The sequence below is a fragment of the Phoxinus phoxinus genome (genome assembly GCF_949152265.1).
Source record: "Phoxinus phoxinus genome assembly, chromosome: 6".
In the NCBI taxonomy this organism is placed as follows: Eukaryota; Metazoa; Chordata; class Actinopteri; order Cypriniformes; family Leuciscidae; genus Phoxinus; species Phoxinus phoxinus.
In genome coordinates this window covers 40,404,272-40,526,841 of record NC_136881.1, presented here as the reverse complement: position 1 = coordinate 40,526,841, position 122,570 = coordinate 40,404,272, and the positions used below count along the sequence as shown (strand labels likewise).

General features: G+C 37.2%; 4 protein-coding genes across 6 annotated transcripts; 3 read left to right on the top strand and 1 right to left on the bottom strand.

Moving 5' to 3' along the window:
* The first annotated feature begins 2,744 nt into the window (after positions 1 to 2,744).
* c3a.5 (complement C3a, tandem duplicate 5) lies at positions 2,745 to 26,507 on the top strand. Its single transcript, XM_079614533.1, has 41 exons — positions 2,745 to 2,925; positions 3,010 to 3,205; positions 3,305 to 3,473; positions 3,842 to 3,915; positions 4,037 to 4,125; positions 4,234 to 4,316; positions 4,412 to 4,499; positions 4,649 to 4,751; positions 6,929 to 7,049; positions 7,185 to 7,300; positions 7,411 to 7,557; positions 7,644 to 7,847; positions 8,722 to 8,913; positions 9,001 to 9,153; positions 9,232 to 9,361; positions 9,447 to 9,518; positions 10,228 to 10,425; positions 11,039 to 11,150; positions 14,953 to 15,044; positions 15,125 to 15,264; positions 16,039 to 16,248; positions 16,365 to 16,428; positions 16,527 to 16,613; positions 17,188 to 17,391; positions 17,485 to 17,560; positions 18,196 to 18,355; positions 18,579 to 18,674; positions 18,772 to 18,928; positions 19,667 to 19,830; positions 22,224 to 22,379; positions 22,566 to 22,625; positions 22,705 to 22,795; positions 22,887 to 22,935; positions 23,532 to 23,622; positions 23,804 to 23,893; positions 24,053 to 24,158; positions 25,184 to 25,273; positions 25,392 to 25,472; positions 25,633 to 25,716; positions 25,885 to 26,020; positions 26,175 to 26,507. Exons 1-41 carry the CDS (start codon positions 2,789 to 2,791, stop codon positions 26,314 to 26,316), a joined length of 5,010 nt encoding a protein of 1,669 aa, XP_079470659.1. The 5' UTR covers positions 2,745 to 2,788; the 3' UTR covers positions 26,317 to 26,507.
* Positions 26,508 to 28,658: 2,151 nt separating this feature from the next.
* c3a.6 (complement C3a, tandem duplicate 6) lies at positions 28,659 to 54,971 on the top strand. The gene is made up of 41 exons (XM_079614536.1): positions 28,659 to 28,742; positions 29,123 to 29,318; positions 30,530 to 30,698; positions 30,802 to 30,875; positions 31,553 to 31,641; positions 31,786 to 31,868; positions 32,503 to 32,590; positions 32,763 to 32,865; positions 32,943 to 33,063; positions 33,847 to 33,962; positions 34,277 to 34,423; positions 35,478 to 35,681; positions 36,151 to 36,342; positions 38,284 to 38,436; positions 38,515 to 38,644; positions 38,722 to 38,793; positions 38,928 to 39,122; positions 40,267 to 40,384; positions 40,550 to 40,641; positions 40,736 to 40,875; positions 41,701 to 41,913; positions 43,982 to 44,042; positions 44,149 to 44,235; positions 44,314 to 44,517; positions 46,286 to 46,361; positions 46,445 to 46,604; positions 47,497 to 47,586; positions 47,667 to 47,823; positions 49,278 to 49,441; positions 49,947 to 50,102; positions 50,199 to 50,258; positions 50,332 to 50,422; positions 50,515 to 50,563; positions 50,675 to 50,765; positions 51,674 to 51,763; positions 52,141 to 52,246; positions 53,546 to 53,635; positions 53,731 to 53,811; positions 53,900 to 53,983; positions 54,144 to 54,279; positions 54,430 to 54,971. Exons 1-41 carry the CDS (start codon positions 28,672 to 28,674, stop codon positions 54,569 to 54,571), a joined length of 4,941 nt encoding a protein of 1,646 aa, XP_079470662.1. The 5' UTR covers positions 28,659 to 28,671; the 3' UTR covers positions 54,572 to 54,971.
* Positions 54,972 to 55,964: 993 nt separating this feature from the next.
* Positions 55,965 to 78,469, top strand: LOC306999663 (complement C3-like). Of its 2 annotated transcripts, none has more exons than XM_079614537.1 (41): positions 55,965 to 56,089; positions 57,087 to 57,279; positions 57,441 to 57,603; positions 57,701 to 57,774; positions 58,003 to 58,091; positions 58,446 to 58,528; positions 58,643 to 58,730; positions 58,871 to 58,976; positions 59,283 to 59,403; positions 59,532 to 59,647; positions 59,757 to 59,903; positions 60,014 to 60,217; positions 60,301 to 60,492; positions 60,569 to 60,724; positions 60,830 to 60,959; positions 61,067 to 61,138; positions 61,737 to 61,937; positions 62,156 to 62,270; positions 62,352 to 62,443; positions 62,675 to 62,814; positions 62,948 to 63,157; positions 63,460 to 63,517; positions 63,872 to 63,961; positions 64,044 to 64,247; positions 64,348 to 64,423; positions 64,533 to 64,692; positions 65,834 to 65,929; positions 66,084 to 66,234; positions 66,782 to 66,945; positions 68,321 to 68,479; positions 68,733 to 68,792; positions 68,876 to 68,966; positions 69,444 to 69,492; positions 69,811 to 69,901; positions 70,246 to 70,335; positions 71,036 to 71,141; positions 76,179 to 76,268; positions 76,358 to 76,438; positions 76,530 to 76,613; positions 76,922 to 77,057; positions 78,192 to 78,469. In XM_079614537.1, the coding sequence occupies exons 1-41, from the start codon at positions 56,016 to 56,018 to the stop codon at positions 78,328 to 78,330; spliced, it is 4,941 nt and encodes a 1,646-aa protein (XP_079470663.1). In that variant the 5' UTR covers positions 55,965 to 56,015; the 3' UTR covers positions 78,331 to 78,469. The 2 variants fall into 2 exon arrangements, with proteins under 2 accessions (XP_079470663.1, XP_079470664.1); XM_079614538.1 differs by having other exon boundaries at positions 55,967 to 56,089; positions 63,875 to 63,961.
* An 18,449-nt stretch (positions 78,470 to 96,918) lies between these two features.
* LOC306999685 (complement C3-like) lies at positions 96,919 to 120,562 on the bottom strand. Of its 2 annotated transcripts, none has more exons than XM_079614570.1 (7): positions 120,434 to 120,562; positions 114,313 to 114,508; positions 114,045 to 114,213; positions 113,856 to 113,929; positions 113,498 to 113,586; positions 112,276 to 112,358; positions 96,919 to 98,385 (listed from the first exon to the last, which is right to left on the bottom strand). In XM_079614570.1, the coding sequence occupies exons 1-7, from the start codon at positions 120,505 to 120,507 to the stop codon at positions 98,294 to 98,296; spliced, it is 777 nt and encodes a 258-aa protein (XP_079470696.1). In that variant the 5' UTR covers positions 120,508 to 120,562; the 3' UTR covers positions 96,919 to 98,293. The 2 variants fall into 2 exon arrangements, with proteins under 2 accessions (XP_079470696.1, XP_079470697.1); XM_079614571.1 differs by lacking the exon at positions 96,919 to 98,385 and adding an exon at positions 110,651 to 110,804.
* Between the last annotated feature and the right edge of the window lie 2,008 nt (positions 120,563 to 122,570).

Sequence of the window (122,570 nt, the reverse complement as noted above, 5' to 3'; positions counted from 1 at the left end):
TTCAAACTGATACACTGTAATTTGTACTACTTCTCTGTATGGATGCTGTAAATGAATAGCGTTCAACACTATTCTGTTTCGTCAGAGGTTGAGGTACCTCTTAGATGAGGACATCATTCTGGATGTGATACTGGTTCACGTGTTTCAGCGTCACCTAACTCACCATCTAAATGTTTTCATGTGCTTAAATTAATTTAGTAATCTATAAAGGCCTTAAATACAGTAAAGCAGAAACTTGCTTTTAGTTCTCATGATACACTTACAGATACAAAGCTTCATATAACTTTCTAAATCCAAGATCGTTTGTTTTTCTCTCTTTTTTTCCATCTTTTCTTTAGTTTTTTCAAGGGACTACCAATGAAAACTACACTGTAAAAAAAATCCCGTATTTTTTACGGAATAATGCTGGCAACTTTGGTTGCCAGAACAATTCTGTAAAAAATACATTAAAACTGTAATCACCTTTACGGAGCAGCATGTAAGTTTTACATTTTAAACTCGTATATTTAACAATGGATTTCAGCAATATTGACATGGCCATAAAGTTATTGAACAAATTCCTTCAGTAAGAATTGAAAACACCTGATGTTAACAAGCAGAATCACTGAAGGAGAAAACCATAATTAAAGTCACCATTATGGAGATCAGTGTGTGTTTTAGTTGGGCTCTTTACCCTTAAATTATTAACATTAAGTTTTGTTTGGCTGTTGTACATGAGTTATAACAGCAGATGATGAACAAAGAGAAAAGGTGATCTGATGGTGTTGGTTGTGTTCTAACATAATCATTATTTCACAATCATTTGACCTGAATCACTGAACTCATATAGAGTCCAATTCATGAGTTAGGTTACTTTATTATCAATAGTAGTACCGTCATTGAACACCATAATATTATTAACTTTTACAATGTAATCCAAATCATTTCTAAAAAGTTTATCTTGTTCAAAAAAGAGACACACAGACATCAATAATCAGCCTGTGTATCTCAACAATGGTGACATTTATAAAGCATGTTGCAGTGCATTCTGGGTTTTACCAATCAAAACTCATTCATGGCTCCCATCATGCATTGCTGCATGAATAAATAATGAGCTTATGATCAGAGGTGATCTGTTTGTCACCATTGCTGAGATTCATACGCTAAATCTTGATATGTCTGTGTTGCCAAAACAATTTTTAATATGCATACATGTTTTTTTATTTTTATTGATTTGATTATTTGAATTTCATTGAAAAGGCTAAACATATTATGCAGCTAAAGTTAATAAAATAAACCTAACTCATATGAGTTCAGTGATTCAGGTTAAATGATTGTGAATTGATGATTATGTTAAAACACAACCAACATCATCAGATCACCTTTTCTATTTGTTCATCTGCTGTTATAGCTCATATACAACAGCCAAACAAAACTTAATGTTAATAATTTAAGGGTAAAGAGCCCAACTAAAACACACACTCATCTCCATAATGGTGACTTTAATTATGGTTTTCTCCTTCAGTGATTCTGCTTGTTAACATCAGGTGTTTTCAATTCTTACTGAAGGAATTTGTTCAATAACTTTATGGCCATGTCAATATTGCTGAAATCCATTGTTAAATATACCAGTTTAAAATGTAAAACTTACATGCTGCTCCGTAAAGGTGATTACAGTTTTAATGTATTTTTTACAGAATTGTTCTGGCAACCAAAGTTGCCAGCATTATTCCGTAAAAAATACGGGATTTTTTTTACAGTGTAGCCTACGGGCTAATTGGGGTACATTTACATTCATGACTGTTTATTACTGTACACTGTTCCTTTTTTTAAGCTAAATAAACAAATGTCATAGTTTAAATAAACAGAGTTTGTTAAAAAATGTAAAAAAAAAAATACTGGAAGATGGATTGACATTTATAATTTAATTTTGCATGGCAATTAAGCTAAAAAGTTGACTTTTTCTCTCAAATAAAGAGAGCTCTTGTAACATGACCTATCGCATTCTTTTTATTATTGAGCAATTGTGGTCTCTAATTTCAGGTTTACTATGAGATTGCATATGAAGGTACAACGCTTTTGAGAAATAACTTATGGGTGGAGAAATCAGGCAGTCAGAACCTGCAAAAAGTTTGTGTGTCAACATCTTTCATTTATTTTCAATTAAAATATTCAAAAAGTCAATTGAAAAACTAGTAAATAACTTGTAGTTGCAAGTTGAATGCCTTTTAGACATTCTCCAATGACATAAGAGCAAACCATTCATTCATTGATTGACATCTTGCAAGAAACTGTCATTTTAAAATTAGTTTGGTTTTCATGTCATTACCTCTTTAATGGACCTAATGGTTTGGGTTAACAGGCGATTTGTTGGAGGTAGACATTTCTAGCGCTCATGCTATTTGCAATGGAAGCACGTTTGATCACATTTTATTGGCAAACGCTGCTTGCATTTAGACGGTTTTCGTTGGGTTCTTCTCAATATCCAAACTGATGCTTCCTTGCTCATTTGTTCTCCAGCAAAGAAAGGAAAGAAGAATGAGCAAATAAGCAATTGAAGCACACACGTCACCCTTAGTTTGAAGACAAGACACCAGCAACCTTTTAGTGGAACTGGGTGGAGAACACAAGATTTTAGGCAACCAAAAATGTAACGGTTGTCCTAAACGCCTTCTTTTGAAAAGAGTTGCACAACACAAACACGTACCCATATTCTGCTTGATCATACTTTAGTTCCTCCACTCGAGTTACTCAACAGTTAGCTCTGAGGACAATGATGATATCTTGAAATGAGGAGGGACATGGATAAATGATAAAAGACGAAACAATGCTCCGCTTTAAGTCACAAACACAGATAAAGGTTCAGGTGAACATGATGCATGTGGATGTAGTGACGCTGACTGCCATCGTTCTGTGCTTCCCTTTGCTCACATTATGTGACCCACTGTGAGTACATTCATTTTCGAAACGTCCAAAAAAGGATTGTTTCTTGTGATATACAAATATATATCTGAATTTTCACTTCCTCAGATATGTTCTGTCAGCTCCTAATTTGCTGAGAGTGGGTTCCTCAGAGAAGGTGTTTGTGGAGGCTCAGGATTACTCTGGAGGAAATCTGAACGTGAGGATCTCAGTGAAGAACCACCCAAAGAAGAACCTGGAGATACTGTCCAAAACAGTGACACTGACGGCAGAAAACAATTACCAGATCCTTACAGATACAAAGGTTGGTGAGAGCTTCATAAATACAGTGCAGTGCATCTCATTAGTTTATAATCAGATTTAATTCAGAGAATTTCAGACTGAATGATTATGTGTTCTTTAGATCCCTGATGATAGGAACTATTTCTCTGATGATCCTCTGGAGAAGCAGTATGTGTATCTACAAGCTCAGTTTCCATCTCACACCCTGGAGAAAGTGGTCATGGTCTCATTCCAGTCTGGATATATATTTGTACAGACAGACAAGCCCATCTACACGCCTGCTAGCACAGGTACGATTTAGGTTTAGTTTATGGGTCACAATGGTTTAATTGGCTTATCAAATTAAGGAATCTTAAAAAAAAATCATGTTTTGTTGCTTTTTTTTCTGTGATATTGGAAGTTCATTTGATAAATTATTACAAAAAGTTATTATAATTTCTATGACAATAAAGACAAAAATCACACCTATAGGTCCTTTAGCACAGCCTTGCATTTTAATTTATAGAGAGGATGTTGAGAACTTTATATATTTCATGTAAAAATACTTTTAAAGAAGGCTTTTTTCCATGGAGAAGCATCACAACAGTAAGATATATGCATTACATTTTACATAAAATGAAGCTCATGAAGTAATATTTGATTACAATTTACTTTCCAGTTAATTACAGGGTCTTCTCCTTAACTCCTGATCAACATCCATTTGATGGGGTTTCTGTCTCAGTCGATATCATGGTACTCAGTTAAATACTTAATTTACAAGCATTAAATAACTGAACCGTAACAAGCACCTATATTGTTTATCATTGCTTCCACTTGACACTAAATTAGTGTTGCTCGTTTACTGTTTAACAAGAATCCTCAAGGCATCACACTCGACAGAGATACATTCCTACCAAGGGAAGGCATCAGGGCCGAAAACTTTGCTTTGCCTGAAATTGCCAGGTTTGTTGCACTATTTAGTGAAGTTTAATAATTGACTTATCAATTATCATAGTGCAGGCAGTCTCTGTTAATAAGACTTTTGTGTTTTCTGCTTGTGTTGTTTCAAAGTGCTGGGGTTTGGAAGTTGATTGCAAAATACACAAACACACCGCAAAAGAACTTCACTACCGAGTTTGAAGTTATGGAATATGGTACATTTACTGCCTTATCTAGAGAACAAATTATTCTATTGTTAAAGCTGTGTGAAAAATGTAATAATCGCTGAACTTTTGTTTTATTTTTGCAGTGTTGCCGAGCTTTGAAGTGACCTTAAATCCAAGCAAACCCTTCTTCTATGTGAATGACCGCTCTCTCACAGTAGGCATATCAGCTAAGTAAGACAGGAGTTTAGTTGTTTATTTTAATGTGCAAAACATGTAATTTAGTACTCTTCAGTAGTAGTTTGTGTTTGAAGAGGTTGTTTGAAGATTTATCCCAAGGGATGTACTCAAATGTAACTTTGACATTATATTTGTTTTGTTAGGTACCTGTTTGGGAATAAGGTTAGAGGAAGTGCTTTTGTGGTGTTTGGTGTGATAGACGACGAGAAGAAAATCAGCATCGCTGCCTCACTGCAAAGGGTTCAGGCGAGTCCTATTTACACATGTATATATTATAATCCCACATAACGCAAACATCTTCATTTGGAGACAAAAAGGCATTGCCTGTACAGTATATTTGTACAGGTATTGTAGAGGTCACCATAACTGCTGTTTCAGTATGAATATGCGTTTTCTTTTAGCGTAATGATTAAGCAACTGAAATATGAGGTGCAATTTGTATCGCAATCCTAACGTAAGTGCAAAACGGGGTTTGTTAGTACTTTTAGAGTACTACTGCACTCAAAAAAATAAATTGTTGAATGAACATGATTTAATCGTATCACCCATTATGCATCTAAGCAAGATTTGAATATTTTATTTGAACACAATATTGGTTTGTAAATTGAACATGATTGTAATATGTAAATGCAACTTCTTTGCAACTAATTGAATCAACATGTTTGTATTGTGTTAGACTAATCAAATGTATTCTCATTCACTCAAAGCACAGGAAAGCAGAATCACCAAAGGAGAAAATCTAATTTTAAGTCACCATTATGGGGATTAGTGTGTGTTTTAGTTGGGCTCTTCACCCTTAAATTATTAACTTTAAGTTTTGTTTGGCTGCTGTACATAAGTTATAACAGCCAGATGAACAAATAGGAACGGTGATCTGATGGTGTTGGTTGTGTATTAACAAAACCATTATTTCACAATCATTTAACCTGAATCACTGAACTCATATAGAGTCCAAATAATGAGTTAGGTTTAATTTATTAATTTTAGCTGCATAATAGTTTTAGCTTTTTCAATGAAATTAAAATGATCAAATCAATAAAAATAAATATATACATAAGCACATTTCTCTTTTAGGCACACACAGACATCAAGAATCAGTGTATGAATCTAAACTATGGTGACATTTATAAAGCATGTTGCAGTGCATTCTGTGTTGCACCAATCAAAACTCATTCATAGCTCCCATCATGCATTGCTGCATGAATAAATAATGAGCTTATGATCAGAGGTGATTTGTTTCTCACCATTGCTGAGATTCATACGTTAAATCTTGATGTCTGTGTGTGCCGAAAAAAGAAATGTGTATATATATTTTTTATTTTTATTGATTTGATAATTTAATTTCATTGAAAAGGCTAAACATATTATGCAGCTCAAATTAATAAAATAAACCTAAATCATAAATTGGACTCTATATGAGTTCAGTGATTCAGGTTAAATGATTGTGAAATAATGGTTATGTTAATACACAACCAACATTATCAGATCACCGTTCCTATTTGTTCATCTGGCTGTTATAACTTATGTACAGCAGCCAAACAAAGCTTAAAGTTAATAATTTAAGGGTGAAGAGCCCAACTAAAACACACACGGATCTCCATAATGGTGACTTAAAAATTAGATTTTCTCCTTTGGTGATTCTGCTTTCCTGTGCTTTGAGTGAATGAGAATACATTTGATTAGTCTAACACAATACAAACATGTTGATTCAATTAGTTGCAAAGAAGTTGCATTGACATATTACAATCATGTTCAATTTACAAACCAATATTGTGTTCAAATAAAATATTCAAATCTTGCTTAGATGCATAATGGGTGATACGATTAAATCATGTTCATTCAACAATTTATTTTTTTGAGTGTGTAAAATAGTAAAAACTTATCTTTTATAGTAATTTACAAAAAAAAGTATAATTTATAAAATAGTAAGAATGTATGTCATGTGAGGTTCCTGTTTAGTGGCTTTTTGTAGTTTGTTCCTGTGTTAGTTTGTTTAATTTGTCCCAGTTCCTTTGTTGCTATGTTTACTCATTTGTTTATTGATTAATCTAACCTGTACTATGTTGTCTCCCTGTCTTTAGTCTGTGTAGAAAATAGCCTTCATATGCTGATATTTAGTTGGTTGCGTTATTCCTGTTATCATGTTAATAAAAGTGACTGTTGCGATTAGATCCTGCCTCAACAACTCTTCTTGATTGCAACTGACTGACAGAATTAAATGTATAAAAATCACATTTTTTAAAATAGTATACCTTTTTAATGTTTGCAAAAGGGTTTGCTACCAATGTTTTACAGTAATAATGTAAAATATATATATATATATTTTTAAATTCTTTATATAAAAATATAATTTTATAAACATTTTTATGAAATAAAAAAAACTACTGTACAGGGAGTTGATGTCACTATTTGTCACTCTGTAGATATTTGATGGAGAAGGAAAGGCGGAGCTGACAGAACAAATGGTCAAGAAAACCTTCCCAGATCTCCAACAGCTAGTTGGGAAGTCACTCTACATTTCAGCCAGTGTTTTAACAGAAACTGGTAAGAAAATTTAACTAAGAGGCGGCAACCTTTGGATTTTTGTTTGAGAATTGCTACAAGGTCTTTATATCCTAGCAGCACAGGTGACTTTGGCATTGTTGACTTCACCTGGAAAAATGACTGTGTGTGTTTCAGGTAGTGAACTGGTGGAAGCTCACAGGAGAGGCATTCAGATTGTGACGTCACCATTCACCATCTACTTCAAAAGAACACCACAATTCTTCAAACCTGGGATGTCCTTTGATGTCTCGGTATTAAGCTATGAAACAAATTACTAAAAATTGAACGGGATCATACTCCTCTTCACTGACCTAAGATACATGAAGCTATTGTTTAATGTTTCTTTTTATTTCTTATTAAGGTTTATGTAACAAATCCTGACCAGACGCCTGCTCAAAATGTGGAAGTGGAAGTCAATCCTGGAGGGGTCAGAGGCAGAACTAGAGCCAATGGCATTGCGAAGGTTACCATTAATACTCAGGGAGGATCTTCCACACTGGAGATCACTGTAAGATCTGAGCTTGAGTGAAAAATCTCAAAGTCTTATTGACTTTTGAAATTTTGCAAACCTGTAAAATAATTGTTTATTTCCAGGCAAAGACCAAAGATCCACAATTAAATGACGACCAGCAGGCAATAAGAAAGATGACGGCTCTGCCCTACATTCCCAAAGGCGGCTCCAAGAACTACCTGCACATTGGCATTGATGCTGCAGAGCTTCAGATCGGTGATCAAATTAAAGTCAATTTGAATCTGGGAAACAGCCCCGGAGTTACAAACCAGGATTTCACCTATTTGGTGAGGATCACATGATGCAATTGGTGCTCATACACTACTTTGTATGTCTTAGATGTTTGATATCAGTTCAATATTTTACATCCATTTAGGGATGAGTTATTATGCAAATTATATTCATACATGTGCATGCATTGCAAATCTTTTTTGAAAACCCACATCCATGCTGGAGTAAGCGACTTTGCAGTGACAGTACTTAAAGGTGGGGTATGTGATTTGCAAAACGGCTGGCAGTTTTTGAAAATACACAACTCAAATGGCCCTACCTTCTTTCCTTTGACTCCACCCATTCAAAGAACATGGACATGGATGGGTGGGGGGGGGGGGGGGGGGGTGGGGGTGGGGGGGGGGGGGGTTTGGGTGGGGACCGTTTGATTGACGCACTTACTGTCCAATGATTCTAGGTGGTCTTGGAAATGATTGGCTGGAGTTTTTCGAGTCCTGCCTGTTCCACAGATGATTAAATTGCTTAATTTTTATTTCAGTGCTTGTAACTCAGTGGCTGTAAGGGGGTTAGGAATAGGATTTTAAGTGATTTTGAAAAAATGGCAAAAAAAGAGAATTACATACCCCACCTTTAATACAATTTACAACTTTTTGTGGAATAAATATTTAGTTTAATAACACTTCCTCTTGTGGATGTGTTAAAAACCATTTATCAGTTTTATTCATTTATAAATTAAGTTAATACACTAAAGTTCACTTTTAAGTGCAATTAATTAAAGTAAATTTAGTTTAGCCATATTTAATGTGGCCACTAATTGTCTTTGTACCTGGCAAATGCCACTGATTTTTCAAATAAATGATCACATTAAATGCGTTTATGATAATCTATTAATATAATTTATGCTGGCTGTATGCATCTTCATCCCCACAGATCTTGAGTAAAGGTCAGATTGTTCAAGCAGACAGATTTAAGATGAGAGGACAATCTCTAGTGACTCTGTCTCTACCTGTGACCAAAGATGTGGTGCCGTCCTTCCGCTTTGTGGCTTATTACCATGTGGGCACGTCTGAGGTGGTGTCTGATTCAGTCTGGGTCGACGTGAAGGACACATGCATGGGAACGGTGGGTTAACTGATAAAACATGATCAAGAAAGGTTCTCCCACTACCATCATAATGTCTAAGTATCTCTTTACTGTCTTTAATCCCAGCTCAAAGTTGAGGTAAAGGACCAGGCGCAATTTGGGCCAGGAGATCAGCTCAGCCTGAAAATAACCGGAGACCCTGGAGCTAAAGTTGGGCTTGTCGCTGTAGATAAGGGTGTTTATGTCCTTAATGACAAGAACAGACTCACTCAGACTAAGGTAATTAACCTAATGTACAATAACCTGTACAAAAAGTAGTTTCAGACTTAAAATGACCTTGTCTCTTTCCTGCTTTAGATCTGGGACATCATAGAGAAGCATGACACCGGCTGCACAGCAGGAGGTGGAAGGGACAGTATGGGGGTTTTCAGTGATGCAGGTCTGATGTTTGAGTCCAGCACTGCAGGAGGAACCAACACCAGAACAAGTATTGATTGATTCCTTTAGTTGGAATTTAACTGTTTTGTTTTCTTTTGTGCTCTACATTTCTAAAGAAATATTTAATGTTGTAGATAACGAGTGCCCTGCCCCATCTAAGAGAAAACGGCGAGCCGAGAGTCTTCTGCAGGTCACCACTACTTTAGGTAAAGATTTTTTTATTAGGGCTGAACAATTAGTTGAAATAAAACCAAGGTTATGATGAGGCTGCGATTCAATTAAAACAATTTTCAGAGTGAAGCGTGTTACTGTGTTATTTTACACGCAAACAGCTTTGCATGTGCTCTACTTATAATAAGAAACACTGATCAACAAAAGAGAATTTTCAGTCAAAATAAACGTTCTGTGGTTTAACGTTTGAAAATTAAGAAATGACAGTGCTAATGTTAAATATTATTACTATAGTTATGTTGTTATTATTAAATATTTTTTCTTAAATACTACATTGGTTGTATTTTACAGTGAAATATTACATTAGTAATTTTTTATAATTTATATTTAGAAGTAGTAGTAATAATGTTGGTTGTATTATTTTATTAAATACTTGATTTTTGTATTTTACAGTGAAATATTACAACTGTAATTTATTTAATAAATAATAATAATAAACTATTATTATTATTATTATTTGACCATGTTATTTTTTTAGCCACTTTTTAGTAATATCACATTTTTGGCCAAATTGGTCAGCCCTAAAAAACAAGCACAGCAAACTTTTTATCAGAAAAATTGCAATTAGATATCCCCCTCAAATCGTGCAGCCCTATGATTTATTGAAGATAATTTTATGCAGTTTCTCTCCTTTTGCCCTCATTGTCTGCTCTCCATCTCTTCTACACTAACATTTTTTCTCAGCTGGTAAATACTCTGGCGAACTAAAGAAGTGCTGTGTGGACGGCATGCAAGAGAATAAACTTGGCTACTCGTGTGAACGGCGAGCCACGTACATCTCAGATGGAGAAAAATGTGTCCAGGCTTTCCTGCACTGCTGCGAAGTGATCAAAGACCACAGGAGGACATACTCCAGCGAGGAGGAGATGTATCTGTCCCGCAGTGAGATTTTTGCCTCATTTGCAAATGCATTCTCACAGCTCTCAATCATTCAGTGATTTCAGCAAGAGAATTATAATTTTTTGTCCTAAATTTAATTTATGCATATTATAATATGTAGAAAAAGGTGTAAAGTTTGAGTGCAAGTGGGGTTAATTATAGCTTTTAATCATCAATCAATATTATGATCAGAAATTCTCATTTTATTACAACCCACCAAAATAAACTTATCATTAGTGTGATTTTTAGATGAATTGCATTCATATTTATCATTTTGCTCCAATATTAGGCTTGCATCTAAAACTTTTTTTAATGTAGCTTCAAGTTGAAGTAATGATATAAATACACTATACTTTAAAAGTTTAGTATCAGTAAGATGGTTTAATTTTAGTCTCTTCTGCCTCATGGAAGCTTTGATTCTTTTTTTTTTTAGGTTTTGGATGAAAAAAAAACATTGATTTGAAATAGAAATTTTCTGTATCATTATGAATGTCTTTATTGTACATTTTTAATCAATTAAATGTGTTCTTGCGGACTAAACATATTTCAGAAAAAAAAAAAAATCTTACTGGCCCTAAAACTTTGAATGGTAGTGTACACTAGTTTGTTTGCTCAGGTGAGGAAGATGATATTGATGAACCAGATGACGTGTTGGTACGTACACAGTTTCCTGAAACCTGGCTCTGGAAGGAGATCAATCTACCTTCATGTCCTCAAAAACAGTCGTGGTGAGTGAAAGATTTACTTGAAAACATGTTGTGAGAACCGCAATGCGGTTCTTCCAAAAAAATGTTTCGATTACATATGTAACCCTTGTTCCCTGAAGTAGGGAACAGAGATGTAAATTAGGGCAGTACAACATATGGAATGTCACTGAGGTTGCTCCGGCCTATGTAGGGGGGAGGCAACACTGGTCCATAGGAGGGGAATGGCGCAGTAAGCTGACACTTTGAGCGGGATCTCCGGTGTTTACTGGCTATGGGAAGCAAGTATAACCTAGTAGTAAGCTAGCGAACGTGTTAGGTGTTGCCCAGCCCACAGCTCTACAGATATCTGTCAGCGAGGCACCTTGTGCCAGCGCCCAGGAATAAGCTACACTCCGAGTGGAGTGGGCTCGCAACCTGAGGGGGCATGGTGCGTCTTCGGTTTGGTACGGCAAGACGATGGCAGCCACTATCCAGTGGGCCAACCTCTGCTTGGAGAGAGCCTTTCCCTTCTGATGGCTTCCATAACTGACGAAGAGCTGGTTTGAGGTCCTGAGGCTTTACGTTCCATCCACGTATAGGTGCAGAGCACGGACGGGACAGAGAACAGCCAGGGCTGGGTCTGCCTTCTCCAAGGGCAGTGCTTGCAGGTTCACTACCTGTTCCCGGAAGAGAGTGGTAGGAACCTTGGGCACATATCCGGGCCGGGATCACCTCCGTCTGCTTCTGGGCGGCAGAGAATTGCTGGGCAAAGTCGAAGGCCTGGGAAAAGCGGGAGTCCAGGAACCAATACTTGTCGGTCTCCCTCATATCCGGCAGGTTCAGCCAGAGGTGGCACTCCTGGACCACAAGTGTGGACATTGCCTGGCCAACTGAACGTGCGGCAGTCTTCATCGCCCTCCGGGTGAGGTCAGTTGCTGTCGGAGCACAGCCATGAGCTCACAGTCAGGTCTACACATTTGCATGTCCATGAGTAACCTGCAACACCGCCATGGCATGCAAGGAGGAAGTGGCCTGTCCAGAGGCTCTGTAAGCCTTGCCCGTGAGAACAGACGAGAACTTACAGGCCTTGGATGGGAGACACGGATTACCCCTCCAGGAAGTAGCGGTCACCAGACACAGCTGCACACGACAGACCGGAGGAATATCCATGTAAACTTTGGCCGAACCACCGTCAAGGGTAGTGAGGGGAGAGGAGGTACCAACTCGGTTTCTGGCAGAAAAAGGTGACGTCCACAACTTGGTAACCTCCTCATGCACTTCCGGAAAGAAAGGCACTGGGGCGGCGCGCTGAGAACCAGCACGGCCTGCCCGAGATACCAAACGTCCAGCCTCGAGGGTTCGGGACAAGGTTGTTCCACTCTAGCTCAATTCTCTTGGCGGCCCGGGAGCCATCAATTTTGGATCAGGCTCGGGCAACGCTACTCTCCCAGAAGGAGGCAGCGCAGCCGAGTCTTCATCTCTAGCCGGTACAGTAAAGCACTTACTCTGCTGTTAAAAAACAGCAATCTCTAAGAATACGCCCTTTGAACCAACAGTGCTGTGAAAACAGCAGTTTTAGAGCTGTGAGCTCACGACCACCGCTGCACGAGTTGTCAAACCAACACGGGAGAGGCTTCTTCCTGAAGAACACTAGACACACTCGTTGACTGTTAGTACTCTCAGAGACTTGTAACCGCATTCAAAATGGCTATAAAGTCATTTAACTATGTGGGGAATTAGTTATATTTTAATCAGGAATATGATTAAGATATCTTGCATAATTTACAGTTACGTTAAATTATCGAAACTAATAATGGATCAATTGTATATATGAATGATCATAGTGCACTATGGTTCTTCATTAATATATCAATAGTCCAATTACAGATCGATTATAAGATAATTCTGATTGGAATTAAGTTAGTTACGTTCGTCCAGCGAACGGGCGTTTGTATTAATTCTCAATAGGATCATCGATTTTATAAACACAGAAGAGATCATCCTCTGGCCAGAAGAATGACGACTCCTATCCTTATAAAATTTATAAAGCATTGTAGCTTAAGATCAGACATTTTCAGGGACGATGTAATGTGAGCTTGAGACAGTTTAATCAAATCATATTTGTATTTTAATGAGACGAAGCTAATGAATACATAATTCTACATCTAAACACGTGATACAGGTATTTACACAGGGTAACGTTACGTAAACACATAAGACAAACGGATAACGACATGGAGTTGCGCAGGGGAAAATGGAAGTGAATTAAAGCTAAAGAAGATTGGATATCATTCTCTAAATGATATCAAATATCGCAAACCTCATATACAGTCAACCTTTGAGAACACCAAGGGAATCAATTCATTTAAAACAGGGATAAGCAGTCTTTAAGCAATTAAATCTGGAAAGAAATAATACTTGCGCCAGAATTCTCTCTGTATGCGTGTGTGTGTAAATGTGATTCCTTGAATTTGATGCGTCTCCCGGAGCAAAGCCCGCGGCTTCATCTTCGGAAGGGACGTTCAGCACGTCAAGATGTTGGAAACAGAGCATGGGCAAGAGAGCGAGGAGTAGGGTTCCTTACTATTTGAGTGTGCAGCTGTCCTGCCCTCTGGGGGGTGCGAGCCAATAAAAGCGCTCCTTTTGGAGGAAGATTTTATGGCTCTTTGTTTTCAGGACAGAGAATTTGAATAAGTAATTTGAAGGGTTTTTCAGAGAGGACAATTCAAGATTCTTATAACATACAATACTAATTCTTATAACACAACATTAGTTACATCATGTAATGTAAATTAACCAGTGGGCGATGACGATTGGGGTTTACGAAGACTAAACATGCAACACATGAGTGTGTCAAGTGAACATCAAGTCTTAACATCAAGTCAAAATTACACACTACATAGGATTTGCATATTAGAAGCTTTCACACTTAGGTTAATGTACATTAACAGTGTGGCCATTTAATATGATGAATTTAGAGAACTTGTGTGTGTGTGTGTGTGTGTGTGTGTGTGTGTGTTTGCCACATGTGTGTGTGTTTGTCACATGGCTTTCTCTCTTGCAGAGAGGAAGCGAAAAAGGGGGTTGGAATGTTCGGAATGTCTTTGAGGCTGGTCATATGGGCAATGCCTGTTGTTTTAATTTGTGTTCAAACTAAATTCGTAAATGTACCAACCATTTTTGCTACAGACTGCATACAGAAAGATCTGTTAGGCTCCGAAGCGAAAGATAACAGGTGCTTGCATCCACTTCCTATGCGGGGCGGAGTGCAAGATGCAAATCTTGTGCATTCGCTCGTTCTGTTGCACTCTGAGATTATTGGGGCTCTCTGACGTGATCCCAATACATCATCAGTACGTCGAACGTGACCGACTGAAAGGGAACAGGCAATGTCGGACACACTTGTATTGTCTTAAAAATCAGCTACAAACATTCACTTTATTGATATGTTATAATATTTAAGGTAAATAGTGTGGAAGATTAGTTTGCAAAATCCTGAAGGCACTGTCTATGTAACATGTTGGTGGCTGTAATGAATCGCACGCATATGGAGTAGTACAAGAAGTATAGGTACTATAATCATAAATCAAAACTAAGAACACGCATGAGCTAAATATCAACAACCAAGTAAACGGAAACGAGGCCGAACGCTGAACAAAGGAAACTAAGGGCTTAAACACACTGGGTAAAATAATTAACTGGAACAGAAACAGGTGTGTAACTAATCAGAAACCATGGAAACTATCAAGCAAAGGGAAGAACCAAATCAGAACACAATGAAACAAACATACTCATGATAGACAATAGATGTTGAAAATATCTGACCCTCTTCATTTGTACCTAGCGATGAAACGTCTGCCTTAATAACTGGAATATTCCTGAAAGACTCCATCACAACCTGGCAGGTCACAGCCATCAGCCTGTCCAAGACCCTCGGTAAAAAACACAGCACTTGTTAATTTGTTATTCTTGTTTATCAGTTGCTGTTTTTTGACACTGCCTCGTTTTCAATGCAGGAATATGTGTGGCAAATCCTTATGAGATCACCGTTAAGAAGGATTTTTTTATCGACCTGAGGATGCCTTATTCAGCAGTGCGGAATGAACAACTGGAAATAAAGGCTATTGTTCACAATTACAGTAACCAGATGCTTAAAGTATGTGCTGTTTACTGATCACATTGTTTTCACTCTTTAAATCCTACTGTATCATATTTGATACGCTAATTTCGAAGGCCTCTAAATGATCATCACGATCAAAACTTTGCTGAAAATCCTGTTGGATGCAATCTACTACATGCCTTCTGTCGTCTGATTGATAGTTTAGACTTTTTTTTATCAAGTAAAATATAATTGTACAAACGTCCACCGTCAGCTCCTGTCTTTTTGCAGTGAAATCTGCACTGATTTTTATCAAGTAAATGTAAGAATAACTTTGATATTGTTCAAAGTGAACACTGGACTAAGGACTGAGGTTTACTTGATTATCCATACATATTTTTTTTTGTTAAAATGTGAGTATCAAATATGACCATCACGCTTTTGAAGAACGTTTATTTGTTCATCTCTTAATCATTGTTGTACTGCATTATACTCAGGTTTATGATCAAAGCTCTAGTTTTAAAACAAAGAATTTAAATATTAGGCTATAGAGAGACGACTGATATTTATATGCATTTTATGCAATTAGTCTGCTGTACTGTTATAAAGATCTTTTTTATTTACATCACAAGCTTTTACATTACAATACATTACATTACAATTTCATCTTTTTATCCATTTAAATATTAGCATCTGCTACAAATAGCCTATTTTTGCTCAGTTTGGGTGTCTTAATAAAATTGAGGTGTTTTTTTCTGACTATTGTTCATATGTATATGCGTTTTTAAGGTTAAATTGTACGGCTGAAGATCCCGTTTTGTCTTATACCAGCCGGTGCGAATCAAATTCAAGACATCGGAGGGTATTTGCAGCAGTGCCAGAAAAAAACAGAAAGACAAGATAACAGTTGCCGTTGGCCCCATGTCCTCCGTAGCGGTTCCTCTCATCATCATCCCCATGGATCTCCATGACCAATGGATCGAAGCTGAAGCATACAGCTCCAATCGCAATGACGCAATTAGAAAGAATCTGAAAGTGGTGGTGAGTCTGACATGTCAACATTTAGAGGAAGGATCTTGTGGCTTCTGCAAAAATCACTTTATTTCAAGACTTCCAATATGTCCACCAAATTGCATTTGTGTCTGATTTCCTTTCAGCCTGAAGGTGTGCTAACCGAAGTCAAAGAGCAAGTTGTGGAGATCAACCCCTCTGAGCACCCAGGTGCAGGTTCTTTAGAAACACGTGCTTGATATGCAATGAAAATGATGGTTGAAACTTGAAATCATCTTCAAACACCCTATTCCCTCTTGATTAAACAGGCGGGGTGCAGGTCGTGTCTATGAGGAGTGACATCCCACGTCGAAAGGTTCCCAACACACCTGCTTCCACATTGATCACAGTGATAGGTGAAAATAGGGACATTTTATTTTTTCCATTTCAGTTTTTCTGGATTTCTTTTTTCTGCTGAACATAAAAGAAGATATTTTGAAGAATGTCGGTAACCAAATAGTTTATGTACCCCATTGACTTCCATAGTATTTTTTTTCCGACGATGGAAGTCAAAGGGGTCCATCAACTGTCAAGATACTGAAATTCTTCCAAATATCTTCTTTTTTGTTCAGGAGAAGAAAGAAATTCGTACAGGTTTGAAAGAACTTGAGGGTGAGAAAATGATGACAGAGTTTTCATTAAGTGAACTATTCCCTCAACCTGAGACGTTCCCTTTTAAGTGGAAAACCAGCGGTGCGTCATTACGTTGTGCCGCTATGGTAACATTAATACCCAAGTCCCCATATGAAAAACAAAGCATGCTAGACCAATCCATGGCATTTTGCATTATACTGTGAATTCCATTTTTTATTACTGGATTCTGTCTGCATTGTCTGCATTGCACGAATCAGGTCACTAGATCTATCAGTTCATGCGTGCCAATATGACGTTCAAAAGCCAATCACAGCCATTTACCTTCCATGCTCGCAGGTGAGGAGATAACGCGCACAGTCGAGCAAGCCATCAGTGGACATTTTATGGGTCAGCTCATTGTCCAGCCCCGCGGATGTGGAGAGCAGACCATGATCTTTATGACTCTACCTCTCATTGCCACTCATTATCTGGACAACACCAAGCAGTGGGAGGCAGTTGGCATGGACCGCCGTAATGAAGCCATCAAACATATCAACACAGGTCAGCCTCAACAATAATGTGCTCTCAATTGATAAAATGCGTTAAAGTGCCAAGCACATGCCACTATGTCATGCATTTTTTGTTCTTGTGAAGGTTATAAGCTGGAATTGACCTTCCGTAAATCTGATGGCTCCTATGCTGCCTGGATACACAGACCGAGTAGCACATGGTGAAATAATGCTACTAAATTACTTTGAAAATAAGGCTGTGTGTCCACCAAAGCGTTTTTAGCCAGCTGAAAACGCCGAGCTGCGGGCGCTTGAGAGCGTTTTGGCAGCGCAGACGCATCGTTGCTATGATACAGAATATCCGTTGGTCCGTGTGGTATTAGTCCCGCCCCTCCTCCACTGTGATTGGACGGTTGGCTAAAAAGTGACAGTGATGAGCGCTGCGTTTTACCTAAAGTTGAACATTCTTCAACTCTCGGCAACCAATAAAAAACGTCGAGCGCTCAGCACTTGAGCGTTAAATACTCGCTCAGCGCCTCGTTACGCTCCTGGCGTTCTAAAAACGCGGCGTTCCCATTGACAACAATTGAAAAATAAAGCCAGCCGCGTGAAAAAACGCTTTGGTGGACACACGGCCTAACAGTGTTGGAAATTTCAGCACTGATGAAACAACTTCTATTTAATATTTAAAGCAGCTCTAAGAAGACAATAGTGTTATTATTTATATCACTTCAGTTCAGTGTTGATTCAATTCAGTTCAATAACTGTAAATGTTGCAATGCTTATCAATTATGAAAAAATATTGAGATAATGATTGAGTTTCTTGTAGTATATTTAATCTTGTGTCCATTTACAGGTTGACGGCATATGTGGCGAAAGTGTTTGCGATGGCCAGCGATCTAGTCGCCATAGAGGAGAATGTGATCTGCAGCGCCCTCAAGTGGCTGGCCACAAACAAACAGCAGCTAGACGGCACGTTTAAAGAAGACGCACCTGTGTATCACAGCGAGATGCTTGTAAGTTAAATGTGTGAATTTTTTTTCAAAGAATTCCTGTACAACAGTTGGGAGCCCATAAATTTACTCCTGAACACCAGTCCAGAAAAACTAGCAATGTCAGAAAGTCTACCAAACTGTGGGCTGTTCCTGGCTGCGTGTAGCACCGCTCTGCACTTCAGAAGGATCCCAGCATTCTTATTATATCATTATACAACATTATTTGAGTGTATGCTAATTCCAGGGTAACATACGGGGGAAAGATGCCGATGCCTCTCTAACTGCATTCGTCCTAATTGCCATGCAAGAGGGACGCAAGATCTGTGCTGGATCTGTTCAAGTAAGTGTGATTCCTAGAAACTCTGGTTTGGACCAGGTAATTGAATCAAGTATGAAAGCACCCTGAGTCTCACTGAGTCTCTCTCTCTCCACACTAGAGTCTTCAGAGCAGTATAAACAGAGCCGTTAATTACCTGACGCTGAGAGTCCACAGTCTGACCAGCACTTATGCTGTCGCTGTGACTTCTTACGCTTTGGCCCATGCTGGAAAACTCAATAAAGACATCCTGATGAGTCATTCCTCCGAAAACAAAGGTCAGTGACATTACAGTCTGACAAAAAAAAAACAAAAAAAAAAAAGTTATCCATGGCAAAAGCTTCCTAATTTGGTTATACCAGGGTTATAATAGTTAACTAAAACTAAAACCATAAAAAAATATTTGTTAATTGAACAACTGAAATCAAATATTTAAAAACGTTTTATTTTACATTCAGCTAGTTGTCAAGGAAGCACTTCTCATTTTAATTTGATTTACTTAAATACCTAAACTAAAACTGAAATAAAAATGTCTAAAAATATACAAATTAAAAACAAAAATGACTAAACCTTTAACTAAAATGAAAAAGAAAATGGAAGTTATTCAAACCACGTTTGAATAAGTTATTAAAAACAGTAACTTTGAACTTTTTCAACTGGTGTAAATTTGAGCAATACCTGAACCATAGTGTATTTATGGTAATCATATATTGCCAGTAAGGTCTCATTCAACATCCAAAATAGGAAATAGGAAATAATTGCATTTATGATGCAAAAAAGTTACCGGTAAGTATTTTCTCTCTTTTTTTTCTTTGAAAAGGTGTATTTGAAATTAATTTTGATATATTACTTTTATTGCAATTTACATGATTGTTTAAATAAAAAATGTGAGTTGTGTGTATCAATTGTTTTCCAAAAATTCTTAAACTTTTATGACTATTACTTTTTTATAAAAATGTGTATTGTGACGCACATTATTATCAAAAATCAATACTGCAATATCACAATTTGTTTAGATGCCATATTTTGGCAAGTTCCTGGGCAGCACTATCACTCTCTCGAGGCCACAGGTTATGCAGTTCTTGCCCTGGTGATGGCGAAGGATTTTGAGCGAGCCGGACGGGCAGTGCGTTGGCTGGGAAAGCAACAAACCCTTTACGGAGGTTATGGCACCACCCAGGTATTTCGTCAAATCACAAACGAATGAATGGTTTTGTGGACTAACTGATTTATAGTTTGCAATTTACATGGTCCTCCTCATTTTGTTCCTTGAGTCTGGATTTGTTCACATTTGTTCACCCATAGGAGTTATTTATTTAAAGGAATAGAAGGAAACTTATATCTTATATCTACGTACATGTGAGGACATTTTTACCCAGACTGATAAATCATCCAGAAGCTTTGAATAATATATAATAATGAAATTTCATTCGGATTGTAAGGGGTGGTTTAACCCTCTGGGTCTAAGGTGTTTTTGGGGTCCTTGAGATGTTTTGACATGCCCTGATATTTGTATTTTTTTCAGTTGCTTATAAACATATTAATGGCGAAGGTGTAATTACACTCTATTTAGCACGAACATGGCTATCATAATATGTGAGCAACATGTATGTACATGTTTGCATTTTTGAGAGAATATTATTTATGCGTGGTTATTCAAAAAACTCAAACTTAAATTTCCTGATATAAGACCACAAACGACCAACTTCACATATTCCCACAATACTTTTGACTAATGGATGTTGTCGGCTAGAGTTTTTACTTCAAAATGATCTGAAAATCATCCGGGCTAATCGTTAACATTAAACAATAGATTGATTTACATTTTGTAAGACACTTTTGTGTCACTTTCGTGAATGATCCAACAAGGTCATGAACTACAGAATTGGTTCAGAGTTGGAAACATCTTGAAAAAAAGTGTATTTTTCCACAACCTCTGTATGCTTGCAAATTGTATAATATCCAAGGTAAACATTTCTAGTAATTGTTCAGTTAATTCTCATTCGTATTTTCAGAAAGTTTTGGAATATGTAGGCTATCCTCTCCCCAAATTTGTCACTAATAAAACACAAAAATAATTTAAAGAGAAGGCTTATATTGACCTTTTAAGATTTTGTTTGCACTTTGTAAATTAGGTTTTGATGTGGCAGTAAAAACTTTATAATCTATCCAAAACGAAATGTTATCTTTCATATTTCGTCTGTAACATATCGTCTTTTATAATATATATTAGGGCATAAATGTTAATTTGCAGTTTAATATGTTGCTTATACAAAGACATTTTATTTCAACGTATTCAGTCGATTTTTACTCATCTCAGTAGGCGATATAGATAGTTTCATTCACACAGACACGCGCGAGCTGTAGTAAACAACAGCGTGTATGTGCCGTTCATTCATTCAAACACAGAAACGCGATTCAAATTTAAACAGTCTTTTGCGGTTTACAGACACCATTTCACATCGCGATTAGAACAAAGCACTTACTGATGATCTGCAGCTGGATCCGTTGTTAGGCTACTCCAGCACGTTTGAGGTAAAATTTCCAGGATTATCACAATATTATTATTCCTCACTGTGTGTTATCCAGCTGTTGTGGGCGTTGACTGGTTTTCATGTGTTGCCTCAGATCATCTGCGTTTGAATAGCGCGTGCTCTCCATGGGCGTGTCACATTAGCAGAGTAATGAGGTGCCAGAACGATAATGAGCACAGCTGATCTCTCTCTCTTTTTTAATATAGATTACATAAACAGAGAATGTTTGTTTTAGTTTTGAATTAGATCATTTAAAACTACACACTTAAATTATTATAGAGATATATATCTCATGTCCGAGTGAATAGCATTCGCTGAGTTTTGTTTAAGTTTACAGACGTGTACTAGAAAAAAAGTTCACAGAGACAGAGAGGCAGAAAGCACACCCTGTTTACTTTCTTTATTTTACAAAAGCACAATGTTTTATTTCGATTTTAAGTGAACCCATAAATAAGAAGACATTTATCAGTTTATTTTTTCATATTTCTTAAGCCTGTATGACAAAAAATGATGGGAGTATTTTATTTTAAGTCTATTTTGCTGCTATATGAAAAAAACAGAGGAAAACGCGCCGGCGCTGGCTTATGGCCTATATCAAAGCTGATTGAACACAGATGAGAATATTGGTTCAAATAATATTTACAGTGTACAGAGCAAATTCTGGACAAGCAACTTTTTTACTCGGACAAGTGAATGACAGATTTACTTGTCCGAAGGACAAGCACATGAAAAGGCTTAATGTCGAGCCCTGTACTGTATCCGAATCTCTGTCATTTAGGAATGAGATCACGGGGATGTTTGAATAGGGATCACAATGTTTTAACGATTAATCATGCAGCTAACAGAGAGACTACTTGGTAATGGAGGATAAAATTCACTGGAGTGACATTTCCGACAGTCCATTAGGGGAATGTTTGATGAAAAAATAAATGAAAAATAAAATGCAAACATGCCTAAATGAAGTGCTATGTATTATTATGTTAATTGGCCATGTCTTTTAACTTGATACCCCAAAACAAATAGTTTTTTTCTTGTTTAGGCAACGATCATGGTGTTCCAGGCTGTGGGTGAGTACCGCATTCAGGTTAAGAAGGCAGACACTCATTTGGACCTGGAGCTCGCTGTGCAGGAGAGATCAGGAAAAACGAGAATCGTTATAACAGACTCCAACATGAATCGTGCACGCACAGACAAGGTCTGCAAAATATGACTGTATGAACCAGAGTTCGTGGTCTTAAAACAGCACTCAATTAGCAAATTTCAAAAGTATTGTTGAGAAATAGAATTAAAATGCATACAAAAGTCAGATTCATATGTTTGTTTTAACCGATTCACCTAAAAGTGTGTTGTATTTGTCTACTTTATGGACTGAATTCCACAGTTTGACATTACGAAGAGCTTCAACATCACCGCTCAAGGGACTGGGGTGGCCATGCTCTCGGTGAGTATTCACGAACGCACTCATGAAATCTTCACCAGCATGTTGTTCTGTGTTAAAAGCTCATGTACATTCCTCGCAGGTATTTTCTGTGTATTACGCTCTGCCTGAAGAGAAAGACAGCGACTGTAAAGTGTTTGATCTAAGTGTGCAGATGGAAAAACAGCTTGACGGTAGGATTCATCGTGAGAACATGACATGACTAATTTGAACTGCTGTGTTGTCAAATAAAGTTGGATCATGATGTTATCTTTCTATACGTAGTGTCCTATGATGGAGCCACTGAAAGTTATCAACTCACCATTGAATACATGTGAGTATACAACTATTTTAACGGTAACACTTTAATTATGGGGAATACATATTCACTTTTAACTATGACTTTTGCCTCAAACTCCTAATTTACTTCTTATTAATAGTTTGTAAGGTAGTTGTTAAGTTTAAGTATTGGGTAGGATTAAGGGATGTAGAATATGGTCGTGCATAATAAGGCATTAATATTTGTTTTTTAAGCACTAATAAACAGCCAATATTCGAGTAATATGCATGCTAATGAGCAATTAGTTAATAGTAAGAATTGGACCCTAAAATAAAGTTTTACCATTCTAACTTTAAACAAGATTCACATGTCCCATTTAATTTGTCTTCTTTTCTGAAATGGAAAGACAGAAAGACCCAAAATAAGATGTCTAGATTATTTAGTTATCAAGAATGTCGTGGCATCTATCTAACCTTGTAATACTTTTAACGAAAGGGGAGAAGCAATGTTAAATTATGATTTACATGTGATAATTTTGCACAAGAAGAAGCTGTGATGCATGATGGTAAATTGCAAAAGCAGCAAATAGAAAGTGACACTGATGGTTAATGCCAATGTCACCAATCAGTCATCATCACGTGCCTTTGCAGTTTCAAGGACCCGTTAAGAAGCTCAACCATGTCTATTCTGGACATTGGCCTGCTGACAGGGTTTAAAGTGGATGAACGTGATCTCTCAAAGGTAAATAAATAATGTCAATAATTGTGAAAGTTGATTGTAGAATCGTAAACTCAGAACATACGAGTCCAGCATATTGAATTCTTCCATGGAAATATTGTTACAAGTGCTATTAAATTCGTATATTGGACATGTTATACTTGACCTTTGACATGTTTTTTCTCTCTCATGATTTTTTCACCAGTTATCTTCTGGTAAGGATAAGTACATTCAGAGCTTTGAGTTGAACAAGGAGCTTTCAGAGCGAGGATCTCTTATCATCTACATAGATAAGGTACAATCAATGCCACTATTCCCATATATTGTTTCATTTCTCTTTTTGTGATTGCAACTGATTTCTTTCTCCTTTGCTGTGAGCAATTTGGTAAATTGCTGTTTGGCATAGTGAATGCGCTAATAATTCATTTTAGTTTTTTACTTGATGTCATTTTAGATTTCTCATAAAGAAAAGGAAAGGATTGCTTTCAGAGTGCACAAGATCAATGAAGTGGGAATGCTACAGCCCGCCGGTGTCACTGTGTACGAGTACAACGCTCCAGGTACACTACAGTTACACACATGAAGCATACCAACAAACATCTGTGTCAAGAGGACTAGAAAAGACAAGCATCTAACTAGGGGTGTGACGAGATCATGTGCTGCGAGATCTCACGATATTAAAACGTGACGATATTTCTCGTTGAGGTGAAAAGCGGTCTCACAAAACCAGCTTGTCGAAGTTGAGTTTGTGTCTTTTACTGCTTATGATCATTCATACTCAGAAAGTAGAACTGAAGTGACATTCATAGGTAGCATCGGTGCATTTCACGGAGGAGAAACCATGAACCGCATATTATTAGACTGTTTTCTAAGGCTGTGCAATATATTAAGACCAAACGCTGCAATTCAATTAAATATACGCACACAGTTTGGTCCGTCTCTGCTTGTTTGCAATGTAAGGATAAATAAAGAACTGGTTGTTTAAATAAGTACAGCATTTTCTTTACTTAAGAAACACTATATATAAAGGCACATTTTGTATGTATTTGAGGAGTGGAGAAGAGTGTCTAATTCACATGCTATCGGAAATTTCCTACTTTCATTACATTCAAATTTTGACTTGAGAGGGTGTTCATGTCCAATTTTTTTAAACTAGGAAACTAGTGTTTACGATACCATGTGAAGGCAGTATTAGTCTATCATTTGTTGTAGAGTAATAGCCAATAGTGCCTTAAATAGTCTGTGCGAAGCACTTCATCTTGAGATTTTGGCCAAATTACAGAAAAAAAACTGTATTCCCACATAGCTACTTTAAACTATATAACCTGAAGTTCTATTGACAGAAAAACATATGTTCGTCATTCACTGGTCAAAAGCCTTGTAACTTCACTTGAGCTTGATTTTGGTCAAATGTTATGAATATAACACATGCAAATGTCTGACAACGCGGTGTTTACTTATTTAAAAAATACAGTGTTTTCTCTATTTCCTGAAAAGTAACGGTTTAGGACATAAAAGGTTTCCGTCCGACAGCTGTTGATATGCTGCACTTTATTATATCTTCTGCACTTTAATATTTTAACAGATAAGCGTTGTGTGAAGTTCTACCATCCTCAAAAGAAAGACGGCGCACTGAACAGACTCTGCAGTGAGGAGCTGTGCCAGTGTGCGGAAGGTACGTACACTTTGATTCTTTATTAAACGAACATACATGCTTTAAAAAAATTACTTCATGAAGTCTCCATGAGAAAGAAAGAGAGAAAATGTGGTAAACGTATGAAATATCCTGACAGAGAACTGCAGTTTGCAAAAGAATGAACACATCGATGAGGCGAATCGCGAAGAAAAGGCCTGTGAACAAGAAGTGGAATACGGTAAGCAGTGTAAATTAGCAATAGACAATGTTTGATTATGTCTTGTACAATAGCGTTCCTTCTCAGGACAGTTGTATCTCCTTAATAAAGTCCCAGTACAGCCTAAAGTTTTTACCAATTGAGTTGTTTTGTAGATGATCATGTTACGTTTGTCTTGTAGTTTATAAAACCAGGTTGTTGGAAATGAGCTTTTCACTGCACGCAGACATCTATAACATGACGGTTGAACGAGTGCTGAAGGAAGGTATACGGTTTGCCAGTTTCTTTCTGATTTACTGTGTCAGTGGAAAACTGGACATGAAAGATGTCAGCCGTGTTTCATGACTTCTGATCATGGCAGTTCAGATAGTCTCCATAGCACTGGCTTTATCCTCAAAGGTTTGTGTGTGTGTGTGTGTTTCTCTGTTTTCAGGCAATGATCCAGATGCGGAAAGGAATATGAGGTCGTTCTTGGCTCATCCTTACTGTAGAGACTTTCTGAAATTTGAAAAGGGCAAGACGTACCTGATCATGGGCCAAACAAAAACCCTTCCAAAGATTGGCGGAAAGTATGACATTTGGAGGATGATGTTCAATTTGGTTTATGTGGAGATTGATAGAACATTTTGAGACGTTTGACGATGATGCATTTGCATTTTGATGCAAGTCTGGTGCATAAATGCTCCTAATGAAAAAACGTCTCTCTCTTCTCAATCATCTCAGGTTGAGGTACCACTTGGGTGAAGACACCTGGATTGAATACTGGCCGACAGACAACGAAGGCCAGACGGCAAAACATCGAGAAAAGTTTATCGGCGTGACCTCGCTCGCCGACAAGCTCATCCGATTTGGATGTTCCACATAAGCATTTTTAAGAGCTAAAATTCATATATAATCAGTATAATAATTAGTATAATCCCAGATTTACAAGCATTAACAGCCTTTTTTTTCTTTTCTTTTTTTTAAGTTTATGCAGTATGCTTAATTAAATTAGTTCAACATAATGTCTATCAACTGAAATTGTATCATTTATAGCATTTGTCAAATAAAATTTGCAAACATAAAACAGACTTTATTCTTGATTCTTTTGCAAGACTTCCAATCGGATGATGTCGAAATAACATCATTAACTTCCTCAAGATTCACAGCCACTTTTATGAGGGATTCTATTGGGACTTAAGCAAGTGCTGATTGTGGAAAGGAGGGATTGGCTGAAGCAGTGATTTTTTTTTCTATTAGAGTCAGCATTTAAGCCCTTTAAAGGTGAAGTGATTTTAGTGTTAGACAATAAAGTTGTATTGTATATCCACCTTTTTCCTACAGCCCATGATGCTCTGCATGAATTATGAGTGTCACTTCCATTAAATTGTAAACAGTCAGTGAAAGTTTCGCTCTATATGAACACAATAAGTATTTTCAAAAACGGGGTCCAATAAGATGACATTATTCTACTTACCCTTCAACCATCGAGCATTAAAAGGATATTTAAAAGTGTAAAAGCATTAAGAAATTACTACAACAAATGTATTAATTATGTAATGTATGTTGCCTTAATAAAAAAATTTCAATAACTGCAACATTGAGTGATTGATATTTCAGTTTGGTCATTTTGACAGACAATATTGTTTACCTACCTGCTTCAGAAAGTAAACAATTGAAGAAAAAACAATGCTGATACATTTTAAAGCATCCGTGTGAAAACACACACGGAAAGAGACATGAGAATTTGGGGAGTAAAGTCTGAAATGTGGGAAGTAAAGGATTTGGGGAGTAAAGTCTGAAATGTGGGAAGTAAAGGATTTGGGGAGTAAAGTCTGAAATGTGGGAAGTAAAGGATTTGGGGAGTAAAGTCTGAAATTAGAACATGAAGGAAATCAGTCAAAGTGATGTATAAGTAGGCCTATTTTTGTAGAGCAGTTTTAAATTGTAGTCTTTTTAACTTCCCCAAACCGACAACCATAATATAAAACGCAGTTGACTCGTTAGATTTGTTCTAGATCATTAGGTCTTATGTGGTAGGCGTACCTTGTAAATCTGAAAGCATTTTCCTCTGGAGTTGCCTTTCTTCATACATAAGTTACACGATGTCTGTGAATTCATTTGACGAATTGGGCAACATGGTTTCAGGCCTGCGTTTGAGAAAAAAAGAAATGGGGAGAACATTTGTTTGTCACTAACACCATATGTTCTATCAGAATCTGTTTTGGTTTTGTATTATTAACTAATTCTGAATCGTGGACGTAAAAGTAAATCACAGCATAATAATTCAACACCATCTAATTTCAAAAGAACTTTGTTTAACAGCATAATTCATTTAAAATACTGGGATGTTTTCCAACCCGGACTGATCAATAGAAGAGCAGCAGACTTACCAAAGGTTGCATTTGCACAACAGGTTAGTGTAACGTTAGGTCATTTACGGGAAATCTCACTGCAGTGAACTCTGTTCTTTCCCGAATAAAGCTCCAGAATCTATTTTCTGATCAAAGTAACCGTTAGATTGACAACGACTAAAGTTTTGTGAATTTAAAGCTGGTTAAACACCAAGAACAAAAACTGTAACAACTCAACTTAACGATTAGCCTCCTGACTCTAGCGTCATACCAACAGACAACTGTTCAAATTTACCTCAGCGGCGGCGCGCTTTAAAGGAGGGCGGATTTTGATTGGCTGTCACTGTTTTTAGCGTTCATCAGCTGGGGGAAAAAACTGCTAACACAGTAATTTGATTTCTAATCTAAGGATATTGTTGTTTGTTTTTGTTTTTGTATATGGGTTTTTACAGACGTGCATTGTTGTGTAAGTGTCCAAGAAAATTCAATAAAAAATAGTAAAATATAAATCTAAGGAATGGGATATTCCTCTTATTGTTGTGGCACGGCCTCCACTATTGAGAATAAAGTTTGAAACCTAACCTTTATGTTATCGTTCTTTTTAGACTTATTTTGTTGGAGATTTGTTGAAATCTGACAGTATTAAAACGCTAAGAAAATAAATCGCTGTGTGCAGTAGGCTTCGTTGGGATGTAACGTTAGGTTAATATTCCATCGCATTAGTATTTCCATCAACTTTATGCGAGTGTTTTGAGCTGCTAATGGGAGGAGTTTTACATCAGAGCTGCACAAACATGAACACACACACACACACACACACAGAGAGAGAGAGAGAGAGAGAGAGAGAGAGAGAGAGAGAGAGAGAGAGAGAGAGAGAGAGGATCAGGATGGACGTGAAGCTGCTGTGTCTGACTGTTGTTCTTCTCTCCTCACCCCTCCTCACACTGTGTGACCCGCTGTGAGTATTAAACACACCGTTTTGATGAATAGGTTACTTATTATTTGGTGAGACAGGCTGTTTAGGTTCGTTAATCTATAAAGTTTTGAGTTAGAACTTGTGTTTCATTGTGTTAATATTTTTCGCTGTGACAACTTGCCCCACAGTGAGATAGCTCTGTGCCATGCTATTGGGGCATGTTGTCACAAGCGATCAACATACTTGTGTTCAATGTATCTTTTTTTGTCTGCGTAGCAGTGACATTTTAAGCTATCCTTCTAAACTGATTATGGATTTAAAAAAATAAAGCTACCATGCTAAATATTCACTGGAATAAAGTGACAACTAGACCATTTCCCTTCATGTGTTCAGGATTTATCTGTTTGATTTGATCTCCTCAGGTTTGTTCTGTCAGCTCCTAATTTGCTGAGAGTGGGTTCCTCAGAGAACGTATTTGTGGAGGCGCAGGATTACTCCGGAGGAGACCTGAACGTGAGGATCTCAGTGAAGAACCACCCAAAGAAGAACCTGGAAATACTGTCCAAACCAGTGACACTGACGGCAGAAAACAATTACCAGATCCTTACAGATATACAGGTGATGCCACTATGTATACTTTGTCGTAAGCATGTGTGTGTCATTCATCAGAGGGCAAACTTCATGTTTGAACAATCTTCTATTTTATTTACAGTTAGTTTTGTTTATGCATGTTGTAGATCTTTCATTATACTACAGGGCTGTTGAATGCTTGAATCTGATTGGTTGACGAACGTTCTGAGGTGTGCAATTATTTTCAGGGAACCGCACGGCTAAAGTAGTTCCAGGCAGGTCTTAACCGCATTACAGTTCCATATCACTGCGCATAGTCAACTGTAATAACGGACAATACGATACAATTCATAACAAAAAAAGCCATGCAGCCCCATGCGCTTGATCTGCAGTTTTCAATGTCTAACTTCACAATCAATGGAAACATGCACTTTAATTTTAATAAATAAAGTATATAGTCCTATACATAATCAATAGAAAATTAAACTGAATATTTAAATAAATGTATAGTCCTGTTGCATGGGTTTTCGTAATTATTGAAGATAATATAACAAATAAATAATTATTGATAGGCCTATACTTGTTAAAAGGGCTTTGTGTTTCATTTATTGGGCTAGTCTGTCACTAATAGAAAAAAGAGAATGAACGAATTAATTAAAACGAATTGAATAAATAAATAATAATATTGACGCACATGCTTCTCTCTCTCTCTCATGAACGCATTAATAACTGCATAAAGCCGGGGACACACTTAGGCTACTGTAAGGCCGGTTATGAATGTAATTTGATACTTATGACTGATCATACGCGTTCAGTCTGTGTTCACAGCGGTGTTTAAAATCTGCTGCATTGACAGTCAGAGAATGTTTCTAGTCGTTACGTGTCCAGCATTACTCTGCTATCAGCGGCTCAAACCTCCGTTACTAACTCTAAAATGACGTTTTGGAATTAGCAACGGAGCATGCAGTTTAGATGCGCAAGGAATTAGTCCTACATACAAGAGCGTTTAAATGACAAAAACTTTACAAACGTCTTGAAATACATCATCTGAACAATATTTTTAGGTGTGGTAACTGTAGTATAAGCGGAATAATTGACTTCAGGCCGTTGAATTATTAGAAAAATAATGCACACCCGAGGTGTAACGGCCACTCCGCTTCGCGTCGTGACCGCATTACCACCTCGGGTGTGCATTATTTTTCTAATAATTCAACGGCCTGTCGTCAATTATTCCTTACTTATTATGCACTGCTGTTCAGATTCCCAGTGATAGGAACTATTTCTCTGATGATCCTCTGGAGAAGCAGTATGTGTATCTACAAGCTCAATTTCCATCTCACACTCTGGAGAAAGTGGTCATGGTCTCATTCCAGTCTGGATATATATTTGTACAGACAGACAAGCCCATCTACACGTCTGCTAGCACAGGTAAGAAACAGCTTCAACATTAGATGCCCCCTTGAATGTCATGCAAAGCACAAAATAAACAATTTAAAAAATAAAATAAAAAGATAAAATATCCTTTCTACAGTTCAGTACAGGATCTTCTCGCTGACTCCTGGTCTGAAACCACTTGAACATGCTGGAATATCAGTGGAAATCATGGTACTCTTAAAAGAAAACTACACTAACACTTTCCTAAAAATTATTAATGCACTGTAAAAATTAAGCCAATGTAACAACATCATGCAGCATAAAACCCTAATGTACTTAACATAAACATGTTATTTCAACATAAAACCATAAAATGTGAAGTGTGATAAGGGATTCTGGGAATAAATAAATCAAATCCACTGTAAATTATAAGAAGATGTGTACCTTTTCACTTCCATAAAGTAATGTTTTTTCACCATATATAGTAAGGTAACTTATTGTTAACCTAAGAGGTTTTTATTACAGTTAAATTCATGTTTATTTAATGATTTTAGTGTCATGTGGTTTACCATGATGGTGTTTTGTATTTGTTGCACTTAATATTTACCACAGTTTGTGGAAAAACGTTTTCCCTCCGATTGTCAGTTTATTATAAAGGTACAAAACAGGTTTTAGTACTTCAGTTGGATGAATATTAACATGATATTTGTAATGGTATTTTTTTGCGGTAAAGTTCTGGCAACTGCTGTTTTTCTTACAACGTAAATTTTACTGGTTTTGTTTTTATGGTGCCGAATCTGTTCTGGCTGTTGATAATTAGCTATATGATTATACCAGTAATTAAACAAAAAATGTATAAATAAAATTATATATAATTATTAAAAATCTTTTTTTTTTTTTTCTTGAAGGATCCTCAAGGCACCACAACTATGAGAGAAACCATATTTCCACAACAAGGGATTAGATCAGGGAAATATGCCGTACCTCAGCCTGCCAGGTGTGTTCATGCTGAAAACTGAGACTTGACATAACTGGACGCAAGTTAACCGACTGGATTATCACTCGGTTTGTCTGTCGAGAGGAGAAGGATATTGATTCGCATGTCTGTAATCGTCTGTTTTTGATCTGCTTATATTTGTAGCCCTGGGATCTGGAAGGTGGTCACAAGATTCGCAAACACGCCGCAAAAGAATTACACTGCTGACTTCGAAGTCAAAGAATATGGTAGAAGCTTTATCTATATTTGTCATATTTTTCTTCTTTATAACAAATTACATACTGCATACAGTTGGACCCCAAATCTGAGACCACTTGTGAAAATACATCTCTTCTGCATTTCATTTTTTATTGTTATGTAATAGATCATCAACACATGAATTTGAGAATGTCTTTGTATTTGACAAGTGTCTCTTTTGCTTTAATGTCAGCAGCACTTGATCAGTGTTATTTTAGTAGTATTTATATTCTATTGTAGTATTTATTAATAGTTCGAATTAGCTTTTTATTTTAGTTTTCATTTTCATATTTTACAGTAGGTTAAGTTTTAGTAATTTTTTCTTGTGCTTTTGCCATTCAGTTTTATATTTGTTTCAGGTTTTATTTAAACTTCAAGTTTTTCATCTAATTTCATCAGCTTTATTTCAGTAATCGAAAATGCTTTTAATAGTTTTAGTTTTAGTTAACAATGACAACAATGGTAGGCTACTGATATACATTTTTCACATATTTCTTATTCCTCTTACTTACATAAGCGATTTACGCCAGATTTTGCAGCGTGACATTTGACTTTTGTAACCGACAGCATGCACATGATCATCTTTCTAGTGTTCATTATTGTTATGTGGGTTTATTGTTATAGTGCTTCCCACTTATGAAGTCACATTATCACCCAGTCAGTCGTTCTTCTCTGTGAAAGATGCTAGTTTGACAGTTAGCATTGAAGCCAGGTAAGACTTTAATTGTTGTGTCTCTTGATCTACTATGTTTTATTATTCTCTCCAAGCATTGATATACGTTTCATTTCATATTCTCCCACATTTGCTGTGTTTACTCCATAAAGTTGTATACTTACCCAAAGCACTTCAATCCTAATGTCACACATGAAGTCTGTTTGTCTAGATACTTGTATGGAAACAACGTGAACGGACATGCGTTTGTGGTGTTTGGTGTGATGGAAGTTGAGAGGAAAACTAGTATTCCTTCCTCACTTCAAAGAGTTCAGGTGAGCTTCCAAGATGAAAACACACCTGACTTATTAAAGTGATGCAGCCAAAGTGATGGCATTTGCATAAAACACAGATATCAGATGGAGAAGGTACTGCCAAGCTGACAAAGGAGACGATACTTCAGACCTTCCCAGACATCGGCCAACTGGTTGGACGTTCAATCTACATTTCAGCCAGTGTTTTAACTGACACTGGTAAGTGTAATTAAAAGTGCAGTGCCAATCTACAGTAATTTATGCATTTCTGAGCCATGTCATAACAAATAGAGCATGAATTTAGCTTTTTAGGCATTTCATGGAAAATTGTGTTATGTAAATATTAGGGCTGTGCGATAAAACGGTATCGGTATTTATCGACGGTACACCATTGTCGGTAATGATATAAAAAATGTTCGACATAGCTTTCAATATTTCCATTCAAATGCGCGCACGCTGGCGCGACCACCGCAACTTTGCCCAACATCTAATGGTTGTTAAAAATTTCAATAATTATCGATACCGAACGATATAAAACATTATATCGTGATCTTTTTTTAGCTATATCGCACAGCCCTAGCTGTAATGCATATATTTAGTGTGAATATGTTCAAAAAATTAAGCTATTTTTAAATAAACATATATTTTATACTATATAATGCAATACACTCTCTAAGTCGTACATAAAATCTGATTGAAAAATGTCTAATAAATGACTTTTCTGAATGGTGCACAGCAGAACGCAAGGATCTCAAGATGGGTTTTTCAGAACTACTGCTACTATTTTTAATTTTACACCCAAAAAAAAAAAAGTTTTACAAAACACAGCACTAATGGCGTGAGAAGCTGAAAAACAACTACAACTGCCAGATTATTATGTTTAAAAAGATAACATAAAATAAATATATAGGCTATATGTAATTTTTTTTTATATATATATTGATTTTAAATATATTATATAATATTTAAAAAAAAATTGTCACAATTTGGTGTGTATTTCAGGCAGTGAAATGGTGGAAGCCCAGAGGAAAGGCATTCAGATCGTGACGTCACCGTACACCATCCACTTCGAAAAAACACCACAATTCTTCAAACCTGGGATGCCCTTCAGTATCTCGGTATGAGACATTTCAGTTCTTGCAAAAAGAATAAGCAGTCTATATTGATAAAGAAATTGTAAAAATTGATTGGCCTGCTGTTTCTGTAATTCATGATTATGAGATCAAGCAACTATGTCGGCCATGTTATAGTCACGCCTCCAACTCAGAAAGTCTTGACTTATTTTCCCCACTTGTTATTACGATTCTGTGTTGCCGATCATGTACTTTAAACTCATTTATACCTTCTATCCAACATGACTTGAACACACCATTAAATGGCATGTAGAAACAGTCAGTCGGGTCTAGCAAAAACATGATTGATGTTTTCATAGGTTTATCTAACAGACCCGGACAAGATGCCTGCTGAAAATGTGGAAGTAGAGGTCAATCCTGGAGGGGTCAAAGGCCGAACGAGAGCCAATGGCATTGCGAAGCTTACAGTCAATTCTCACGAAGGATCTTCCGCACTAGAGATCACTGTAAGACCTGATGTCTGGTTTATTACTGAACTGCTGAGTTTGAATTATCGCAGGCTTACTGGAAAAAAAAACTCTCCCTGAACCAGCCTAAGATTGCATGTGGGTTTTATGTGGTTTAAGCTAGTCTAGCTTGTCTTATAGTCTGGTCAAACTGGTCTTTAAAGGGATACTTTAGGATTTAGCATTAAGCTTTTTATCAGTAGAAAACCTGTAGTGTTTTTGAATTACCATGCTTTCCTCCCTCATATCCCCCTGAGACAAGAGATTTATGTATTTTTTGTTTGGAAAAAATCCTCAGATTTTTTAGCCAGAATCTAAAAACTACAGCCAGTAGAAGGCGCTAGATCCGCATGTTTTCAACCCGCCCATAGATCTCACTCACAGAATGTACAAATAGTGTCAGCCATCTTTTATTTGGAAGCTAAGCTAACAGGCTCTTGTTCTGTGGAGAAAGCTGAGTAGTAGCGGTTACCATCCTCTTTTTCCTGGACATGTCCGGCTGTCGAGATCGTCCAAAATGTCCAGGATTCAGCTTTAGCTTTCTGCAGTCGCCATTCATTGTTTACATGCACACCTTTTGTGAATCTGAATGTAGTGTTTACATGAACGCTAAACAAGTGATCGGTTGATGTGCGTTTTAGCATTGCTAAGAAAATTCCCGCTCCTCCGTGAGAGACACGAGACCGGTGCGTCTCACAGGTGTCGCTCATCAGTAATCACGCCACCGGCCTCGCGTCGTTCTCCCGCGGCCGCCAGTCTCGTCCTGCTCACCGCAGTAAACATGAGGAATGGCGACTGTAGAACGCAAAAGCCGAATCCTGGACATTTTGGGCGATCGCAAAATCCCTGGCAAATTCAAAAATAATTTCTACTACATAAATGACCCATTTTAAATACACATTCATCTTTCCAGAGGTGAAGTATCCCTTTAACACTATCAATGGAGACCAGCCCTGGACACAAGCTTAGGCTGTTTAATTTGTCGTTTTTCTTGTCATTTTATGTTTGTTTTTTAGCTTAGAATAGCATCAAATCATCATCTCTTCACTTCCAGGTACAAACCAAAGATCCAAAATTAGATGACGACCAGCAGGCAGTGAAGAAGATGACGGCTCAGGCCTACAAGACTAAAGGCGGCTCCAACAACTACCTGCACGTCGGCATTGATACTCCTGTGTTTGAGATCGGTGATCAAATGAAAGTCAATCTGAACCTGGGCAGAAGTCCAGGAGTCAAAGATCAAGATTTCACCTACATGGTGAGAGACAGACCTGTTTCAGTCTGTGGCCTAATTGAAATTAATTATAGCATCAATATCCTGTTACCTCTGCTAGTAGCAATGCTGTTGATTAATCGATCACAAAAAAAAATGTATGCAGTTTTGAACCAAATGTCACAACGAATATAGCATGAATTTGCTCTGAAAAGTTCTATCTTATGGAAAAGTGAATTAGAAAAGCATTATTGTACATATTATATAGACCAACAATCCAAAAATAGCACAAATTGATCAGGTGCCAAAGTCTCAATCAGACAGAATTACAATATACAAACTATACGTTGAATTATAAAACCATTTTCTGTAATGCCCATTCAGTATTCATTGATTAATATAATAATTAATTGGCACATCAGTTGATAAAAATAAACAAATATTCATTTACTAGAAGAATAAACCTACTGCATGAATGTCAAGGTTAAATGTCAAATTTCCCTCTCATTTACAGATCTTGAGTAAAGGTCAGATTGTTCAAGCAAGCAGTTTTAAGAGGAGTGGACAAGCTCTAGTGACTCTGTCTCTACCTGTGACCAAAGACATGGTGCCGTCCTTCCGCTTTGTGGCTTATTACCATGTGGGCTCGTCTGAGGTGGTGTCTGATTCAGTCTGGGTCGACGTGAAGGACACGTGCATGGGAACGGTGGGTCAACCACGTATTAGTATTATAGATCTTTTAGACATCAAGAATTGGCACTAAGCTTCAAAAGTTTCTCGTTTGGATCAGTGGCGTCTGAAATTCAATTATATTAAAGAGGTCATGAACTGGCTTTTTTATATTGTAGTCTGAGGTCAACTTATGACGTTCGCTTAGTTTTTACAATCAAAAACATCAAAATGAAGAAGTAATAGGCTATTTTCTACCATGGTTTTGAGCCTAGGTCCTGAAACGCTCGGTTTTTATGGGCGTGTCGCATTGAAGACTTGGAAGTAAACGCCCACTGCGATGATTGGATAACAGTGTTGCATATTATAATGAGTTTAATGTAATGCGCGAATCGGTGGGCGGGGCTAAACAGGCAGTGTTGAAGTAGGCGTTGATTTTCTTTTCCGGAGGCGGAATCTTACAGGATCTCCTTATAGTATAATGACCTCTTATATGTCAAAAGCTCAAAGAAAATTTGATTTCATCACCCCTTTAATGCATGATCAGCTGGAATATATACTAGTACACTCAAAAAAATAAATTGTTGAATGAACATGATTTAATCGTATCACCCATTATGCATCTAAGCAAGATTTGAATATTTTATTTGAACACAATATTGGTTTGTAAATTGAACATGATTGTAATATGTCAATGCAACTTCTTTGCAACTAATTGAATCAACATGTTTGTATTGTGTTAGACTAATCAAATGTATTCTCATTCACTCAAAGCACAGGAAAGCAGAATCACCAAAGGAGAAAATCTAATTTTTAAGTTACCATTATGGAGATCAGTGTGTGTTTTAGTTGGGCTCTTCACCCTTAAATTATTAACTTTAAGTTTTGTTTGGCTGCTGTATTTAAGTTATAACAACCAGATGAACAAATAGGAACGGTGATCTGATGGTGTTGGTTGTGTATTAACATAACCATTATTTCACAATCATTTAACCTGAATCACTGAACTCATATAGAGTCCAATTTATGAGTTAGGTTTAATTTATTAATTTTAGCTGCATAATAGTTTTAGCCTTTTCAATGAAATTAAAATGATCAAATCAATAAAAATAAATATATACATAAACACATTTCTCTTTAGGCACACACAGACATCAAGAATCAGTGTATGAATCTCAACTATGGTGACATTTATAAAGCATGTTGCAGTGCATTCTGTGTTGCACCAATCAAAACTCATTCATAGCTCCCATCATGCATTGCTGCATGAATAAATAATGAGCTTATGATCAGAGGTGATTTGTTTCTCACCATTGCTGAGGTTCATACGTTAAATCTTGATGTCTGTGTGTGCCGAAAAAAGAAATGTGTATATATATATATTTTTTTATTGATTTGATCATTTAATTTCATTGAAAAAGCTAAACATATTATGCAGCTCAAATTAATAAAATAAACCTAAATCATAAATTGGACTCTATATGAGTTCAGTGATTCAGGTTAAATGATTGTGAAATAATGGTTATGTTAATACACAACCAACACCATCAGATCACTGTTCCTATTTGTTCATCTGACTGTTATAACTTATGTACAGCAGCCAAACAAAGTTTAAAGTTAATAATTTAAGGGTGAAGAGCCCAACTAAAACACACACTGATCTCCATAATGGTGACACATTAGATTTTCTCCTTTGGTGATTCTGCTTTCCTGTGCTTTGAGTGAATGAGAATACATTTGATTAGTCTAACACAATACAAACATGTTGATTCAATTAGTTGCAAAGAAGTTGCATTGACATATTACAATCATGTTCAATTTACAAACCAATATTGTGTTCAAATAAAATATTCAAATCTTGCTTAGATGCATAATGGGTGATACGATTAAATCATGTTCATTCAACAATTTATTTTTTTGAGTGTAGGGTCCAGTAGATTCTTCCAGTTGGGTCCTTAGTGTTTCTTGTGTTTCACAGCTGAAGGTTCAGGTGAAGGAGCCTCGGCCGATCTACGAGCCAGGAGAAGAGTTCAGCTTGCTGATAACTGGAGATCCTGGTGCTAAAGTTGGGCTGGTGGCGGTGGATAAAGCTGTGCATGGACTGAACCAGAACAGACTCACTCAGATGAAGGTGGAGGTCCTACATCAACACCTCAAAAGGCATTGCACACTTGTGATTGTCTTATAAATGGTCTGTTTGTTGCTTTAGATTTACGACATTGTAGAGAAGCATGACACCGGCTGCACGGCAGGAGGTGGAAGGGACAGTATGGGGGTTTTCAGTGATGCAGGTCTGATGTTTGAGTCCAGCACTGCAGGAGGAACCAACACCAGAACTGGTATATATATAGATAATGTTCTTTCAGTTTTCTAAAGCTGTACACATCTCTTAGCCTGTTATTTAAACATCCTCTAGTGCCAGAGTGTCCCGTCCCTTCAAAGAGAAGAAGAAGAGATGAGAGTGCTCAGCGGGTCACCACTATACTGGGTGAGAAGCTGGAGCTTTTCTTTTTTACTTGACCGACAGTAAAGGATGAAAGGAAATGATTTGGATGAATAAGCTCCAGTACTCGTTCTTCAGCAGTTCTTCTCCTTCTGTCCTGATTGTCTTTGTCTTCTCAGCTGGTCAGTACTCAGGTGATCTGAGGAAGTGCTGTGTGGATGGCATGAGGGATAATAAACTCGGCTACACCTGTGAACGAAGAGCCATGTACATCGTAGACGGAGAGGCATGTGTCCGGGCCTTCCTGCACTGCTGTAATGACGTGGTGGCTCGTAGTATGGAGGCTGGAGAGGAGGAGATGATTCTGGCTCGGAGTACGTTTGTAAATATTCTTCAGTTGATTGTCAAACTCATGATCTTAACACGGTGTCATGTTTTCACTGGCTAACAAACCCATATTCTTTACAATATGCATATAAGATGGCAATACAATGGTTAATAATGAAATAATTATTTGGAATAAAACACTGCAGGTCTTGTTAAAGTGATGGTGATGATGATGATGATAAATACTTCATCCCTTTAGGGAAATTCAAGCAATAGAAACAAACAAACACCCAGATTATAATAATAAATACATTAGCCACAACAACCATATTTCCTCTACAGTGCTTTTTAAAGGTTCCTAATTTTGTTTTTGAGGTCTACTACAAAATGTTTACATGCAACCAAACAAGGTAAAAAAACACTTTAATTTTCCCATAATATTAATTGCAGCATCAGTTCTTTTCTCAGTCTACTCTGCTCTGATTGGTCAGATAGTTCTGTCTGTTGTGATTGGTCTAGTCTGCTCTGATTGGTCAGATGGCCCAGTCTGTTGTGATTGGTCTGCTCTATTCTGATTGGTCAGATGGCCTTACAGCATGTGTCGGAAACCAAACACTCATTACCATATCTGAATTTCAGCTCCGGATCTTCTTCAGCAATTTATACACAGTCATACGAACAGTAATGATAGTGTCAGTTTATTTTTCTTAGTTTCGCTTTCATGGACTTTTAGTATGTTTTCATTAGTCACATGTGTTCCTTTGTTTGATTTTCCCGCCATTCTTCAGTTTCCATGGACACTAGTCCTTATCACAGCTGTTCGTCAGTTAGTTAATTCTCCCTGTGTATTTTAGTTCGTCACCTTCACTCAGTGGTGTTCCGGTCTCGTTTGCGTTAGCATTCTGTTGAAGTATCTTCTGTCTTGCCCTGTGGATTATTGTTATTAAAACTTCATATTTTGAACTTAATCCTGATCTTCATCTTTTTTGTCTGCAACCTTGCTAACATAGATGTTGTTCGCAAGCAGCCAATCAAAATCATAGACTGGCGGTATGCAAATTTGTAAGACTGGAAGTACTGTTCGTTTGCGTTTACGGGTTTCCTAAAGAAACACCAGGATTGATGATGGATGAGTAAATGGGTGAAGTGAATTCCTAGTTGCTCACACTATATTTATGTTAACCTGGACAGGTGAGGACAGTGACTATTATGAGAGTTTTGATGAAATCACATCACGTACACAGTTTCCAGAGAGCTGGCTTTGGACAGAGGAGACTCTGCCGTTCTGCCCAGCTAATAACAAGTTATGGTGAGTACGAGACAAACTTTTAATCTTAAATTAGCAGAAGTGATGGGAAATTGTTTTTTGTTACTAGTTACTTATTATCTGTAGATAGTCTTACATTTACTGCTAACCTTTGTGGGTATTTTACTTTGTTTATCTGTTTTAACCCTTTTCTTCCTCCTGTCCCAGTGGAACAACATCGATCACAAAAAACAGAATCTACCTTAAAGAATCTATCACTACTTGGCAAATCTTCGCTTTTAGCCTGTCAAAATCTCACGGTAAAACATGTTCCGTTAGGATAAAGACTTTTTTCACCTTGTTTTAGACCTGTACCATCGTGCTAATACTCCATTGCTGTCTTTTCCTCCAAAGGCATATGTGTGGCAGACCCATACGAGATGATAGTTTATAAGAGGTTCTTCATTGACCTGAAGGTGCCGTTCTCAGCTGTGCGCAATGAGCAACTACAAATCAGGGCCATCCTTCACAACTACACCAAGAAGAAAATTAGGGTAAATAAACACCCATAAAACATAATCACCCAATATGGTGTCAGATACTTTATTAACATTAGGATAAATGTGCCAGTGAGGCAAATTAGAGTTGTTTTAATCATACATTACTTATGGAGTCCAAGTTCACAGGTTTTACATGGTTATTTGCAAGGACCAGGCTAGGACAGTAAGCACTAGAAGTAAGTGCTAAATCTTCCAAAGTTTTAGTGTTTTTAGGTAACAAGTAAACAAGGTATCTTTAACCAACTGTGTATGGCACCATTTTATTTTATTTTAAGTCCCCCTGTGGTGAAAATCAAGCTGTTATTGTTGTTTATATGTCTATGTGGTGTGTTTGATATCCTTTAACAGAAAACATGTGTAAGTTCATAAGTCGACAGCATTGCTGAGTATTTTCTGCTTAAAACTGCAGTGAACCAAAGACAGTCTCAAAAACACGGTTTGAAATCGCTGGTGTTTCTGACATCACACAGTACCGTGTAACCAATCAGATCAACGTGTGATCGTCAACCAGTGGATCTCTGACCTGAGTGAGTGAGTGGAGGCGGGCTCATTTGCATATTCATAGAACCGATTATACTAAATAAGGCAAGGGTGTCGAGTTACATTCAAGATATTTTAAGCCATGACATTTTTTTTCAAGGAAAAAACACTTAAATATGACATTTTGGAGACCAGAGATGAGTTTTAAGAGATAAAATGATTGACTACAGGGGGACTTTAACAAATGATAAATCTCACACAAAGCACAGAACACAACACACAACACAGTAACACATCAGTTAATGGGTGCATTTGTCCAACTGTTGTCTTCTCCTTCAGGCACGGCTTGAGTTCATGGAGACTGAACACATTTGCAGCTCCGCCAGCAGAAAGGGCTCCTACCAAACAGAAGTGGAGGTCGAGTCCATGTCCTCCAGGTCCGTCCCGTATGTGATTATTCCCCTGGAGTTGGGCAATCACTGGATCGATGTGAAGGCAGCAGCGTATGACTCTGTCTACAGTGATGGAGTGAGGAAGATCCTGAGGGTGGTGGTGAGGGAACTTCCCGTCTGCCCACTGATAAAATGACAAAGATTAGCTTTTTTTTTTTGGCATCACATAAATATGCAAAATTACAGCATTCAAAACAACAATAACAATCCTACTTTATAATGCTATCATTTATATATCAGTCCCAAAAATGGACTTCGGAAATGGAAACGCTTTTTCTGAATGTTCCCTGAACATTCAAAACTTCCAGTTTTTTAAATGCTTTAAAAATATATATTTTTTTGGTCTTGGTTACAGTATATGAATATCAAGGAAACTTTACTGTGAAAACATTATGGAAACGTTACTTTTGAACGTTCTCTAAACATTCTGAAACAAGTAGTAACGTTAAAACCCTCAGATGCCCTTCGTTCATTTTTGACCGAAAAATATTACGTTTTTTTATTTTGTTTTACTTTATCGGAATGGTACGGAACTTGGTAAAGCTTTTGGCATTTGCTGTGTGAACCAGAGCATGTGAGCGAAGCGGAGCAGTGTGACGCTCAGCTCAATATTCCGCTCTATGTGCGTGCGCTCCACTCAGACGCTCACGTCCAAAACGAACGCTCCACTGATGAACCGCTCACGCTCACCGGTAAAACAAAATTCCGCTCAGACATAAAATGTCTCTGTAGGCTACTTGCTTTCTTTCTGTTTGTACTTTGTAATGAATATCTGGAATAAATGTATAAATTACAGTAGCTAGGATTGTAAATAGAAGTTATTTCGGGGTGATTCTGAATAAAAGTCTGTTCTTTTTATTCATTTAAATGCATTAAATTAAATTAATTAAAAAACATGTCTAGTCCTTTGGCAAACTTGCCTATTAAATGCAATAACTGAAAAGGTATATTTGATTTTCGTTATTTTATTTCCGTGAACATAACTGCAGTTGCAAAACAAGCATATTAAAACACTACACACACACACACACACACAAACTAGATGAAATGCATGTAGAACTTCACAAAACACATCTGGACTATCATCATGCTCATAAAAGCACACACAGGTGAAATGCACTTAACAACATCTTATCAAAGCACACCTGGATGACTTACTGGCATTACTGGCTCAGCACTGTGATGTGTTTAAACTTGAGTCAGCACTCAACTCCATAACCAACCCACTATTGCTTTAGCTAATTCACAGATTCTCGAACTAGCAAATCACAATAGGGCATTCTGGGTTGAGCGAGCGGCGCTGAGCGGACGGAGCGAGCGGAGCGGAATCTTCAGAAAGGCGCTCTCCGCTCAGGCGGAAGTATTACCGCTCCGCTCACATGCTCTGGTGTGAACACAAAAAAAGTAATAATTAATAATTATAATAATAATTTAATTTAATAATAATTTAATTGGTAGTCAATAATGAGCGCATTGGAAATAAATGGGAGACAAATTTCATCTAGTGGAAACTTTTGGTACTGCGGCCAAACATAATCTTACTGAAAACAAATTTTTTTTTTTATGCATTTTTCATAACAATAAACATAAAATTCTGTAACTTTTTGTAAGTTAACTTTTTAAAACTTTTTTATCTCAGCAATAATCTGCCAAGTGTCGTCTTTGAAAAGAGTTCAAAAGCATTAAAGATTTACGACAGTTTAAGTCTGAAATGTAATTTCCAAGTCAATGCTCAAAGTTAATACATGGATTAAAAATACAGCGTAAATATAATTTAGTACCATTAAATCCCCTAAAAATTCTAAATATTAAATAAAAAAGACATTATCAAACTAAAATATAGTACATTTATTTAATTTAAATGTAAAAAAAAATCTGTCATTTTTGACCGACATGTGAATAGCACCAGAGGGTTAAAAAGCATCAAACTAAAACGTTTCAGAAAAAAAAAAACGTTACTTGAATGATGTAAACGTCTTTGTACTAACATTTTGAAAACATTATTAAAGACCAGATCCGATATGATAATTGCTTTATTTATGAAGTATTTAAGACATGCATTGTTTGGTTTTCAATACACTTGACAATTTACTATCATTTATAGAAGCTTGATTTCATTATGTGATTCAAACACCCTGAACAGATCAAACCCAATCTCTCTGTTTCAGTCTGAGGGTGTGCTCACTATGATACAGGAGAAAAACGTCGAGCTCAATCCTGCTAAGATGGGTGAGTTGTTGGAGTCTTTCCTCCAAAATATCCAAAAATGCCCCTCCGATGACAGATTCAAACCTCACCACCCTTTATCTTCCTTCTATCTGAACCTGTGTGACAGGTGGAGTACAACAAGTGTCCGTCAGGAGTCTCAAACCAGACACCCAGGTCCCCAACACACCCGCTAACACGTACATCACAGTCAAGAGTAAGGAGGAATCTGAACGCTTATGTATTCTGCTTGTCCATCCGCTCATCCAGTCCTGACCGCTGTGTGTCACTCAAGGTCAGGAGTTCAGTAAGATGATCGAGCAGGCCATCAGTGGAGACTTCATGGGGCGGTTTATTGTCCAGCCCCGTGGTGATGGAGAGGAGACCATGATCTACATGACTCTACCTGTCACTGCCACTCTTTATCTGGACAGCACTAAGCAGTGGGAGACTGTTGGCATGGACCGCCGTAATGAAGCCATTAACCATATCAACACAGGTCAGCTGACCACTCTCACTTTTAATATGATGCATTTCTGAGAGAAACATGATATTTAATGAGTAGAAATGAAGGGCGGGGCATAGCTTTATCCTATGGAAGCCTATTTCCACATAAAAAAGAAAAAAAAATCATGCTTTGGTAAATCTTAATTATGACAAAAAAAGTCAAAATTATGGCATACTAAGTCATAATTATGTTAAATTATGACTTAAAAAGTTGAAATTGAGATAAAAAAAAATGTATTATGACTGTCATAAATTTCAACTTTATAATGTCACAATTAATGTCACCTTTTTAAAGGTAGGGTAGGTCAGAATTGTCTAAAAAAAACTTTTATTCAAATTTGTTTAAACTGTCTTTATATACCAATGCATAATTAAAATGCAAGTACTCTGAAATAGAGAGTATAAAAAAACGAGTGACTCTAGTGTATTTAATCTTCAATAAACACAGCTCATTAATTCCATTCAGTCCCACCTAAAAACGGGTGCGCGACTGCGCGCACGTGGGCAGAGCCAGTAATAACGGCGGTAGTCATGGCGACGGAGAGTGACAGTCGCGCAAGCCAATCCTGTGATTCGTCCCGAATGGAAATAATGAGCTGTGTTTAATGAAGATTAAACGGTCTAGAGTCACTCGATTTTTATACTCTTTTTAACAGAGTACTTACATTTTAATTATGCATTGATATATATAGAAAGTTTAATCAAATTTGGTAAAAAGTTTTTATATAAATCCTACCTACCCTACCTTTAATGTCATAATTTTGACCTTTCAAGTCAAAATTATGACTGAAATAATTCCGACTTTATATCTCAAGTGACAGTATGTTGACATAATTTTGACTTCATCTCAAATATGACTTAGTATGTCATAATTTTAAACTTTTTTCATCACTTCAACTTTTTAATGTAATAAATGTGACTTTTCATCTCATAATCATAGTACTTAGGCTAATACTTTTTATGGCATAAATGACTCATTCGACATTTGCTGTCATACTTTTGACTTTTTATTCATTATGACTGTCATAATTTCGACCTTCCAATTTTAAGTATGACAGTGTCATAATTTTGACCTTCATAATTTCAACTTTTTATATCAAAGGAGTGACTTTATAATGTCAGTTTAACCCTTTATTGTCATAATTTTAACTTTTTATATCAAATGATAATTTCGATTTTCAATTTCAATTAAGTTCACATTTTTATTCATAATTATTACTTTGCCATAATTTTGACTTTTCATCTCATAATTATGGCTTGTATGTCATAGTTTTTATGCCATAATGACTCATAATTTTGACTTTTGAATCTCAAATATGTCATAATTTTGACTTTTTAATGTCAGAATTTTGACTTTTATGTTATAATTATGACTTGGTAAATCATAATTTCGACTAGTATATCATAAGTATGATTCTTTTCAAAAGCATGTTTTTTTTTCTTATGTGGTGGAAATGGGCTTCCATATTGTCCACTAGGAACTGATTGCATCATTGAAAGTGGGCATTGCACACTAGAATGGAGTCAGGTGATTGGAGGAGAGACACAGTTTCTGATTTATGGGGAATATAAAAAAGGAGTGGGTGGTTGTGTGTGTACACACACTTGCAGACACACAATAATGTAAAAACATTGAGTAAAAAATTTAATTTAGCATAATAGGTCCCCTTTAATAGATCCCTCAGAAACAGAATATTCTCTATTATGCTGACAAAAGCTGTGGTAAGTGGTAAGTTATTTACTGTATCATTCTTGTCAAGGTTATCAGCGAGAGCTAACTTTCCGTAAACCAGACGGGTCCTTTGCTGCCTCGATGAGCACGACTAGCAGCACATGGTGAGACGAGCGCTCCTGACATATTTATCTGATCAGTTAGTTACATGTCGTTTCTCACCTCTTCTTTTCTGGTCATTTTACAGGTTGACGGCATATGTGGCGAAAGTGTTTGCGATGGCCGGCGATCTGATCAGCATAGAGGAGAATGTGATCTGCAGCGCCCTCAAGTGGCTGGCCACAGACAGACAGCAGCCAGACGGCACGTTTAAAGAAGACGCCGCCGTCATGCATGAAGAGATGCTTGTACGTTTCATTTGGTGTACATACATGTTTCAGAAAATGGTACTTCCTCTGTGATGTTTGAATGTCTAGTGTAGAATATTATTAGTATAAAAATTAAATAATCTAGTGAGAATGTGAATAGTGTGTTCGTTGTCTTAAAGGACAATTCCGGCGCTAAATGAACCTAGGGGTAATTAACACATGGTTACCGAGTCGATCGTTCTCTGGGATGTGTTTTCATGATAATCGAATCTAAAGAGTTTTATTTCTAAAAACGAATTAGCTTATAACGCTAGTATATGGGGCATCGAATATAAGTAAAAAGAAATCAACCAGTCGAGCCACTTAAACCTATCGACCAGCTCACTAATTAGCACGGCGTTCGTGGCTCGACTGGTCCAGACTGTTTTCCAAAGATGGCACCTGCCTGTATACGCGACGTGTACTTTATAAAGTATCTTCTTATTAAACTGTCTGAACACTTACAAAGTTCTCAATGCTTCGCATAATGCTACCCTCATTATGCGACCGTGTTAGTGTGAGGCTATTTTGAGCCTTGTTAGTGGTATTAACTAGCGATTTCTTTTAACTTACTCTCTGCCCCATATACTAGCGTTATAAGCTAATCTGTTTTTAGAGATAAAACTCTTTACATTCGATTATCATGAAAACGCATCCCAGAGAACGGTCGACTCGGTAACCATGTGTTAATTACCCCTAGGTTCAGTTTTCACCGGAATTGTCCTTTAAGGGTCGGACGTATTGTTAATTTGACTATATAATAATTTTAAATAATTTGGAGAAAAAGCTCTAAAGGAAGATATCAATATGCCGCAGTAGGCGAACTAGTGTTTAAGTTTTTTTCCTAACAATTGTTTGGGATGTGGTTTATTTGAATGTATGTTAATTCCAGGGTGACGTACAGGGGAAAGACAGCGACGCCTCTCTAACTGCATTCGTTCTGATTGCCATGCAAGAGGGCAGTAAGATCTGCGCTGAATCTGTAAGTGTGATTCCTGGAAACAAACAGCACTGTATGATACGTCACATCAGTCTCACTGAGTCTCTCTCTCTCCACACTAGAGTCTTCAGAGCAGTATAAACAGAGCCGTTAATTACCTGACGCTGAGAGTCCACAGTCTGACCAGCACTTATGCTGTCGCTGTGACTTCTTACGCTTTGGCCCATGCTGGAAAACTCAATAAAGACATCCTGATGAGTCATTCCAGCCAGAACGAAGGTCAGTGACATTACAGTCAAATCAACAGCGCAACTACAGCCACTATTCAAAGTTTGTAAATAAATAAACCCAGGAAATTACCCCACGACCCTACATAGGACAAGTGGTTTGGAGAATGGATGGACAATAAAGTACAAATAAAATCGACAAATACTAATTCAATTCTGAGTAAAGGACTTTTTGTATTTTCAGTTACTCTCTCAATCCTTTAGACTATCAGTGTGTTGCAGAAAGGACCAATTCGATGTTTGATTGACATGTAAAACAACCAGCCACTGTTCACTTCCTGCATTTTCTGATCAAGTGTCAGTTGTGTTTTTATAACTAGATGGAACAGTTTATGTGTTGAGTTATAAATGAAGAAAACTAATACTAGAAATATACAAGTTACAATGAGATAAACGATACTTCTGTCAGGACCACTTTCGTCAATTGATACGATTGACCATTAGCATACGGTTTGGATTGGCGGAATGGTTCTGTTCTGGGCAGCCTAGCATGGATAAGAGCAGCAATAACCCCCCTTAAGGTTAACAGAACAGATCCAACATGAATGCATGGCAGATATCATTAATTCAAGATTTTAAAGTAAAACATAATTTGAGAATTTATTCTGATTCAAGGGGAACCAGAATGCCAAATCCTGACTGGATGAGAGGTGGAGCTGGGGAGGGAGGAGGGTAATTCGCTCCTGAGAAACGCGATATCTGCTGATAATACTGAAGGAGCTTATATATGTATACTTACAGGGGTGTGTATACATATATACATATTACACCACCCCTATAAGTATATATGTATACTTATAGGGGTGGTGATGGCGCAATGGATAAGACACATGCCTTTGGTGTGAGAGACCCGGGTTCGAATCCACTGTGAGACACCAATGTGTCCTTGAGCAAGACACTTAACCCCTAGTTGCTCCAGAGGCGTGCGACCTCTGACATATATAGCAATTGTAAGTCGCTTTGGATAAAAGCGTCAGCTAAATGAATAAATGTAAATGTAAATGTATACAGTGATGATAGGCATCGTATTCCTACAGAAGTTGCGATAGTCTTTTTTCCCCTATATTGTGACGTATATCAGAGTGAAACGGCCTCTCAAACAAGAACAAATGTAGGGCAGGGCTTGTGGAATTGATTGGATGGTTGTGGTTTGCTATTGGTGGATCTGATGTGAGTGACAGGTTGCTCCGCCCTCGTCATCAGAGAAGAAAAGAGATGTCACTGTTATGAGGGAACATGAATAATAATAAAAAATTGTGCACACGGATAAATCATCAATATTAAAAAAGAAGAAAAGAAATCTCAATTTTGATTTCACTTTAACACATAAAACTAGCTAATCTAAACTGAAATGGCAAACAAATTACTAACTGATTTGAAAATAACAAATAAACCATAACAACCCTGTGTCCATGTGAACCTTTTCCATTTGTGTTTTCTGAACAGTCGGTACATTTTGGCAAGTTCCTGGACAGCGTCCGCACTCTCTGGAGGCCACAGGTTATGCGCTTCTCGCGCTGGTGAAGGTGAAGGACTTCGAGCGCGCCGGCGCGGCCGTACGCTGGCTGAGAGCACAGAGAGCTCACTATGGAGCCAGTGGAACCACACAGGTACAGAGCCGCTCATTACTGCTGAAAAATAAACCTGCTGACAAGGTTAAAAGTGCTGTACACGTGAAACTCGGAAAATTTGAATATCGTGCAAAAGTTGATTTATTTCAGTAATTCAACCTAAAAGGTGAAACTAATATATTATATAGACTCATCACATGCAAAGTGAGATATTTCAAGCCTTTATTTGTTATAATTGTGATGATTATGGCTTACAGATATGAAAACCTTTCACCATATTCTAATTTTGAATTTGGGGTTTTCATAAGTTGTAAGCCATAATCATCAAAATTATAACAAATAAAGGCTTGAAATATCTCACTTTGCATGTAATGAGTCTATATAATATATTAGTTTCACCCTTTTGCACGATATTCACATTTTTCGAGTTTCAGGTGTATGTAAGAATGACATACATTCTTCATACATTCTCCTCCCCTAAACAACTGGAGCATTTGCTTCATGAATAAGGGAATGCTGTATATTTTTCTGCCTCGTGTCTTAGGCGAACATCATCGTTTTCCAGGCCGTGGCTGAATATCGTACAGAAGCGAAGAAGCAGGACATGAATCTGAACATTGAACTCTCTGTGGAGGGAAGAACAACACATAACAGATGGACTTTCACTCGCTCCAACACACATGTGACGCGATCAGACAAGGTGAACGAACAAATATGAGTGAACATGCCCAGTTCGCTTTTGCCCTTCAAGTCTTATGCATTTCTCTGATTTCCATGTAAAATGTTCACGCAACAGGTCAAACTGACACAGAAATTCAACGTCACTGCTCATGGGAACGGGATGGCCACTCTCTCGGTGAGCATTCGTGAGCGCTCACGACTTCAGGTACATGTTATTCAATAAGATTTACAGCTTGATCTGTCCTCAGGTGTTTTCTCTGTATTATGCCCTGCCTGAAGAGAGAGAAAATGACTGTAATGCGTTTGATCTCAGTGTGAAGATGGAGAAACAGCTTGACGGTAGGAGTCATCAGTTCATCTGCATTCATGTCTTCTTCATTTATTAGTGACGTTTAACAGTGTTATATCTTCTCAATCTGCATTGCGTGCAGTGTCACATCCAGGAGCCATTGAAAGTTACCTGCTCACCATTGAAACCTAGTGAGTAAAAAGTGAATGTAGAGTAAAAGCAGATCCTTTCAGATTTGCATCTTCAGCTGAATGTGAGCATGAACTGATGGAAACATGCGTTGTTTTAATCCATCTGTGCAGTTTCAAGAACCCAGCGAGAGATGCTGCCATGTCTGTTTTGGATGTTGGCCTGTTAACAGGATTTAAAGTAGATGACACTGATCTTTCAAAGGTAAAAAAACGATTCAGAAATTGAATAATACCACATGTCACTTTGTAAAGAAACACTACACACCTATAGACTGAACACATAACACACACGCGCATGACGTCACCGTTTGTTTTCACAAATTCGCGTTTTTGTAGTTTACACAGAGAAGATAACGGTATCGTTTTCGTAAATGTGTGTTTTCAGGCCTCCAAAAATGTCATTGTCATATAAATGAATGGCCAAAACACATAACAAGTTTTCAGTGAAAGCGCTGTCATTATAAATGCCCCCTTAATGGGAACATTAGCAAAACATTAGCTTATTTTTGTTAGCTGTGTGCTTCCTGAAACTCACTGAGCCACAATCAAATTGCACTCATCCACACCTTTATATTATATGTGACCCTGCACCACAAAACCAGTCACAAGGGTCAACTTTTTGAATTTGAGATGTATACATTATCTGAAAGCTGAATAAATAAGCTTTCCATTGATGTGTGGTTTGTTAGGATATGACAATATTTGGCCGAGATACAACTATTGAAAATCTGGAATCTGAGGGTGCAATAAAATGGAAACATTGAGAAAATCTCCTTTAAAGTTGTGCATTTATGTTCACGATTGTGCTGCATTCACTCACAAAAATACATGTTTTATATATTTGCGGTAGGAAATGTACAAAATATCTTCATGGAACATGATCTTTACTTAATATCCTCATGATTTTTAACATAAAAGAAAAATCTATAATTTTGACCCATACAATGTATAGTTGGTTATTGCCACAAATATACCCGTGCGACTCGAGACTGGTTTTGTGATCCAGGGTCACATATATAATTCTCGGTTTTGACTGGTAATATTATGGATGTGGTTCTATAATGGATAATTTTCTCAAGTGTGTGAACTTCTCTGATTTAATTCCATTAGTTATCTAAAGGCAAAGAGAAGTACATTGAGAGATTTGAGATGAACATGGAGCTTTCAGAGCGCGGATCGCTAATCATCTTCTTGAATAAGGTACTGAAAACTAAACCTTTAACACCAACGAGAGACTCTGAACACCAAACATGTGAACAACTAGTAAAATCGCTGTGTAAATTAATGTGTAGCCAGAATGAAATTATGATATAACACTGTGACATAACACAATTTGGCTGAATTCAATTTGATCAATGCAAAATGATATGCGTTGAATTTATTCACATTAAATGTGTCAATATTTTCTTTATAACATTCACTTGTGTGGTGGTGCAGTATGACTTGTATGAATCTCTTTAAAACGATGGCTGACAAAGTTATTACCCATGTATGGAAATAAGAAATACTTGGACTGCATAAATGCAAAAGTGATTTGTGAATGTTAAGTCATAATAATTGCCAGTGTGTCTCATTAGGTTTCTCATAAAGAGAGGGAAAGGATTGCTTTCAGAGTGCACAAGATCAATGAAGTGGGAATGTTGCAGCCCGCCGGTGTCACTGTGTATGAGTACAACGCTCCAGGTGCGTGATGTCACATGTACACACACACGATACACAGTTAACACTGAAAACAGGGGAAGAAAGTGGAAAAGGCATATTGTATACATACAGGTGAAACTCGAAAAATTAGAATATGGTGCAAAAGTTCATTTATTTCAGTAATTCAACTTAAAAGGTGAAACTAATATATTATATAGACTCATTACATGCAAAGTGAGATATTTCAAGCCTTTATTTGTTATAATTGTGATGATTATGGTTTACAGATTATGAAAACCCCAAATTCAAAATTAGAATATGGTGAAAAGGTTTTCATATCTGTAAGCCATAATCATCACAATTATCACAAATAAAGGCTTGAAATATCTCACTTTGCATGTAATGAGTCTATATAATATATTAGTTTCACCTTTTAAGTTGAATTACTGAAATAAATGAACTTTTGCACCATATTAAAATTTTTCGAGTTCCACCTGTGTAAGAACAGTATACACATCATTAAACAGAAGTTGCATTAGTCTTCTTCACTATTGTGACGTATATACAAGTGAAACCGCTTCTGGAACAGGATAATATGTGGGGCGGGACTTCATTTTGTCCATAGGCAATTCATTAAATGGTTTTGGTCTGCTATTGGTCGATCTCATGCGAGTGACAGGTTGCCCCGCCCTCGTCCCAGTAAACATATTATCAGAGAAGAGATGACGTTGCAGGAAAAGTTATTCTGATTTGAAGGATTGAGGCACATGAATTTGAAGGGGAGCTATTATGCTTTTTTTACATTTAAAATGTTCTTTAGTGTGTAATGTTGCTGTCTGAACAAGCATGAAAAAGCTCTGCAAAGTCCCTCCGGCGGGAGTTATTCTCTATATCGGTGTCAGTGTTTCTGAACTCCTGAAACGCCTTAATATGCAGAATAAATGGGCGGGGCTTGGTTGAGTTAGTTAGTAGTGTGTTAAACTGGCAGTTATGGTAAGGGACATTTCCCAAACACACTCGAAGCGCTCGACCAATCACAACACACTGCTCCAGCCGACCAATCAGAGCACAGTGTGATTTTCAGAAGGAGGTGCTTCATAGAGAAGGAAGTAAACAGAGCGTTACTGACAGACTGGGAAGAGAGGAGCCGCAACAATAGAGAATATGGGGGAAACTATGTGTTTTTTGAACATTCAAGCATCAAAACCTAGTAGAGCCTAAAAACAAAATCAAATCTTCTTAAAGGGCATAATAGGTCAACTTATTGCAAAAGGCATAATACAATATTCCATAAAAAAACAAGAATTGCCAGTTTCATGGTGACTTGAATCTAACACGCAGATGATCGTTGTGTGAAGTTCTTCCATCCTCACAAGAGAGACGGAGCGCTGAACAGACTCTGCCATGAAGACCTGTGCGAGTGTGCCGAAGGTATGTGTGTCTATGACCTGAATACACACTGAGTTGATTTGTGAGGCTGGTGTGTGTCTGTGCATGCTTGTAGATAAAGCTGTCTGTATTCACAGAGAACTGCAGTCTCCAAAGAAAGCATCACATTAAAGAGTCTCAGCGTGCTGATAGGGCCTGTGCGCATGGAGTTGACTACGGTAAACACACACAGCTTTCTGCTTTTGTGAATGTGTTTGTCCGTGTGAAGAGCTGGGATTGATTTGCTGTTACTCACTTCTCTTATAGTTTATAAAACCAGGGTGGTGGGAAAGCAGCTTTCACTGCAAGCAGACATCTACAACATGACCATTGAACAAGTGCTGAAGGAAGGTATTTATTTAATGTTTTATTTGTATAGGGACAGATACAATAAACATAGATAAAACTGACAACAGCCATCCAGTATCATAGTGCTTGTAGCTAAAGTTAATTTGCAACACTGAAGTGCACTGTAGTCTGCATGGTAATCTGCAATCTGTGTGGTTTTCAGGCACTGACCCAGCTGTGGAAGGGCAGACCAGGTCTTTCTTGGCTCATCCTTACTGTAGAGGGTTTCTTGAACTTGAAGAAGGCAAAACCTACCTGATCATGGGCCAAACCACATCACTTCCTAGGATTGGTGGAAGGTAGGAGCTTTATGAACATTACGAGGACAATCTCTCTCTCACTTGTTTGTCTGAACTCGAGTTCAGTTTCAGACGCTCCAAACTGCGTCATCTATGAGACTAGAGTTGACACACACAGTATGGATTGATCTTGGCGTGTTTGTTTTTTAGACTGAGGTACAGCCTGGGTGAGCAGACCTGGATTGAATACTGGCCGACACAAGAGGAGACCCAAACTGAAAAATACAAGGACAAGTACGCCGGCATCGCTGCACTCGCTGACCAGCTCTTCAACTTCGGATGCACAACATAAAGATCTCATCACGTGTGAAATCGGTGAACGTTGCTTTATTTCCAGATTCACTGAAAGAAATGATCAATGTACTGACGTCAACCTTTCTGTAATAGGGAAAACTGGGACAAGGTGTCACACATTTTACATTGAGTTACACATTTTACTTTTTTGACAACATGTCCCAATTGCCGGGTATGTGCATTGAACTCACATGAATTATTGTATTGACAAATGTCTTGGTGTTTTAATCTGCAACCACTGCTATAGTAAAAACACATTAGTGTAACGTACTAGACTGTGATCTAGTCATAATGACAGCTTTCCTCATGTGACAACTCGCCCCAGTCTATTTGTATCATTTGTACTTTCTGAGCTTTGAACAATTTAGCCAAATAAAATTAATTTGTTCTCCGTTCTCAACTCTTTGGCTGCAAAACCAGACATTATGTATTGACCTACACACACAACAGCAAAATGCACTGGTTGTGAACGACAGACCATGCATGATGATAAACGTCTAAACCGGATATCTGCATCAACTTCTGAACTTTCAGACCTTTGAAAAGTAAAATTATGGCATAGTTACATGAGATCAAACAACTCTGTATTTCTCAGGATTTAGTATTAATCATAATTTAAATAAGGTTGATGAAGGTGAAAGACACACAAGTCCTTTAGAGCTATAATATGTGACCCTGGATCACAAACCCAGTCATAAGTCGCACGGGTATATTTGTGGCAATAGCCAACCATACATTGTATGGGTCAATATTATAGATTTTTATTTTTTCAAAAATCATGAGGATATTAAGTAAAGATCATGTTCCATGAAGATATTTAGTCAATTTCCTACCGTAAATATATAAAACATGTATTTTTGTGAGTGAATGCAGCACAATCGTGAACATAAATGCACAACTTTAAAGGAGATTTTCTCAATATTTCTATTTTTTTGCACCCTCAGATTCCAGATTTTCAAATAGTTGTATTCGGCCAAATATATCCTAACAAACCACACATCAATGGAAAGCTTATTTATCCGGCTTTCATATTATGTATAAATCTCAATTTCAAACAATGTAACCATGTGATTGGTTTTGTGGTCCAGGGTCACATAAAGATTTATATAAAATAGAGCAGCAGTGTTACAAACACTAACGGCAACTTGACCTGTTGAGCAATTGTGGTTTTTATTTCATGTTCCCTATGAGTTTGCATGTGCAGGCTGATAACGCCAGATAACAGCACATCGTTCCATGACAGAATGATCCTGCATTGATGGTACAACTATAATCGCACAGGATGATCATAGTGAATCATTGTTCATGTCCTCCACCCATGTTACTCAATAACTGACAGCAAAGATGATGAAGATGATGATGATGCTGTCTTTACTGAGGGAGGGACTCAAGTGAGGATGAATATATTGAGAATAAGCGTCTGATATAGTTCAGATACAGGCATGATGCGCGTGGACTCGGTGTGGCTGGCGGCTGTAGTCGTCTCATTACCCCTCCTCTCCCTCTGCGTCCCCCTGTGAGTATAAACACACACAACCGATGCTTGTTGACTTGTGATCAAATGGATTTAAAATATTACTTAAAACAGCTGTTAAGGTCTTTCTCCATCTTTAAAAACATTAGATCCCAGCTACAGGATTGTTGTGTCTTGTATTTCTGCTTTGGCAAAGAGCTTCTGATTAGTCCAACCAAATCACTCAGAACAGAGTTAGATAATTGTGGGAGTAAATTTAACTGTTAAATTGTGTTAAATGAATAGTTCACTTAAAATTTTTAATTCTGTCATCATTTACTCACCCTCAAGTTCCAAACCTGTATGAATTTCTTCCTTCTGTTGAACATAAAAGAAGATATTTTGAAGATTGTCAGTATCCGGACAGTTGATGGACCCCTTTGACTTCCATAGTAGGAAAAAAAAAAACACTGTAGAAGTCAATGGGTCCATCAACTGTTTGGTTACTCACAATCTTCAAATTATATTTGTTTGTGTTCAGCAGACAGAAGAAATTCATACAGGTTTGAAACAACTCTTCGAATTTACCTTTTTAAGTGAACTATTCCTTTAAACATACAGTACTGTATATAAAATAATCTCATAAGATAACTTTGGAAGCTCTAATTTTCAGTAAATAATAAATGATTATGTGCTGTATCCTTTGTAAAAGTGCTGTGAAATGAGACTGAGATATATTGGTAACACTTTATTTTAGGGTCCAATTCTCACTATTAACTAATTGTTCATTAGAATGCATATTAGTATGATATTGGCTGTTCATTAGTACTTGTAAATCACATATTAATTCCTTATTCTGCATGACCATATTCTACATCCCTTGATCCACCCAATACCTAAACATAACAACTACCTTACAAACTATTAAAAAGATGTAATCAAGAGTTTATTGAGGCAAAAGTCGTAGTTAATAGTGAGAATTGGACCCTAAAATAAAGTGTGATCGATATATTCTTCTGTATTCCCACCTGCTCCTCCTAAATGAACCTGTATTGTTCAGCTACATTCTCTCGGCCCCGAACCTGCTGAGAGTCGGGTCCCCAGAGAAAGTGTTTGTGGAGGCGCAGGACTATTCCGGAGCCAGTCTGGATGTTAAAATCTCAGTGAGAAACTCTAAAGATAAGCGTGAAGTGGCGAGTACATCAGTTGCTCTGACATCTGCCAAGAACTACCAGGAGCTGCTTGAGATAGAGGTGAGAAGGTTGTCTATGCGTCAGAAATGTCAGATGCATATCAGAGAGGATGTGTTTTACAGTGGACTTTAACCGATGGATGGTAGTTTGCTTTTTTTGGGCTGTGTGTGAACAGTTTCAGTGTGTTGTTTCTCAGTTGTCCGTGTATCGTGTGCCTGTAGGTACCTGGTAATGCATATTCCTTTGAGAAGGGAGTGGAGCAATATGTCATCCTTCAAGCTCAGTTTCCACAGAAGCTGCTGGAGAAACAGGTCATGGTGGTTTTTCAATCTGGACACATAGTTTTACAGACCGATAAGACCATCTACACTCCAGACAGCACAGGTGGACATATTTGCTGTTCTACATTTGTTTGTTGTTGAGCCAGTTTTGTCTCTTGAGATCTTAGATGCAATGACAGATGTTTGTCTTCTCCTTCTAGTTTTTTACAGGGTGTTTTCACTGAGTCCAGGCATGACACGGGCCGTAGAAAGTGGAGTCCGAGTGGAGATCTTGGTAAATGTTCCCTCCGTCTGTGTATTTGTGCGTATTACAGTACATTGGGGTCCAAAAGTTGGAGATCACCGACATTTCTTTAGACTTGTGTACTCTACAGTGAATGTGAATAGCTGATTTTGTTTGGTTGGGCATGCGAGTTCAAATTTGTTGCACACAAATATGTTTATATGTGTTCGTCAATTTCAATGCAACTAGAGAATTAATCTAAATCTTCAATGTTGACAGACACCTGATGGCATCAGCCTTCAGAGCAAATCCGTTTATCCCGATGGAGGACTGGTGTCAGGAACATTCAGCCTGACTGATCCGGCCAGGTGAGTATCCTTTACTTCAGTCCTTCAAATGTATTGAAGATACTTAAAACCTAATATTGCTGAGTCAGTTTATTAGCACTTTCCCAAAAATAGAGTACTGTACAAATTGGTGTCCCATCTTTTTGGCTTTATTGCTTAAAAATCTCACATCCTTTGGAAGTAGAACCATTCAATATTTATTTTGAAAGTAGACTAAATAAATTGCAAAGCTCATTTAAAATAAATGATATGATATCATATGATAATATAATTTTCTGAAGAGTAGGTACCTTTTTAACTGACCCCTTTTTGAAAAATGTTGTACCTTTTTGTGGAAAGTACCAGTTCTTTTAATAAGATTGTGACTTTTATTAGCCCAGGGATGTGGAAACTTACGGCGTGGCACCAGAACAGCCCACAGACAAACTTCTCCAGTGAGTTTGAGGTCAAGGAATACGGTAGGTGTCTCTGGATGGGTCTTTGCGAGCTGTTACGAAAGAGCATTACACAATACACCCATGACATTTGCAATCCAGTGTTATCAACTCAGGTTCTTCCCTTTCCTCTTGCAGTCCTGCCCAGCTTCGAGGTCTCTTTGAGACCACAGAAAGCCTTCTTCTATGTGAACGATGGCAGTCTATCAGTCGATATTGAAGCCAAGTACAGCACTTTTTTTGTACTGAATATTATGGCTATATGCATGTTTTCTAATTTAATAGCTAGCAAATATAAATACAGTTGTAAGTGTTTTAGAATATATTAGCTATTAAAGTATAAGTGTGTGTTTGTGTATTCTAAAGGTATTTGTTTGGGGAGACCGTCGATGGTCATGGATTTGTTGTATTTGGTGTGATTACTGAAGATAAAGGGAAGATAAGTTTACCAGGCTCCTTACAGAGAGTGAAGGTATTACACACACAAACACACACACACACACACATTTGTGAAAATACCAGAGATTTATATTAAACTTAGATTTTAGGATTATTTTCTCCATATATGAATAATTTCTGTGGGGTTTTTTCTATATAAAAAAGGCCCTCTTCAAGAATGGCGTAAACTCATAAACACATGTCTTACGTGTGTATAATTTCTACTTAAACATATGCAGACACACACACAAAGTATAATGAGTCCATATATGACAGTTGATAGTTGACAAATACAGCAGAAATTGCACAGATCTGATCAAGTTTTCCCGTTGAATGTCAGATCTCTGATGGAATTGGAACTGCAGAACTGAGAAAAAAACACATCCTTGAGATCTTCCCAAACATCATGCAGCTTGTTGGCCAATCACTGTACATTACAGTGAGTCTGCTGACCGACACTGGTAAGAACTACACCATGTCTGGCATACCTTCTTCTTGGACAACAACGTGGACATGTTCAGGCCTCAGAAATATTATGCAATGTGCATGTGTTAATTTCCGTTTATTATCGTACGCATGTGTGTTTCAGGCAGTGAAATGGTGGAAGCTCACAGGAGAGGCATTCAGATTGTGAAGTCACCGTACACCATCCACTTCAAAAGAACACCACAATTCTTCAAACCTGGGATGCCCTTCGATGTCTCGGTATAAAGCATAGGCTAAAAAGCAAAAAACATGATTTGATAACCTTAAGAGCAATCTTTAAGTAAATATTACTGTGTTCCTTATTTTTTGTTCTGGGTTTTGCGTTAAGGTCTATGTAACAAATCCTGACCAGACACCTGCTCAAAATGTGGAAGTGGAGGTCAATCCTGGAGGGGTCAGAGGTCAAACAAGAGCCAATGGCATTGCAAAGGTTACCGTCAACACTCCGGGACGATCTTCTACACTGGAGATCACTGTAAGACCTTCCATCTCAACTGCACTGATGTTCAGTCAGATTAACAGATGTTAAAAAAACAATGGAGTATATTAGAGCACATCAGATAACAATATATTGATTCTTTTCAGGCAAAAACCAAAGATCCACAATTAAACAACGGACAGCAGGCAGTAAAGACGATGACGGCTCTCGCTTACGTTCCCAAAGGCGGCTCCAACAACTACCTGCACATCGGCATTGATACTGCAGAGCTTCAGATCGGTGATCAAATGAAAGTCAATCTCAACACTGGACAAAGTCCAGGAGTCAAAGATCAAGATTACACATACATGGTGAGAGACAATCATGTCATGATTCAAGCAGTGAAAATGTTTCCAAAAATGTATTCAGTGTCTTTCATCTGTCTCATTTACAGATCTTGAGTAAAGGTCAGATAGTTCAAGCAGACAGGTTTAAGAGAAGAGGACAATCTCTAGTGACTCTGTCTCTACCTGTGACCAAAGACATGGTGCCGTCCTTCCGCTTTGTGGCTTATTATCATGTGGGCTCGTCTGAGGTGGTGTCTGATTCAGTCTGGGTCGACGTGAAGGACACGTGCATGGGAAAGGTATTTTGGCCCTGGTCATACAACACTGTGAATCGATCTTCATTTGTTTTCTAATTTGTTTTCTTGGCTCTCCCAGCTTAAAGTGGAAGTCTACGATCCTGAGAATGTCTATGAGCCTGGTGAAGAATTTGGCCTGAGAGTAACAGGAGACCCTGGGGCCAAGGTTGGGTTGGTTGCTGTGGATAAAGGCGTTTATGTTCTCAACAACAAGAACAGACTAACTCAAACAAAGGTTGGTAGATCCGAATTAAATCCTTCGATTGTACCTGGAATGAGGCCAAATATTCTTACCTAAACATATAGACTTCATCCACTTTGTCATTAATTCCTCCAACAGATCTGGGACGTTGTTGAGTCGCATGACACTGGCTGCACAGCAGGAAGTGGAAAAGAAAGCATGCAAGTTTTTAGCGATGCCGGCCTGCTGTTTGAGTCCAGCTCTGCTGGAGGCACTAGCGTCAGAAAAAGTACTTGCATTATTTACTTGACTTATTCAAAATTATCCACGTACAGACTTCACTATTATCAATGAATGAATCTGACTAATTCCAATTTTAAAACTGGTCTGTTCCAGATGCCGCATGCCCTTCTTCATCTCGAAGGAAAAAACGAGAATTGACCATGACACAACTCTTTGAGACTCTAGGTTAGAAAGCTGAATTCCTCCATTTACAACCACAAATAGCAAACCTCAAATTTTACACTCAGGGAATGATCCCAAGTTTAGGAACTAGGTTTCATTTGGATCAAAATAATTGTCAAGAAACTAGATGCATCATAGATGAATGGTTTAATGTGTGTCCAGTATGTGACTAGCATTTGACCAGCACTGTATCAAGTATTTTGTACTTGGCAAATTTGAGGATGGCATGAAGAAAGTGAGTTTGAGAAAGTACATAATTTACATTTTGAATTTTTTTGCAAGTTCAACACTAGAGAATTTGAGAGAGAGACCTTAAATTTGGCCTGAAAAACTTTGTAACTCGCCACAATTAGTGTGTCATTTATCATAACTTCTTACCATACAGTTCTAGGGGTTCATACAGTTCATGGACTCCCAGACAGAGATGAGAGCGATGGCAAACGAACAGAAACAATATGTGCCTATGCACCCTTGGTGCTGGCCCCCAATTTAATAAACATTTGTAATCAGTAGATGTAAAAGATAAGTCAAAACAAAAAAAGACTAACCAAATTTTATGTAATCAGTCTCTGTCCATTTCTCTTTTCTGATCCACCTCTAGTGAACAAGTACTCTGGCCTTGGGAAGGAATGCTGTATGGATGGAATGAAGAATATGGTTGATTTGAAATACACTTGTGAGGATCGGGCAGGATATATCGTGGATGGAGAGGAGTGCATACAGGCTTTCCTGCACTGCTGCAGGGAGATGACCAGCCACAACAAAGATTCGGATAAACAGAGAGAACAGATTCTATCCCGCAGTAAGAGCATTCTCAAAAATATACATATTTCAATTTAAACACTCGAGCAAATTCACCTGGACTCAAATCCTGCTTCAGGTGTGTCTCGAGCAGGCCGAGCTGTTACCAGTTGTGGTTCTGCAATTGCAGGAATTGATCGAACTGGAAAATTACCTTTTTTAAAGGGTTGCTTCTGTTTTGTTAAAATATCAATAAATCAACCACCCTTTCACCCACAGGTGAAAACGAAGAGTTTGTGAACTCAGATGACATTGTGTCACGTACGCTCTTCCCTGAAAGCTGGCTTTGGGAGGAAGTGGTGTTGCCTAACTGTCCATCAACTAACCGCCAGTGGTGAGTGTGACTTGCAGTTTTCAACAGTCAGTGCACAGCCAGTGATGATCCTGTTTAAGTAAAAGATGATCTCTCTTTTAGTCAAACAACCACCGTACCCAGAGATGGCCTACAGTTGAAAGACTCCATAACTACCTGGGAAATCACAGCCATCAGCTTGTCCAAGACTCATGGTACAGACTGATGTTGTAAACATACAAACCACTTGTCCATATTAAAGGAAATTCCTGGGAATTTTCCATCCTCATGCATTGCATTTGTGTTATGCTGTTGATTACCCCAGACATTAATTTCAATGCATCGCTCCATTTTCTATGTCCTGTTGTCCTGGGCTGAAAATGTTCGAGGCCTACAAAATATCTCATGCTTTCTGTGACAGCTTGCTCTCTTTTTTCTCTACAAAGGTATCTGTGTGGCAGATGTTCATGAGATGATAGTGATGAAGAACTTTTTTATTGACCTAAAGATTCCATATTCAGCCGTTCGCAACGAGCAAATTGAAATCAAGGCCATTATCCACAACTTTTACAACAGAAAAGTAAAGGTCAGATTGGAAGAATGTTTTACTATGACAAACCTTATCAGACAGGCGCTCAGCAAGATGACAAAATATGCTTTGGCTATTACCAGCCCTCCTTTCTTCTTAAGGAGTATGTGATTTTCATTTATTGTATTAGGTACGAGTGGAACTGAAGGAAACCAAGGACATCTGCAGCCAGGCCAGTAATAGAGGAAAGTACCAAATTGTAGTGGCGGTAGATGCTAAATCATCATATTCAGTACCTTTTGTCATTGTCCCAATGGCTTTGGGACGCCACGCAATCGAGGTGAAGGCATCTGCCTCGGGACGTGGAAGCGATGGCGTGAAGAAAGACCTCCTAGTGGTGGTAAGAAAAAAACCCATCTTGATCCGAAAACAAAAAGACAGTATATAATTTGCAGAGTGTAGGTTTAACATACTGTGAACAGAACACAAGAGATGCCAAAACATGCAGACTCCATACAGGGACATAAAGAGATGGACTGGCATATATTCCCCACAGCTTTCCTCAAGGTTTAAAGAAAACGAAACATGCTAGTTGCAAATATGTATTATGTATTTTTTAAGTGTGTACTTTTACTACTATGACCGTTTATTCTGAACACAGAGAATTTGTTCTCTCACTCACTCTTCTCTTAATTTCTTTAGGCTGAAGGCGTTTTGACCAAACTTAATGAAAATCTACAGTTAAGTCCTTCTAAGAAAGGTAAGATGATTCCAACAAAACAAAGAAATGCAGACAAATAATTTTTTTGTCATCATTTACATTTTTGACTGAATCTTAATTTTTGGGTAATACCTGAATGGGAAATGTGTAGCCTCTGGAAATGATTGTCAAGGATATATATTTGTTTACCTTTATATGGGCATTTCATGAGTTGTTGGGAGTGTTTTCTTCACATTCAGTGTTTTGTGAATGTTTCTAGTTTTGATTTTTGTCTTGAGCCCTGGATGATTTCTTTGTAAATAATAAATAAAGGCCACACTAGTCATTCAAATTCCTGTCCTGCATGTACAAATAAGAGTAAAGCATGACTATACAGTTCCCCTTTTTCTGGAGCAGGTGGTGAACATGTGGAGGTTATCAGGAGCCTTATACTGAGGGACCAGGCGCCGAACACACCTGCGACCACATATGTATCAGCAATAGGTGACTCTTCTAACATCTGCTGTAAGTAAAACTAACTATGGCTTGGTTTTTTTTACCAGTATGTCGATCTCTTTGTGCACAGGAGATACGATCAGCATAACAATAGAGGCGGCTATTAGTGGTCAGGCCATGGGTTCCCTGGTTGTCCAGCCTGGTGGCTGTGGGGAGCAGAATATGATTGGCCTAACGATGCCTGTCATTGCAACACATTACTTGGATAAAACCAATCAGTGGCACACCGTGAAGGCTGGGCTTAGACAAACAGCTGTTTTCTATATTACAAAAGGTAAACTAAACATAAGACAGGAATGCAAACTATTGTGCTCCGAAACTTTTGTTTCACATTCTTGTATAGAGTCTGGCCATCTAATTGTGTTGATGTACAGGTTATAATCAACAGCTGGCGTATCGTAAATCCGACGGGTCGTATGGCGCATGGATTCGTCACCCAAGCAGCACCTGGTAACTGATATATTTCTCAATAGTTCTGCTTGTTTGGTAAGAACTATTAATCAGGCTTCAGGCATCTTGCCATGATTAAGACTAAATTTGAGTTGCTTTTCTCCTAAAGGTTGACTGCGTATGTTGCTAAAGTATTTGCCATGGCCAGTAACATCATAAACATAGACCAGAATGTGATCTGCTCTGCTCTCAACTGGCTCATTCTGAACAAGCAGTTACCTGATGGTGCTTTCAAAGAAGATGCCCCTGTAATTCATGGAGAGATGACTGTGAGTGAGACCTGTTTTAAACACTATGACACTAAAAAGATAGTTCACCCAAAAATGAAAATTCACTAATCTTTTACTCAACTTCATGTTGTTCCAAACCTGTAAGACTTTCTTTCTTCAGTGGCCATACTACTTATGTGCCATGTTTTAAGTTCTCTGAAGCCTATCATATTTTTGTTGTATGAACAGAACAAAATTCAAGTTGTTATTTACTGAAAATGTCATCTTCCATAACTTCTCATTTGTGCTTCCACATATTCAAACTTAGCACATACTGAACAACAAACACAGATGGTGGTTTGTCACTGACATCAAACCAGGTGTAAAACCATTACAAATTATGCAGCAACTTTTACCTAAATATATCTATCTATTAAGGTCTACAATGCAAGTGCAATTGCAAAAAAAAAAAAAAAATGACAATGAAGAAAAAATAAGCTTTTCTTAATACTTCTATTTACATTAGTTGAATTAGAAGTTGACATTTTGAACTCTTCAAACAAACAGAGTGAGTGTTTTCTCAGCTGATTAAGATGGAAAGTAGTTTAACATTGAAAATATTAAACAGCAGCGTTAACCTGCAAGCATTTATTTTACAATTTATCTTCTCAGTTTTAAGGTGTGGTTACCATTGCTCCGCCAAATTTAGCAGGCAAAAGAAAGTGGCATTTGATGCTACAAAATACCATGAATGAAGTACAAGAATAATGACAAAATAAACGTCCAAGGGTAATTCTACCAGTTATCAAACAGACCATCCCGAATTAACTGCTTTACAAACACTCTTAAATATTATTATATACATATATTAATAAAAGAGTGTTGTGTTGTACAAAAAGGGCAGAGTAGATGCAGCTTGCCCATTGTGGTTCTTTTGTTCTGCTTTGTTGCCAAGTCATGAGTCTCTACTCACACAGAAATCAACCTTCGAACCTTGTTAAGAAGCTTGTTATTTGTCAACAATGCAAATTTGTGTTGAGAATAATTTTTTTTCGTCACCAGAAGTTTATCTGGTTAAGTTCTTCACTGCACCAGTTCTTATTTAAATGACAGGATTTCACATACAAAATTTCACACAGCAATGGTAATTGTGACCACACGCCTTTACTTATGCATTATTTCTGACATCACTGTGACACAGGGGAACGTACGTGGGACAAACGCACAAGCGTCCATGACGGCATTTGTGCTCATTGCCCTACAGGAGGGGAAAAGTCTTTGTGCTCGCCAAATCTCAGTGAGTGGCTTTGAGTTAATATGCAACACTTGAAAAAAGTGACAAGTGTAAATATGTTTCTAGCTTCATTGAACTACATATCAGCAATGTTAATTTATTATATGTCATGCATGTAATTTATTCTCGCATTAATTCTGTTTTTATTCCTCTATAGAGTCTGGACAGTAGCATTTATAAAGCCGTCGCTTACCTTAGATCTCAGTTGCATGGCCTGACGAACCCATACTCAGTGGCTATGACATCTTATGCTCTAGCCAATGGAAACGCACTTGACAAGCAAGTCCTCTTGAGGAAAGCCTCAGCAGGTAAAGACAGCCTTTTCTTATGTTTATTTGTGCTTGAAATGTTCAGGTGTCAATGCTGCACCCATATCATCCTATCAGCATTAACATGTCTTGTTTTACCTGCATAATATACCAGCTGTCAAATTATGAGATTATATTAAAAAATCTTTATGGTCGCTTTCCCCCATGGTATGATCATGTCAAAATTGTGGCCAGTGAAAATGCTGAGTGGCTAGTACCTTTTAAAACCCCTAGCCACAGTGTCTGGTGAGCATAACAATGTTAAGCCCTGAGAATAACATATAAAATTTGTTCAAATCCATGAAAAGACAAAGACTCTTAAAAAAATTATAATTCTAAACTGTTGACCGGTAGTGTGTAATGATAACGAACATAAAGCATCAATGATGACATAATATAAAACTAAAAGTCAAGAAGTATAAAATGTGCTTGATGTCTTGTATTTTTTATCTACTCTATTTCAACAATAAAGCACAGCTGCTTTGGAACAATATTTATGGCGATAAGTGCTATACAAATCAAACTGAACTGGATTAACCCCGTACAGATGGAAGTCACTGGCCCGTGCCTGGAAGCAGTAGCTATACTCTGGAGGCTTCGGCCTATGCGCTCCTGGCTCTTGTTAAAGCTGAAGACTTTCAGAGCGCAGCTCCCATCGTAAACTGGCTCAACAACCAGAGGCGGTACAATGGAGGATATGGCACGACTCAGGTTTGTAGTGTACATTAAACATTGTATAGCTGTCCATACAGTAAGTTCATTATGCAACATACTTTTACATACTGATTTACTTTTTCAGTTTCACAGTTCTCATTACCGGTTAATTTCACATTTAGGGCCAGATTTACTAAACAGGGCAAATTAGTGTGAAAGCTCAATCCCAGAAAAGCGTCGATGGGACGGTTCTGCACATGATCGACTGACAACGCGTGAAATAAAGAACATAGACGCAGCCGGATCATTTCCATAATGACCAACGCAATCTACCAAGAGCAGCGCAAATTAGCGTCTGGTTTAAGACATGCGTTTTTGGGCGGTAAATGACGCAAATACCTAAGTATTGAGAAAGTGGTCTTAAACCTATATATTTTTAATGCATTTTTTATGCTAGATTTTATTACTAGATTTGATGATTAAATAATAAATAAATAGTAATTTAAGCAAATTCCTCACATTCTTTTTTTAAACTTAAATTCAAAATAACTCACAATTTCATGCATAACCCTTTTAATTCAACTCAAAATATCTAACATTGGGTGTATTTGCTTAGCCTGGCTCAATGTTAATTTTCCTTCAGTACTAGGTCTGGGTTTGCGGTATATTCTTGGGTTTTCTCCAGTCAATTTTTTACTGGTCCAATCAGCGAACAGAGGGAGTGTCTGAGAACGATGACGTTGAAGTTGTGCGCTAGTTTGAGTCGTCATACGTCACGACCAAACGTTAGCGATTGGTTATTGCAAATCCAGAGTGACTCTGGGCAGATCTAATAGTTTTAAACTTCAACAGAGTATCTGCCTACAAGGAAGTTAACGCTTGTCAATGGAGAGAGGCCAGACTCTCTGTACAAATGAAATGTACGAGAGTCTGGTAGAACCAGGCTAGTATTTGCCGACCTCTTGTGGGAAAATAATAATATAACATAATATTTCATGACTCTTGCCACTAGATGGCCTTATAGCTCTATATGGAGCAAATGAGCTGTTCCTCTGGGTCCTAAAGTCACTTCAGTGTGCATTCAGATACACATGAAGACATTATAACATCATTTTTTAGTTTGAATTTTGAGCATTTTTAGGGTTTTTTATTGTGTACTGAAGTATTCCTCCTAGTCCATTCATTCCTAAGGGGCTCAAATTGACCCGCGAGGGAAGGATGTTACTTTTTAAAATTTCAACCACAAAACCTCCTCAAATCGATACAATTGTTTGTGTGTATTCATGGTACAAGTGCTATAAAAATCCTTTGGTCTTGGATTGATGAACATTCAATCATTTTTTTGTAAAAAGGGAAGGATGAGGGAAGGATGAGGGACCAAACGAGCAAAACCTACACACGTAAAACAGATGAAACGTGTCTTCCCTTCCAGGCCACCATAATGGTCTTCCAGGCTGTAGCCGAATACAGGATTAAAGTGAAGGACATAAAGCAGTTAGACCTGGAGATGACCATCCGAGTGGACGGCAGCCGGCAGCCGATTGTGTGGAGGTTCAACAAAGACAACTCTCATCTCGCACAGACAACCAAGGTGAGTTTGTGCTGAGAGTGGAAAACGTGTTTGCACGCTACCATTTTAACGTCATTGAGTTAATAATGTTAATAATAAAGTCCTAAGATGTATATCGTACAGTCAGAAATAAATGCCTGTTTATGTCACAAGGTGCAGCTTTAATTTCACACAACAAGTCATATGGTTTGAGGAACTGTCGTGAGGAACATTTGATATATTTGATCAAGATGAATTCATTTACAGTGTATATTTGATATATTTGCATCAACAGCTTCCATCCAGCAGGCAGATCACCATCAGTGCCAGGGGTTCTGGAGAGGCCGCTGTAACTGTAAGTGACTGAAGAAAGCAATAATCAAAGATAAAAGCTGATAATGTACCAATACATCAGCCCTTGAAAAACTGTCTCTGCAGGTTGTGACTGAGTACTATGCAACACCAAAGGAGAGGATTGGCACCTGCAAGAACTTTGAGCTCGATTTGACTTTTGAAAGGGATGATCAAGGTCAGATTTTTGTGTCTTCAATTTTCAGACATGATCATAAATACAATATATTTCAAAATATAAAACATGTATGATCATGCTGGTCCTCACAGGTGTCATTATGTCAAAATGTTTTGCATAAAGACAAATGAGGCCTTGTCATTATATTTACTTTAGCTTACAATTAAAAGAATATTACAATATGTTGTGTATTGTAACCAAAATTAAATACTATTTTATAAAAAATAAAAATTGTCATGAAAGTACTATCAATGTTCCTAAGATAGCTTTGTTTTCTTGATGCAAAATTAAATGCATAATAAGATTAAAATATAATAAAATAAAAACAAATGTTTGCTTTTGTTTTGTTTTTGATGAAATGCCCTACACATTTTGTGATATTCACACATTTGTGTATGTTCACAATTGGCAGGTACTTTTATCCAAAGTGACTTACAAATGAGGAAATGTACTTACAAACAATTTCTTTCTTTTTAGTAACATATCGGGGAGCAACTGAGAGTTATATGCTCACTATCAATACCAGGTGTGCAAATAATGCCATTTTCATCACAATATTCTGTTCGAATCGAATAAGTTGATTTGCACTAAACAATATCTAAGTTCAGTGAATAATCCTTGAAAATGATCAAATGAATTACTAAATTTAACTAACATTGTGGACAGTCCAAACTTTTGGCTGGAATTACAGTACTTTATCATGACATTTATTAATTCTGTTAAAGCGGACGTGTGCATGTTGTTAGATGTTAATATATTCATCTTCACATGTAGAGGAGAGTTGGATAAATCTGTCTGAACCTCATATTTTAAATAGAAAGTCACATTTTCTTATACTCCACAGATATCTGTCTGCGGACAAGGACGCCACCATGTCTATACTGGACATATCATTACTGACGGGATTTGTTGTGGATGAGAATGATCTGAAGGCGGTATGGATCACTTTTTCATTATCATCACATTTGCTATTGTCTTTCACTTTCAATCCATGGGCTTTCAATTAAAATGTGCATTTAAGTACTGTGTTTTTTTTCCCCACTACCAAAAAATATGCATGGACTGCCCAATATTTATAGTTTTTTTAATTCTAGAAATTTTATAATTTCCAAAATGTACTTTTATGCTTATTTTTCTCACAATTTTCATAGCCTGCGCTTCACAGGGAGTTGCGGTCGCCACCGAGGCTAAATGCTGACATGATTTGCATTAAAGGTCATAAAGAAGCATACAGAAAATCTGTCAAACTCCACAAAAATAACTTTGTTCCTGTTTGTAGCTGTCAACTGGACGGGACAGGCTGATTCAGAAATTTGAGATGAACAAGCAGCTTTCAGAGCGAGGATCCCTCATCATCTACCTGGACAAGGTCTCTGTGGCAGTTTTACTCGGAAAACACTGATTTAAAGGGGTTGTAATGTTAGAAAAAAGTGAGACTCGCATCAACAGGATATGACCCAAAGTCCTAGATTACTCCCTAAATTACTATAAATAATAATTAGAGTAACACTTTACAATAAGGTTTAACATTATTTAACTACCGTACCTTAGTTAACATGAACTAAGAATGAACAATTCTTCTTCTGCATTTATTAATCTTAGGTAAAGTTAATTTCAACATTTACTAATACGTTAAAATCAAAGGTTGTATTTGTTAACATTAGTTAATGCACTGTGAACTAACATGAACAAATATTATAATAAATACTGTAACAAATGTATTGCTCATATTTAGTTCATGTTAGTTATTAACTAATGAACCATATTGTAAAGTGTTAGGCTACCATAATTACTATAAGAATGAATGCATAAATTGTATATTTTTAAAGTGATTACATGCTGTGACTTAATATACTTAATACTTAATAACATCTAATCAAAAATGATGTTGGGTAGCAGCACATCTGAAAGTGCACGAAAGAGGGCAGCATAAGGTATATTGTATTTTTTAGCGTCAACAGGAAGTAGGTTGAACGGAACATTTTTTTTTGTGTGTGCATTTATGACAGTTGTTTTTTGTTTTAACTAAAAATTAAACTTCAAAAGTGTGTGCTGTTTATGCTTGGCAGATTTCTCGTGGCAGGAGAGAGAAGATCGCCTTCAGGCTGCACAGGGTTATGAATGGAGGCTTTATCCAACCAGCAGCAGTCACTGTATATGAATACTACTCTATAGGTATGAAACGGATGTGCATGCAAACACTCTGACATAAATTACACAAATATTTGATCAGTTCACTAGGAAACTTACTGGTTTGCCAGACCCAACCATAAATGCTTCTCAAATAAGCTGTCTTTGATTGATGCATGCAAACTTCACAATGTGGAGCGTGCTGAAAATACTTCCTTAAAGCTACACTGTGTAACTTTTTTAGTTTATTCTTAGGTAAAAACACTTAGTTCTTTCAAAAATATATGTGCTCATTAATGTATATTTACTTCGTTCAAGTAATAAAGTATTCTCGTGAGTGTATAATATGCCATTGAAAATACCATAGACAGTATATAAACTGGACACAGCGACCCCATAGGTTTCAACGGAGAGAAATGAAGTCAATTAGAAGCACTCACTTCCTGATCGCAAGGCGAACTGCGCAGGCTCAAACTGAGCTTGACGACGTAGATGTGACGTGAGCCTGTCTGACAGCTGTCAGTCTTCTAGTCGCTGTGCCGAGAGAAATCTGAATCATTCCCTTCCGAATCTCGCAGAGACGGAGAGCGTGGGTATTTGCTGTCCATGAGCTAGCAACGGGAGCAACTTTATCACTCTCTATGGGCTTCTCCCTTGACTTTATGCCTCCACGTCCTCCCGATTGCTTGCGAGATTCTCTGCCTGTCCATACGGTAATTTTTCGACTTGTGCGACAGAGTCGCGCGGGTATGACGCAATCGTTAGCCTGTTTTTACAAAAACTGCTTCTACGGGGCCATAACGTAAGATACAAGGCAATGGAGCCTTTTATACATTTTCGTGTTTCTTTAGAAATAAACAATGGACAAACGGTGTCTTTAAACGCCTCAGATGTAAAGTTATTCGCTGTCAAAGTGACGCCAAAATGAATGGGAGTCAATGGAATGCTAACAGCAGGTGGGGGTCCGCTAGCCAATGGCGGCGCCCAGGTCGGCTTCAATATCTTTCGGACAGGCCCGGATTGGCTAATCGGGAGCACCGGGAGAATTCCCGGTGGGCCGGTCTGTTTTATTGGCCAGGAGGGCCGGTGTTGTTATGGCACTGGGTTGAATGCTTTCCCTATAGGCTCCAGTCATAGCGCATTTTATTATTATTTTCTCGCAGCCCCACAAAAGATAAAGCCAGTTGTTAAGAGATGTGCAAACAAAAAATAAGAGATACAAAACATGGATAAAAGGCGCAAAGGCGGCGCTGAAAAGGCCAGAATAATAAAAAAAATCGCTAGAAACTCAAGCGGCCAAATAGCCTACGAGTCAGAGCCGTACCCTTGAGGTATAACCTTGAGTGTATAACGTTGTGAAATAATTGTGAAACTCGCATATCGCGACAATAAACTACCTCATCATCTGAGCTGCTTCAGCACTCAAACACCGCTCGTCGGCAATGGCAAAATATTTGAGATGACCGATCAAAGCAAGCGGGATTTATGTTCACAGAAGCGCGAGCCGCGGCCGCGCTCGAATCCCAACGCGACGCTTCACGAGATAAGTTGCAAGTGGCTAAACTAAACAGCTGTTTTACGATAGAAATTTTAAACAACCGACATAAATAATCAGTTTGCAAAGACTGTATCAATCAAAGCTCAGCTTCGGGAAGGGGAGATTTACATGTAGCCTAAAGATAAAGAGACTGAGGGAAGAAGAATGAGAGAAGGAGATGTAGATGGGAGAGGAGAGCAGAGGAATAGCCTATTGCATACTGTGCTCAGAATGAGAATAACTTTATTACAATGGATTGCTATTTAACACAGATATGCATATGTTCTTTGCCAATGACAGAGGAAAAATAATATGCCCCCGAACCCCCCAGCAAGATCACTTTTGGGACCTTTGTATTTATAAAACCCTGTGTACGGCAATTGCACTGAATAGAAAATTATATTTTTGAAAAATACAATGAGTTACAAGGCTGTACAGAACAGTGCACTATTGCAGACTTATATACTGAGGGTTTAATTACATTATTTTAATATAGTCAGTCGGGAACTAAAGTGGGCCGGTCTAAGGCATGAAACTCCAGGGGTGAAAATGAGTCCCACTCCGGCCCTGCTTTCGGAACACTGCCCCCCTGGAAAATACATACGGGTGAGGGGTTCGAATGTCGGTCACCATGTTGCCCCTCCATCTTGAAAGTACATTAGCCAAAGAGGGACATACCCGTTAATTCAAGCTTCGCCTTTCACGTCTCCGCAATTCACTGGCACCGGCCCTGTTTTTATTTTTTCCTTTCCCTCTCCCTCGCACCTCCGTCACATCAGCTGATCTCTGCTCACGGAGAAAATGATATAGCCTACAATGTAAACGTTGCCTTACGCTAGTGATGTCGTACAATATACAGAATAACGATAGCACTGATAAAAGTTACTTTACTAAGATTAGCTTGCATTCGTCTGGGAACCTGATAGCTGATGTTAGCAATGAAATGGTAAAAAAATTACGAAAACATAAAACTATTATTCATTTTACACAATGTCATAACCTATATGTTATTGTTGACTGACACATTAAATTACTGCAAATTATAATAGTTTTCTAAAGTAACCTCATCACTTGAAGGAATACTCATGGACGAGGTCGAACTGGAAGGCATGTTAATCTTGGACTACATTGGCCACCGTAGGAGTTAAAACGAAATCGGAATTGAGAGGAACAGAAACTAATATTCACTGGATGGTCATATACCTTTTCACCGCTAGATGGGGGTAAAAATCACACAGTGTAGCTTTAATTAAGTTACATTACATTAGAAAATGTTATTTTCTTCTTCTTTTTTCTTCTTCAAGCTTAACCTACACAGATCACGCTTTCATCTCAGTTATAAGGAAACATGGAGAAAAAAAACGTACGGTTTAAACTGTCTTTGGTGCACGTGTGTGTGTGTGTGTGTGTGTACCCAGAACTGAGTTAACCTGACTCTTAAAACCTCCATTTAGGCCTTCATTTGTAAAATCGGTCTACTAAGGTAAATTATTTTTTTATATTTCTGTTAAGTTACAGAACAATAGCTGTATAAAACAATATCGTCCCCGTGTGTGTGTGTGTGTGTGTGTGTGTGTGTGTGTGTGTGTGTGTGTGTGTGTGTGTGTGTGTGTGTGTGTGTGTGTGTGTGTGTGTGTGTGTGTGTGTTTGGTACTCACAGAATCCTTGCGAACGCAGGAAAGAACAAAACCACTATTACCAGAAGAAAACGAACAGAATTTAAATTAAAATCGTCTTTTGTTGCCAGCACGCTCTCTTCCTTCTGCTCTTCACACCACGCGCGCGTGTTCCCGCACTGTAAAAATGAAAACATAGATTTTATTTATATCTAATTAATAAAAATGAGGCAACAGATTACAAGCAATTTTATTAATTAAATTTAACAAATTAGAATTGAGTAATAATTAATCAAATTAATTCCTTAAATGTTACACTGTAAAAAATAAAACATAGATTTGATTTATATTTAATTAATAAAAATGAGGCAACAGATTACAAGCAATATTATTAATTAAATTTAACAAATTAGAATTGAGTAATAATTAATCAAATTAATTCCTTAAATGTTAACCATTTAAAATGAGTAAAATTTACAAAATATATGTTATTGCCAACATTGAAGACACCTGATGTTAACAAGCAGAATCACTGAAGGAGAAAACCATAATTAAAGTCACCATTATGGAGATGAGTGTGTGTTTTAGTTGGGCTCTTCACCCTTAAATTATTACCTTTAAGTTTTTGTTTGGCTGCCGTACGTGAGTAATAACAGCCAGATGAACAAACGGTGATCTGATGGTGTTGATTGTGTTTTAACATAATCAATATTTCACAATCATTTGACCTAAATCACTGAACTCAAATGGAGTCCAATTTGTGACTCAAGTTAACTTTATTAACTATAGAAGTACTGGCCTTGTACACCATAATATTTTTAACTTTTACAATGTAATTCAAATAATTTCTAAAAAGTTTCTCTTGTACAAAAAACAAACAAACAGACATCATGAATCTGCCTGTGCATCTCAACAATGGTGACATTTATAAAGCATGTTGCAGTGCATTCTGGTTTGCACCAATCAAAACTCATTCATGGCTCCCATCATGTATTGCTGCATGAATAAATAATGAGCTCAGAGGTTGTCACCATTGCTGAGATTCATACGCTATATCTTGATGTCTGTGTGCGCCTAAAAAAAAACACATAGTTTTTATTATTATTAATTTAATCATTTGGATTTCATTGAAAAGGATAATAATATTATGCAGCTAGAATTAATAAAATAAATTTAACTCATAAATTGGACTCTACATGAGACCAGTGATTCAAGTCAAATGATTGTGAAATTATGAAACACAACCGACACCATCAGATCAACGTTTCCATTTGTTCATCTGGCTGTTATAACTCGTGTACAGCAGCCAAACAAAACTTAAAGTTATTAATTTAAGGGTCAAGAGCCCAACTAAAACACACACTGATCTCCATAATGGTGACTTTAATTATGGTTTTCTCCTTCAGTGATTCTGCTTGTTAACATCAGGTGTCTTCAATGTTGGCAATAACATATATTTTGTAAATTTTACTCATTTTAAATGGTTAACATTTAAGGAATTAATTTGATTAATTATTACTCAATTCTAATTTGTTAAATTTAATTAATAATATTGCTTGTAATCTGTTGCCTCATTTTTATTAATTAAATTTAAATAAAATCTATGTTTTATTTTTTACAGTGTATCAGCTTATTTACATGTTTTCCCTAATGGCAAATCCACATTTTTTTTTTTTTTGCAACCACAATATATAATTTGCATTACAACAGTAGGTTCATAAAGATAAAACTAATAACTATTTTTAAATTATGATTAACTCTGCATGTTAAAGTCCCATTCAAATCATGATACAGTAAAAGATTATTTATTTTACCCATGTATGACTCATTTGGATATTATTTTCGTGGCTGACCGCTATATCTCAGATGCTAAAACACAATAATCACTGTATACCTGTGTGACCCATGTCATGATTCCTCCATGTTTAGAAAATCGCTGTGTGAAGTTTTATCATCCGACCAGGAAGGAAGGAGCTCTTCAGAAAATCTGTAAAAATGATGTCTGTCGGTGTGCCGAAGGTAACGTGCATTTTGTTTTCATGAAAGTTTAAGTAAAGTTATGCTGTTAATCTACAGCAGGTTCATTTCTCTGTCTATTGCTGATACAGAAAACTGCAGTCTTCAACGGAAGGAGAAAATTCACGAAGCTCAGCGTAATAAGAAAGCATGTGAACCAAAAATAAATTACGGTAATAAATTATGAAAATTTAGGTTTTTTGTAGTGAAAACACACTGGAGCTAATGAGAATGTCTTCAGCATATACTTATAATGTGTTACAGTTTATAAGGCTGTTCTGGTGAGTGAAGATGACGACGCTTCAACGGTTTATTACAATATGAGGGTTGAAATTGCCCTCAAAAAAGGTATAATTCCTCACTCCAACCACTCTGTGTATACATACATTTGTAAATTGTCAATTTAAAGATAACGTTTCCCACTTATTTCAGCAATAAGTTTAAAGTGATATACTGCTGATATCTTGTTTAAGTTTAATAACCCACAGTAAACTCACAGCTACTCACATCTGGCCTTAATTTTATTTACAGTTTTTTGGGGAAACCAGATTTGATTGTTTTTAGTTGTGTTGTGTCAGTACAAACTCAGTGCCTCAAACATGTCACCATACTTGTGTATTTATGTTACAGTATTTAAATGTTGCTTATCTGTGTAGAGCCGGAAAGCGACGTGGAGGGGAAGCGGCGCACTTTCACCGTACAGATCTCATGCAAGGAAGCGTTGGATCTGAAGCGGGGTGAGAGCTATCTGATCATGGGCCAGTCTGAGGATGTACAGCTGGAAGGTGGAAAGTAAGTGTGGTTCAAAGTGTGTCCTGATCTGTGAAAGTGTTTCTGTATTCATGAGAGAGTGAGAAATATGAAACAATTTCTGAATGGTTAGTGTGCATTCACATTATTTGTAGACAATAACTATTATTAAACATTATTGGGGTATAGTTAATTGTGCCTGCTTGACATTTTTAAAGCACCGTTTGCATTGTTGTAATACTCAATTCACTGAAGGAAGTATGTAAGCCTTGTAATTTTGCAAACATGACAAAAAAATTGCATAGCATATACCCATATTGTGCATTTACACTGCACTCACACAAAAAGCATGTAGCTGTCTGTATTCATAATAAATAAATGCTGCTCTCATAGTCATTAGAAAATGCATAGAAACAATCTCATTTAAAAAAAATGCTAGCAACGTATTAAATCACACTAGAAACATGTTGCTAGCATGTTAGCAATGTGTTAATTTATGCTAGAATCATGCTAGCAACACGTGAAAACATGCAATGTGTTAAATCAAGCTAGAAAATTTTAAGTCCCCCTGTAGTCAATAATGGTATCCCTTAAAACACATATTTAATCACTAAAATTACATATTTAAATGTTTTTTCCTTGGAAAAAAAATCGTCATGCCTTAAAATATCTTGAATGTAACTCGACACTCTTGCCTCATTTAGTATAATCGGTTCTATGAATATGCAAATGAGCCCCGCCTTCACTCACTCACTCACTCAGAGATCCACTGGTTGACGATCACTCGTTGATCTGATTGGTTACAAGGTTGTTTGTGACGTCAGAAACACCAGCGATTTCAAACCGTGTTTTTGAGACTGTCTTTGGTTCACTGCAGTTTTAAGCAGAAAATACTCAGCAATGCTGTCGACTTATGAACTTACACATGGTTTGTCTTAAAGCATCTTAAAAACACCACATAGACATATAAACAACATTAAAAGCTTGATTTTCACCACAGGGGGGCATTAACAACTATGCTAAATAATGCTAGCAATGTGTTAAAACATTCCAGCAAAATGCTAAGTTAGACATTTCAATTTAGGAGAATAATCAAGGACAAAGGATTTCATTTATATGTTTTAGTTTGTCGTGTAAGACCTTGTTTAACATGCACTTCCTCTGCTTCCTCTTCAGAGGTCAGTACGCTCTCGGCGAGAGGACCTGGGTCGAGTTTTGGCCCAGTGTGGAGCAGAGCAAGACAAGCGCTGAACTCAAAGAAAAATACAACGGCATGTTGAGTCTCCAGCATGATCTGCTCTTCGGCTGCAGATAATCAGTCAAAGCGGCCCTAATGCCAGACCACTGCTTTTGATGACAAGATCATATATATTATATATACTATATCCTGTTACTTAGCAAATTAAATAATGTATACCAGCTTGGCAAATGTCCATAATAAAATAAGTCTTGCAAGGTCATCCATTCTGATTACTGTCCCAAAACAATAAACTTTTAGAGGGTACTGATTTAATATTGCACATATATTATATTATTTATAATCTTCACCATAGAGTAACCTTATGTTGTGTGATGAACATTAAGTTGTGTAATTTTCCTATAATTCAAGCTCAGAAGGATGTAAAATTCAGTTTCTTTGGAAGAAAATGTGCATTTGTGTTTAACACAGCACATCAGTCTGAAGTTCATCACCTCATAGTGACACTGAGCGCAAATAATACTCCGAATGGTTGTAACAACTTCATTTTTAATGCTTATCTTTGCTCTTTTTTTTTTTTTTACAAAAAGAAAGTATTGAAGATTCATTAATGTTTGAAGTAATTTTGTGAGTAAATTCACAAATATCTGTGAAGGCAAGAATTATTGTACAAATTTTCACCAGTATTTAAAGAAAGTCGCACAATGAGCTGTGTGAGGGCATTTATAACAGTGTTGACAGCGAGACCTGCAGCAAGTGCAACGAGAGGGAACTGGACAGAGATATTTATGCTAATAGGGACCGAAAACTGAGCCAGAGTGAATCAAGAGCTCAAAAACACAGTAAGACATTTAGTGTGATTCTAGTTGTTTATATTGAATAACAGTAATTTTCAACATATGTTCTTGATTTTTAACAGTGCACTTCTTTGATATTGGGAATATGTAAGGAACATGTTCATTATTACAAAGAAGTGCACTGTTAAGAATAGCCTTAAAATTGCCTAAAGCCTAACTATTTTAACGATAATATGTATTGCATTTTTTTTAAATGTTTTGCTGTTTGGCAGGAGGTTTGCCAGGAAGAAGCAAGTGTGTTGTGTTGAGCACAGTGTGCTTTAGCCTTATGCACGTTCTCCTAGTGGCAGCCATTATAGTACTGCATATCAAGCTCAAGACAGAGAGAGAAAGATACTGAGCTACGCTTTCCTGTAGCTTAGTGGTAAGAGCATTGCGTTAACAATGCACATAGATTGCACATACCTATGTATAAATGTATAGGATAATGCAATGTAAGTCGCTTTGCATAAAAGCGTCTGCCAAATGCATAAATGTAAAAATGTAGAAACACACGAAACACACGTTACAGACCGAGATAGACCAGTTACAGAACAGCTTCAACTCTTTGAGTCAAAAGAAACTGGAGTTGGAGAGCAGAGTCAATGATTTCACTGCCGAGAAAAGACAGACAAATAACAATTTAAACTCTTTAAGTCAGAACAAACTGGAGCTGGAGACCAGAGTCAAAGATCTCACTGCTGAGAAAGACCAGTTGCAGAGAAAATTTGACTCTTTGAATAAGAAGAAACTGGAATTGGAGACAGAACTAAGGAAGTTATGTAAACCAGGTAAAAATTAATTTTTCCATATAGTATTGCACTTTACTATCCTGATTTAAAAAAAACATTTATTTTGTTAATTAAATAGGAAATTGTAGGCTTTTCATATCCAATGAGTTGAAAAGCTGGCCTGAGAGCAGGCAGTACTGCTTGGATCATGGTGGTGATCTGGTCATTATCAACACTGAAGAGAGGCAGGTGAGTTCAATGGCATACAGAGCTTGTTCAAGAATACAAGAAACAACTGTTAAAAATCCCTTTGTACGCATACTACCCCCACCTGGTGACAGCCCGAAATACATTTACATTGACGCTGGCTAGTGTTCGATAATGTTTCAGGATTTTCTGAATGAACGCATTTTGTTTCAGTGAAGTGAACTTCAACGGATATCCCGTTAAATGTATTGGGACACCCATCCAAATTTTGAATTCAGGATTTCCAATCACTTTCATGACCACAGTTGTATAAAATCAAGCACTAGGCATGCAGACGCTTCTACACACATTTGTAAAATAATGGGTCGCTCTCAGGAGCTCAGTGAATTCAAGCATGGTACCACATTAGGTTGCCACCTGTGCAACAAGTCCATTCGAGAAATTTCCTCACTGCTAAATATTCCACGGTCATCTGTTAGTGTTATAAAAGTGTTCCAAAGTGGAAGCAATTGGGAACAACAGCAACTCGGCCACAAAGTGGTAGGCCACGTAAAATCACAGAGTGGGGTGAGCGCATACTGAGGTGCACAGTGCACAGAAGTCAATCGAGTCAATAGCTACAGACCTCCAAACTTTGTGTGGCCTTCAGATTAGCTTCAGTGCGTAGAGAGCTTCATCGAATGGGTTTCCATGGCTGAGCTGCATCCAACCCTCTATCACCAAGTGCATTGTTTTATATTTTTGCATTATTCTAAAAGTTTATCTCTTTTTTACTGTTAAATCTCTTTTTTTTTGTCTTTCTTTATTACCTTTAATTACTAAATGGTTTAGTCCAAGTAGGAGGGGCTTAGCCTTTTTTAAGAGGGCCTTTTACACTGTGCGCCTCTACACCAGACGCAATGCGATAAGATCCAGCGACAAATCATTTCTGTCCACACTAGACGTGACGCGACTGCGAGATGCGTAAAAATCAATCATAACGCACAGCCAATCAGAACAGCGTGGGGGCGGAGTCTCGCAGCAAGTGCACAGCACCAGAGAGTAATCTTGACGGCAATCGCAAGAAAATGGATAAGTAGCTAAATAATCAAATTCACAAATATTACACCATTTAAATATTATTCAAATGCATAGGCTACTGAGTTATTAAATCAATCTTTGTCAAATAATACACTTGTTTTGTCATGATCCTGGTTCTCTCCTTCTCGGTTTTCTTCCCTCTGTCTCCCTCTGCTGGTCATATTATGTCATACCTTCTCTTTCCTTACATTCTCGCGCACACACCCTTTGCCTCTTCCTCTCATTACCGTCAGCTGGCTCTCATTATCATCTCATCAACGCACCTGTTCTCTATCTTCCACGCTATATCTAGTTCTCTCTTTCCTGTCTGTATTGTCGGATTATTGTTTGATCTTCATGCAAGTTTACGACTGCTACCGTAACTTCTCTGAAGTTATTCCTAGTCCTGTCCTGTCCTGTCTTGATTGTCTGTAGAATGTCCCTATTTATCTACTGCTGTGTTTACCGCTTCTGTGCTGTATCCAGTCTTCTCCGTGGAGCATAGCAGAGGGTTCCTCATCTCACCTGTGGTCCCTACTTCGCCTATCCTATCCGACCCGCTATCCTATCCGGGTCTCCGGCTGAAATCATCCCCAGTAATCCGGACTGGTTGGGGAGAGCAGCGGAACACCGTCCAATTACCTTTTGTGAAAAGACTTTCTGTTTATTCAGCCTGAGTGGCGTTGCCTTATTTATCCATTAAAAGAGATGACCTGCTTTCGTCTCTGGACCCCTCTGTTCTCTGACATGTTTCTTCACAGTTTTAACGTTCTTGTTTCCATTTGTTTAATTTCAAGATCTGAGGTGAATTATCCATTTGTTGCTTTTACAGCTAGAAAGCTGGAGCACTAAATGATATTCAAAGTCACATTACACGCTTTTAACATGAAATAAAGCACATTAACACTGTTTTGGACTCCCAATAACATACAAAAAAGTGCCAGCAAGTGTTAAACATGTTAACAACATACTAGAAACATGCTAAAACATGCTAGCAAACATTAGCTAGGTGCTAAATAATGCTATTAATGCAATTAAATAGGAATTTGCTGTAACTCAGGCATTGGATGTTTAATCTGCCCCAAACTTCACACGGTTGAATATTCTCATGTTTAACACATTTACATGAGAATATTCAGTTATAGTAATAGCGCCAACTACTGGCAACAGGAAATGACATGTTTAACACTGTGATGCTGTACTAGCAACATATTAAATATGCCATTGAGTTATAAACATGTTAGAAACCTGTTAAAACATGCTAGCAATTTTTAGCTAAGTGCTAAAGCACGCTAATGCAATGAAAGAGGAAGTTGTTGTTACTAAAGAAGGCAATGTCCAATCTTTCCCAAACTTTACACGTTTGATAAGAGTCCTGTCCTGAACACATCTACATGACACTTTTCAGTTATAGTAATAGCGCCACCTACTGGCAACAGGAAGTGACATGTTTAACACTGTGATGCAATACTAGCAACATATTAAATATGCCATTGAGTTATATACATGTTAGAAACATGTTAAAACATGCTAGCAATTCTTAGCTAAGTGCTAAAGCATGCTAATGCAATGAAACAGGAAGTTGGTGTTACTGAAGAAGGCAATGTCCAATCTGCCCCGAACTTTACACGTTTGATAAGAGTCCTGCCCTGAACACATCTACATGACACTTTTCAGTTATAGTAATAGCGCCACCTACTGGCAACAGGAAGTGACATGTTTAACACTGTGATGCAGTACTAGCAACATATTAAATATGCCATTGAGTTATATACATGTTAGAAACATGTTAAAACATGCTAGCAATTCTTAGCTAAGTGCTAAAGCACGCTAATGCAATGAAACAGGAAGTTGGTGTTACTGAAGAAGGCAATGTCCAATCTGCCCCGAACTTCACACGTTTGATAAGAGTCCTGCCCTGAACACATCTACATGACAATTTTAAGTTAAAGTAATAGCGCCACCTACCGTCGACAGGAAGTGACACGATTTACACTGTGATGCATTACTAGCGATATATTTAATATGCTATTGAGTTCTAAACATGCTAGAAGCATGCTAAAACATGCTAGCAACACTTATCTGAGTTATAACGCATGCTAGTATCCCCATAATCAAGGACATTTTTGTAACTGACTTTGACATACTCCTCCTATTTTTACCTACTTAAATGCACATTGCCCACCGTGCTCTGTCTTCCTAAAGCCACCGGGTGGCGGTGGCACGGGTGCGAGGGCCCTTTCATCGCTGCTTGCAGCTTTAATTATTATTATTATTATTATTATTATTTTCCGTGTTTAATCGCATTTTTGAGGGCCTAAACATGCACGAAAACTCACGAAAATTTGCACACGCGTCAGAACTGGCGAAAATTGACATCTGATATGCGTTTCAGAATTGGGCGGGGTAAAATGGCTCGATAGCGCCACCTATAAAGGTTCAACGGAGTGCGCCTCCCGCTACGTTTCACGTACGTGTACGAAATTCGGTACATACATGTAATGACCCAATACCTACAAAAAAGTCTCTTGGAGCATAGCCTTAAACACAACAGGAAGTCAGCCATTTTGAACTTCCTCTCTGATTTTTGTGCAGTTTTTGACATTTTCAGGCCTCGTACTTTAACGAACTCCTCCTACAGTTTTAATCTGATCATCTTCAAATTTGGTGAGTGTAATCTTAAGGCCTTTGCGACGTTAAATTGCGAAGATCTAGAGTTTTCGTCAAAGGGCGTGTCCTCGGCGGCCTGACAAATTTTGATGTTTCGCCATGAAACAGGAAGTTGCTGTAACTCAGGCAAACAATGTCCAATCTGCCCCAAACTTCACACATTTGATAAGAGTTCTGTCCTGAACACATGACCATGCTCAAATTCAGTTACAGTCATAGCGCCACCTGCTGGCAACAGGAAGTGACATGTTTAACACTGTTTTGGACTCCTAATAACATATAAAAATTGCCAGCAAGTGCTTAACATTTTAACAACATACTAGAAACATGCTAGCCAACATTAGCTAAGTGCTAAAGCATGCTATTACTGCAATTAAATAGGAATTTGCTGTAACTCAGGCATTGAATGTCCAATCTGCCCCAAACTTCACACGTTTGATAAGCGTTCTGTCCTGAACACATGACCATGCTCAAATTCAGTTACAGTCATAGCGCCACCTGCTGGCAACAGGAAGTGACATGTTTAACACTGTTTTGGACTCCCAATAACATACAAAAAAGTGCCAGCAAGTGTTAAACATGTTAACAACATACTAGAAACATGCTAAAACATGCTAGCAAACATTAGCTAGGTGCTAAATAATGCTATTAATGCAATTAAATAGGAATTTGCTGTAACTCAGGCATTGGATGTTTAATCTGCCCCAAACTTCACACGGTTGAATATTCTCATGTTTAACACATTTACATGAGAATATTCAGTTATAGTAATAGCGCCAACTACTGGCAACAGGAAATGACATGTTTAACACTGTGATGCTGTACTAGCAACATATTAAATATGCCATTGAGTTATAAACATGTTAGAAACCTGTTAAAACATGCTAGCAATTTTTAGCTAAGTGCTAAAGCACGCTAATGCAATGAAAGAGGAAGTTGTTGTTACTAAAGAAGGCAATGTCCAATCTTTCCCAAACTTTACACGTTTGATAAGAGTCCTGTCCTGAACACATCTACATGACACTTTTCAGTTATAGTAATAGCGCCACCTACTGGCAACAGGAAGTGACATGTTTAACACTGTGATGCAATACTAGCAACATATTAAATATGCCATTGAGTTATATACATGTTAGAAACATGTTAAAACATGCTAGCAATTCTTAGCTAAGTGCTAAAGCATGCTAATGCAATGAAACAGGAAGTTGGTGTTACTGAAGAAGGCAATGTCCAATCTGCCCCGAACTTTACACGTTTGATAAGAGTCCTGCCCTGAACACATCTACATGACACTTTTCAGTTATAGTAATAGCGCCACCTACTGGCAACAGGAAGTGACATGTTTAACACTGTGATGCAGTACTAGCAACATATTAAATATGCCATTGAGTTATATACATGTTAGAAACATGTTAAAACATGCTAGCAATTCTTAGCTAAGTGCTAAAGCACGCTAATGCAATGAAACAGGAAGTTGGTGTTACTGAAGAAGGCAATGTCCAATCTGCCCCGAACTTCACACGTTTGATAAGAGTCCTGCCCTGAACACATCTACATGACAATTTTAAGTTAAAGTAATAGCGCCACCTACTGTCGACAGGAAGTGACACGTTTTACACTGTGATGCATTACTAGCGACATATTTAATATGCCATTGAGTTCTAAACATGCTAGAAACATGCTAGCAACACTTATCTGAGGTATAACGCATGCTATTATCCCCATAATCAATGACATTTTTGTAACTGACTTTGACATACTCCTATTTTTACCTACTTAAATGCACATTGCCCACCGTGCTCTGTCTTCCTAAAGCCACCGGGTGGCGGTGGCACGGGTGCGAGGGCCCTTTCATCGCTGCTTGCAGCTTTAATTATTATTATTATTATTATTTTCCGCATTTAATCGCATTTTTGAGGGCCTAAACATGCACGAAAACTCATGAAAATTTGCACACGCGTCAGAACTGGCGAAAATTGACATCTGATATGCGTTTCAGAATTGGGCGGGGTAAAATGGCTCGATAGCGCCACCTATAAAGGTTAAATGGAGTGCGCCTCCCGCTACGTTTCACGTATGTGTACGAAATTCGGTACATACATGTAATGACCCAATACCTACAAAAAAGTCTCTTGGAGCATAGCCTTAAACACAACAGGAAGTCAGCCATTTTGAACTTCCTCTCTGATTTTTGTGCAGTTTTTGCCATTTTCAGGCCTCGTACTTTAACGAACTCCTCCTACAGTTTTAATCTGATCATCTTCAAATTTGGTGAGTGTAATCTTAAGGCCTTTGCAACGTTAAATTGCGAAGATCTAGAGTTTTCGTCGAAGGGCGTGTCCTCGGCGGCCTGACAAATTTTGATGTTTCGCCATGAAACAGGAAGTTGCTGTAACTCAGGCAAACAATGTCCAATCTGCCCCAAACTTCACATGTTTGATAAGAGTTCTGTCCTGAACACATGACCATGCTCAAATTCAGTTACAGTCATAGCGCCACCTGCTGGCAACAGGAAGTGACATGTTTAACACTGTTTTGGACTCCTAATAACATACAAAAAAGTGCCAGCAAGTGTTAAACATGTTAACAACATACTAGAAACATGCTAAAACATGCTAGCAAACATTAGCTAAGTGCTAAATCATGCTATTAATGCAATTAAATAGGAATTTGCTGTAACTCAGGCATTGGATGTTCAATCTGCCCCAAACTTCACACGTTTGATAAGAGTTCTGCCCTGAACACATTTACATGAGAATATTCAGTTATAGTAATAGCGCCACCTACTGGCAACAGGAAGTGACATGTTTAACACTGTGATGCTGTACTAGCAACATATTAAATATGCCATTGAGTTATAAACATGTTAGAAACCTGTTAAAACATGCTAGCAATTCTTAGCTAAGTGTTAAAGCACGCTAATGCAATGAAAGAGGAAGTTGTTGTTACTAAAGAAGGCAATGTCCAATCTTTCCCAAACTTTACACATTTGATAAGAGTCCTGTCCTGAACACATCTACATGACACTTTTCAGTTATAGTAATAGCGCCACCTACTGGCAACAGGAAATGACATGTTTAACACTGTGATGCAGTACTAGCAACATATTAAATATGCCATTGAGTTATATACATGTTAGAAACATGTTAAAACATGCTAGCAATTCTTAGCTAAGTGCTAAAGCATGCTAATGCAATGAAACAGGAAGTTGGTGTTACTGAAGAAGGCAATGTCCAATCTGCCCCAAACTTCACACGTTTGATAAGAGTCCTGTCCTGAACACATCTACATGACACTTTTAAGTTAAAGTAATAGCGCCACCTACTGTCGACAGGAAGTGACACGTTTTACACTGTGATGCATTACTAGCGACATATTTAATATGCTATTGAGTTCTAAACATGCTAGAAGCATGCTAAAACATGCTAGCAACACTTATCTGAGTTATAACGCATGCTATTATCCCCATAATCAAGGACATTTTTGTAACTGACTTTGAGATACTCCTCCTATTTTTACCTACTTAAATGCACATTGCCCACCGTGCTCTGTCTTCCTAAAGCCACCGGGTGGCGGTGGCACGGGTGCGAGGGCCCTTTCATCGCTGCTTGCAGCTTTAATTATTATTATTATTATTATTTTCCGCATTTAATCACATTTTTGAGGTGTGATCATCTTCAAATTTGGTGAGTGTAATCTTAAGGCCTTCGGCGCCACCTGCTGGCAACAGGAAGTGACATGTTTAACACTGTTTTGGACTCCTAATAATATATAAAAAATTGCCAGCAAGTGCTTAACATGTTAACAACATACTAGAAACATGCTAAAACATGCTAGCAAACATTAGCTTAGTGCTAAAGCATGATATTACTGCAATTAAATAGGAATTTACTGTAACTCAGGCATTGGATGTTCAATTTGCCCCAAACTTCACACGTTTGATAAGAGTTCTGCCCTGAACACATTTACATGAGAATATTCAGTTATAGTAATAGCGCCACCTACTGGCAACAGGAAGTGACATGTTTAACACTGTGATGCTGTACTAGCAACATATTAAATATGCCATTGAGTTATAAACATGTTAGAAACCTGTTAAAACATGCTAGCAATTCTTAGCTAAGTGCTAAAGCACGCTAATGCAATGAAACAGGAAGTTGGTGTTACTCAAGTAGGCAATGTCCAATCTGCCCCAAACTTCACACGTTTGATAAGAGTCCTGCCCTGAACACATTTACATGAGAATATTCAGTTATAGTAATAGCGCCACCTACTGGCAACAGGAAGTGACATGTTTAACACTGTGATGCTGTACTAGCAACATATTAAATATGCCATTGAGTTATAAACATGTTAGAAACCTGTTAAAACATGCTAGCAATTCTTAGCTAAGTGCTAAAGCACGCTAATGCAATGAAACAGGAAGTTGGTGTTACTCAAGTAGGCAATGTCCAATCTGCCCCAAACTTCACACGTTTGATAAGAGTACTGCCCTGAACAATCTACATGACACTTTTCAGTTATAGTAATAGCGCCACCTACTGGCAACAGGAAGTGACATGTTTAACACTGTTTTGGACTCCTAATAACATATGAAAAAGTGCCAGCAAGTGCTAAACATGTTAACAACATACTACAAACATGCTAAAACATGCTAGCAAACATTAGCTAAGTGCTAAAGCATGTTATTACTGCAATTAAATAGGAATTTGCTGTAACTGAGGCATTGAATGTCCAATCTGCCCCAAACTTCACACGGTTGAATATTCTCATGTTTAACACATTTACATGAGAATATTCAGTTATAGTAATAGCGCCACCTACTGGCAACAGGAAGTGACACGTTTAACAGTGTGATGCAGTACTAGCAACATATTAAATATGCCATTGAGTTATAAACATGTTAGAAACCTGTTAAAACATGCTAGCAATTCTTAGCTAAGTGCTAAAGCACGCTAATGCAATGAAACAGGAAGTTGGTGTTACTGAAGAAAGCAATGTCCAATCTGCCCCAAACTTCACACGTTTGATAAGAGTCCTGCCCTGAACACATCTACATGACACTTTTCAGTTATAGTAATAGCGCCACCTACTGGCAACAGGAAGTGACATGTTTAACACTGTGATGCAGTACTAGCAACATATTAAATATGCCATTGAGTTATAAACATGTTAGAAACATGTTAAAACATGCTAGCAATTCTTAGCTAAGTGCTAAAGCACGCTAATGCAATGCAGCAGGAAGTTGTTGTTACTCAAGTAGGCAATGTCCAATCTGGCCCAAACCTCACACGTTTGATAAGAGTCCTGCCCTGAACACATTTACATGACACTTTTCAGTTATAGTAATAGCGCCACCTACTGGCAACAGGAAGTGACATGTTTAACACTGTGATGCAGTACTAGCAACATATTAAATATGCCATTGAGTTATAAACATGTTAGAAACATGTTAAAACATGCTAGCAATTCTTAGCTAAGTGCTAAAGCACGCTAATGCAATGCAGCAGGAAGTTGTTGTTACTCAAGTAGGCAATGTCCAATCTGGCCCAAACTTCACACGTTTGATAAGAGTCCTGCCCTGAACACATCTACATGACACTTTTCAGTTATAGTAATAGCACCACCTACTGGCAACAGGAAGTGACATGTTTAACACTGTGATGCAGTACTAGCAACATATTAAATATGCCATTGAGTTATAAACATGTTAGAAACATGTTAAAACATGCTAGCAATTCTTAGCTAAGTGCTAAAGCATGCTAATGCAATGAAACAGGAAGTTGGTGTTACTGAAGAAAGCAATGTCCAATCTGCCCCAAACTTCACACGTTTGATAAGAGTCCTGCCCTGAACACATCTACATGACAATTTTAAGTTAAAGTAATAGTGCCACCTACCATCGACAGGAAGTGACACGTTTTACACTGTGATGCATTACTAGCGACATATTTAATATGCCATTGAGTTCTAAACACGCTAGAAACATGCTAAAACATGCTAGCAACACTTATCTGAGTGATAACACATGCTATTATCCCCATAATAAAGGACATTTTTGTAACTGAATTTGACTTACTCCTCCTATTTTTACCTACTTAAATGCACATTGCCCACCGTGCTCTGTCTTCCTAAAGCCACCGGGTGGCGGTGGCACGGGTGCGAGGGCCCTTTCATCGCTGCTTGCAGCTTTAATTATGTTAGTAAAGTGGATTAAATATGTTTTATGCAGCTTGTAGTTCTCATTAGTTGTGTAGACCTACTTGTGTGTGAAACCTAGCCTTACTCAGTCAAAGATGATCTCTAGCTCTTGGACTTTCAGATCTTTTAGTGCTTTTTTGGGGTTTAATTCTGTTTGATGAACCACCAGGGAAAGCCAGTGCTCTGTACTCTTGGTACTTGTGTAAAGTAAAATAAAAGTGAAGTTAAATCATTTAGTTTTTCTCCCTGGTACTCGTGTCTGGGCCTCCCAGAGTTTCCCCAATACCTGGAGGAACAATACCTGTGCACTGTGTGCAGGGTTTAAGGAGCAAGACTGGCCCCATGCAGTCACCTGCCATCACTCTCTCTTCAAATAAATGCTGGACTGGCAGGACAAAGCAGCACACCACTCCTTCCTCCGGCACCATAAAAGGGCCTTAGGGCGACCCACTCTCCTCATGCAGCGAGCGACTCACTCTCCTCACGCAGCGAGCGACTCACTCTCCTCACACAGAGGGTGACCCACTCTCCTCACGCAGCGAGCGACTCACTCTCCTCACACAGAGGGTGACCCACTGTCCTCACGCAGCGAACGACTCACTCTCCTCACACAGAGGGCGACTCACTCTCCTCACACAGAGGGCGACTCACTCTCCTCACACAGAGGGCGACTCACTCTCCTCACACAGAGGGCGACTCACTCTCCTCACACAGAGGGCGACTCACTCTCCTCACACAGAGGGCGACTCACTCTCCTCACACAGAGGGCGACTCACTCTCCTCACACAGAGGGCGACTCACTCTCCTCACACAGAGGGCGACTCACTCTCCTCACACAGAGGGCGACTCACTCTCCTCACGCAGCGAGCGACTCACTCTCCTCACGCAGCGAGCGACTCACTCTCCTCACGCAGCGAGCGACTCACTCTCCTCACGCAGCGAGCGACTCACTCTCCTCACGCAGCGAGCGACTCACTCTCCTCACGCAGCGAGCGACTCACTCTCCTCACGCAGCGAGCGACTCACTCTCCTCACGCAGCGAGCGACTCACTCTCACACAGAGGGCGACTCACTCTCCTAACGCAGCGAGCGACTCACTCTCCTCACACAGAGGGTGACCCACTCTCCTCACGCAGCGAGCGACTCACTCTCCTCACGCAGCGAGCGACTCACTCTCCTCACACAGAGGGCGACTCACTCTCCTAACGCAGCGAGCGACTCACTCTCCTCACGCAGCGAGCGACCCTATCTCCTCACACAGAGGGCGACCCACTCTCCTCACGCAGCGAGCGACTCACTCTCCTCACACAGAGGGCGACCCACTCTCCTCACGCAGCGAGCGACTCACTCTCCTCACACAGAGGGCGACTCACTCTCCTAACGCAGCGAGCGACCCTATCTCCTCACACAGAGGGCGACCCACTCTCCTCACGCAGCGAGCGACTCACTCTCCTCACACAGAGGGCGACTCACTCTCCTAACGCAGCGAGCGACTCACTCTCCTCACACAGCGAGCGACTCACTCTCCTCACACAGAGGGCGACCCACTCTCCTCACACAGAGGGCGACTCACTCTCCTAACGCAGCGAGCGACTCACTCTCCTCACGCAGCGAGCGACCCACTCTCCTCACACAGAGGGCGACCCACTCTCCTCACACAGAGGGCGACTCACTCTCCTCACACAGCGAGCGACTCACTCTCTTCACGCAGCGAGCGACTCACTCTCCTCACGCAGCGAGCGACTCACTCTCACACAGAGGGCGACTCACTCTCCTAACGCAGCGAGCGACTCACTCTCCTCACACAGAGGGTGACCCACTCTCCTCACGCAGCGAGCGACTCACTCTCCTCACGCAGCGAGCGACTCACTCTCCACTCTCACTCACCCTTTTCAAATACTGTGGTGGTGCAGTAAAGTGTTTAATTTTTGTGTTGCAAATGTAAATTTATTCTGAACCAGTATAATAAAGTCGTTATTTATAATAATTGTTTTAGGAACGTACCTCCTTGCCTTACGAAATTATAATGTAAATGTATTCTGAACCAGTATAATAAAGTCGTTATTTATAATAATTGTTTTAGGAAACACGTACCTCCTTGCCGTACGAAATTATTAACATTTCTTACCCAACCTGTCTAACATTGCGTTTTGCACGTGGCATTAAAGGAGATTTTTAATTTGACCATAATCAACATGTCAGACAAGTCAAGTCAAGTCAAGAATATTTGTATAGCGCTTTTCACAGTACAGATTGTATCAAAGCAGCTTCACAGTATTAAATTAAAATAATAATAAAACGTCCATGTTTGGTAATGCTAATCAATAGTATTATTCATTGATAAATTGAATATCCCCAACTGAGCAAGCCAAAGGCAACAGTGGCAAAGAAACCGAAAAACTCCATCAGGTGACCTAATGGTGACCTAAAACTCCATCAGGTGACCTAATGGAGAAAAATAAACTTGGGAGAACCCAGGCTCAATCGGGGGCCAGTTCTCCTCTGGCGGTTATGAACTAGAGGCCGGATTTAACTGTAAGATTAAAAAATTATATGAATGCCTGGCTGAAGAGATGCGTCTTTAGTCTAGTTTTGAACTGGTACACAGCAAAATCCCCAGTGTTAAACTAACACTGCTCAGTGTTTATATGAGTCCACACTCAGAGAGTGTTAAATGAACTGAAGCAGTGTTAAAGTTAATGAGATAATTAAGTGATTAATTGAGTTATGATTTAGCACTATTGAAGACACGTTTTTTTTTCACTGGTCAATTGTGAGATTTTGGGCTATTTGTCTTCAATAACATGTCTTCTTTCAGACTTGTGGTGAAAAAAAGTCCAAAATACACATTTAGGTCTTTATTTTACTACACTTTGTCTATTTGCGTCTGTAGATTTCTCTGAAATTCAACAAAAGTTGGCGTTCTAAATCAACGCGCTACTCCGCGATCTCTCTCTGCTTCCTTTAATCTCACACGTCTGTGAAGCTCTCTCTCTTCTGTACAATGCTGTCGGATCCAAATATGGTAATTTCCTTTTAATCAGCAACCAATCGTGAAAGTATATGCACTGTAAAAAATAAAACATAGATTTTATTTATATTTAATTAATAAAAATGAGGCAACAGATTACAAGTAATATTATTAATTAAATTTAACAAATTAGAATTAAGTAATAATTAATCAAATTAATTCCTTAAATGTTAACCATTTAAAATGAGTAAAATTTACAAAATATATGTTATTGCCAACATTGAAGACACCTGATGTTAACAAGCAGAATCACTGAAGGAGAAAACCATAATTAAAGTCACCATTATGGAGATCAGTGTGTGTTTTAGTTGGGGTCTTCACCCTTATATTATTAACTTTAAGTTTTGTATGGCTGCTGTACATGAGTTTAACAGCCAGATGAACAAATAAGAACGTCTATCTGATGGTGTTGGTTGTGTTTCATAATTTCACAATCATTTGACTTGAATCAATGATCTCATGTAGAGTCCAATTTATGAGTTAAATTTATTTTATTAATTCTAGCTGCGTAATATTATTAGCCTTTTCAATGAAATCTAAATGATCAAATCAATAATAATAAAAAATATATGTGGTTTTTTTTTTAGGCGCACACAGACATCAATATTTAGCGTATGAATCTCAACAATGGTGACAATAAGCTCATTATTTACCTCTGATCATAAGCTCATTATTTATTCATGCAGCAATGCATGATGGGAGCCATGAATGAGTTTTGATTGGTGCAATCCAGAATGCACTGCAACATGCTTTATAAATGTCACCATTGTTGAGATTCACAGGCTGATTCATGATGTCTGTTTTTTATTTTTTTTGTACAATAGAAACTTTTTAGAAATTATTTGGATTACATTGTAAACGTTAATAATATTACGGTGCACAAGTCCAGTACTTCTATAGTTAATAAAGTTAACTTGAGTCACAAATTGGAGTCCATTTGAGTTCAGTGATTCAGGTCAAATGATTGTGAAATAATGAATATGTTAAAACACAACCAACAACATCAGATCACCGTTTGACATTGTTAGGCGCATCTCGTCAGTAAAGCCGGTTCCTTGATTAGTAGTAAATCACCATCACCTGCTTTCAGATGTAGCGGCATTTACTCCACCAGGGGTCCTCAACTCTGGACCGCCCACTTTCCTGCAGAGTTTAGCTCCAACCCTAATCAAACACACCTGAACAAGCTAATCAAGCTCTTAATGATTAATACAACTTACAGGTACACAACAAAATCCCCAATGTTAAATCAGCATTGCTCAGAGTACATATTGCCCCAATCTATAGAGTGTTAAAGTTAATGAGATAATTCAACGCTATCTCACGACCAATTCATACGAATTTGTACGAGTGATTAAAAGGTGTCTAATTCGTACGAATTTGTACGACCTCACTCGTACGAATTTGTACGATTTGTCTAAACCCACGTGATGGGTAGGTTTAGGGGCGGGGTCAGGGGTAGGTCATTCGTATGAATTCATACGATTTTGGCAACTCGTAAAATATGTACGGTTTAGCAAAAACGTACAAATTCGTACGAGTGAGGTCGTATGAATTGGTACGAATTAGCCACCTCGTAAAATTCGTACGAATTGCCGTGAGATCGGGCTGGATAATTATATGATTAATTTAGAGATGATTGAGCATTAGTGATGAACACCTGATGTTAACAACTCAACAAACAGCATTACCAGCTTCACTTATTACTAACCAGATTGACTTTATTTCTGTCAGACGTCTACGGAAGGTATTGTTGAGAGTTGATATTTAAGTGATCAAAAAAGTATGCTACCATTATGGTGATCAATATTTGCTTTAGTTGGTCTCGTGACCCATTTAATTTCTAAAGCAAGCTTCTTTAAGCATTTGCAATAATGTTTCATGATAGACACTTAAACTTTGCTGAACAAAAAGTTCAAAATACAAATATGCTTTCATGCTTGCCAGTCTCGAGTTATTTGTTAAAGGTCAATAGTCACAAATTTATTATTTTTAGTTATTGATTCAGGTATAGTAAATGTGTAAAAAAAAAAAAGTTATATTAAACAATTGTCAGTGCTAAAAATGCTTTAGAAAGTATACACTTAGACATCAACACTTACCATACTATCCTCAACTGTGGTGACAATAATTATCCATACTGCAGTGCATGCTGGGATTTTTGTCAAATTGTGATACCCGCCATGCATTGCAGCATGAAACTTTTTGTTTATTGTCACCATTGTTGAGATTCATATGCTGATTTTTGCTATACGTGAGTTCGGTAAAAACTGCAGAATAATATCTTGTATGCACTTAACAGTTTTAAAACTCCACACGATAAATGATGGATGCCAAACTTATTTCCCATGCTGTAGTTTCACAGGGTAGACAATGCAAACTCCTCAAATGTATTAATGACAAGACACTGATTAGGGATTTTACTTTCAATAAGTTCAGGTTCTAATGATACTATCATATTCTGATTTTACTGCTTTAATATCATTATATTCATTATTGCAGAAAAAAATTTATCATAGAGAGGGATAGGTCAAAAGCCCAACTAAAGCAAACACTGATCTCTATAATGGTGGCATTATATTTTTACCAATAAAACATCAACATTTAAACCTCTGTTAATTCTCAAAAATAACTTCTGTAGAAGCATGGCAGAAATCAAATCAATCTGGTTAGTAATAAGTGAAGCTGGTAATGCTGTTTGTGGAGTTGTTAACATCAGGTGTTCATCACTAATGCTCAATCATCTCTTAATTAATCACTTAATTATCTCATTAACTTTAACACTTTTAACACTCTGTAGAATGGGACAATATGTACTTGAGCAATGTTGATTTAACACTGGGGATTTTGTTGTGTACCTGTAACATTGTAGTAATCATGAATGCCTTGATTAGCTTGTTCAGGTGTGTTTGATTAGGGTTGGATCTAAACTCTGCAGGAAAGTGGATCTCCCGGTCCAGAGTTGAGGACCCCTTTACAACACAGAGCCGTAGCAGACATATCACCTGCGATAATGCGATATGGCTCAGCTTGTCAGTTAACTCTGTGTAGTAAATGCAGCTACATCTGAAAGCAGGTGATGGCGATTTACTACTAATCAAGGAACCGGCTTTACTGACGAGATGCGCCTAACAATGTCATGCGATATATCGCCAAGCCCTATTCTGAAGATATGTTGAGAGGGATTTGTTAATAAATCATTCCTGGCCTGATTTATGTGACATTTTAATCAATTTTTAATCGAAAATCGATTTTTTAAGGCTATGGACAGTACATTTTGATTTCCTAGGTAATGAAAGCATATATCCTGAAATCCCTCTGAACATATTTTTGCATCTTGTGTGTAATCAAATTGAAAAAAAGAATTCATGCAAAATTGTGCATATTTAATGAGATAATGCCTAATTTGCATAATTAAACATACAAATTTCAAAAACTTGCAATACATTTTTGTATGAACTTGTGTAAGTAATCAACTGAGGAAGTTTCATGGTGATATCTATTATTTTAAAATTGTACCCTATTTACCTGTAGTGTCTCGCCTTAACACTCTCTGAGTGTGGACTCATATAAACACTGAGCAGTGTTAATTTAACACTGGGGATTTTGCTGTGTAGAGCGAATCTGAGCAACGAACAGTATCAGGAAGGCTATTCCAGAGTTTTGGAGCTAAATGTGAAAATGCTCTCCCTCCTTTGGTGGACTTAGATATCCTATGTATAACCAACCACATTAAATATACATTTTATTATATAGCGCTAACAGTAACAACTCTGCACACACAATAAGTTCTTAGGTTAACCTATATTACCAACTGTATTGAACCAAACAATGCGCTCATTAAACGTGACTGGTGATGTGTAAGTGGACAGGCACGATGTTAAATCACTGTAATAAACTACTGTTGCTAAGATATTTCTTTCGGTCCAGGTTTATATAAGCCTATTTATTGATTGATTTTTTTTTTCTTCTAACGTTACTCTGGTATAATGTTGCTCTTTTTTTACCGTTTCTATGTTTTTGGTTTGAAACGACAAACGAAAATAAGGTGGTTTCTCGTTATTTTGTTTTTTGGTTCAAACGAAAAAACAAACTATCAAAACGTACACGGACCAGCCATGCACGTCACATTTTTTTGCTGTGCTTATTCCAACCACAATTCAACATCTGTCTGACGTTGGAGCTTGACGTCAAACAAACGTTGGGTTTAGACGTCAACCTGACTTTAATTTTCAACCAAAATATGACGGCTGACTGACGTTGGATTAGTTGGAGTCCAACGTCTTCCTGACGTCACATTGACGTCCTGTGTTTGCTGGGTTTCTCCTTCTGTGATTCTGCTTGTTATCATCAGGTGTCTTCAATAATGCTCAATCATCACACAATTAATCACATAATTATCTCATTAACTTTTAACACTATCTCATTAACTTTAACAGGCCCCGTTCATGGTTATTTTGAAAAACGGAGACATTTCCCTTCGGTTGTGCCCCTCGTTTATACGCAAACGGAGAATTCTCCTCTGAAAACGATTCTTTCTAAAAACTCCGGCCAGAGTGGAGATTTTGGAAAACTCCGTTTGCACGTTTGCATGTAAACTGAGAAACATGGAGTTTTAGGCAGCGACGTCACAGTATGTGACTTTTCGGGATTCTGGTTGGCTAACATGGGCTTGAGGTTCTCGTTACACTGCCACCTACAGGTTGGGCATGCTCTTGATGGCATATACACGGGTTCGTGTGCACAGGGTTATTTTTGAAAACGAAGAGGGGTGAAATGTCCGTTTATGAAAAAATGTGTAAACGTAGCCTGAGTGTTATTTAATACTCATATTTTAACACTTTTACACTCTTGAGGCTGGAGCCAAATAAACTTCCAAGATAATTAATTTAACACTGGAGTTTTTCAAATCTACAGCTTGTCACAGAATTCCTATTTAAGCTGCTTTACAGTTATCCTTCAGCTGCTTTCATTGTTTTGCTCAAGAGCTAATTACCCTCCACATTCTCCAGCTCTAGTCCACAGTCAGAATTTAGCTTCTGACATTCCCTAATGTACACTGACGTTCAAAAGTTTTTATTCCGTAAGCAGAAGAGATTTCTTTTAAAAACATAAAAAATCTTACTGATCAAAAACGTTTGAATGGCAGTGTAACTGTCATTCAAAACATTGATGTGTTACAGATATAATTCATGTTTCTACCGCCAATTCAAACTTTTTGCTAATTGTCCTAGAAGTGGTCCTGAAAGAATTACATACAAATCTATGTTAAATCATTGTGTTTAAAACACATTATAGATTAATTTATACAGTGAGCCATATATACTATAAATAAATATGTTGTCTTACTTGGCATCAATGTCGACTGTCAAGCTCTCGTCACCCACATAGAAGAATGACTTGCTGGGTTTTAATTTCACTTCAGATGTTGGAAGCACTATAAACCAAACCAGAAAAAAGACACAAATAAATAAATATTTTTGAAACAACAAAAATTCCAACCCAGCTAACAGATTTTTGTTATAAGAACATTCTCCAAATATTCAGTGTTGTTTCTGGGAATGTTTCTTGATGTTAGAGGAACGTGTTTTAAAAGGTATAATGTTCCTCAAACGTTCTTTCAACTTCATTTTGATTTCTAACATTCCAATAACATAAAAATGTCCAGTTTCCTGAATGTTAGAATGTCATTTAAAGGTTATGTGCTGTTCCTGAAATATTCAATATTCAGTATATAAATATTCAGCCAATTCCTTTCCTACGAATTCAATTCCTTAAGGCCTCAAACAACTTGTGATAAGGCGCGTTGGTAAAAGGCTCCCGGCACAAGAATGATGGCTCAGCCACAATAGCACTTCAGTGCAAGCCCAGATAGCAAACTAAATCCAGAACGGATCCGCCGCGGAGGTGGGCGGATCCGCTAAACGGTAGGGCTGGGCGATATATCGCATGACATTGTTAGGTGCATCTCGTAGGTAAAGCCGGTTCCTTGATTAGTAGTAAATCGCCATCACCTGCTTTCAGATGTAGTGGTATTTACTACAAAGAGCCGTAGTTAACTGACAAGCTGAGCAATATCGCATTAAATATCGCGGACGTATATCGCCTGCGATAATTAATGCGATATGGCTCAGCTTGTCAGTTAACTACGGCTCTGTGTTGTACAGGGGTCCTCAACTCTGGAGTGCGAGATCCACTTTCCTGCAGAGTTTAGATCCAACCCTAATCAAACACACCTGAACAAGCTAATCAAGCTCTTCATGATTACTACAACGTTACAGGTACACAACAAAACCCCCAATGTTAAATCAACATTGCTCAAGTACATATTGTCCCATTCTACAGAGTGTTAAAAGTAGGGCTGGGCGATATATCGCATGACATTGTTAGGCGCATCTCGTCAGTAAAGCCGGTTCCTTGATTAGTAGTAAATCGCCATCACCTGCTTTCAGATGTAGTGGCATTTACTACACAGAGCCGTAATTAACTGACAAGCTGAGCAATATCGCATAATTATCGTGGACGTATCGCCTGCGATAATTAATGCGATATGGCTTAGCTTGTCAGTTAACTACGGCTCTGTGTAGTACAGGGGTCCTCAACTCTGGAGCACGAGATCCACTTTCCTGCAGAGTTTAGCTCCAACCTTAATCAAACACACCTGAACAAGCTAATCAAGCTCTTAATGATTAATACAACATTACAGTTTACATGTTTTGGTAAAAACAGTTACAAAAAACACAAACTCGCACACAAAAAATTAAAGAGTAAAACTGCCCAACTAAAGGAAACACTGGTCTCCAGAATGGTAACCAAAAAATTTCAATAAATCATCAACATCTACACCTCTGTTAATTCTCACTAAGACCTTCTGTAGATGTATGACAGAAATAAAGTCAGTCTGGTTAGTAATAAGTGAGGTTGGTAATGCTGTTTGTGGAGTTATTTAATCATCCTCTGCTGAGATCTTGCTGTGGCTGGAAGTCAGTTGTAGTTCTTGAGTTTCTCTTTCCTTCAGTGATTCTGCTTGTTGACAGCAGGTGTTCATCATTAATGCCCAATCATCACTTAATTAATCACTTAAGTATCTCATTAACTTTAACTCTGATTCAGAGTTATTTTAACTCTCTGTAGAGAGGGACCAAATGTAATCTGAGCAGAGTTAATTTAACTCTGGTGATTTTGCTGCGTGGAGTCTCTCCAACGAGCTGATGATCTGATTCAGGTGTGTTAAATAAGGGAGACATACAAAATGTTCAGAGCAGTGGGGCGCGAGGACTGGAATTGAGAACCACTGCTGTAGTACATGGGTCCTGAACTCTGGAGAGCGAGATCCACTTTCCTGCAGAGTTTAGATCCAATCCTAATCAAACACACCTGAACAAGCTAATCAAGGTATTCATGATTACAACGTTACAGGTACACAACAAAATCCCCAGTGTTAAATCAACATTGCTCAAGTACATATTGTCCCATTCTACAGAGTGTTAAAAGTGTTAAAGTTAATGAGATAATTAAGTGATTAATTAAGAGATGATTGAGCATTAGTGATGAACACCTGAATCAATGAAGAAAAGAGGAACACAAGAACTACAACTGACTTCAGCCACAGCCTTAGATGTCTACAAACTCCACAAACAGCATTACCAGCTTCACTTATTATAAACCAGACTGATTTGATTTCTGCCATGCTTCTACAGAAGTTATTTTTGAGAATTAACAGAGGTTTAAATGTTGAAATTGTATAGGTAAAAATATAATGCCACCATTATAGAGATCAGTGTTTGCTTTGGTTGGTCTGTTGACCCGTCACTTTCTATAATAGATTTTATTCTGCAACAACATATATAATGTTTTAAAAACTGTAAAATCAGACTATGATAGCATATCATTGGATTCTGAACTTATTGAATGTAAAATCACTAATCAAGTGTTTTGTCATTAATACATTTGCCTTGTTTACCCTGTGTAACTACATCCATTATTTATCATGTGTAATTTTAAAACTGTTAAGTGCATACAAGATATTACTCTGCTGTTTTTACCAAATTCACATTGGTAAATCAGCATAAATCAGCATACAAATCTCAACAATGGTGACAATAAACCAAAAGTTTCATGCTGCAATGCATGCTGGGTATCATCATTTGAAAAAAATCCCAGCATGCACTGCAGTATGGAGAATTATTGTCACCACTGTTGAGGATTGTATGGTAAGTGTTGATGTCTAAGTGTATATTTTCAAAAGATATACATATGCATTTGCAATTGTTTCTTATACTTTTTTTTACACATATTCACTATACATAAACCTCACTCAATAACCAAAAGAATATAATTTAGTTGACAAATGATCTTTAACAAATATCTCTTTATGAGTTTCATTTAAGTGTTTTGCACACATACAAGCATATCTGTATTTTGAACTTTTTATTCAGCAAAGCTGACGTGTTAATCATGAAACACTATTGCAAATGCTTAAAGAAGCTTGCTTTGTAAATTCAATGAGTCACGAGACCAACTAAAGCAAATATTGACCACCATAATGGTAGCATACTTTTTTGATCACTTAAATATCAACTCTCAACAATCAATTCCGTAGACTTGTGACAAAAATAAAGTCAATCTGGTTAGTAATAACTAATAAGTGAAGCTGGTAATGCTGTTTGTGGAGTTGTTTATTCCTCCTCTGCTGAGATCTTCACAGATTTAATGTTTTCTTCATTTGATTTCAACTAAGGGTGTGATTGAAGTCAGTTGTAGTTCTTGTGTTTCTCTTTCCTTCAGTGATTCTGCTTGTTAACAGCAGGTGTTCATCACTAATGCTCGAACATCACTTAATTAATCATATAATTATCTCATTAACTTTAACACTCTATAGATTGGGACAATATGTACTCTGAGCAATGCTGATTTAACATTGGGGATTTTGTTGTGTACCTGTAAGTTGTATTAATCATTAAGAGCTTGATTAGCTTGTTCAGGCGTGTTTGATTAGGGTTGGAGCTAAACTCTGCAGGAAAGTGGATCTCGCGGTCCAGAGTTGAGGACCCCTGGTGTAGTAAATGCCGCTACATCTGAAAGCAGGTGATGGTGATTTACTACTAATCAAGGAACCGGCTTTACTGACGAGATGCGCCTAACAAGGTCATGCGATATATCGCCCAGCTCTAATAAGTATCCATTTACAACCTTCTCCAAAAAGGTAAACTGGTAATACAGACCTTCATATATGTATTATGTATTAATATGTATTCATTATACTTCAGTAATAATATGGATTATACATAGTCAAATAAATAAATTATTAAAGACATTTTTCTCCCATTTCCCCCTCGCCACACATAAACCCAAAAACGCGTCCAACCGGCAGACGACTCACGCATGCGCAGCAAGGACAAGCTACGATTTAAGTGTTTACGAATCGCCGCTGCCGTTTTGACCTTTTCCACTTGCCGTGCTTACGGCAGATCAACCAGGAAAGATGCCACACGCAAGACATTTCACAGCACGAACAAAGACACTTCTAAACAAAAATGCAGATAAGTAAATAACGAGGTTATACCATAACTTGTCTGGTGTGTGCGTGTGATTTTTGATTTTTATTATCCTTAAAGGTATAGCGGAGGATTTTCTTTTTCCGGGTGGGTAGCCTATACTATTGGTCCACGTAAGTGTCAATCATTCTGGTGATATGTTTACGTAAGGCCGCTGTACGTGCTCGTCTATGTAGTTTTCGCTTTCCTGTGTATTATGTGTGATGAGTTATGGTTTCAGCCATTCCTTTGAAAATGGCTGAGGGTCGAAAAAGAAAAAATGTATACGAAGTGTATGATAAGAAAAGAAAGGCCGCAGAATATAGAAACAAGATCAGAGTGATTTTGGGTGAATATTTCACACGTTGGCGTGCGCTAAAAGCACAGGTTGGGCTTCCCACTGATGCCGCAGATTCTACTGGACAGGTAAAGTTTGTCATGCTATTTGGAGAAATCCATTTAAAATCACTGCTAGTAAAAGTCAATGTAAGCGTTCCCTCTCGGGAGCAAATAGAGTGTTGCGCATGTGCATTTTTTTAAAAATTGGAGAGGGGGGGTCTTTTCTAAAATTAGGAAAGATCCTCCGCTATACACAGAAAAAATCCCCAGAGTTAAATGAACTCTGCTCAGATAACATTTGGTCCCTCTCTACAGAGTCTACAGAGAGTTAAAATAACTCTGAATCAGAGTTAAAGTTAATGAGATACTTAAGTGATTAATTAAGTGATGATTGGGCATTAATGATGAACACCTGCTGTCAACAAGCAGAATCACTGAAGGAAAGAGAAACTCAAGAACTACAACTGACTTCCAGCCACAGCAAGATCTCAGCAGAGGAGGATTAAATAACTCCACAAACAGCATTACCAACCTCACTTATTACTAACCAGACTGACTTTATTTCTGTCAGACGTCTACAGAAGGTCTTAGTGAGAATGAACAGAGGTTTAGATGTTGACGATTTATTGAAATTGTTTGGTTACCATTCTGGAGACCAGTGTTTCCTACACTGCGAATTAAACGACTCCACAAACAGCATTACCAGCTTCACTTATTACTAACCAGATTGACTTTATTTTTGTCACAAGTCTACGGAATTGATTGTTGAGAGTTGATTATGTTTAAGTGATCAAAAAAGTATGCTACCATTATGGTGGTCAATGTTTGCTTTAGTTGGTCTCGTGAACCATTTAATTTCCAAAGCAAGCTTTTCAGGCATTTGCAATAGTGTTTCATGATAAACACTTGAACTTTGCTGGAAAAAAAAGTTCATAATACAAATATGCTTTTATGCATGCAAGATTTTTAAATGAAACTCAAAAAGAGTTTTTTTTTAAAGATCAACTTTCACAAAATTATAATTCTATTTTGGTTATTGATTAAGGTTCATGTATAGTAAATGTGTAAAAATATATATATATTTAACACTTGTCAGTGATAAGAATGCACATCTATATCTTTTGAAACTATACCCTTAGACATCAACACTTACCATACAATCCTCAACAGTGTTGACAATAATTATCCATACTGCAGTGCATGCTGGGATGTTTGTCAAATTGTGATACCCAGCATGCATTGCAGCATGAAACTTTTAGTTTTTTGTCACCATTGTTGAGATTCATATGCTGATTTTTGCTGTAGGTGAGTTTGGTAAAAACTGCAGAATAATATATTGTATGCACTTAACAGTTATAAAATTTCACACAATAGATGGATGCCAAACTTATTTCCCATGCTGTAGTTTCACAGGGTAGACAATGCAAACCCCTCAAATGTAATAATGACAAAACACTGATTAGTGTCTTTACATTCAATAAGCTCAGGTACCAGTGGTATGCTGTCATATTCTGATTTTACTGATTTAAAAACATACGTTGTAGCAGTTAAATTTTATCATAAAAAGTGAGTGGTCAACAGCCCAACTAAAGCAAACACTTATCTCTATAATGGTGGTTTCATATTTTTACCAATAAAACATCAACATTTAAACCTCTGTTAATTCTCAAAAATAACTTCTGTGGAAGCATGGCAGAAATCAAATCAATCTGGTTAGTAATAAGTGAAGCTGGTAATGCTGTTTGTGGAGTTGCTTAATCCTCCTCTGCTGAGATCTTCACAGATTTAATGACTTTGATCTTCAGTTGATTTCATCTAAGACTGTGGCTGAAGTCAGTTGTAGTTCTTGTGTTCCTCTTTCCTTCATTGATTCTGCTTGTTAACAGCAGGTGTTTAATTAATCACTTAATTATCTCATTAACTTTAACACTTTTAACACTCTGTAGAATGGGACAATGCACTTGAGCAATGTTGATTTAACACTGGGGATTTTGTTGTGTACCTGTAACATTGTAGTAATCATGAATACCTTGATTAGCTTGTTCAGGTGTGTTTGATTAGGATTGAGCTAAACTCTGCAGGAAAGTGGATCTCCCGGTCTAGAGTTGAGGACCCCTGTACAAAACAGAGCCGTAGTTAACTGACAAGCTGAGCCATATCGCATTAATTATCGCAGGCGATACGTCCGCGATATTTAATGCGATATGGCTCAGCTTGTCAGTTAACTACGGCTCTGTGTAGTAAATGCCACTACATCTGAAAGCAGGTGATGGTGATTTATTACTAATCAAGGAACCGGCTTATACGAGATGCGCCTAACAATGTCATGCGATATATCGCCCAGCCCTAGTCCTCCTCAGTATTTTGTTCCAATAACCTGGATTTGCTAATTCAGACAGGATAGATAACTAATTAGTGAAATCAGCTGACTGAGGCTATATGGGGAGGCTGCAGACCTGGAGCCGGTAGATATACGCCCCAGGCAGTTTTACGCCCCAGGCAGTTTTACGCCCCTGTTGTTCCTGATGCATCCAGTAGGGGGATATACTGCGAAATAACATCATTAAATTGACGCTAACACATTAACAACCTGTCCATAGACTTGACAATTTTGTGTTTTTTGTTCATTTAAATATAAACGCTACAGTGTAGATCTGCCCGGATTAAAATAGAAAAATAGATGCAGATATTCAGTCTGGGTTCACTCTCTTCACTTAGCCTACAGAAGACTATTGTTTTTGTGAATTGAAAAATTAAAAATACACATAGTTGGATCAACTACGTGTTATGACAAGTAATAATATGACCTACTGCAGTTATAGGCCTATTCACCGTTTGTTTTTATATGGAGACTAAGTGAAATATGTTGTTGTGAATTTATATAAAGTTACATTTAGATATGAATCATATTTAGACCATTAGACATACAGTTTTAATATCTGCTGTACTATTCTCTATTGGTCGTCATGCAGCTACAAAACAGTGTCCTACGTGGTAAGATAAATTTAATCCAGATCGTCCTGAACTTTTTGGTAAATTCTGGACAAGTTTCATCTGCATAAAGACATAACCATCCAATGGCAAAACCTTTAAACTCAAAGGTTTCTAAAACAAATAATATCCTTGAGTCTGTTGTAAAGAACCTTTAATTTGTTATTGACAAAATGTAATATTGTATTGATTTGTGTAGCCTAATTCAATCTCTTTTGATGTCCGTATACCCCCCTTGTTTTGTTTTTTGTTTTTTTCCTCTTCTCACTGTTAATGTCTGTATCCTTTCATTTGCAATACAAAATTATTTAATTAATTTTAAAAAATATTAAAACATACCTCAATTCGTCTCCCCCTACTGGACGCATCAGGAAAAACAGGGGCGTAAAACTGCCAGGGGCGTAAAACTGTTTGGGTCGTATATCTACCGGCTCCAGGTCTGCAGCCTCCCCATACTCGACTGAGGTCATGGGTGGAATAAACTATGGCAGGACTTCTACTTTCTGACCCCTGGACTATACATCTCTGGAGGTACCCATCCAACCTGCAGCATACTTTCAAGGTCTTTCAAAAACGCAATCTGGATGGACAATAGCTGTCAAACAGAGTCCAAAAGCTGAAGATGTTTGAGTAGATCAGTTTTGTTTTTTGTTTTTTTGTTTTTTACATGATATGTTTTGTTTGCATTTATGTTATAACTGTTAATAGCATTATGAAATGAATAAACTATTTGACTTGCTATTTGATTTATGTGCTTTTTTGGTGTGCATACACTGTTAACCCTTACTGTAGAAAAAGCCCAAATTCTTACAATATCATACAATTTTCCATTAAAATAGTAATATACAGGAATATACCTACAGGAATATACTGTGAATTAACAGCGCTCAAAGTCGACACTCAGAGGCTGTGTTCCCAATCACACCCTATACCCTCATTCACTATTCCCTACACTAGTTCACTAATATAGTCCACTTGACAGAGTGAATGAAAAGAAGTGAGTGAATTGAGACACTGATGAATACCTGATAAGCAGAATCACTGAAGGACAGAGAAACAAGAACAGAAAAAAAGAGAAACGCAAGAACTACAACTGACTTCCAGCCACACTGAGTGTGAAACCAGTTTAACATTATTTATTTCAAGTTATTGTTGAGAATGAACAGGGATTTAGTTAATAATAAAATGAGTTGTCACCATGATGGAGATCAGTATTTTCTTTAGTCTCTTGTACCTTGACATAAAAACTTCTTCCATTCATCTCTCTTTGGCTGCTGTGACAGTAAGTTTATAAAGCACATTTGTTATGGCAATAAAAAGTCAAGATTAGTAGTTTTTGGTTTGGTGATGATGTCATAATAATTTATGAGTTTTAGCTCATTTTTGTATGTAAGCTATGAATTTATGGGTTTAATACCATACATCTGATAATTTACAACATGACATCCAGCAATATTTCTGTAATCAGGTCAACTGAAAAAAAATGAAATTATATAATGCATTAAAATAGTATTACCTGCTGCTTTGACTCTGACACACTCAGACATCAACAATCAGTGTATGAATCTCAACAATGGTGACGATCAATAGTTTCATGTCCCAATGCATGCTGGGTACCAGGATAGTATAAAACTCCCAGCATGCTCTGCTGCATGAATAATAATTATATGTATTCCCACCATTGTTGAGATGCATATTCTAATTTGCAATATTTTTGTTTCTGTATTGCAGCGTGGATCTGTTATTTTTGATTATGCCAGTGTTGAAAATAAAATTAGTCATTGTTGCTGTTATTTCACAGTGGTGGTAACGTAACACTTTTGATTGACAATTAAACTCTGAATGAGTGAGAATTAACTTCTTAGTGAATGGAAAGGCTATACACTGTAAAAAATAAAACATAGATTTTATTTATATTTAATTAATTAAAATGAGGCAACAGATAACAAGCAATATTATTAATTAAATTTAACAAATTAGAATTGAGTAATAATTAATCAAATTAATTCCTTAAATGTTAACCATTTAAAATGAGTAAAATTTACAAAATATATGTAATTGCCAACATTGAAGACACCTGATGTTAACAAGCAGAATCACTGAAGGAGAAAACCATAATTAACGTCACCATTATGGAGATCAGTGTGTGTTTTAGTTGGGCTCTTCACCCTTAAATTAATAACTTTAAGTTTTGTTTGGCTGCTGTACATGAGTTATAACAGCAGATGAACAAATATAAATGTTGATCTGATGGTGTCGGTTGTGTTTCATAATTTCCAGTAGTATATTCCTGCACAACCGGAGGCTGCAGTTTTAGGAACCCAGTTTTAGGACCGCAGTTTTAGGACCCTAGTTTTTTGTGACAGCGCCTCCTACAGAACTGGATGATATAGCGGCGGCTGCTGTTTCAGGACCGCAGTTCTAGGATCCAGGTGGTTTAGTTTGTACATAGTATCAAGATCCACCTTGATCCTAAGTCTCATTAGAATATATATATATATTTTAACAAATAAGATTATGGAATAGAATAGCTCCTGCAGCAGGTGGATTAGAGCAAGTAGCATCAAGCTACACGACACAATTTAAAAGATCAATATTAAACTTTTACTTAAAGCTCACTTTAAGCCACCATCGAGTAAGATAGGATATTTGTACCATATTCCGGTCGCGGTTTAAAATGGTTTTAAGTCATAAAAAGATGTTGAAATATGGTATAATAAAGCAATTTAGCCTATCTGCAGCTAATGGCTAACTTACGCCTTGCTTGGCAATACTGTAAACATTCTTAATTCATATGAAAATACCCAAAATTGCACGAAAATCACACACAAACCACATATACTCGAAATCGTGCATTTATTAGCTTCTTGTTTCAGGTGAAGAGATGTGTCTTAGCTTTGTCATCACGGATAACAGGACCACGTCATGCAGAAGGGCAGGATTATTGTCACGTTGAACCACGTGAGATGATTGACAGCTGTACAGCGAATGAGACTTGCGTACATTACTGACACAAATCAGGAAGAGGAGACCCAGATCTCTCTGTGTTCGCTGTTTGAGTTTTATCATAAACACTATCGAGTCTTAAATCTTTCTAATGATGTTCAGTTTGTCCAGATAAAATAAGTAAGAGTGTGATGTTTTAACGAGTAATGAATGTTGAACAACAATCTGTTGTGATTAACAATGTGATCTGTTATCTTTGCCGCGAAAGGGGGTAAATTTGTGTTTTTGGTAATCCAGTTCTGTAGGTGGCGCTGTCACAATAAACTAGGGTCCTAAAACTGCGGTCCTAAAACTGGGGTCCTGAAACTGCAGCCTCCCGTTGTGCAGGAATACCCTTCTCATAATTTCACAATCATTTGACTTGAATCACTGATCTCATGTAGAGTCCAATTTATGAGTTAAATTTATTTTATTAATTCTAGCTGCATAATATTATTATCCTTTTCAATGAAATCCAAATGATCAAATCAATAATAATAAAAAATATATGTGTTTTTTTTTTTTTTGCGCACACAGACATCAATATTTAGCGTATGAATCTCAGCAATGGTGACAACCTCTGATCATAAGCTCATTATTTATTCATGCAGCAATACATGATGGGAGCCATGAATGAGTTTTGATTGGTGCAAACCAGAATGCACTGCAACATGCTTTATAAATGTCACCATTGTTGAGATGAACAGTCTGATTCATAATGTCTGTTTTTTGTTTTTGTTTTTGTACAAGAGAAACTTTTTAGAAATTATTTGGATTACATTGTAAAAGTTTAAAATATTATGGTCAAGTCCAGTACTTCTATAGTTAATAAAGTTAACTTAAGTCACAAATTGGACTCCATTTGAGTTCAGTGATTCAGGTCAAATGATTGTGAAATAATGATTATGTTAAAACACAACCAACACCATCTGATCACCGTTTGTTCATCTGGCTGTTATAACTCATGTACAGCAGCCAAACAAAAACTTAAAGTTAATAATTTAAGGATGAAGAGCCCAACTAAAACACACACTGATCTCCATAATGGTGACTTTAATTATGGTTTTCTCCTTCAGTGATTCTGCTTGTTAACATCAGGTGTCTTCAATGTTGGCAATAACATATATTTTGTAAATTTTACTCATTTTAAATGGTTAACATTTAAGGAATTAATTTGATTAATTATTACTCAATTCTAATTTGTTAAATTTAATTAATAATATTGCTTGTAATCTGTTGCCTCATTTTTATTAATTAAATATAAATAAAATCTATGTTTTATTTTTTACAGTGTAACATTTAAGGAATTAATTCGATTAATTTTTACTCAATTCTAATTTGTTAAATTTAATTACTAATATTGCTTGTAATCTGTTGCCTCATTTTTATTAATTAAATATAAATAAAATCTATGTTTTATTTTTTACAGTGTAACATTTAAGGAATTAATTTGATTAATTATTACTCAATTCTAATTTGTAAAATTTAATTAATAATATTGCTTGTAATCTGTTGCCTCATTTTAATTAATTAAATATAAATGAAATCTAAGTTTTATTTTTTACAGTGTATAATGATAGTGAATATAATCCCAATCATTCACAAACTGTGTGAGTGTACAAGTGTGACTTGCAAAAACACAGCTCAAGCAGCAAGAGAAAAAATAAAGTGTTGGCATCAGCAACCCAACTAAAGCAAACACTGATCTCTATAATGGTAACTTCAAATCAAACATTTTCAATTAAACATCTCAATAACTACTTCTGTAGATGTATGACACAAATAAAGTCATACTGGTTAATAATACGTGTAATAATGTGTTATGGCTGGAAGTCAGTTGTAGTTCTTGTGTTTCTCTATTTTCTGTTCTTGTGTTCCTCTTTCCTTCAGTGATTCTGCTTGTTAACAGCAGGTGTTCATCACTAATGCTCAACAATCACTTACATATTCACTTCATTATCTCACTGCGTCAATGTTACTTTTACTCTTTGTAGTGTGGATTTTCCTGTGGGGTTGAAAGGGTTAACAGTGTAAGATAAAAAGACACACCCACGAAAAGTATTTAAACAGTAATAAACTCTAAGTTATAAAACAGGTTTATACTGGCAACACTGTTGCCAGTAGTTTACTGTAAAATGTAGTTGCCAGGCAACACTGTTGCCAGTAGTTTACTGTAAAATTTAGTTTTTCGGGTCACCATTGTGCTGAAGAGTAGAGCCTGTGCTTAACTCCAGGGGAAGATCTTGAAACATTGATGATACGTTGTATGTTGCTTTAATTAACAGGCGGATAACTGTGTAATTGCTGGTCCAGTGGAATTTTTTTTTATGTACTCAAGTTTTTTAGTGGTTTCTAATGAAAGTTCTTAACTCTTTTCTCACATTATTAATGCATAACACATTTTAGTTACTACATTTAAATGACAGTTGGTCAATTTAAGGCAGTCAGTTTCTGCAAGTGAAATTAGTTTTAACTAGAGTTTTAATTTAGTGCATTTTACAGTAACAAGCTGTATATTACAGTAAAATACTGTAGATTACAATAAATAATTGTACAATTAACAGTAAATTAGTTTACTGTAAAAAAAACCCGGTAAGGTCTAACAGTGTACTGTAATGGCATATTTTTTTAAGGAATGTTAATGTATGCAACAATGTGAAAGACGTACATGCAAGCAATTCTAAGATCAGCCCAATATAGTAATTTTTGGAAAAATTACATTAGGTCAATAAAATACAGTTCAGTTTAATTTTCAAAAAAATTACATTAGGTCAATGCAGTTAAGTTTGATTTTAAGGAAAATTACATTATGGTCAATGTAATTATGATAATTCAGATAGAAATAGTTTGATTACATCTGACAGACATGATTACAAACAGCTTTATTAATGTAATAATTTTATGTGGAAATTTGCCACATGCTTATTATACATTCAGCTGTGAATGCACTCAGGCTAAAGAAAATGAATAGTTGAATAAAGACATTGTTTTTTTTTTGTTTTTTTTTGCGCATAAAAGGTATTCTTGTCGCTTGACAAACGTATGGTTTAGCAACTGTAGTCACTTGGACTATTTTAACGATGTCTTTAATAACTTTTCGGGCCAGCGAGTTTCAATCCCTTAGAAAGCCTATGGAGGAGTGATCCAGCTCTCAGATTTATCTCAGATGAACGAAAGTCTTACGTTAGAACAACATGAGGCTGAGTAATTACTGACAGAATTTAAATTTTTGGGTGAACTAACCCTTTAAGCATAAAAGGCCTTTAATATTTTTTAAGTGTTTCGCTTCTTCTGTATCCTCAGGAATGCCTTGGAATTTTTTGTAGTTTCATTCTCTCATAAACCCAATGAGAACCAATGGCTACACATGAGCTTATACCCCGTAGCACACGCAGTTGTCTTGTTTTTAAAAATATTTTCAGATATTTTCAGTTGTTATTCATACACAACATACTGTTTGTTGACACAGCTCTTACCATATTCTTTGACCTCAAAGTCAGCAGTAAATGTCTTCCGAGGAGTGTTTGTGTACCGAGTGACAACCTTCCAGATCCCAAGACTGAAACATACAGAAAACAAACATGAAAATGTCAGATTTCTATGACATTAAAACAAATGATAATAAACAGAGTGATATTTTGTTCTTATAAAATTGTGACCCGTGCTAGCAAAATGAGTCAGAATGAACACATTTAAAAATTTGTTTTTGTTATTTTCACATTCTCCATAAAAAAGCCCCCTCAAACTTAAATCGGACACATAAAAAATTACTGGGCTAACGTTACACCTGGTTGAAGTCGATAGAGTCAAGTCAAGTTTGAGAAAAATTCCATAACAAAAATCACCTAGCAACCATACCTTAAACTTTCTGGTATTTAAAGGGACAACATATGTTCAATTTCATGGAAAATATTTATATAAAGAATATTTAATATTGTTACCTAACTGATTTTTCTGCTTAGCAGGCTACCATGTAGCTGCACGATTCCTGTGTCTGTTGTCATGGAGACTTGGACTCTTATTTTGAAGTCATGTGCTTCCATGTTGCTTTGTCCACCTCATGTTTCCCTGCTGCTCTGTTGCCTCATAGACATAATAAATACATAGATTCCCTATTGGCCGCAGCAGGCCACTGGATCGTACGTCAACGGTGCCGCCATATTGCGGAGGGCAAATTTCCCATAACTCTCATAACGGGTATTGAGAAAAATGCCTGCTTAGTGTGCTGCTTGGGGCTGTACAAATCGCCGTACAATTGAAAAGAGGTCTCGGGGAATTACAAGACTGAACATTTGTTTCTGGTTGTATTTGGTCATTATAAAATTAGTAATAGTAACGTTAGTTGGCCACCGGAGTCAGTCAGACTAAAATAGCGATGTCACTAGTTACCTTAGCTGTGAAAGTTGAGACATGAGTTGACATGATTCATATGATCGGTTTAGCTAATTTTATATTTTATATTATAAAGTAAATTTCCTGATATAACAATCTATATTTTCTTAAAACTGACTTTTATGACAAGTACTAGTTTCGGTATTGGCCACATACAAAAAAATCGGATCAGAGCAATAAATTGGAATTGAGCACAAGGCTCGCAGTGTGAATGTAGCCTCAGACACCATAAGCAATACGAAATATGTTGTCAGTTCACTCAGGTTGAATAGCTTCAGTCCTGTGACCTGTCAGACTTTCACACACCTGGCAACATCAGGAATGGCGTATAATCCAGACTTCATCCCTTTCTCTGTTTGTATCTTCTCTGATGAAACTGTGATGCCTTGTGGATTCTTCAGAAACACAGAAATCAGAATTAACACTGTGTTTGCTGAGATGCAGTGCAATGACCCAGCTAACAGACTTTTGTTAAGAACGTTCTCCAAATATTCATTGTTGGTTCCGGGAATGTGAAAATGTCCAGTTTTATTGACGTTAGAGGAAAGTGTTTAAAACGTGTTTGTGTGTGTGTGTGTGTGTGTGTGTGTGTGTGTGTGTGTGTGTGTGTGTGTGTGTGTGTGTGTGTGTGTGTGTGTGTGTGTGTAATTATAAAAAGGTGTACCATGATCTCCACCGTGACTGCAGACTTATTCAGTGCTATCATGTGAGCCATCAGAGAGAAAATCCTGTATTTGACTGTAAAAGAGATCAAAGATAAAACTAACCCTAATAAAAGCAGCATCCAGTTCACATTGCACATTACTTTTTATTATTCACTCTATATTTGTCATGTTTTAGCACTAAATCTTACCTGTGCTAGCAGGCGTGTAGATGGGCTTGTCTGTCTGTACAAATATATATCCAGACTGGAATGAGACCATGACCACTTTCTCCAGGATTTTGGATGGAAACTGAGCTTGTAGATACACATACTGCTTCTCCAGAGGATCATCAGAGAAATAGTTCTGATCATCAGGGATCTAAAGAATAGAAAAATGAATTAGTCCTGTGCAAATTTTGAATAAAAGAAAAAGCATTTTTCCATTTAAATCACATGAAATTACATAAGGTGGCATCACCTTTATATCTGTAATGAACTGGTAATTGTTTTTTGCAGTCAGTGTCACTGTTTTGAACAGCATCTCCACGTCTTTCTTTGGGAAGTTCATCACTGTGATCTTTACATCAACAGGTACTCCAGAGTAATCCTGCGCCTCCACAAACACGTTCTCTGAGGAACCCACTCTCAGCAAATTAGGAGCTGACAGAACAAACCTGAGGAGATCAAATCACAGCGTTTTAAATCTTCAAAACAGATTATTCCCCACACTGTAAAATACATAATTCTTACTAGGTTTTGTTGAGTTAGTCAATTGCAGGGTGAAAATAACAAGTTACTCAATCGTTTGAGTGACGCTTACTTGAAATAAGTAAGTAGCAACAAAGGATGCAATGACGTTACGAAACCAGTGAGTGGCAGCAGTGCATTAAAGCGTGCTTAAGGAAGGAAGAAGCAGCACCACTTGTGAGAGCACACTGTAAAAAATAAAACATAGATTTCATTTAAATTTAATTAATTAAAATGAGGCAACAGATTACAAGCAATATTATTAATTAAATTTTACAAATTAGAATTGAGTAATAATTAATCAAATTAATTCCTTAAATGTTAACCATTTAAAATGAGTAAAATTTACAAAATATATGTTATTGCCAACATTGAAGACACCTGATGTTAACAAGCAGAATCACTGAAGGAGAAAACCATAATTAAAGTCACCATTATGGAGATCAGTGTGTGTTTTAGTTGGGCTCTTGACCCTTAAAATAATAACTTTAAGATTTGTTTGGCTGCTGTACATGAGTTATAACAGCCAGATGAACAAAAAGAAATGTTGATCTGATGGTGTTGGTTGTGTTTCATAATTTCACAATCATTTGACTTGAATCACTGATCTCATGTAGAGTCCAATTTATGAGTTAAATTTATTTTATTAATTCTAGCTGCATAATATTATTATCCTTTTCAATGGAATCCAAATGATCAAATTAATAATAATAAAAAATATATCTGTTTTTTTTTTAGGCGCACACAGACATCAAGATTTAGTGTATGAATCTCAGCAATGGTGACAACCTCTGAGCTCATTATTTATTCATGCAGCAATACATGATGGGAGCCATGAATGAGTTGTGATTGGTACAAACCAGAATGCACTGCAACATGCTTTATAAATGTCACCATTGTTGAGATGCACAGGCTGATTCATGATGTCTGTTTGTTTGTTTTTTGTACAAGAGAAACTTTTTAGAAATTATTTGAATTACATTGTAAAAGATAAAAATATTATGGTGTACAAAGCCAGTACTTCTATAGTTAACAAAGTTAACTTAAGTCACAAATTGTACTCCATTTGAGTTCAGTGATTCAGGTCAAATGATTGTGAAATAATGATTATGTTAAAACACAACCAACACCATCAGATCACCGTTTGTTCATCTGGCTGTTATAAACTCATGTACAGCAGCCAAACAAAAACTTAAAGTTAATAATTTAAGGGTGAAGAGCGCAACTAAAACACACACTGATCTCCATAATGGTGACTTTAATTATGGTTTTCTCCTTCAGTGATTCTGCTTGTTAACATCAGGTGTCTTCAATGTTGGCAATAACATATATTTTGTAAATTTTACTCATTTTAAATGGTTAACATTTAAGGAATTAATTTGATTAATTATTACTCAATTCTAATTTGTAAAATTTAATTAATAATATTGCTTGTAATCTGTTGCCTCATTTTAATTAATTAAATTTAAATTAAATCTATGTTTTATTTTTTACAGTGTAACATTTAAGGAATTAATTTGATTAATTATTACTCAATTCTAATTTGTAAAATTTAATTAATAATATTGCTTGTAATCTGTTGCCTCATTTTTATTAATTAAATATAAATAACATCTATGTTTTATTTTTTACAGTGTAACATTTAAGGAATTAATTTGATTAATTATTACTCAATTCTAATTTGTAAAATTTAATTAATAATATTGCTTGTAATCTGTTGCCTCATTTTAATTAATTAAATATAAATGAAATCTATGTTTTATTTTTTACAGTGCATGCCCGATAGATTCTGTCACTGTGCTGTTTTTTGTTTTGTTTTGTTTTTACTGTCTGTCGCTAATCAGGGCCAGATCCGGCCCACATCTGGCACACATAGAAAGATGATCTGGCCCACATGCAGCGTGGAATGACCGCTCCTGTTTGTCAGATCTGGGCCACAAGCAGGCCATAGCAATGCCACATGTCAGCCAAGAGCAAAGAAATAAACCACAACTGGTCCTTTTATTGAGAATTAACAGAGGTTAAACTCTAATGTGTTTCATTTGAAATCACCATAACAGTGATTAGTGTGTCCATTAGTTTGGGTCTTAACTCTTATTCAATCTTATATATCTTTTAGCTGCTGTGGCAGTGAGTATTTAAAGCACATTTGCCGCAGCAAAGAAAGCTGATGTGAAATTAGATCAGGTGATGATACTTTTTATGGTTTTATAATCATCATGAAATCACAGAATTTTCAGGATTTAAATTGAATCAAAGCTAATTGTATTTAACTATAAACACATTTCTGATACAGTCCCTGTTCCGAGAAGGGTATTCCTGCACAACGGGAGTGGCTGCAGTTTCAGGACCCCAGTTCTAGGACCGCAGTTCCAGGACCCTAGTTTATTATGACAGCGCCACCTACAGAACTGGATCACCTAAAACACAAATTTAACCCCTTTTGCAAACAAAGATTATAAGACCCCTTTAACCCCAAAGATCACATTGTTGATCACAACAGATTGTTGTTCAACATTCATTACTCGTTAAAACATCACACTCTTAATTATTTTATCTGGACAAACAGAGCATCATTAGAAAGATCTAAGACTCGATAGTGTTTATGATAAAACTCAAACAGCGAACACAGAGAGATCTGGGTCTCCTCTTCCTGATTTGCGTCAGTAATGTACGCAAGTCTCATTCGCTGTACAGCTGTCAATCATCTCACGTGGTTCAGCGTGACAGTAGGCTGATCTTGCCCTTCTGCATGACGCGGTCCTGTTATCCGTGATAACAAAGCTAAGACACACCTCTTCACCTGAAACAAGAAGCTAATAACTGCACGATTTCGAGTATATGTGGTTTGTGTGTGATTTTCGTGCGATTTGGGGTATTTTCATATGAATTAAGAATGTTTACAGTATTGCCAAGCAAGGTGTAGCCATTAGCTGCATATAAATTGCTTTATTATACCATATTTCAACATCTTTTTTTGACTTAAAACCATTTTAAACCACGACCGGAATATGGTACAAATACTCGATGGTGGTTTAAAGTGAGCTTTAAGTAAAAGTTTAATATTAATCTTTTAAATTGTGTCGTGTAGCTTGATGCTACTTGCTCTAACTTTAATCCACCTGCTGCAGGAGCTTTTCTATTCCATAATCTTATTTTTTTAAATATATATTTTTTTCTAATGAGACTTAGGATCAAGGTGGATCTTGATACTATGTACTAAACTAAACCACCTGGATCCTAGAACTGCGGTCCTGAAACAGCAGCCGCCGCTATATCATCCAGTTCGGTAGGTGGCGCTGTCACAAAAAAAACTAGGGTCCTAAAACTGGGGTCCTGAAACTGCAGCCTCCGGTTGTGCAGGAACATACTACTGCCTGTTCCAGCAGTTCTGCAGCAAAAATATTTTGACAGCAATGAGCATAACAAATTAGTCTATAGTGAAACACACAGACATCAACAATTAGTGTATGAATCTCAACAATGGTTACAATCAAAAGTGCTATGCAGCAATGCATACTGGGTAGCAGCATTGTACAAAACTCAAGCATGCACTGCAGCATGAATAAATTATGCAGCTGAATTGTCCTACTATTGTCCAATATTTTGTTTAACCCTAAATATTTGCTTTTTTTTGCTGTTGTTTTTGTTCTGACATTTAGTAGCTTTCTTGTGATGTCCAGATCTGATTATCTGAATATTTTGTTGATTGTCACCATTGTTGAGATTCATATGCTGATTGTTAATGTCTGTGTTGGTTTTTACTGTGTGCTTGTTGGCCTCATTGTTGTCAAAACCGTATTGCTGCAGAATTGCTGGAACACAAAAATTGTGTTAAACCTGTATTTATGATTCAACAAAATTGATTGGTTTGATTAGATTCAAATGACATAATAAATATTTTTTTTTTTCATGATGATTATAAAGCCATTATGATGTAACCATCATCACCTGATCTCATTTCACTTTAGCTTGCTTTACTGCTGTAAATGTGTTTTACAAACACACTGTCACAGGAGCCTCTAAAGACAAAACATGTAGTAAGAGTTAAGAACCCAACTAATGGAAACACTAATCACTGTTATGGTGACTTCAAATGAAACAGAGTTAAACCTCTGTTAATTCTCAGTAAAAACGTTTGTAGACGTCTGAGAGAAATAAAGTCAGTCTGGTTAGTAATAATAAGCATAAATGAGTACATCTAAAGTAAATGACCAAGTATATATACAAATTAGTTTTAAGTTACTGGAACTCTCTTGTAAGTGTACTCTACTAGACAGGCACTTGTTAGTACTACATACTATTACTATTTCACTTTACTTGTTTTTTTTCAAGGCAATGGGTTTGCATACTTTTTTTAAGTAAGGTTTAGTAATTGGATTTTACAGTGCAGCTAACAGATTTTGTTATAAGAATGTTCTCCAAATATTCAGTGTTGGTTCTGGGATCATGAAAAATGTCCAGTTTTCTTGACGTTAGAAGAACGTGTTTTAAAAGGCATAATGTTCCTCAAACATTCTTTCAACTTAATTTTGATTTAAAATTAAACATTACAGGAACGTTGATTTCTAACATTCCAAGAACATAAAAAGTCCAGTTTCCTGAATGTTAATATAATGATTGAAAGAAAGAGAAATAAGAACACAAACTACAACTTTATTCAGATACAGTCTTAGATGAACTGAAGATAAAAGACATTAAATCTCTCAAGATCTGATTAAACAACTCCACGAACAGCATTACCAGCTTCACTTATTACTAACCAGACTCACTTTATTTCTGTCACACGTCTACAGAAGATCTTATTGAGGTTTAGATGTTTCGTTTAAGGTCACCATGATGGAGATCAGTGTTTGCTTTAGTTGGGGTCTTGATTAGTGAGCATTATTGAGGACTTTTTTCTCACTTTCCCCCCAAAGTCATCTTGAATGTTGAATTGTCAATACATTTGACAATTTTGAGAACATAATGTTCTCAAAGAGAGAACATTACATAAATTGACTTCATACATTGATTTTGATTTTCCTAAAATATTTTTTGTCACTATTATCAATGACCATTAACAAATCCCTTTGGTTGCGCACTTGGAACTTTACTTACTTAATTGTAATTTTTTCCAATTGATGCAGCTTTACAACAGGACATCAGTTGATTTGTGTCAAAGGAAGAGAAGTAATTTCTATATGTGTGTATGTATATATATATATATATATATATATATATATATATATATATATATATATATATATATATATATATATATATATATATATATCCTATGTCCTTAAACCTATGTCCTAAAAAAACATGTGAAACCATCAATTGGGATTAAATAATCCCTCTATATTTGTGACAATTTTGTAAGTTTTGAGTCACACAGACTTCAATATCCAGCATGCAAAACACAACCATGGTAACAATTAAATTAAATTTAAGTTAAATTATCAAGTTCTCTCTACAGTTATTTTTTAGTTACTAGAACTCTTGTGTTAGTGAACTATACTAACTAAGCATGTGTCAGTACCACATACTATTCCTATTTCACTTTACTTGTTTTTTTTAGGCAATCGGTTTCCTGATATTTTCCTAGTAATGTGAACTCTAATGAGAAGTTAACACAACTAATGATTTTGATTCAAGAGTACTTGAGTATACTTGATCATAACATTTCTATAGAAAACTTGTTAAAGTTGTGCCAAATAAAAATGAATACACTACTTGGAAATTTTCTCTAACGTCAAGAAATGGACATTTTTCACGTTCCCAGAACCAACACTGAATATTTGGAGAACGTTCTTATAACAAAAATCTGTTAGCTGGCTCTATGAACAAACGGTGTGTTTAATACTCACAGCGGGTCACACAGTGTGAGGAGGGGTGAGAAGAGAAGAACAACAGTCAGACACAGCAGCTTCACCTCCATCATGTCTCTCTCTGTGTGTGTGTTTCTGTGAACCTGCAACAGCTCAGATTTATACCCGCCTCCGTGACCCTCACAGTCCAAACTGCTATTTATCTATCTATCTATTTGTTTCCTTTTTTGTTTGCAGTTTGTTTTACTGGAAATTACACAAGGGGGACTTTAAGTTCACCATGTAGAATGAAACAGTATGCACGTATTGCTATGTTTAAAATAACTGTTTTTAATTTTTATTTTCTACATGGATACTTTGATTTCTCTCAGGGAACTGAATTTAGTTAACACAAACATTCAGAATTAAAGACCAGTTCAAATTTGTCCACTAGACTTAGTTTAGTGACTCCTCCTGTAAACTTGTCATTGTTACTCCAGAAAAAAATTATAATTTCATGATCAGCAGGGTTGAAAACCATGATATATGTCTGCATGAAATAACACGTCAGTCAAATTGAGGGAAGTTTTCCCGTAAATTACCTGCAAATGTGAATGTAACCTTTGGTAAATTGGCAGCTGCTCTGTTGATTTTTTAGGGGTCATGAAATGTGTAAACTGCAGAACTGCAATGATGTCTGAAATGAGTCCACTGAAAATGAATATCCCTTAATATAAAACTGCAAACACCTTATGTGTAATCGTGAATGAATTAAAAACATGACATTAACTAACATCTTTGCAGTTCACATTTAGTGAACAGTAGCACACATGTATGTGCTAAAGTATTTAGCAAGGAGATTGTCACTGCATCAGCAACTACACAGTTCCTGCGTTTAAATAAAGCAACGGGCAGCATAACATCAGTGTTACTCTGCTCATCTTTGACTGAAGCACAGGCTCTACTCTCCAGCACAATGGTGACCCACAAAACTCATTAATTAAACTAAAAGATCTCTCCTGTATCATCTTGTGCAAAACACATAAAAGACTTCAGTTTAATATTTACTCTCTTTATCAGTTATTGACTTCGCATAACTTTTTTCTATGAACTTTTACTAATATTTCAGTGAAAATAAATTCTTTTGTATAGTAAATCTGACTGTTAAATTTTACAGAATATTGCTGTTTTTCCTTGATTTTACGGTAATCTACTGGCAGCTGGGTTGCCAGCAAAATGCAGTTTTTCTACAGTTTTATGCCGTAAATTAATTTACAGTTGATTACCGTTAAATTACACTTCACTGTTTGTTTTTTTAATTGACACATTTAACCCTTTAAACCCCACTCCAAAATCTTCAGTTTTAAATGAACACTTGTGTGTCCACACTACAGGGTGTTGGAGTAACACTGAAGCAGTGTTGAAGTTAATTATATAATTCAGTGATTAATTAACTGATGATTGAGCATTAGTGATGAACACCTGACAAGGACAGAGGAACAACAAGAAGATAAAAAAGTGAAACAAGAACTACAACTTACCTCAGAAGACATTAAAGGACAAGTTCGGTATTTTACACTTAAAGCCCTATTTACAGATCGTATCTGATGAAATAGAACGGTTAAGTTTAAAATTTGGACACATGTTCCAGTCCCGAGAATTTTGGGTTTATTTCGCTTCCCCCCACCCACACACAATGGTTGTCTATGGCCACTGGAAGATTCCTTCCTAAAACACATTAAACTTTCGTTTACAAAGACGTGAAACTCACCGAGTGGTCAGGGGTGTTCACTGATACGGGCCCAAAAAAAAACGCTGAAAAAGATGCATTCCAACAGGTTTTATCGTAGTGTTTGTCCAACTCCATTGATTGTATTGAATGTGCTGTGTGAGGTACGTTATTCCTCCGCCGCTTCTTCTGCTTCTTCTGTGTATTAAATAAAATGCCAGCGGTTTGCTTGCAATCGGCAAAGGTGCATTATCGCCACCAACTGGTGTCTATTATTCAAGCTCTCAACGGAAGAATCTGGGTGTGACGCGTTTGGCAAAATAGGTCCACAAACGCTAAATAAAACTAAAATTCTCGGGACAGGAGCATGTGTCCAAATTTTAATCTTAACCGTTCTATTTCATCAGATACGATCTGTAAACAGGGCTTTAAGTGTCAAATACCGAACTTGTCCTTTAAATCTCTGAA

What these genes read in the sequence shown, in the direction of transcription:
- LOC306999685 (XM_079614570.1), bottom strand. Translation starts at nt 120,507, where the DNA reads ATGATGGAGGTGAAGCTGCTGTGTCTGACTGTTGTTCTTCTCTTCTCA. An exon ending in CTCACACTGTGTGACCCGCT is followed by an intron (nt 114,509 to 120,433) that starts GTGAGTATTAAA and finishes TGATCTCCTCAG; the next exon opens with GTTTGTTCTGTCAGCTCCTA. An exon ending in CTACACGCCTGCTAGCACAG is followed by an intron (nt 113,930 to 114,044) that starts GTAAGATTTAGT and finishes TCTCTTTTACAG; the next exon opens with TCAAATACAGGATTTTCTCT.
- LOC306999663 (XM_079614537.1), top strand. Translation starts at nt 56,016, where the DNA reads ATGATGCGCGTGGACTCGGTGTGGCTGGCGGCTGTAGTCGTCTCATTA. An exon ending in TCATCATCTACCTGGACAAG is followed by an intron (nt 70,336 to 71,035) that starts GTCTCTGTGGCA and finishes TATGCTTGGCAG; the next exon opens with ATTTCTCGTGGCAGGAGAGA. An exon ending in TGAAATTGCCCTCAAAAAAG is followed by an intron (nt 76,614 to 76,921) that starts GTATAATTCCTC and finishes TTATCTGTGTAG; the next exon opens with AGCCGGAAAGCGACGTGGAG.
- c3a.6 (XM_079614536.1), top strand. Translation starts at nt 28,672, where the DNA reads ATGGACGTGAAGCTGCTGTGTCTGACTGTTGTTCTTCTCTCCTCACCC. An exon ending in GCCGTACCTCAGCCTGCCAG is followed by an intron (nt 31,642 to 31,785) that starts GTGTGTTCATGC and finishes TTATATTTGTAG; the next exon opens with CCCTGGGATCTGGAAGGTGG. An exon ending in ACGGGATGGCCACTCTCTCG is followed by an intron (nt 50,259 to 50,331) that starts GTGAGCATTCGT and finishes ATCTGTCCTCAG; the next exon opens with GTGTTTTCTCTGTATTATGC.
- c3a.5 (XM_079614533.1), top strand. Translation starts at nt 2,789, where the DNA reads ATGATAAAAGACGAAACAATGCTCCGCTTTAAGTCACAAACACAGATA. An exon ending in ACAGTAGGCATATCAGCTAA is followed by an intron (nt 4,500 to 4,648) that starts GTAAGACAGGAG and finishes TTGTTTTGTTAG; the next exon opens with GTACCTGTTTGGGAATAAGG. An exon ending in TCATTCCTCCGAAAACAAAG is followed by an intron (nt 18,929 to 19,666) that starts GTCAGTGACATT and finishes CAATTTGTTTAG; the next exon opens with ATGCCATATTTTGGCAAGTT.